At 40.6% G+C, this 121,896-nt stretch overlaps 3 protein-coding genes across 9 annotated transcripts; all 3 read left to right on the top strand.

Moving 5' to 3' along the window:
• Window positions 1-17,970: 17,970 nt before the first annotated feature.
• On the top strand, window positions 17,971-58,682 carry NPL (N-acetylneuraminate pyruvate lyase). Of its 6 annotated transcripts, none has more exons than XM_067029225.1 (14): window positions 18,013-18,045; window positions 19,094-19,151; window positions 20,001-20,092; window positions 21,988-22,072; window positions 31,831-31,904; window positions 34,298-34,385; window positions 38,720-38,777; window positions 44,550-44,625; window positions 46,482-46,574; window positions 47,359-47,507; window positions 47,641-47,687; window positions 50,185-50,269; window positions 54,270-54,309; window positions 57,293-58,654. In XM_067029225.1, exons 4-14 carry the CDS (start codon window positions 22,005-22,007, stop codon window positions 57,475-57,477), a joined length of 963 nt encoding a protein of 320 aa, XP_066885326.1. In that variant the 5' UTR covers window positions 18,013-18,045; window positions 19,094-19,151; window positions 20,001-20,092; window positions 21,988-22,004; the 3' UTR covers window positions 57,478-58,654. The 6 variants fall into 6 exon arrangements, 5 of the variants coding, with proteins under 5 accessions (XP_058930881.1, XP_066885349.1, XP_066885334.1 ...); XR_010839695.1 differs by lacking the exon at window positions 20,001-20,092 and adding an exon at window positions 54,021-54,165 and having other exon boundaries at window positions 18,017-18,045; window positions 57,293-58,682; XM_067029233.1 differs by lacking the exon at window positions 19,094-19,151 and having other exon boundaries at window positions 17,980-18,045.
• Window positions 37,281-37,735, top strand: LOC131763052 (non-histone chromosomal protein HMG-17). The gene has a single exon (XM_059075002.2). The coding sequence runs from the start codon at window positions 37,368-37,370 to the stop codon at window positions 37,638-37,640; it is 273 nt and encodes a 90-aa protein (XP_058930985.1). The 5' UTR covers window positions 37,281-37,367; the 3' UTR covers window positions 37,641-37,735.
• Window positions 58,683-66,540: 7,858 nt separating the features above from the next.
• Window positions 66,541-120,427, top strand: DHX9 (DExH-box helicase 9). 2 transcript variants are annotated; one of them, XM_059074765.2, is made up of 28 exons: window positions 66,541-66,728; window positions 69,306-69,438; window positions 70,950-71,090; window positions 82,823-82,937; window positions 86,072-86,184; window positions 86,781-86,929; window positions 89,518-89,564; window positions 91,088-91,224; window positions 91,511-91,600; window positions 91,706-91,867; window positions 92,006-92,083; window positions 92,611-92,802; window positions 100,825-100,966; window positions 101,406-101,488; window positions 105,388-105,544; window positions 107,662-107,762; window positions 109,083-109,296; window positions 109,478-109,572; window positions 109,876-109,949; window positions 111,153-111,305; window positions 113,376-113,536; window positions 114,357-114,468; window positions 115,050-115,211; window positions 115,325-115,452; window positions 117,284-117,513; window positions 117,690-117,805; window positions 118,527-118,727; window positions 119,863-120,427. In XM_059074765.2, exons 2-28 carry the CDS (start codon window positions 69,328-69,330, stop codon window positions 120,176-120,178), a joined length of 3,780 nt encoding a protein of 1,259 aa, XP_058930748.1. In that variant the 5' UTR covers window positions 66,541-66,728; window positions 69,306-69,327; the 3' UTR covers window positions 120,179-120,427. The 2 variants fall into 2 exon arrangements, with proteins under 2 accessions (XP_058930748.1, XP_058930769.1); XM_059074786.2 differs by lacking the exons at window positions 66,541-66,728; window positions 69,306-69,438; window positions 70,950-71,090; ... (1 more) ...; window positions 86,072-86,184; window positions 86,781-86,929 and adding an exon at window positions 88,377-88,462.
• The last annotated feature ends 1,469 nt before the right edge of the window (window positions 120,428-121,896 follow it).

The raw sequence follows: 121,896 nt of genomic DNA on the forward strand, positions 1-121,896 counted from the left end.
AGTGGTCAATGTTTTCTCTAGTCCCTCCTTCACGGGTGAGGCACCCTGCGTAGACTCCAGGATTTATTGACAGAACTCTGTCACAGCGTTATCAGACAAAAATACTGTACACTCAGCTATTTTTGTTCACTTTTTATTTTATATTGGAGTATAGTTGATTAACAATGTTGTGTTAGTTTCAGGTGTAAAGCGATTCAGTTATACATATACACGTATCTACTCTTTTTCAAATTCTCTTCCCATTTAGGTTGTTGCATAATACTGAGCAGAGCTCCCTGTGCTATAGAGTAGGTCCTTGTTGTTTATCCATTTTAAATATAGCAGTGTGTACATGTCAATCCCAAACTCCCTGACTATCCCTCCCCCCAACTCCTCCCCTCTGGTAACCATAAGTTCTTTCTCTAAGTCTGTGAGTCTGTTTCTGTTTTGTAAATAAGTTCATTTGTATCATTTTTTTTTTTTTAGATTCTGCATATTAGCGATCTCATACCATATTTGACTTTCTCTGTCTGGCTTACTTCACTCAGTACGACAATTTCTAGGCAGGATGCTCAGTTAAATTTGAATTTCAGGTAAACATCTTTTACTTTACGTATGCACCATTCAACTTTGGGGACATACTTATGCTAAAAAAAATATTCATTTTTTTATGTGTAACTCAACTGTAACTGGGCATTCTGTATTTTTATTTGCTAAATCTGACAAGCTTAGTCACAGTGCCCTGCCTAAACCTGGCCTGTGGCCACATATCCTGTCTCTGCATGGGCCTCAACACCCCAGCCCCCAGATTCTCGGACCCACATTCAGGTCCAGCAACATTTAGCTACAGCTATCACACTGGTTCTGAGTTCCTTTTTCATTCTAGTTCATGAGAACTAGACTATTTCCCTTACTTTTTTCAATACTGGTTGTGTATCTTTTCAATTGCTGCCATGTTTCGTCCAGCCTTCTACATACAGGTAGTGGGAGAGAAGGCTTGTCCATGTCAGCTGTCTGCCATTTGTCAGAAAGGCTTTACTTACTTGCTATATGCCACTCATCCTCCAGCTGACCACTGTGCGATGCCACCCGATGGAAAGCCTGGAACACAGAGGGTTAAGTAACCCAAAGTAATGGGAAGACAAGGGAGTGGGCAGGGACAAGTCCTCACTTGTACTCCAGGGATGCTGCCCACAGAATTTTTCCTATAGGATGGGTTCTTCAAAAGGGAGGCAGACATGCATCAGTTTTAGCTAAGGTTTGACTTCCCCCAAACCTGGGTATCCAAGGATTTCCTCTATATTTGGGAAGCATAAAAAAGGAAGTAAAATTCTGACTTTGCTGTGTTTTATTTTCACTGGGCCAACTGAAGGTGAGAAGCTAGATGGTGAGGTAAAAATAGAAAATTACTAATGAAAAGGGGTTCAAACAAATATATTTGAAGACCTTAGATTAGTCAAAACCTAAAAAATGTAAGACACTGAGTCATAGGATGAGAAAGTAAAGTACTTTTGTATCGGAATGTTTCAGAGAAAGGCCCCTTTCAAAATAGTTCTAAATCAAGTCCTTAGAATAGAAAAAGAGTATTTGGTTTTCACTTTAGACATGGAAAATCCCGTGGACCAAAAATTCCAAAATCCTTCCCAGACGTTGGTTGTTTCTGTTCAGTGATTCCACATCCTCATGTGGTTTCAAGGCAGTGCCTGATTTGTCTTTGAACCCACATTCACCAAAGATCTCAAATTTAGGCTTCTGACCTAATCTCCAAGTGAAGTTTTTACTTTCTGTTCTTGTGTTCAAGATAAACATTTAAAATACAACTTCTCAAACTCTGTTTTGGTGATTTTTTTTTTTTTTTTTTTTTTTTTTTTAGTATTCCAGACGTCTTAAAAATTGATTCATGTCCTGGGCTTTCTGCCCCACTCTGAAAGGCTTTGCTATTAAAACTTCATGTTGTGTGAGCCTTAAAAAATGTGCAGGGCTTCCCTGGTGGCGCAGTGGTTGAGAATCCGCCTGCCGATGCAGGGGACACGGGTTCGTGCCCCGGTCCGGGAAGATCCCACATGCCGTGGAGCGGCTGGGCCCGTGAGCCATGGCCACTGAACCTGTGTGTCCGGAGCCTGTGCTCTGCAACGGGAGAGGCCACAACAGTGAGAGGCCCCCGTACCGCAAAAAAAAAAAAAAAAAAAATGTGCACACCTCTAAGACATCTCCTACCTGATGTGAGTTCAAGAAATAAGGTGTATATTCTGCTAAATAGGAATTGTTTCTAATTCAAAGGAGAATGGAACAGTGCTTCTGATGCTTGTCTCTTAGCCCAGAACTCCTCTGTCGCATGAGTTCTTCAGTTCCAACCACCTCCACTTCCACCTCCAGCTGCTAGGTCTGTAGGAATCCCTATATCATAGACCTGCCCCACTCTAAGAAAACCCACCAGATGACAGTCCAGAGTATGACTACTCAAACTCTCAAAACAAACCAAATCAGAGAACCATGGGATTTTAATACATGTCTCACTACAGAGCAAACCATGTAGCTTGGGAAACGTTTGGAAATTACACAAAAGCATAAAGAAATGGAAATTCCATATATCTTCACCACTCAGGTAAGTTTTTCTGCATAAAACATATTTTTATCAAAAATGAAATCATACTCCACAAGTTTTAGAATTTGCTTTTTTAACTTACCCACATTTTGCAAATATTTTCCACTATATTAAATATTTTTCTACAGTATTTTAGTAGTTACACATGCCATTTTCTAAATGTGTGTTAATTTATTTCATCAGTCCTTTATTTGAGGGCGCTGTTGTCCCCAGTTCAGTTTGTCCCCAGTTTCTCTCAACTCTGTGATAATTATCCTTGCAGAAACGTTATTCTTGCAGTCAGTCCTGATTACTTCCTTAGGATAAATTCCCAGAGGTGAAATTGACAAGCTGAAGAATATGCACATTTTCAAGATTTGAGGTACACATTGCCAAATTACCTTGCAAATAGGTTTGTCAGTTCCACCAGTAGTATTCAAGAGTATCTATTTACTTGCTTTAAACTAGGAAGTGATTATCTATTATGCAAAAGTATTCTCCATTAATGAAAAGGACTTACAACATAGTTTCTTTAAATACTGAACTCTCCTAGTATATGTAACACATTATTCCATTTAAAATAAGTTTCAGAGGAAATTTTCTGTAACACAATTAATAAAGAAAATAAGGCCTTTCTTGATCTGATTTTTTTTTTTGTTTTAATGGAGACTGACACCTGTCAAAGAACTCCTTCTCTTTCTGTCCTCGCCAGACTGAGAGGCGATGCCATGGTACAGCACAGTTATTCTACTCTTAATCCATCTTCTATTTCATATTCAGTTTCCCATCATGCACTGGATAAACACGGCAGCCTGACATGATGAGAAGCCTTTCCTGAAGACTACAGCCCACACTCATCCATCCCTTCACTGAACTCCTATTATACTTATTGTCTGTACCACACAATTAGCACTTTATTATATACTGTCTTGTTCTCTAATTGCCTACACCACACAATTTAGCACTTTTATTATATTCTGTCAGATTCTGTAATTGTGTCGTGTAGCTTTGTCTTGTCTCTCCATGTAGATTACCAGCACCAGGGTGGCAGGGACCCTGTCTGGTCTTGCTTCGGCATTTCCCACAGCACCAAACAAGCACTGTTCCAAGAACAACAAAGTGAGCCTTTGACAAACGCTGGCTGGTTTATTGGTTGGTGGGTGGGTTGGGAGATTGGCTGATTGTCTGATGGGCTTTAAGCCAGCATCTGAATTATCTAGAACGTGGAGTAGAAAACAGAGAAGGTGCTGGGTAACAGAACACTTGGCACCGTGGTCATTCCGGCCACTTTCCTTCAGTCCAACCTGTCTCATCACCTAGCAAGTCATTTCGTTTCTCTCTACCTAAGTTTTTCTATGTATATAGAACAGGGAAACCAAAACATGTCACCAAACAATACCATTTTTAAAATCATGTGATGTTTTTCATCTGAAGATTTTACATGACAGCATTCTCCCATTGGGCAGGCATTGCCATGTAGAGGAAAGAGGTCATGCTTTGGAATTAGACTTCTTACGAGCTGTGGGATCATTAACAGACTGTTAAATGAATCTCTCTCTCTCTCTCTCTCTCTCTCTCTCTCTCTCTCTTTCTGTCTCTCAAACTAAATTCTCATCTCTGAAATTATTTCAATGACTGTAATTATTTGTGATATTACCACTGACTGAGTGTCCATAAGCCTGCTGGAATATTCTTATTTTTTCCAATTTCTGCAAATGCTACACCTTGAAGGAAGTGTTAAGAATTATTATTATCATAATAAATATAATGAATACCTCTGTTTGTCTCACACACCAGTTGAAGAGTGTCTGCCTTTGCGGTGAATCGTGGGTTTGCTTCTCAGAGAACAAAGTCAGTTAGTTATACAATTTCTTTCTCTTTCTTGGTTGAAGAATCGCTTATGCTTAGTGGTCTATCACATGACATCAGACTTATTCAACTAAATAATAAGCGAAGAAACACCTGATACCCAGCATTAACAAATCCATGCCTCAGTCTGTCACTTTCACCTCCCGCTATAAACATGTAGGTGAAGGAGCACTGAGTTAACCTTATTTCTCTGAACTAGGAATGATACAAATAAAATGTTCTGTCCCCGTGTATCATCTGCTTTTCCCCCCTTCTGATCAATATGTTTTGCCATACTGCGCCCTTTCCTGTTTTTGTCTTTGTTTTGTCCATCGGCAAGTACACAATAAAATGTAACTAGTCAAATAGTTGTTCAACATGTTATTGTCTTAAAACAAGATCCGTTTAGGACTTCCCTAGCCGTCCAGTTGAGGAACTAAGAGCCCACATGCTGCGGGGCGCAGCCAAAAAATAAAAAGGAAAAAAAGAGATCAGTTTAAGCCTCTCCGAAAGTGCTGCTCTAAGCCTGGATCTTCTCCACCTGAGAACGCAAGGAGCCTAAAGAGCTCTGAAGGACTGCTTTTGTAGGACAGAGGACACCCTTTAAGAATAGCTTTCCTCCGTTTGGGTGGGTTGCCTGAGTCTCCCTTTGGTAAAGATGAGCTGTTTTCTTTCGGGTATCTGTGCTAAATGACTGTGTTCAATTTTTCTTTCAAAAGTATTTTTCAAGGTCTGCCCTGTAAACAGGCAGGGCCTGGGTCCCGGGGAGACAAAGGTGACTACCACACAGTTAGAAACTCATACTTGAGGAACCCACAGTCTGACGGGGCCAACAGTTAACCACCACACAGGGAGATAAGTGTGAACAGAATGTGTGTGGCCAGGCTGTCAGCTTGAGCCCAGTGGTGCCCGCCACTAAAACTCAACTCCGTCTGATAAATCTAAAGGAGCAGTGGACCTGGTTAGGAGCTGATTAGACTGAAGGGAAGGGATGGCTTGAAGATGCTTTTACGACAGCCTTGGGGGTGGAGAAATGATAGGAAGGAATAGTCCTGGGGTGTAGAAAGGGGCATGGGAAAGAAAAAAAATCTTCTCTCCGACTTTGGTTCCCTGCCTAAGCTCCATAGACCCATGTCTGAGCCTGTGGATGGAGAGCCTGCAGGTAGAGAGGGAAGGGGCTCAGTGAGACACTGGGTACAAGTCATGCCATGTTGGGACCTGGGGGAAAAACTGTGGTAAAATGGAAGAGAAGGGGCTTCTCTCCATGTCTTCAGGCTCCAGGAGAGAGCAACTTTGGCTGAGAGTGGCTGTGACAGCAGCTGAGATGAGACACTGCCCCCCAATGGCTTCATGGCAGGGGACACCAACAAGGAGCTGCAGGTCTAACAGGGAAAGATGGGAGGGAGCACAACAGAGGTACCACATGCCTCCCAGGAACATTGGGGGAGACCTGGAGGGAGGGGTGTCCACTCCACAGGCAGGTGGAGGCACAGCCAATGCAATGTGAGTTAGCAGCACTAAGATAATAACCATTACCAGCAGTGCTGATGCGTGGGTAAAAGCTCAGAAAACACAGGTTCCGGGCTTCCCTGGTGGCACACTCTTTAAGAATCCGCCTGCCAATGCGGGGGACACGGGTTCGAGCCCTGGTCCGGGACGATCCCACGTGCCGCGGAGCAACTAAGCCCGTGCACCACAACTACTGAGCCTGTGCTCTAGAGCCCGCGAGCCACAACAACTGAAGCCCATGCGCCTAGAGCCCGTGCTCCGCAACAAGAGAAGCCACCGCAACGGGAAGCCCGCGCACCACAACGAAGAGTAGCCCCTGCTCACTGCAACTAGAGAAAGCCCGCGTGCAGCAATGAAGACCCAATGCAGCCAAAAATAAATAAATAAAATAAATAAATAAATAAATAAGAAAAAAAAAGAAAACACAGGTTCTACATACACAAAAGTTGTATGAACACAAAAAAGTGCTTATTTCCTGGTCACAAGATTAAGCAGAGTGATACCTACACTAGTTAGTAATGGGACTGAGGTCTGGTAGGTGGAGAGATTAGGAGGTCCAAGACAAGTAACAAAAGGGGATTCAGACGCCAACTTTGGGGACAGGGGTGGAGACTGGGTGATGGCAAGAGGGAGTTCAGCCAGGCAAGCAGAGGGGCTTCTGCAAAGCTCTGGCTGGAGGAGTTTCCAGCAAGATGGAACTAAAGAAGATGGCCCTGAGGCTGTAGACAGACCGGAGTCAGATGACGAGACAGAAATATCCAGAACCAAATTCTAAGAAAAGACTTACCGGGCTTCCCTGGTGGCGTAGTGGTTGAGAGTCCGCCTGCCGATGCAGGGGACGCGGGTTCGTGCCCCGGTCTGGGAAGATCCCACATGCCGCGGAGCGGTTAGGCCCGTGAGCCATGGCTGCTGAGCTTGAGCGTCTGGAGCCTGTGCTCCGCAACGGGAGAGGCCACAACAGTGAGAGGCCCGCGTACAGCTAAAAAAATAAAAAAAAAAAAAAAAAAACAAAGAAAAGACTTACCTTCTGATCTGAACAAAATGAAATTCTATCCACAAGTACATGGTTCAATTGAAAGAGAAATAAATAAAAATTTCAAACAGTACTAAAAGGCATGTTGAAAATTAAGTCCCTCCCTCCCTCAATCCCCTTTCCTAGGAAAAACAGTTGATAGCTGCAGGCATACACTAGTATAATCCACAGGTTGTTAAAATATTTAAATATTTCCCTTCAGGTTGGTAAATAGCCACTGTTTTGAGCCCGTGGAATGCTGCCCGCCCAGAATTTCAATCAATCATTAAAGAGTTAAAGCTCAGGGCTTCCCGGGCTTCCCTGGTGGCGCAGTGGTTGAGAGTCCGCCTGCCGATGCAGGGGACATGGGTTCGTGCCCTGATCCTGGAGGATCCCACATGCCATGGAGCAGCTGGGCCTGTGAGCCATGGCCGCTGAGCAAAAAAAGAGTTAAAGCTTAGATACTAGGGGGTCTCCAGCATCCCTCCAGCTCGAAGGCCAGCAGCCATCCCTGTTTGCCAATGCTGAATCCATTGTTAAGTATTCTGGACATAACTGTTATCCTTCTAGATAATTTATTTGCATATACAGGTATATCCCTACAAACACCTTTACTTCTTTTTTTTGTTTGTTTTTGTTTGTTTTGGGGTTTTTTTTGTGGTTCGTGGGCCTCTCACTGTTGTGGCCTCTCCCGTTGCGGAGCACAGGCTCCGGACGCACAGTCTCAGCGGCCATGGTTCACGGGCTTAGTTGCTCCGCGGCACGTGGGATCTTCCCGGACCAGGGCACGAACCCGTGTCCCCTGCATCGGCAAGCGGATTCTCAACCACTGCGCCACCAGGGAAGCCCACCTTTACTTCTTTTAATACAGATGGAAGAATTGAATACAGGTCTGTGTTTTGCTTTTTTAGTCTACTTTGGCCACCTTTACATGCATGACCAAATATAGACTGTATGTATTACTTTCAGAGCTAACATAATTTAGCTATAACTAAGATACCTAACCTGAGAAATGGGGCACAGGAATAAAGAGTAACACTTTGGAATAACTTATGGGAGCTTTCCAGTAGACCCAGAAGAACTTGACCAACGGGGACAGTGGAAATACCACTGAAAGCTGGAATCTGAGCGTGCTGGACCAGGATAATGATGCCCTGACGGCTTGGATAGAAAGAATAAGGAGGGACAGGACCAGCAAAACCTCCCCAAGTCCCCCTCCAGAGGCCATCTGGGCTCCTGCCCCTGCTACCAGCTGACAGAGGGGGCCTAAGCCTTCCTGAACCTGAACTATTAGCACCTAAATTCAGATGTTACCCAGCATCAAACCAGCCTTGGGTAAAAAGTTTCAAACTGCACTTACCTCAATGAATTCCTTCCAGGGAGTTTCCTTTCATTCAAAAGGTACGTATAATAAATTTTCTTCATAAAAGAGCCGAAATGTATTTCTCCTAATTGCTCCATCTTCACCTCAAATGCTGAAAGAAAGCATACAATTATTTTTTCATGGGAGAGAAAATACTTATAGACTTAAACCAGATTTTTAAGTATCCTCTACATATCAAAAGGTCAAGACCACTGAATATACCTCTTCTTTTTTTTTTCTTTTAATTAATTAATTTTTGTAACATCTTTATTGGAGTATAATTGCTTTACAATGGTATGTTAGTTTCTGCTTTACAACAAAGTGAATCAGTTATACATACACATATGTTCCCATATCTCTTCCCTCTTGAGTCTCCCTCTCTCCCACCCTCCCTATCCCACCCCTCTAGGTGGTCACAAACCACCTAGTTGATCTCCCTGTGCCATGTGGCTGCTTCCCACTAGCTATCCACCCTCCGTTTGGTAGTGTGTATATGTCCATGCCACTCTCTCACTTCGTCACAGTTTACCCTTCCCCCTCCCCATATCCTCAAGGCCATGCTCTACTAGGTCTGTGTTTTATTACTTCTTCTTACAGTCATCTTCATCTTCAAAATCCAAAGGGCTAGTATGTGGGGTGGGGAAACATAATTTTCCACGTCTACTTTCTGTGTTTCTATACATCTTATTTTTCTCATTATTTTTATATTAACGAGAGAAACAAGGATTAAAAACATTTAAAATTAAAGATGTAATCTGCATAGATTTGGGGGAAAGGAGGATGGGGAAATGGGAGACAGAAAAGATGAGCTAATATTTTTACTGTTTATTGATATTCCCAGAAACTTTCAGTCCAGAAAGGATTCATTAAAAGAGAAAGCAATTTCTGCTGATAGACTGTCACCTAGTGGTGACTTTTTACCTTACTCATAATATAGGCAGCTACTGGGCTTTGGGATGCTTCAGAAGACATGCTTATTTCTCTTTGAGATCTCTGGGGAACCTTACAGACTATTGTCACAAGTAGAATAGACTCACTTGTGTGTTTCCCAAAGGCCTAAGGTTCATGTAGGGAACAGCTAACACAGGCTGAACATCCTTCAAAAGGAAGTCTTGCCTCCCAATATTTGAATATTGTTGAAGAAGTCCAGCCAAGTAAAATTAATATTATTAACTTTCTCTTCTGTTCTCAACCTATAGCACTCTCATGATTCACCCTTGCTAGTAGTCAAACGAGGCCCAAATTTTCAAAGGGTTTTCCTATTATTAGGTGGTGACAAAACAATGTGTAAAACCCACGGGCACATCAGTCCAGAGACAGAACAGAAAGAGGGTTTCCAGGGTCAGCAACAAGGCAATGTTCCCCCAGTTTAATCCATGCCAGGAATCCCCTCCTTCTTGCTCTCAGAGAGGCATTACTGTCCTCTTCATCCAGTTCCTGTGTCCTTGGTGTTCCCTAGTTTCACCTCTTCTGTGCTGACACCATCCCTCTTAGCTACGAGGGTCCCAACTATTGAATCAACAAGGAGGCAGCCCCTTCCCATCAGTGCTGAAGTCTGTGTTCAGGGCATAGAGCTAGCATACCGCTCTCAGTTATCAACATCCATTCTGCATTCCATACTATTTCAACTATTTGTTGAGTGTCTGCCATGTAGCACTATGTGTAGTACTACGTGTGTCCCAGGGAATAGAACAGACAGACTGCTGTCTTCAAGAAACTTACAGACTCATAGGGAGAACTAAACATACTAGTAAGTTGTGACGGGAAGGGAAAGCACCGGGGGTCATGAGGAAGAAGGCATCACCTAGATGGGGAGGGCCTGCATGAGCTAACTCTTAGGAAAGTCACATTGGAGCCATGATCTGAAGGTGAGTAGGAATCAGCCAGATGAAGAGCATCCTGGGCACCTGTAAAAGCCTTGATCTTGGTAAGAACTTGGGGCTTCCAAGGAACTAAACAGAGGCCAGTTATACACTGACCTATAAACTGTAAACTAACTCTACTGGGAAAAGGACACCACAAAATTCGAGGAGGTTGAAAATCTGAAGTCACAGTAGTAGCATTATTCCTAATAGCCAGAAAGTGGAAACAATTCAAATTTCCATCAGCTGATGAACGGATAAATAAAATGTGGTATATCCATGCAATGAAACATTATTTGGCCATAAAAAGGAACAAAGAATTGAACCATGCTGCAAAATGGAGAAAACTTAAAAACGTATACTACGGGAAAGAGGCCAGACATAAAAGACCACATACTGTAATGATTCCATTTATATGAAATGTCCAAAACAGACATATCTATAGAAATAGAAATATTAGTGGTTGCTTAGGGCTGGGGGCAGGGAGGAGGTAGGGAATGGGGAGTGACTACTAATGGGTACAGGTTGTTGGGGGGTGTTGGAAATGTTCTAAAACTGACTGTAGTGATGGTTGCACAATTCTCTGAATATAGTAAAGACAACTGAACTACTGTATGCTTAAAATAGGTGAAATGTATGCTATTAAATTATATCTCAATAAAACTCTTATTTTAAAAAACTGGAATCACAGATCCCCACTTAAGAAGGACAAGTATGGAAGTACATCTCTTCTGTTCAATTGATTTTTTTCCTTCAAGCTCCTTCTCCCTAGGAACCCAGTGGATGTTCACCAAAGGACTGAGCCAGGAGACACTGAGCATGACTGCTCTCAACACCTTCCCTTCCTGTGACCCCAGAGGGTTCTCTGAAACCAAGTTTACGCACAGGACTTTTCTCCCTTCAAGAGATGTCCCTCTAGGGCTTCCCTGGTGGCGCAGTGGTTGAGAATCCGCCTGCCGATGCAGGAGACACGGGTTCGTGCCCTGGTCCGGGAAGATCCCACATGCCGCGGAGCAACTAAGCCCGTGAGCCATGGCCGCTGAGCCTGTGCGTCCGGAGCCTGTGCTCCGCAACGGGAGAGGCCACAACAGTGAGAGGCCCGCATACCGCAAAAAAAAAAAAAAAAAAAAAAAAAAGAGATGTCCCTCTAGAAACTGAGAAAAATATCACAGAAAACCACCAAACCGGGCTTCCCTGGTGGCGCAGTGGTTGAGACTCCGCCTGCCGATGCAGGGTACGCAGGTTCGTGCCCCGGTCCGGGAAGATCCCACGTGCCGCGGAGCGGCTGGGCCCGTGAGCCATGGCCGCTGAGCCTGCGTGTCCGGAGCCTGTGCTCCGCAACGGGAGAGGCCACAGCAGAGAGAGGCCCGCGTACAGCAAAAAAAAAAAAAAAAAAAAAAAAAAAAGAAAACCACCAAACCAAAATGACAGACAAAAACACATGGAAGTATACAGCAATCAGAAAACAAAAGATACAATGGTGGTACTAATTCCTCATCTATCAATAATCACCCTAGGGCTTCCCTGGTGGTACAGTGGTTAAGAATCCACCTGCCACTACAGAGGACACGGGTTCGAGCCCTGGTCTCGGAAGATCCCACATGCCGAGGAGCAAGTAAGCCCACGCGCCACAACTACTGAGCCCACACTCTACAGCCCACGAGCCACAACTACTGAGCCCGCGCACCACAACTACTGAAGCCTGCGCACCTAGAGCCTGTGCTCCACAACAAGCGAAGGCACCACAATGAGAAGCCCGCACACTGCAACTAAGAGTAGCCCCCACTTGCCACAACTAGAGAAAGCCCGTGCGCAGCAACAAAGACCCAACACAGCCATAAATAAATAAATAAATAACTTTATTAAGAGAAAAAAAAGCTTCCAAATGATATTTTAAAAAAACCCCAAAACACCCTAAATGTAAATGTTTTGAATTCACCAATCAAAAAACACAGAGTGGCTGAATGGAATAAAAAACAAGACTCAACTGTATGCTACCTCCAGGAGGCTCACCTCAGTCCTAAACATAAACACAGGCTAAAAGTTAAGGGATGGAAGATATGCCAAGCAAATAGCAACCAAAAGAAAGCAGGTATAGCCATACTTATATCAGACAAAATAGACCTCAAGCCAAAAAAAGTAACAAGAGACAAAAATGGACAGTATATGATAATAAAGAGGACAATTCATCAAGAAGATGTAACAGTGACTATATATGCACCTAACATAGGAGCACCAAAATACATAAAACAATTATCAACAGACCTAAAGGAAGAAACTGACAGCAACACAATAATAGTAGGGGATTTTAACACCTCACTTATATCAATGAATAGATCATCCAGACAGAAAGTCCACATGGAAATTCTGGCCTTAAATGAAACATTCAACCAGATGAATTTGATAGATTTCTGACAGAAGATCCCATCTAAATGCAGCAGAATACACATTCTTTTCAGGTGCACATGGAACTTTCTCAATGATAGACCATAAGTTGAGACACAAAAAAGTCTCAAATTTAAGATGACTGAAATAATAGCAAGCATCTTTTCCAATCACAAAGGTATAAAACTAGAAATCAACTACAAGAAGAAAGCTGGAAAAATCCCCAAAATGTAGAGACTGGACAACATGCTACAAAACAACCATTGGGTCAATGAAGAAATCAAAAAATACCTGAAGACAAATGAAAATACAACATTCCAAAATCTATGGGATGCAGCAAAAGTAGTACTATGAGGGAATTTTATAGGAATACTGTCCTACCTCAAGAAACAAGAAAAATCTCAAATAATCTAACTTTACACCTAAAGGAACTAGAAGAAGAACAAACAAAGCCCAAAGTTAGTAGAAGGAAGAAAATAATAAGTATCAGAGCAGAAATAAATGAAATAGAGATAAAAAGACATCCAAAAAGATCAATGAAACTAACAGCTGGTTCTTCATAAAAATAAACAAAACTGACAAACTATTAGCTAGACTCACTAAGAAAAAAAGAGAAGGCCTTGATCAATAAAATCAGAAATGAAAGAGAAATAACAGATACTATAGAAATGCAAAGGATTATAAGAGAATATTATGAACAGCTATACACCAAAAAATTGGACAACCTAGAAGAAATGGTCAAATTCTTAGAATCATACAACTTTCCAAGAACGAATCAGAAATAGAAAATCTGAATAGACTGATCACTAGTTCAGAGATTGAAACAGTAATCAAAAAGCTCCCAAGAAAACAAAAGTCCAGGACCAAACAGCTTCCAAAGTAAATTCTACCAAATACTCAAAGATTCAATATCTATCCTTCTCAAACTATTCCAAAAATATGAAGAGAAGGGAACACTTCCTAACTCATTTTTCGAGGCCAACATCACCATGATATCAAAACCAGTCAAAGACAACACAAGAAAAGAAGATTACAGGCCAGTGTCTCTGATGAACATGGATGCAAAAATCCTCAAAATATTAGCAAACCAAATTCAACAAAATATCAAAAGGATCATACACCATGATCAAGTGGGATTCATTCTAAGGACACAAGGATGGTTCAACATCCACAAATCAATGTGATATACTACATTAATAAAATGAAGGATAAAAACCATATGATCATCTAATAGATGCAGAACAAGCATTTGACAAGATGCAAAATGAACTCCAGTTTTTCTACCAGCCCCTCTGACATACCTGCATGGCCAGAATTTCCAAGAGAAATTCTCATAACCATAACCTGGTTATACGTTCTTTACACTGAATGGAAACAACTCTGGCTCACCTAAGGACAGACCTGCTGTGGTCCACAACGGATAGCAACACTTCAAGATCCAACTTACGCTCTCCTTCCTTCATGAATGTGCCCTAATATAGCAGTGTTTTAGCTGCCTGAAATCCATTTCTTATTTTCTGATAAGGGCAACTGTGATATTGTGATTTATAATAAGAAATATATATTTGGTCTTCATCCAGTTCCTGGCATGGAGTGACTAAAACCTTGTAATTTCCTAAGTGAGGACAGCAATCAATGTGTCTTTTGTTATGTTAATGAGGTGGCTTTTGAAAAGCACCTAAGGATGGGGGCTTCTTATCAGGAGACCCAACCTGTGATTCCAGGGTTGGATCTTTCAGTCTCAACCCCCTGATCTTCAGGGAGAGGAGAGGGGCTGGAGGTTGACTCAATCACCAATAGCCATGATTTAATCATTCTTACCAGTGTAATGAAGCTTCCATAAAAACCCCAAATGACAGGGTTTGGAAACCTTCTGTGTTGGTGAACACACGGAGGTGCTGGTGTTGCTGAAAACCTGGCCTCTGTTTACCAGTGCCAAATAGAAATGCGGAGACAGAGCCTTGGAGGAGTAAAAAAGAACAGCTTTATTACTTTGCCAGGCAAAGGGGGACACGGGGGACTCCTGCCTCGAAAAACTGTGGGTCCCGCCGACCCAGGCGGATTTGATGAGGAGTTTTGTAACAATACTTCCCAAGGGTGGGGTTGCTGACCAGATGAGGGTGTGTGCAGGGCGTGGTCTCCTAATCTTGATGAGCTTCTCTGGTCCCTTTAATCTTGCCTCAGGTGGTTGGTTTCTTGGCTGCTTCTCCCTTGACTAGCAACTGTTCTAGTCTGCCCTTTGGAATTCAGGGAAGGTCAGGGAGGTTGGAGGCTGGCCTATAAGAAATGGGGGACAAAATGAGGCCTCCGTGCCCTGGAGGCCCACAGGGCCGTGCTCCGTTTCACTCAGAGTGGTCCGCTGCGAAGGCACGGAAGCTCCTCAACCTTTCCCCGTGCCTTGCCCTACGCATCTCTTCCATCTCGCTGTGCCTGAGTCGTATGCTTTTATAATAAAGCGGTGATTTAGTAAGGAAAATGTTTCTCTGAGTTCTATGAGCCCCTCTAGCAAATTAATCCAACCCAAGGAGGGGGTCATGGGAACCTCTGATTTACAGCCAGTTGGTGAGAAGCACAGGTAACAACCCGGGTCTAAAGTGGCAGCTGAGGTGGAGGGGAGGACGGAACCCTCGTGGAATCTGATGCTCTGGGTGAACAGTGTACGAATTGAGTTACATTACAGGGTACCCAGCTGGTGTTCTTAGACCTGAACGGTCTCCGAGGGATCCCAGCTCGCGCAAGAACCACCAAGAGTCGAGAGTCGCTGCAACACGCAAGAGGTTTATTAGGAGCCGGTGCACCGGGGTTCCTTGGTCCTCACGCAGGAGGCCGAAGAGAAACCCCGCCCAAGCGGAATCACATACATTTTATAGCTTTCATTTTTCATTATGCAAAGTGTGGCTATATCAAGGGTTCTTTTCTCATTGGTTTGTTTGTTCCGGACCGGAGTGGGGACTTGGCTCTAGTTCCTTGATTGGTTGGCTGTCGGATGCCTACTTTACATTTTCGTGTTTTTGTGGTGGGGGGTTGAGTCACATGAGTTATGGTTGGCTGGGGCGACCTTTAAACTCTTTGGCTTAATCATTCTTATCCCCCACCATAGTTGTTTGCTCGCGGTTAGGGCATGTCTCAGACATGTCCTGTTTTCCAGGCCTTTGTTGTTTGCTCGGAACGGTTTCTGCCCAGGGGGGTAGGGGTGTAAGTATAGTTAAGGTCCTACCTACAGTGTCAGGGAACTGCTCCTTGTTAGGGTGGGAAAACCCCCTCCCTGACACATATACATTCAAATTGGTTCTAGAACCTTTCAGCGACCTCACAAGAAGGTGAGGGCAACCTTTCTGGGACACCACGCTTTACCTCAGTTCAGGAGCCTTGTGATGGAGCTCCACATCCTGCTCCAAGGATGGAACACGTGGCCAATCTGATCCATTACAGTGCTCTATATCCCCCAAGCTCTTTCCTCTACATCACTGAGTTTCAAACCTGAGTTACAGTGAACAAAATATGATGTGGAACCCCAATATTTTTTAAAAAAAAACAAAGGAGAGTTGAAGGGAGTCAATGCCTCCAAACCCCACACTCCTGGCCTGCAGGTGGACAGACACTGCTCTCTGCACTGTGGGAAAAACAAAGAAATAGGACCCGGTGCCTGCTTGGAGCACCTCACAGTGGTGTTAGGGGGCAGGAAACAAAAGCATGAAAAGTTAACAAAGGTGATTAAATAATACTGGATAACAAGAGATGAAATGTCACAGAGCCCTGGCCACTCATCAGAAAAGTGTCAGAGGACTTTAGGCCAGCAGTGAGCCTTTTGTTGTCTCTCCCTTCTTCTAAGGCCTACTCAATTGTCTTAAGACTTAACTCAGGTGCCACCCCCCCACCTCCAGGAAGACTTTCCTGAAACACTCTCTTGCCTCATCATGCACACACTTACACACAAACACACACCCACTCAACTAGCCCACTGAGAGTCTCCCCTCAGGGTTTCTTCTTTGCACAGGTCTATATATATATATATTTTAAATAAATGCCTTTCCCACAATTCACGGTAGAGGCTGTGAGTTTCTTCAGGGCAGATAGTGGATACTGGGATGTGCACCGCCCCCCATTCTAATGAGACTCTTTCTACCCTCCCCTCTCTCTTTCCAGCTCTCCTTCCACAGGTGTCAGCCCTCTAGGACAACCTAAAGGCTCTCCCTGCGGTTTCCTGCTCCCTCTCCCCCAAAATCTCCTGCACATCAACTCCCATTTTATCATCTGCTTCTTAGCAAATCCTAACACATTATAACAAGGAACTGCTGTGTACTATCAAATTTATATAAACATTTATATATTTATATAAACATGTATTTATTTATAAAATATTACATAAAATATATTCAGAATACTGGCTTATTGGCTGACAATATTAACCCTAATGGCTTATATCTTTTGGGTGTTGAAATACTTAATTTTGCATATATTAAAGTGTGACTGAAAAAAAATACTAACATTGTCCCATTGGAATATAATATTCTTTTTAACACTACAAAACAAACAGATGTAACTAGGGCTCTTCCTTCCTTCCTTTTTTGCAGGATAACAGAATAGCAGTTAATAATTACAGCTCCCAGACTACCTGAAATTAAACTACGGCTCAACCACTCACTGGCTCTATGGCCTCTGGCAAATCACTTAACTCTCTAAACATCGGTTTCTGATTTATAAAACGGGAGAATGCTTCCTCATGTGTAAAATATGAATTAAGAAAATAGTACCCACCACACAGAACTGTTTTATGAATTCATTAATGAATTAATTTCTGGTGCTGCGTGCAATGAAAGAATTATCCTCATGGACATAAAAGCACTTTACAAACCAGAAAGCACTTTGAGAAATTCATTTTTTTCTAAATGAAACAAGCAACAGCCATTGCCTTTTATGGAAAATTGAGGTTAATTCACATCAGCAAGAGAAAGCTGAGGACTTGTTTATGGCTGTTTCTGATTAACACAGCACCTGATATTAGAAAAGAAACTCTTGAAGTTCTTGCAAGTGGACCACAAAATACCTGTTGTTGCAGGGCCCTGGTCAGAAGAAAAGTTAAGACGGAAAGGAGCCCGGGACGCGGAAGTGCTAGGAAAGGCCTAGCAGCGGAAGGGGGACGGCAGCAGAGCCGAGCCGCGGGTGAGCACGCGCTGCGGGCACCCAAGTGCAAGTTCGGATGCTCGCAACTGTCAGGAAGCTGGGACTGCGCGCCCACGTTCATTCAGGCCCCGGCGTTCCGGGCATCCCGCAGAAAAAGGGAACTCCACCTTTGTCTAACGCTTTGGGGTACGCTTTGGGGTGCGGGGGCGGTGCGGGGGCGGTGCGGGGGCGGTGCGGGGGCGGTGCGGGGGCGGTGCGGGGGCGGTGCTACAGCTCCAAGGCCCCGGGGCGGGGCGGGCACGTGGTGCGCGGCCCCGGCCTTAAAGAGCGCGCTTGCAAGCGCGGTGCGGAGCGGCAGAGGTGGACCCGCGGCGTTTGGGTGAGCGCGGCCGCGCAGGCGTGGACTGACGGACAGTCAGGGAACGGGGGTAGAGGGCCGGGGCAGTGGACTCGGCGGTGGGCGAGGCGCTGACGGCCGGACTTAAAGGGCAAGGCATGGGAGCTGGGAAATGGAGCCTGAGGAAGTGTGAACGCGACACCTTCCCGTCCCGGGCGAGTGTCTGTACGGACAGGGCGGAGGGACCCACTCCGCTGGATTCTGTCCAGACTACAGAGCCGGGCCCTAAGGACCCTTTTTTCAAAATGATCAGAGGCAGCCACTGGGGGAAAGAGAGTTTAGTGATTGTGATACAATCCCTTCATTTGATGGGAAATTGTATTTCTGCATTTTTGTTTGTTTGTTTAGGTTCTCTATTTGTTTCTTCCTTTCCAAGTATTAATATTTCTCTCTCGAGTGATTCCTCACCCAGAGCTGCATCCTCCTCCTCCTCCACCTTCCCCAGAGATTTTTTTTTTTAACTTTTCCCTTTTAAGAGAATTTGACTCAGGCAACCTAAATTCTTTGCACTAAGGGTTCCTGTCTGTGGATAAAGGTGTAAGATTTCGAGAGTAATAGGCCCTGCCCAAGTGTTTCAGTAGTAACATACTAAATTCACATTAAGCCTTAGGCTGGAGAACATTCTATTTGTTTTTGGTACAAGCTATGAAGAATTTGAAAGCATAACGGTACCCAGTTTTTATTTAAAACTCGAATTTACAGAATCTGGATCATTCTCAGTTACGGTTGTTGTGATTTTTTAACCCATCTCTTCCCGTAGCAGTTTCACAGTTTACAAAGCCAGCAGTCTTTGCTCGTTTACTTAGTGTATTGCTCTGTGCAAAGACAGATTTTTGAAGCTGTTCTTGCCCCCTGATGGCTTACACTCCAGACGAGCCAAAACTACCTTGCTACTATCTCTGATGTAAAGTTTTTAGTGAAAAGCAAATGTTTGAGGGAATTCTGAAGAGTAAGAAGTTATTTTCATTTAGGGCATCAGAGAATGTTCTCTAGTTTTTAAAGTGAGTTCTGAAAGTTGGTTATTCTGAAGGAGCTGAAATGGGAGATGTTGCCATTCCGGGTGGGAGAGCCGGACAAGCCAGCATAAGGTAGGTAGCAGTGGGGACCAACTGGCTAGTGCACATCAGGTGTGAAGACATCTGTACAGAGACCCAGACCATAGAATTTGGTATTTGTCCTGTGGAAGCCAGGAAGAAGTTAACTGGCCTTTTTCCAGCAGGGCAAAAGCAAGATCAGAAATGCCTGAGCTACTGGGAAGGTTACTCTGGCAGCCTGACTATTTTGAAGAAGAGAGTTGGAATTAGGACAGTGAATCCCAGGCCCCATATCTTTAACCAATCAAACTGTATTTAAGTGCATTTAATTTGAGATATATGGATATCTATATCTGTCTATCTATCTGCCAGTCCAAGCTTTAGACCATCCTAAGAATATCCTTGTAACTGCTCTAAATATGAAATAAATGCAGCCAAAAGCACAAGAATATGGAAATCTAGGATGTACAGCCTAGTACTTTTCAATTTAGGAGACTTTTAATGTGGAACCTAGCTCACTGGACTCTTATCACTTGAACCTTCTTGAGTCCCTACGGGCCCCTTGGACATGGAGTTGTGCCCATTGGTCTAGATAAGAGGTAACAAAGGGTAAGTTAGGAGAGGGGCAGTAAGGCGGGAGAGAAGGATTGCAGGGAAAGAAGATAACAGTTGGAACTGAACTGACTTAGTCTCTGAATAGAGAAGAGTAGCCAGGGTTGGGGAGGGGGGTACCAGTGGAGCTGAGATGACAGGAAAGAGTGTGCTGATAAAGGAATGCTACTTGCTAATGTCCTATGGTCAGCAGATAAGACTTCATGGAGGGGTCTGAACCTGGACTTGCTATGTACCTGGCACTGCTGTTAATCACTCTGCAAGAATTAAGTAATTTAATTCTCTCAACAGCCCTGTGAAATATGATGCTTGTCATCCCCATTTACAGAAGGGGAAACTGAAGCACAGAGAGGTTAAATAACAGTCCCAAAGTCACCCAGCTGGTAAGTGACGGAGCCAGGATACAGGCCCAGGAAGTCTGACTCCAGAGCTGGTGCTCTAACCCCTCTACCATAAGGAGCAAAGGAAGAAAGTGTTTAGAAGACCAGGCGGCAAGTTCGCTTTGGGCTCTCGAGTTGAGATGCATGCAGGAAGGCCAAGTCAAGATGTGCAGCGGGCACGTCAACCTCATTTGATGCTCAGACCTTCTTCTGGGGTAGACTGGGCCTGTGTTATTGGCCTTGCATTTTCCCCATGGGCCAGGTGATTACATTTCTCTTCCAAAACTTCCAACAGGAGTTAGTCACATCTTCAAACTAGGAAGAGTCAGAGAAACCCTAGTATCCTGTATATCTGATGAGGTTCCCCTTTGTTGCCCTTCAGTACAGAGCAAAGCTACTTGATTTGGGCTTAATTTCAGGAGCAAGCCTCACCAGGGATGTATCTGTTTATAAGGGGAGGTATCGTCGTTGGCCTTTCACAAAGGCAATAAGTTTTGCCACACTGTACCCTTTCATGTTTTTGTCCTTGTTCTGCCCTGTTTCTAGCTTCAAGGGCTCACCTGAGCCAGGACTCTTGGGAGATACAGAAAAAGTAGAAGGAATGATACTCCTATTTGGGGAGATGAGATTAACAGTTATAAAGAACAAACAAAATGAGATAGTTCATAATTATTACATTATGTGGGTAAGATGTAAGTTGCTAGTGGGCATTTGTGTTTTTAAATGTGCCAGTGACCTCAGAACTATAATATACCCTCTCTTGTATTTTCCCTAAGCCAAACATCTTTTGTACAATTGTCACCAAATACTGTCTGATTATATTTTATTTTCTTCTTCAATTGTTAGACTTTGCATTTGTGGCTTCGAATTTTCATGTCCTACAGCTCAAAAAAATAACAATGCTTCTATAACTACTTAAGTGGCAGAGCTGTGGGTTGAACCAGGCAGTCTATCTATGGAATGCAGGCTCTTAACCAGGATGCTCTGTTGCCTCTCATTGCCTGTTTCGGGCAACTTCTTGACTTTTTTTTTACACTGGTTGTGGACAGGTACACTCTCTGCCAGGTGGTGAGGGATGCTTTTGCCTCAAATGAGTGTTTCCAGGTTCACTGTCTCAGCAGCGATCTCCCCATCTGTGGAAGTCATCATCGAGCTACAATCTGAACACCTCACTCAATCAGCCATATATTCATCACTTTTTAATTGAACACGAGATGTCCAGCAAAGCACTCAGTGCAGAGAAAGCAAAGGCAAATGAAATCTGTTTCCTGTCCTGGGGGAGCTTTAGTCGGGGAGAGGTGAATAAATGTTTGTGATGCGATTTACTAGAGCTAGGAAAATAGGGAAAAACTGGTGAAAACCAGCATATGAAAGGATGGTTAGGTAAATCTGAAGATAGTCTTGTAGATCACGCTGAAGCCTTAAGACTTAAGTACTGATTTTAGGGGAGATTCTTGCTTAACAGTATGAAGATATAGAAAGAGATAAGACTGTCTCTTTTCTCCTGACCATATTTCAACTTGAGCAATAAGTAATTTTTTATATATTTGACCTCGCTGAGTTAGGTTCATATTCTTCTGCTGTTATTCACCCCTGCTCTCTGAGGTTTCAGATTGCCTCAGTCTTCCATATAGATAAAACAGGAGGCCTTTCCAATGGTATTTTCCCAGAACATTGCTCTCTTCTTGTCTCCAAATCTCCTGTCTTTAAAATATAGTTTCCTCCTCTATAAAATGAAGCTGTCGCATTTTACATTCTTCTCATTTGCTCTGTGTGTTTGTATACTTGTAAGCATTTTTCACAGTTCTAAACTTTGTGGGAACAGACTTTGCCCCGGAGTTTTATCATTAATTAACATTCCTAGAAGAAGGAGAGGAATTACGCTGTATGTTTTCCAGACTTTTTCAGCAGCTCAATGGCCTCCCCGAAGAAGAAACTTCAAGGTCTTGTTGCTGCGACCATCACGCCAATGACTGAGCATGGGTAACTATGGTTTGGGACTAAAGGGATCTCCCTCCACCCCAATGGTCAGAAGGTCTCTATAGCAGCGGTCGATTAGACTCTGCAGCTTCTGCCCCTGCACTGTCTCTGACCCCAAGTCAGAGAAGAGGTCTCTATATCACAAACAGTGCAGAAGGAAACGAGGTAAGATATGGCAGCTTGCCTTCCTCCCAGTGTCTGTAGCCCCACAAAGCAAATTCTCCTTGCATTTCAGCAGAGCCCTGGCCTTCCCAGATAAGGCCAGTGGAGTTGGGTGAGGACATTTTAGCAGGATTTGATATCAAGTTCTGGCCTCTAGATCCTGTCTCTAGACTGTCCATGGACGTGATGAAAATGTCCTACCGTGAGGAAAAGTGGGGAAGGTAGCTGCCAGATGGCCCCCCTTAGGCATGTCTTACAGTCACATTTCAACATTGGTTAAACGTTGGGGAGCTTGCAAGAGGGAGGTAACAACAGATGATTGCTGAGAAATTGTTACCCAAGCAAGCATTTTCCAGTGAATATTATGGCAGTCCCTTTGCTGGTACTAGCAGTTAGGGGTCATGTGCCCCGGGCGTCCATGAGCAATATATAACCCCCCCCCCCGCCGGACATTGCCATTAATAAGTTGGGGGTTCATCCACCATCTGGATCTAAGTGTTTTAACCTGTTAGAGGAGTCCGTTTGCCAAAACAGTCAGAATTCTGGCTTCTGTAAGCTTCTCCTTTCTTCCTCTATAAAACTTAAATGTAGTCATACCTACATCATGGAGCTATGAGTATTAAAATGGGATAATCCACATAATGGTGTTTAGCACGGGGTCAGTATGTGCTGAGGTCAATAAGTTTGAATTGCTATTGTGGCATAAGAAGTCAATGGAAGATGAGGTATGTAAGGTATCTTTAAGTAAGGCTCTTACATTTTTGGTCTCCTGTTGCTGAATTTTGTAAACCTTAACCCTACCCCTTTAAGGTAGATGAAATTTCTTACGACTTTTACCATTCTCATTCAAAGTTGACCATATCACAGTTTTCCCTGAGATCGTTGGAGTTCAAGACTTCTGGCTTCTCAGATTCTTGAAAAACCACATCTTTACTCGGTCTAAATAAAATTCTTGCTGAGATGGCATGTAAATTATTCAATGGTTACTAGCAGTTTTTTTTTTCTGTTGCTTCTCCATTTCCACAAGCCCTAAGAAAGACTAAAGTCAGCTCCTCTTCAACGTGTCAGCCACTTGCTGGGCAGATAAAGCAAAAGGCATGTGATTGTATGAGCGACAGGATTTACTTCCTGTTATGGAGTAAGATCCTGTTTGCAAGCTCAAAACACTACATCTGGTTGATGCTACTTTAACCGTTTTAATCAGACCCCTCTTAGCCTAGATGTGGCTTCTTCTAAGTCTTGTTTGTTCATCTGGGACCTGCGGAGTGTCACTGTGCTTTCTGTATCCTGCCGTTTTCCTGGGACACCAGGACCCACGCATATTAGATATAACTAAAATGACTGCTTTTCCGGATACTTCTCTGTTTCCCAAATACCTCTGGCCCTGTTGCCTCCATTACACAATTTCCTCTTTTTTCATGAATTCTTTTCTCTTCTAGGACCCTCACTTTCCTAAGGTGTGAAATAAAAATAAAAATGCATTTTTTTAAATAAGGGCCTTGTAAGAATTTAAATTAAATCAAAATGTGTGTCAGTACATGGCACATAGTAGACATCTAAGTTTTGTTAGTTCCCTTTTCTCTCCATCTTTCTCCTCCATCCAGACATTCCTGTAGGTATGAAACAGGTTTGGTGCACCCACCAATAGCAGGTGGCCATTAACCCACTTGCCCACAAGGGAATCTGCATTTCTGACATGTTTCTAAGAGACAGGACAGAAAGAAGAGCCACGTGGAATCAACACCTGGAAATTCTGCCTGGTGACCAGCCATCATAGGAGTTTTCCTAACCTGGCTCTTCGAGTAAACCATGGCCTTTGTAATTCAGAATGGCTGAACGTTCTTTCTTCATAATTCTCATGATTCAACTCTGAATATAAGTTGATGTCCTAGAGTGGGGAGGTTGTCAGCAAAAACATGGTTAAATAGATTTTAGTTAGAGTATCTGGGTTCTTGACCCCCAGCTTTGATACCACTAGCTGTCTGACCCTAGGGAGTTCTTGTCACCTTGTAAATTTCTCTCATATTTTATGAAGAGACAGAGTTCAACCACATTATCTCTAAGGCCCATTCAAATGCTAAGAGTCTGAAGTCTTCTGATGTTAAATATTATTAGGGATATTGTGGTGATCTCCATTAAGTAAGAATGCCTGAGTATCTGCAACTCCAATCTATCCTCCGCACTGTAGTCCAGTCCTCATAAATAAATCTAATCATTTGTTAGATTTACTCTTTAAGAATCTGAATTCCCTTTTGTCTAAGCCTTGCTACTCGTACAGACCATAGACCATTAGCTCCAGCATCACATAGGAACTTGCTAGAAATGCAGAAACTCAGGCACTGCTACATACCACTGAACCAGAACCTGCATGTTAACGGTGTCCCTGGATGATTCTTTAGCACATAAGAGTCTGGGATGAACTGGTCTGAAGGTTAAAGCCCAGGAGCCTGGGCTGACATAGGAAGAAGTCCTTTACAGTCTGCCTTTCCTGCTATGTTTCTATTTCCCCAAACACCTCATCCGCTTTCTTCCCTCTGTGCCTTTACACATTGTTTGCTCTGCCTTTTTCTACCGTCACCCTCTCCATTCTCTGCTCCAATTGAATACATCTATTCATCCATCAAAACCATCCTCTGGTGATTCTTCCCCATTTTCCATAGAAAGCATTATAGAGTCCTTCCTCTGTGGTCCCATAGTATCCTGTGCCTACCTTTTCACATTACATCACAATTATTTATGATAGTTGTTACAATAACTGTTTGTTACATGCCCGTCTCTCCCAACAGGCTATGCGCTGCTTAACCTTATGCAGATATTTGTTGGGTACCAGACCATACACGGGGACTGAGCACATATCTTATTTATCTTTGTATCTTCAGCATCTAGCACAGTGTGTGGTAAATTTGGTTATTTCATGAGTGAATAATTTTGTTACTTCATGAGGAAAAGAAGCTAATACTGATTGGCTAAAGACTATGTGTCAGTCTTCAGGCTGGGCATTTTAACGGACATACTCCACTTAAATCTTGACAGCAACTCAGTGAGAGAGCTGTTATCTCTATTTTTGCAGTTGGTGAAACCAAGATCCTAAAGATTAACACCTAGCTGGAAAGGAAGGTCTATCTCAACCCATCCCGACTCACATCTTTTTCTACACTAGAGTGAAAGACTTTTGCTTTCCTTAGCTGTTTCAAGAAATCACTTTTCTTTGGGTACATTCACAGTCATTAGAACAGAAAGTCCATTTCAGATTGGCCAAAATGTCTAGAAAAAAGTTGTGTTTTCTCCCTCAAGTGCCCTTGACTTCACCATGGGAATCTTAACAACACCCTCTAGTAACAACAAACCTGTTACCCAACCAGTCAGAAAGGGCCTGGCCTGCTGGATTCGGAGTTGTATAGATTATTGTCTTTCTAACTGTTCTGGGAGACTAAATGACCTAGATTTCCAGGACAGGATGTTTTCTACCTCTGGCAGGGTGGGGTAGTTATTGTCCCTGCATGCTTCTCTGCCAAAGGAATTTTGAAGTAACCAAGTAGTTATTTTGCCCAAAAGGGCACATAACTTCCATCTGATTTTGAATGCTGAAGTATACATGTAATGGGCAAAGAGACAGAATGTCAGATTTTCTGATATGCATGCCAGCTCCTGCCAGTTATGCAAAGAACCTGTCCTGTTGATTCGTGTTCTCAAAGTGAAAGTCTTTCACCATGTGTGATGCACCAGGAGAAGAAATGTACAGCAGTAGGGATTTTTCTCTGAAAAGCTGCTTCAGAAAAATTCTGTTATCCTTATACGCTAAGAGAAGAGATATAATCTACATGCATTTTCACAATTCACCTACTCTAGGCCTCAATTTGTGGCAAAAATCATTTGATAAATGTTCCCCCCTCTTACGTAGTTTGGAAGTAAACTAAATGTCCAAGAATAGAAGCTTAGCTAAATTATGTTCTTCCATACAATGAAATGCTGTGCAGCCAGTATAGTAACAATATCTGAGAATGTGGGAAATTATCCAATTTGGAATGCTAAGTGAAAAAAATATTACAGTACTATGTACAATATGACTACATTTATTTAAGAAAATACTAAATTGTGTATTTGTGAATAGAAAAATATCAAACTGGGCCTCCCTGGTGGCGCAGTGGTTGAGAGTCCACCTGCCGATGCAGGGGACGCGGGTTCGTGCCCCGGTCCGGGAGGATCCCACGTGCCGCGGAGCGGCTGGACCTGTGAGCCATGGCCGCTGAGCCTGCGCGTCCGGAGCCTGTGCTCCGCAATGGGAGAGGCCACAACAGTGAGAGGCCCGCGTACCGCAAAAAAAAAAAAAAAGAAAAATATCAAACTAATGAGAGTAATAATCTCTAGGGAGATCCTGAGTGGTTGTTTTTTTCTCTTTTATTGTGTGTACTTTCTAAAATATATAGCTTCTGTAATATGAAAAAAGTTAAGTACTTTTATTTTAAAAAAATCGTGGTCCTAAGACAAAGAATCTGAACCCATGAGAACTGAAATTAAGACATTACATTGGAGTTTAGTATGATGGTCCCGTAGTTAAGACTTCCCTGATGGTCCCGTAGTTAAGACTTTGCGCTTCCACTGCAGGGGGCGCAGGTTCAATCCCTGGTGGGGGAACTAAGATCCCATATGCCGTGCGGCATGGCCAAAGAAGAACAACAATAAAAAACCAAACAAAACTAAAGCATTAAAAATCTGTTCACGTTTACAAAACAAAAAGGATGAGAATGTCTACAGCAAGCATGGAGTTTGGTTCTGGGCCACTCTTCCATAGGTGCTAAGAGGTGTTTGTAGCGCTCACGAAGGAAGAGATGAGACAGTGGAAAGCCAGTGGAGCCTTTCCAAGTGAACTGGCCTATGCCATCTCTCACCTTCCAGGAGCAACAAGCCCCAGATGGCCAGCCAGTGGGGAGAATAGTTACCCAATCTCATTCTTTCCACTCTCTGTAGTGACTGCCCAATAACTGGTTCAGTGCCTGCAGTAATGAACATAAAGCCAGGCACCCTAGGGAGGTAGTGTAGGCTGGGAAAATAGGGAAGGGAGCAAAGTCCTCAGAATTATCATCGTCTTGCCACCCTAGCCCTGCTGTTTGGGGTGCCTTTGTGACAAATACGGTAACACCTCTGGGTGATTTCCCTGGGCCCATTTGTGACTGGAGCCCTGAGCATCTTCTGTCAAGGGCTGCAAACCTCGCACCTACAGTCAGGCAGGTATGCGAAATGCCTGAGGTGACCTGGGAGGCTTCTGTGCCTCCAAAGCAGACAGCCACTGCTCTTCCTAATCAGCTGGTGCTGTGTGGAAATGTGGGCCTGGCCTTGTTAGATCATCCGGGTTTTCTTTTTTTTTTTATCATCTAAGTTACAGGTGTACAATATAGTGATTCACAGTTTTTAAAGGTTATACTCCATTTATAGTTATTATAAAATATTGGCTATATTCCCCTTGTTGTACGATGTATCCTTATAGCTTATTTTATACCTAATAGTTTGTACCTCTTAACCCCCTAACCCTAAATTGCCCCTCTCCCCTTCCCTCTTCCAACCGGTAACCACTAGTTTGTTTTCTGTATCTGCGAGTATTCTTTTTTTTCACTCGTTTGTTATATTTTTTAGATTCCACATGTAAGTGCTATCATACAGTATCTGTCTTTCTCTGCCTGACTTTTATTTCACTTCACTTATTTCACTTCGCATAATATCCTCCAAGTCCATCTGTGTTGCTACAAGTGGCAACATTTCGTTCTGTTTTATGGCTGAGTGGTATTCCATTGTATATATACCACATCTTCTTTATCCATTCATCTGTTAATGGACGCTTAGGTTGCTTCCGTATCTTGGCAATTGTAAATAATGCTGCTATGAACATTGGGGTGCGTGCATCTTTTCAAATTAGTGTTTTTGTCTTTTTCAGGTATATACCCAAGAGTGGAATTGCTAGGTCATATGGTAGTTCTATTTTTAGTTTTTTTGAGAAACCTCATACTGTTTTCTATAGTGGATGCACGAATTTACATCCCCACCAACAGTGTACAAGGGTTCCTTTTTCTCCACATCCTTGCCAACATTTGTGTTCTTATTGACGATAGCCATTCTGACAGGTATGAGGCAATATCTCACTGTGGTTTTCATTTGCATTTCCCTTGTCTGGCTTGTCAAACAAAGGTGTTTTTTAACCTGAAAAGAAATGTTAATGTTGTCAAAGTCAAACAAAACACATTTAAGGGCCATCCCTTTTCAACCTCTGATCTCTCTAAGGAGATTTGGTAGTTCCAAAAGGCCGTAAGTCCAAAGACATTGTGGGGGGCTCTGCCACTGCCCCAGAATTCCACCATTAGTGTCACTCCTATAGGCTAGGGACATTTTATAAGAAAAAACAAACTGCTTTCTTGAAGGAATAGATGATGTATCACCCATTAGCACCCCTAACCTGAGTGGAATTATCGTAGCTGTCATCCAGCAAGGCCTAAAGGAGTGGGGGAGAGGGAATGAGTGTAGACAAAAGCACTGCTACACTGATGCCATAAAATAGCATGGAGTTCTCTGAGGAAGGAGAAGGAGCTGGAGGGTTCACATGCTGGCCTAGATCTGCCTGAGGGTGTGGCCAGCTCTCCAGAAGGAGGACACCAGAGTAGGGCCAGACAAATAGCAGCTCTCAATACAGTCAGAGGGAAAGAAGATCATAGGATTTCACCCTACTTATTCCAGATCCACCTCGTCCTTGAAGTCTCCTTCCCAGCCTCCCTAAGTGGAATTACCAGTCCCCTGCTGGACCTCTATACACTTTCTAACCAATCACAGCCTTTGTCGTATTTTTCTCAATATTTTAGTTATTTATATATGCTATTTTCTTTGCTCAGTTAATATGGTAGTGAAATGTAAACACATCCTGCAAGTGTGGAGATAATCTGCTTTTAAAGCAGAGATTATGGGTGTTTCATCATCATCCTAAATTCCTGCATCACGGCTCCTTCACTAGCCTTTGTTGAGTGTCTGTGCTGTGCCAGGTGCAGATGAGAGGACTGTAAGGTTTAAAAGGCACAGTTCTTGCCTTAGGAAGTTCTTGCTCCAGGCTGGAGGGTGAGCATAACAATTTACAAAGTGATGTTCATGATCACAGAGATACGCACTTTGCTGAGGGTGTGAGGAATTTGTCACTGAGGAATAATGACAGCAATAATGATTGAGCCTTTAATTGAAGCCAGCTGCAGTGCCGAGCACTTGCGCTGGACTGGCCGATAAGAGGGCCACTTGGTAGTGGGGGTCCTTGCTGAGTTTAGAGTCTACTTTGGGGATACACACGTGCACCCTAAAAGACTAAACTTCTTCCTTAAGGACTTCTGGAGATGGAAACAAGCTCTCTAGCTTCCCTTTCCAAATAAGAAAACATTGGATTAAACCAAAAGAAAGCACATCAAAGTTGAGTGCAGTGCCTACCAGGCCTCAATCATCTGGAGCTCTGCAGACTCCTCCTTGCTGAAGAGGCCAGGCCTGCTCTCAGTGTCTGAGTATGTGGCCAGGGTGGGACTGGGGAGGTGTCAAGACTTCAGTGAAAGTGTGCAGGAGCCACTGTGTTTGAATCTGTGGCTCCAACACAAGCTATTGCCCGAGACTTTATTTCCAGTTTCCAATCTGTGATTGGGAAGTTACTTGCATGAGTAGATGGACATCATTGGTCAAAACGAAAGTTAGTGTCATACAGACAAAGCCCCAGCTAATTGTTCCTGCATCTCAGGGCTTGTCCCAAGTGGGGAAGAGCTGATGGAAGCAGCAAGGGGCTAGTGTGGTGTAAAGGTGTGGTGCCAAGTGGTCAGAAATATCTGAGGCAGAGAGATTTCAAGAAGTTGAGTGGCTCAAGCTGACCTAAATGAAGGTCCTGAGATGGATTGTCTAGGCAGCTAACTCCGCCATCTTGGAGTCTTGCTCAGTGAGACTGATAAGCAAAGATTTGGCATTTGAGCAAGTGGGACGGGGAGGGGCAGTGTTACGTTATGTTTCAGGCATGAGCCATTATGGAGAGAGTTTGCTCCCCTTGCAGGCCTTTTAACTACATTAAAACCTACCTTTTCCCAAGTGGCAGCTTGGACTAGTTGTGTTTTGAGTGTTGTGGGCAGTGGTTGCCTATCCATTCTTTGTTTTTATCTCTATTGTTCCTATTCCCTTTGACATACACACTTTGATGTCTTTGTTTTCTATATGCATCAGATATTTTGGTTCCATTTTGTTTTTTAAGGAATACAATAAGTAAAGATGAAAAGAATGTTAATAAGGTTAAAATTACATTAGGATTCTCTGGTCCCGCTGACTAAAGTACAAAAGTGCTAGCCAACTAGTACTAAGTGTTCTTGGCAACCATGCATTCTGCAACATTTAACACACACTTGCCCCACCATTTTCCTTTGTATTTTCCTTCTCCATCCTCCATCCTCCCCACCTGTATTTTTTTCTTTATAATTTTTTTAAAAAATTTATGTATTTTTGGCTGCGTTGAGTCTTCGTTGCTGCGTGCAGGCTGTCTCTAGGTGCAGCGAGCGGGGGCTGCTCTTCGTTGTGGTGCACGGGCTTCTCATTTCGGTGGCTTCTCCTGTTGTGGAGCACGGGCTCTAGGTGCGTGAGCTTCAACAGTTGGGGCTCGCGGGCTCTAGAGCGCAGGCTCAGTAGTTGTGGCACACGGTATTAGTGGCTTCGCGTCATGTGGGATCTTACTGGACCAGGGATCGCACCTGTATCCCCTGCATTGACAGGTGGATTCTTAACCACAGCGCCACCAGGGAAGTCCCCCCACCTGTATTTTGATTGAGAACAGGTCACTTTATCTAATCTGTGAGTCAGTTTCTAGATTTTTAAATTCAGTATGATTTTAAGCATCAGATCTTTGCAAGGTCAGTACTCTTCAAACGGTACAGTGCGTGCAGATCATGTGCATATCTTGTTACAGTGCAGATTCTAACCAGGAGAACTGTGCGCGGCCTGGGACTCTTCATTTCCAACAAATTCCCCCAGTTGCTGATAAACGCTGTTCCGCAGATAACACTTTGAAAGGCAGTGATGACAAAGTTCCGTTTCAACTATTATCCCTCTTCAGTTTAACACTAACACATATAAATGGCTTTAAGTCTTCATTTATTGTGACAAATATTAAGTGCTAAAATTCTTAAATTACTAAGTTTTCCTTTTCTTATTTTGTAAGCCTAAGAAGTGATTGCTTCTCGCCACGTGGAAAATGTTAAGTTCTCGTTTAACCATGCCCCCAACCGTCACTCCGCCCCCAAAGGGCAAAAGATAATTAACTACTTTTTAAGTATTACCTGTGATGAAGTTTAAACATAAAACCTTTGTGGATAGCTAATGGTGCTTTTCTCACGTAAGTGAGGCACATATGGCTGAGTAGAGAAACCAGTAGACTCAAGGGAAGAAAGAGACCCAAGCGTTATTCAGAGCAGGCTAAGAATTTCAGACTGGTGAGGTGGATTTGAATAACCGTTAACAAGAGAGAGCAGTTTATAATTGTGGGGATGAATTGAATAATCTAGAAAAGAATAAATACACATTTTTTTCTAATGTTTTTTCTTTATGTCTTTCAGAGAAATCAACTTCTCAGTCATTGGTCGGTATGTGGATTATCTTGTAGAAGAACAGGGAGTGAGGAATATCTTTGGTAAGTCATCTTTAGAGACATACATCTCTCTACATATCTCGAGCTCAGTCCTTAGAAAGTAGCTGTCACCAGATGAGTAGCTAGGAGGTGACAGTGTTATAGTGTCACGGGTTAGGGCTGAGCCTGGCTGAGCCATGTAAAATTTGTGCATTTTGCTTCCCTGGTGGCGCAGTGGTTGAGAGTCTGCCTGCCGATGCAGGGGACACGGGTTCGTGCCCCGGTCCGGGAAGATCCCACGTGCCGCGCAGTGGCTAGGTCTGTGAGCCATGGCCGCTGGGCCTGCGCGTCTGGAGCCTGTGCTCCGCAACGGGAGAGGCCACGACAGGGAGAGGCCCACATACTGAAAAAAAAAAAAAAAAAAAAAATTGTAAGGGCTTCCCTGGTGGCGCAGTGGTTGAGAGTCCACCTGCTGAGGCAGGGGACACAGGTTCGTGCCCCAGAAGATCCCACATGCCGCGGAGCGGCTGGGCCCGTGAGCCATGGCCGCTGAGCCTGCGCATCCGGAGCCTGTGCGAGAGGCCACAGCAGTGAGAGGTCCGCATACCACAAAAAAAAAAAAAAAAAAAAATTTGTGGATTTTTAGTCTCATCAGTTTTAGACCTAAAAGATGATCAAGAGATTATATAATTTGGTAGTGTACCTGAGAGAGGCTGGGACCTGGGACCCTTTACCGGAGTGCTTACACCTGGACAAAGGTCTCTGAGAGCAACAGACTACAGAGAAACTATTAGGGAGTAAAAATCACTACACACATGAGTAGTGGGGGCAGTTATGAACAATAAGATTCAAAAAGGCCACAAGCCAACTGCCACTTCTAAGGTACTGGGAGCATGCAGGGGACCGGGCACCATCCCTACACTCAGCAGCACAGAGGGGGTGGGTAGACCACCTAAGCTACGCCTCCTGCTCAACCCACAGACCCGCCCCTGTTGTTACCCCTTTTAAGGAACCAGCTCGCCACCTTGGAGAGCGAGCAAGGACGCCTCTTTCATGTTCTCCCTCCCTCATGCTGCAGCAGGAGCCTCAGTAAAGTCTTGCCTGAGTTCTCATCTGGCCTCTTATCAATTTCTATTGATTAAAGAGTCCAGGGACCCAGGTCTGTAGACAGAGGTCGTTTTAGATCTGTAGTACACACCACTGTCTTCATAAGTAACTGCCACCTATGACCACCTGGACATCCCAGTGCTGAATGGTATTGGTTTTCCTGCCATTCAAGCCCCGATATAGACCTGGCTGGCGTTCTCAGAGATTTGCCTGAAACATGGGCAGTTACCTCTGTCTCCATTTAAAATACTCTCTATCCCTGAAAACAATGAGATTTGTCAATTACCAGTCATACTTAACCTTCCCACTCCTTTTGCCAAGGTGAGGATGGAAAACAGACTGAGTCTGAGGTGGAAATGGAAACATGGCATTACCCCACCCACCCAGATTCTGTCCTCTGGTGTTTTGCCATGTCCCTTCCTCTTGAGCAGGGATTTCTTTTTTTTTGTTTGTTTTTTTAAACATCTTTATTGGAGTATAATTGCTTTACAGTGCTGTGTTAGTTTCTGCTTTATAACAAAGTGAATCAGCTATGCATATACATAAATCCTCATATCTCCTCCCTCTTACTTCTCCCTCCCACCCTCCCTATCTCACCCCTCTAGGTGGTCACAAAGCACCGAGCTGATCTCCTTGTGCTATGCGGCTGCTTCCCACTAGCTATCTAGTTTACATTTGGTAGTATAGATTAGTCCATGCTACTCTCTCACTTTGTTCCAGCTTAGCTTTCTCCTTCCCCATGTCCTCAAGTCCAAGATTTTTTTAAAAATAAAGTACACTGTACACACTTTCTCCTTTTCTGATTCATCCTTTTTTTGGGCCCTAAGATCCTTTGTCTAACTCAAGGTTAAAAAGGTTTTCTCATATATTTCTCACTTTCTTCTAGAAATTTTATAGTTTTAGCTCTTAGGTTTGAGTATATGATTTATTTTGAGAATTTTTTATATAGGTAACATATTTTTTTTAAAAACATCTTTATTGGAGTATAATTGTTTTACAATAGTGTGTTAGTTTTTCCTTTACAACAAACTGAATCAGTTATACATATACATATGTTCCCATATCTCTTCCCTCTTGCATCACCCTCTCTCCCACCCTCCCTATCCTACCCCTCTAGGTGGTCACAAAGCACAGAGGTGATCTCCCTGTGCTATGCGGCAGCTTCCCACTAGCTATCTAATTTACATTGGATAGTGTGTATATGTCCCTGCCACTCTCTCACTTCGTCACAGCCCACCCTTCCCCCTCCCCATATGAGCAGGGATTTCTGTCCCCGTACTGCCAGCGTTGGTGCTGGAAGAACGGAAGGTATCGGTTGGTCCCACTGACTGACTCTCTCTTTGGAACAGTGAATGGCACGACAGGAGAAGGCCTGTCCCTGAGCATCTCAGAGCGCTGCCGGGTCGCGGAGGAGTGGGTGACAGAAGGGAGGAACAAGTAAGTGGCTCCATCAAGATAAACACGTGCATCTGCAAGAGCTGCGTAGACCACAGCTACACCCCAGATGACACAGTCTCCCTGCTCTCCGACCACAAATCAGGCCTGAGGTCAGCTTGTGGGAAGAGGAGCTGAGGCAGAGGAGCGCCCTACCTTTCCGTGTGGAAGGGCAGCCGGACACACCCGGCTCTCAGAGACCCCATCGGGAGACTGGAAACTGCCTCTCGTTTCATCTACCAGGCCAGTCCCTCCGGTACCCTGTCCTTGGCCTGAAGGGATATGGAGGAGGGCCCTGGTGACTGGCCGCTGAGCTCCTAGCCCTTCTGCTGAGCAGCTCGTACCCCTTCCCACCTCAGGGTGGGTCCTGGTGGTTATATCCTCCTGTTGCCTCCTTACAGTTCTCTCTGCATGTGACTCAGCATGCTTTCTGTGGCGCTTCCTCTTGTAGACCTAGGGAGCTTTCTGCATCCTCTGAACTTCAGTGAGTTAATGTATTTGGTTATAACACTCAGTTTGTGCCACAGTGACACAAATAGGACAGCATCAATTCAATAAGCACGGCAATTCACCAAGCTTGATTTGTGGTCTGTTCTGCACTGTTACGCATCGTGTGTCATGCACTGTGCTGGCACTGGAGATAGAAAACAGGATCTCTGCCCTCAGGTTGCCTACCATCCAATGGAGATGTCAGACCATGAAAACTAACACTGATCCTTCCGATAAATAGTGTAAACAGGGATCAGAGAAGGGTGATTGACGGTGCCTTAGGTGGAGGCAAAAATTGGAGGTAAGTCTCAAGTGAGCCTGGAGCGGAGGTTGTCAGTGCAAAGCCCCTGCCCACTTTGGGGACCCTTAAACGGCTTTAGAGCAACTTGGATACTCTGAAATTAGACGCCAGATGTGAATGCGGGTCCACGTTTGCACTTTCTGGTGATCTTCAGTTTTCAGCTAATTTTCAGTCAGATCCTGGGCCCCAAAAGTTTAAAGACCGCACGCAGATGGAGGAAAGAAGAAGGCTGAGGGTAAACATCGAGAAAAGCACCAGAACCGGGAGGGACGGTGAAGTGGGCACAGACGGAAAACCCTCAGAAGGGTCAGAGGAAGGTGAAGAGCAAATCCTGTCATGGAAGGAAGGATGGCTTCAGAGAGCGTCAGGGGAGTGTGGAAATTAAGAGCAGGGCCTGGAGAGCCGGACTGCCTGAGTTGGGTCCTGAGTCTGCCTCTGAGTAGCTCTGTGAACTCAGGCAGGTCTTAAATGCCCTGTGCTTTGTCTGTAAAGCAGGAATACTAATAGAGGTGGTGGTGAGGATTCAAGCAGTGCCACACATATAGTACTAAGTATTAGATAAGAATTCACTGTAATTATTTGCAGTGGATGCTGTGTTCATTATAACATTTGTTATAATAATTATTAGATGCTGTGAGAGTCAGTAGGATTGAGAAAGTAGGAAATGACCAGCTAACCTCAGAGAGCAGAGCCAGTCGGGTCATTGTCACAGGCAGCTGCAGTGAGGTGAGAATGCCGCAGACACATGGCAGGGGAACCAGTGAGGGTAGCTTATTCTCACACAGAAAAATTTGCCGCTGAGGAGAAGGAGAGAAAGAATCATGGATTAGAGCAGAGGAAGCAAGATTAAAAGAAGGGAAGTTTTTTTTCTCTTGAAGCAGGGAAGTAATGAGCACGTTTCCACGCTGAAAGGACAGTGCCATTGGAGAAGAGATTAAAGAGAGTGGAGACCTGATGCCTTTGATGGCAGTTCTCCACGGGGGCTTGAAATAAACCCAAATGTAAGCAGAGTAGCTTTAGGAGACAGCTAAGAAGCTGGGAGGAACGCATAGAAGGTAACACAGCTAAACGCAGAGGTGAGGAGGAGGAGAAGGGAGGGAGTCTGTGTGGAAGAGTCTTTCTTTATCTTTGGTGTCTCGGAAGCGAGGACATCTGCCAAGAACAAGGGTTTGGGTGGAATTTAGAGCTTGAGGAGAAAAGTCAAGATTTGGAGCAGCCGCTGCAGTGACTTGGAAAGGGAAGTAAGTCATGGGGACCAGAAGGCTTTCGGAGCCTCGTCCTCCTGAATTGGGAAATCACAGGTTTGTACTATAGCCACAGACCCAGCAGCCGGGTGGAGAGGAGGAGGGAATGCATGATTGTTTTAACCTAAGCCAGGAGATAGGGGTAGTGAAGGGTTTAAGGAGGTCATGCAATAAAGCTGCTGCTGAGGGTAAAGCAGACCAGCCAGCCACCTTTTCTCCTTTCAGAAGTCTTCTGTTATCCTTAACAAATGCAGACCTGATCATAAGCACTTCCCAGCTAGGTCCCATCTTACCGAAGACAGAACAAGTCAAGAATCACAGGAGGCCTCAATGCTTGGGCCTTAACAGGGATGTGGTGTCACCATCCCATGAGGGCAGCACGTGTGTCACTCCGAGTCCTGGAAGACTTGCCAGCATGACTGCATTCACAGCTGAGTTTTATTGATCCTGCCCTCAGAAGACCAGTCTAAGTGTGGCCTCTTCCCACGGGGCCCCGTGGAGCGCCTCCAAAGATGAACACTGAGGTCTCAGAGAAAATCTCACTCATGGCCGAATTCTGAGGACATACAAGATAGGAAAAAACTTTTCACAGTGAATTCCTTTCTCGTATGGCTGGTTCCTGGTTGTACTCTTTGAGGAACCTCTTTATTTTTATCTCCAACCCAAACTATCTCAGCTTTACACCTATTTTCATGCACATTGTCACCATCAAATGCAGCACCTCTAACAATGCATAGTCAAAATAAGGTACTTGAGTATTGATTGATTAATCAGTTATTGCTTTCAAAATCCTATTGCTTATATACAGCAGAAACTAACACAACATTGTAAAGCAATTATACTCCAATAAAGATGTTAGGAAGAAGAGGCGAGAGCGACCCCTGGACTGGCCAAAGCCACGCGCCACTGCATCCCCGTGTCCAGCGCGCACGTCCCGCCGCCGTCGCCACCATGCCCAAGAGAAAGGCTGAAGGGGATGCTAAAGGAGATAAAACCAAGGTGAAGGATGAACCTCAGAGAAGATCTGCAAGGTTATCTGCTAAACCTGCTCCTCCAAAGCCAGAGCCCAAGCCTAAAAAGGCCCCTGCAAAGAAGGGAGAGAAGGTACCCAAAGGGAAAAAGGGGAAAGCTGATGCTGGCAAGGATGGGAATAACCCTGCAGAAAACGGAGATGCCAAAACAGACCAGGCACAGAAAGCTGAAGGTGCTGGAGATGCCAAGTGAAGTGTGCATTTTTGATAACTGTGTACTTCTGGTGACTGTACAGTTTGAAATACTATTTTTTATCAAGTTTTATAAAAATGCAGAATTTTGTTTTACTTTTTTTTTTTTTAAGCTATGTTGTTAGCATACAGAACACTTCATTGTTGTTTTTTGGGGGAAGAGCACATGTCACTAATAGATTGTCTCTGAAGCTGGATTGACATGGGAAAAAAACACCTTTCCCGTCTGGTTTTGAGAGACTTTCTCTTGGTTCCCAGGAAGGAGGGGTTCCTTGATGTTGACACACAGTAGCCACCTTGGCACAAACGCCTTGTGGTGTGGAAAAACTAAAATTAGTTTTTATGTTCTCTTCTCCCTCTCCACCTTCAGCATAGACTTGACTCCCTTAAACCCAGAGACCTGTTGGAACCTGACCCCCCAAAATTGGTTACCAGTATGTCAGGCAATCTGGACTTTGCATTGTCACCACTGAGATGGCGTCCCTCAAAAGAGCAGCGGTTCCTTTTTTAGATTGTGGATCTTCAGATTGATACTTTTGCCATTTTCATTTCCATTTCCTGAAAGTCAGGGTCGGCTTGTGAAAAGTTGTTAAACAACATAACTAAATGTGAAATGTCAACCCTCACTCTAAACTTTCCCTGTTCAGAGCATCACATGAAGACTTCATGGGGTTTTATAGTGGCTTTCTGATTTTGGTAGTCCATTGCAAAAGGGAGTTTGAAAGTTGTTGTATACTGTTAACGATTGTCTGCCCATGTCCTGCCTGAAATACCATGATTGTTTATGAAAAGTATCTTTAATAAAGCTGGATACAGTTTGACTTGGAAAAAAAAAAAAAAAAAAGATGTTAAAAAAAATCCTATTGCTTAGTTGAACCTTAAATTTTATTCCCTGGACATTTTTTTTTTTAAATCCCTGATTAGATTAATTTTAAGTATACCACTGTAGAATTCAGTAGTCTTGAGATTGAGATTAGTCAGGTATTAGCTAATTGCTAAAACCAGCACAAACCAAGGTAGCACAGCTCTTCCGTGTTACTATAAACTTCGAGTGATGCAACAGTGTTTTCTCTTTTGCAGGTTGGATCAGATAGTAATTCATGTGGGAGCCCTGAGTTTGAAGGAGTCACAAGAACTGGTATGTATGTGGGTCCATCTGGGAGAGACCACTCGAGGGGCCTCCATCTTTATGCTGGAGTTAAAATCAATATCATTTTTGCTAAATATTGGACGCTGGAGAGTATAAGGTGTAGGACTGCAGGGAAGCCGACACAGAGCCATAAAGAGAGTAGCCCAAGGTGATAACTGCTGTGGCAGAGCGTTGAACAGGAGACAGAGGCACCTCTTCTTTTGGGCAAAGTAAGGATGGGTATAGAGCTACCTAGTTTGCAGGTAAGGAACAGAACTTGAGCCAACCTAAGTTTTCTCTAGGAAGTAAAAGGCAAGGCCATCTGCTGGGCATAAAGGAGATGGAAATGGGGTTCAGAAATGAGAAGTGGTAAAAACTGAGAATTGCTGCCTGGAGAATGGAAGAGAAAACTTAAACAGAAAAAGATTGTCCCCACCCATGTTTATAGCAGCACTGTTCATGAGGTGGAAGCAACCCAAATGCCCATGGACAGATGAATGGATAAAGAAAAGGTGGTATATACATACAATGGAATGTTATTCAGCCTTAAAAAGGAAGCAAATCCATCTTGTCACATACTACAGTAGGGGTGAACCTCCTTGAGAACATTATGTTAAGTGAAATAAGCCAGTCACTAAAAGACAAATACTATATTCTTCTTCTTATACTATGAGGTATCTAAAGTAGTCAAATTCATAACAACAGAATTAGAGTTAGTCCTGTTAGGGACTAGGGGGAGGGGGAGAGAAGAGTTGTTTAATGGGTATAGAGTTTGTCGTCTGTGAAAAAGAAGCAGACTGTAAAACAAAGAAATGCGTTTATTAGGGGTCTTTGTTTAAAAATTGAAGTATAGTTGATTTACAGTGTTGTGTTAGTTTCTGGTGTACAGCAGTGATTCAGTTTTATATTGATATATATGTATATAGATACAGATATATAGATATACAGATTAAGCAGTTATTGCCTTCAAAATTCTATTGCTTGGTTGACCCTTAAATTTTATTCCCTGGACATTTTTTTAAATCCCTGATTGGATTAATTTTTAGTAAACCACTGTAGAATTTAGTAGTCTTGAGATTGAGATTTTTTTTTTTTTTTTTGGCTGCGTTGGGTCTTCGTTGCTTCGTGGGCTTTTCTCTAGTTGCGGTGAGCGGGGGCTACTCTTTGTTGCGGTGCGCGGCTTCTTATTGCGGTGGCTTCTCTTGTTGCGGAGCACGGGCTCTAGGCGCGCGGGCTGCAGTAGTTGTGCTTGTGGACTCTAGAGCGCAGGCTCAGGAGTTGTGGCGCATGGGCTTAGCTGCTCTGCAGCGTGTGGGATCTTCCCAGACAAGGTACCAACCCCTGTCCCCTGCATTGGCAGGCGGATTCTTAACCACTGCGCCGCCAGGGAAGTCGCCGAGATTGAGATCAGATATTAGCTAACTATTAAAACCAGCATAAACCACAATAGTGCAGCCCTTCTTGTTACTATAAACTTCAAGTGATGTAACAGTGTTTTCTGTTTTGCAGGATCAGATACATATATATATATATATATATTCGTTTTCAGATTCTTTTCCATTATAGGTTATTACAAGATATTGAGTATAGTTCTCTGTGCTATATATTAAGTCTTTGTTGTTTATTTTATATAGTGTGTATCTGTTAATTCAGCATGTATGAACCTAGAGAATATCATACTAAGTGAGGTAAGTCAGGCAGAGAAAGACAGATACCATATGATATCACTTATATGTGGAATCTAAAAAAATGATACAAATGAACTTATTTCCAAAGCATAAACAGACTCACAGACATCGAAAACAAATTTATGGTTATTTGGAGTCTTAGAATTACAATTCAGGGAGCACAGATTCCAGCAGCCACCAGAACAGTGTCCCCTCTGGGAAACAAAAGGCGGGACTTTTTAAAGGAAAACAGAGAGGCACACTTAGTTTCCAGAAGTTTTTTGTGAAGAGTTATGACTGGAAGGTACGTATTCTTTTTCTTTTCCTGTTACAATTTATTGAATCATCAAGTGTGTTTCAGTTGTTATCAGTAAAGGCACACTTCTGCACAGTTCCGCAGGATGCCTTTCTCAACAGAGAGCTTCTTCTTTTTTTTTTTAAGTCACAGGGTCAGCATAGTTCACAGTTTAACAGGATGGAGCCCTAAAGTATAAAATGGAGTTCCTGCTGACGGCTCCTTCCAGAACTTTCAGATCTGCAAGATGAAAAAGTTCTAGAGTTCTGTTTCACAACAATGTAAATATGCTTAACAGCAGTGAACTGTACAGTTAAAAATGGCTAAGATGGTGAATTTTTTTTAATTTTTATTTTTTGGCCACACCGTGTGGCTTGCAGGATCTCAGTTCCCTGAACAGGGACTGAACCCAGGTCACGGTAGTGAAAGCCTGGAATTCTAACCACTAGGCCACCAGGGAACTCCCAGTGTTGTGTTTTTCTTGGTCACAATTTTGAAAAATAAATTTTAAAGTAATTAATTTTTTTAAAAGGATTGCCCCAGTGGTGCTAAAAACCAACCAAGTTGTAAGTCATAAATTTGTCATACCACCACTCCACACAGGTGTGGAGATTTCCTTCTAGGTACACTCTTCAACCAGAACATAGGAACAATAATGCAAAGACTGGATTGCTCTGGGTTTAGAGATGAGCAGGTTAGGTGGAGTAATATTGTGTGGCGAGGGAGGAAGGAGTTAAAGTTGCTAGCAGAAAAGTAAACCATGTGGTGGTTTTGAGGTCTTTGTGAATCAAGTAAAAAAAGAAAGCACAAAGATGTTGTAGCTTGCTGCATAGCACAGGGAGATCACCTCTGTGCTGTGTGACCGCCTGGGGGGGTGGGATAGGGAGGGTGGGAGAGAGGGTGATGCAAGAGGGAGGAGATGTGGGAGCATGTGTGTATGTATAACTGATTTAGTTTGTTGTAGAGGGAAAACTAACACACTATTGTAAAACAATTATACTCCAATAAAGATGTTTAAAAAAAAAAAAAAAAAAAAGATGTTGTAGCTTGGACTGTCGACTGAAAAAAAAAGTACAACCTAACAGTTGAGAATTATGTTTTATTCAGCAGACTTACTGAGGACTTAAGCCTGGGATACAGCCACTCAGCAAGCTCTGAGGGACTGTTCCAAAGAGGTAGGGAGGAGCCTGGATGTGTAGGAGTTTTTGGCTGAAAAAAAAAAAAATGTAGTTGAACATCAAAAGATTATTGCTAATCACAAAAACACTCATCTCAAGTTAATGATTTTAGTGTTTTCTTGTATGGGAAGGTGCAAGAGATCGGGCTTATTGAAACCATTCCTTTGATATGCATGTTTTTCTCCATCCTGAGTTCCCCTTGGGTCGCACTGACCTGGTGCCTGCAGTGGCTGATGGCTGTTTGGCCGAAGCATCCTCTGTTTACTGAAATGGCAGGGACATTGTTTGTCCACATAACCATGTCCTCAGAATTTAGATATTCTAATTCCAAAGAGCGCAGTGACTTGATCTAACCCTGACATCTTCTTCTGGGTTTTGTTTGATTCTGTTTCCTATTAATTGAATTTAGAAATGGAATGTATACTGTATACTTGCAAAACCGCAATTCAACACTCTTAGGCAAGCCACTAGGGAAGACGTTACTAGACGATTGCTTAGTAAGCCTAGAATCAGAACTTGGAAACTTGATTTATCCTTTTTACACTTGATTTGTTCTTCTTAACAGTAGGTCTTTCAACTATGGTAGTGTAATGGAGGAAATCTTTTTTTTTTCCTTCTCTTTTCACTTGCTTTCTTCTATGCGTAATGTGAGTTTTAAAATATTGTCGTGTCATGACATGACAGACAGTGTCAACCGTGGAGCTGACACTATAATAGTATAAAGATAATCTTAGTATAGAGATAATCCCCTGCTATAGGGATAATCCCCTGCCAAGGAGACAGTAATATTGGCATCTGCTTAGACATAACTCTCCATTGGATGATGCTTGAATGGGCATTGCCATTAACTGTCTCTGAAGTGGTTTCTTTTCCTTCCTTTCAGCTAAGGTTACCCTACTACTCGTGTCCTAAACAAGGTGCTAAATAAATGATTCAAATATATCACATTCCAATCCTGTGTCAATAAAATCCTATCCAATGTCCTGATTGTTCTTTGGACTATATCCCAATCTCTTTTTGACTCTCCTACTTTACTTCTGCAGAAAGTTACTCACATCTATTAGATAAAGATATCACTAGCTTAAGTCTCAGAGGAAAGCCGTTTTTCCCTTTTAGGTAGTGGGGCATGTTTCAAAGCAATCAACATCATCTCCGGAGTCCCGCTATGTGCTCAGCACCGTGATTGACCTGAACACAAGAGTCAAGAAGATCTGACCTCTGCCCTCAGGGAAGTCACTCTAATTGGAGACCAGTAACGATACACAACTACCTCACAATGTGTTAGGTTTAAGGACTGTACTTGAAATAGATAAACAATATTATGAGGGCCCAGTGGGAGGAAATGTTCATTTTTTCTGAAGGAATGTGAGTAAATATCAGAAGAGTAGTGCAATGTATCTTCTGTGATATGTATAATTTTTTCTTCTCAGCCTTTCTCAACTGCATTTCCAATCTGTAATATAAATTTTAAAATATGACTATTATATCTTTGGAGAGGAAAGACAGTATCATCCAGTGGGCTGAACACTAGAAGAGAAATGACATCTGCAAGTTTCTCTATAATTAACAGTTATAGTTTATCAAAATGAACTGCTCATGTCTCCTAAGCAGGTTTTTTTTGTACTGACAAAGTCTGCAGAAGAATAAGATTAAATACACAGCTCACCTCCACCAGGGGTCTCTACTTTGCAACCTGGGATTTTCCTGGTAATGACATTTATCATTAAATGTGGTAATTTTCCACTGTCTAGTGGTACATCAGTTGGCAAATTTGAAGGGTTTGTTGATAACCTCTAGTATATAAGCTGTAGGTGAATATAACAAATCGTTTACTCCAGGATATTTGTGAAATTGTGATCTGTAACAAAAAAATAGATATTTGGTCTTTGTCCCATTTCTGGCACAGAGCTCCAAAACCCTTGGAATTCCTGGAGATGAGAGCAATAAAGGTGTCTCGTTATGTTAATGAGGTGACTTTTAGAAAGCACCTAAGGATGGGGGCTGGTTGCCAAGAGTACCAAGCATGAAAATTAGGGGGTTGGAACTTTCAGTTAGGGTTGATATAATCAACCCTATTTGCACCAATCCCCAATGGCAAATGATATAATCAATCATGCCTATGTAGTAAAGCCTCCATGAAAACGCCAAAGGATGGATTTCAAAGAGCTTCCAGTTTTGTGAACTTGTGGAGATTTGGGGAGGGTGGTGCACACACACTGAGAGAAGACATGGAGGTGTTGTGTGCCCTTTCCCCATGCCTTGCCCTATGCATCTCTTCTTTCTGGCTGTTCCTGAGTCATATCCCTTTATAAAAAGCCAGTGATCTCGTAAGTAAAATGTTTCCCTGAGTTCTGTGAGCCTCCCCAACAAATTAATTGACCCAAGGAGGGGGTTGTTGGAACCTCTAATTTATAGCCCATAGGTCAGGAGCACAGGTGATAACCTGGCATTTGAAATGGGGGTAGGGAGCTAGTCTTTTAGGACTGAGCCCTTAACCTGTATCTCCAGATAGATAGTGTCAGAGTTGAGTTGAATTGTAGGAAACCCAGCTGGTGTTTGAGAATTGCCTTTTGAGGTGGAGAAAACCCCACATTCACACACATCAGAATTGTGACCAACGGTCTTCTTTCTTCTTTTAAAGGCCCAACATGCAGCAAAAATAGGAGCTGATGGCATCGCTGTCATTGCACCTTTCTTTCTCAAGCCATGGAACAAAGGTAGGTAGATAGGTCAAAACGCAGTGCTGTACATGGTCCACTTCTTCATGCCTTCATTCCAAATGGTTGTATTTAACTCATGAAAGTAAAGTCTTATGGACTGGAGGCATGAAGTTGCAATGGTACAGTAGTTCTCTGGAATATTCATCCTCCCTGGACCCATAAAAGAGAAGAAAAGACTCCATTAAAGGACTTCAGCTCTTTTGTCAAGTAATCTGAGTAGGTCATCCACCAAGCCCTGGGTCAACCTACAGGTGCCTGTGTTTGGGTCAGGTGTCCACTTTTGGCCAATCAGTTGCACAGTGTCAGAGTCACATGGCAAAGCATGAGACCATTTTTCTCAAAAAAAAAGGGGGAATATAAGCAATGGGCATTTTGAGACTACATGTACTATTCAAATTTGAGTAAGTGATGAATTTGAAAAGAGATTTCACAGAAATATCCATTGTCTTCCAAAATATCAAATTATTGTTTTCTCTGTGGAAACTATTTGTGGTTTCCAGGTATACTGAGTCTTTTTAATCCTCTTGATTAGCAAAAATGCAGTACAAATTTTGAAAGGATTAAAAATAGACAAGATGTTATTCGCATGCATGATTAAATAAATCCATAGCTAAATGTATAACAGGTCAAAATTATCATGAAATATTACCTGTTATCAGTAAAATAGTCATTAATATTGGTAAATAATTTAAATACTGCTATTTGGGAAATTTAGAATGAACATTTTTAAAGTTTTTTTCACATGGTTTTAAAAAATCTTGCATAAATACGTTTTGCATAAGACAAGTGAAAAATAACAAATAATACACAATAATTTTGTCAAAATATTTATTATCACAGTATTCAGATGTGTTCATAAGCTTCTCTCCCACTATTCAGTGGCATCTAGATGTAAGCAGTTCTGCTGGATTTATTTATCATCTGTAGTAATGTTGCTGCTGAAGCTCAAATTGGATGATGTAGGAAATCCCAATTCCTCAGTAAACCAGAGTGAACTGTCTTCTGATATATCTGAATTTCTCTCCAAAAGGGAAAGGTACCAAACTCTGGTTGAGATGTGCCACTACTTTTATGACTTCCCATTTTGATCAGATGTTGTTTATCTTTGTGTTGTAGAATTTACTGTTACAACTTTATTCTGATCTTAATGCAAAGTCTTTGCTGTTCACTGACCACACTTACCCTTCTGGGTAAGAGGAAAAGGATCCTGCCTGATGGGCTTCTGATTTTGTAAGAGTATTTCATGAGCTTCTCTTAATATGTGGGAAGATTTGCACCAGTTTTTTTGTTTGTTTTTTTTTTTTTTGCGGTACACGGGCCTCTCCCGTTGCGGACCACAGGCTCCGGATGCACAGGCTCAGCGGCCATGGCTCACGGGTCCAGCCGCTCCGCAACATGTGGGATCTTCCCAGACCGGGGCACAAACCCGTGTCCCCTGCGTCGGCAGGCGGACTCTCAACCACTGAGCCACCAGGGAAGCCCTGCACCAGTTTTTTAATAGTTCTTTCGTATGGTAGGAAACTGATCCTCTTATTTTGGCCTTTCTACAGAGAGAAAAATAAATAAAACTTTGAATAAAGTGAATTACAAAGACATTGCAGTAGCAGATGGTAAGAGTAGTCAAAAAGGATGGTTGCATTTCATTAGATGGTTCTTTTTTTTTTTTTTTTTTTTGGCTGCATGGCCTGTGGGAGCTTAGTTCCCTGACCAGGGATCAAACTCATGCCCCCTACATTGGAAGCATGGAGTCTTAATCACTGGACCACCAGGGAAGTCCCAAGGTTCAGTTTTTACTGGGGAAAGCCAGTGTTTTACACTTGTTCACACCATGACTTTTCCTACTGTTCTTTCAGATGTCCTGATTAACTTCTTAAAGGAGGTGGCCACTGCTGCCCCTGCGCTGCCGTTTTACTACTATCACATTCCTGCCTTGACGGGGGTAAAGAGTAAGGACTGCTTCTTTTCATGTTCCTTCACCTTCACCTCTCACATCGTACCCTATTTCACTAAGAAACCCCGACTTCACCCCACCTCACCCTGTATCACAAAAGCATAAGACTGTTGACTAGGTGGTTCCAACAGCTCCAAAATAAATCACTGTTATCCAAAGTAAGTCAGCCCTTATCAATCATTGACACCACCTTATAATGGAAGAGTTTTAAGTATGAAAGATGAGTTGACCCCTACGTCCTTGTAGCAGACAACTTGTGTCTGTCACACACACCCCTCACCCCTCCATCTTATGTGGGAAGACATAGCCTGTAAGCCCCACTAAGACAGGGATTGGGTCTACCTTGTACCCTACTGTGTTCTCAGCACCTGGCACACAGGACGGTACTCCGATCTCTTCTCACTTTTCTTCTAGGTTTTCTTTTATCATTATCGTACTTCTCTAGCAAGAAGATTGTTACAGTTAGATGAAATTTATTAGGAGATTATTTTTTAAATGCCATTCCTTTCTAGCTTCCTTAGAAGAAAAAATAGAAGTTGTGCTTTATAAATATCCAGCTATTGTCTTCAAGGAACAGAAGATTTAGGGTTACAATTTGATAAGTACAGAGGCACTAGGAGGCAAGGGCCAGTGATTATGTTCAATATATTCAGTCTGCAGCCAGTTGCAGCTGAGAGCAGCCCCTGGCAGCTCCGTGCAGATGTGTGGCGCTAGATGAGATGTTCTGTGTTATTTTCTGGGGGTGTACAGGTGAATGAGACACTTATTGTTTTGAACAGTTCGTGCTGAGGAGTTGTTGGATGGAATTCAGGATAAGATCCCTACCTTCCAAGGGCTGAAGTTCAGTGACACAGATCTCTTAGACTTCGGGCAATGTGTTGATCAGAATCGCCAGCAACAGTTTGCTTTCCTTTTTGGGGTGGATGAGGTAAGTCTCCCCCTGGCATATCCCAGCAGGTTAGTTTCCCTCTGCAACCATTGATGTAGCCGCTTATATATAATACCATCTTTTCCGTTCTCTCTTTCATCAAAGTTAATACTCTTTGTCTGTTTCTGATCAGCAACTGTTGAGCGCTCTGGTGATGGGAGCAACTGGAGCAGTAGGCAGGTAAGCAGGACTCATTTTTCCCAATGCTTTTTAGTGTAAAATCCCCCACAGAGGCATTCATCGCCTGCGCAGCTGTATTTCTTGCAAGTACACCTTTTCTAATAGAAATTGCCTTTCTTTGCCACATTCTCTTAGTGAAAAGGAGTGAACTAGGGCTTAGCACTTTGTTAGCGACTCAGTCACTCTTAGCAGAAGCATCTGTTGCAATTAGGGGTGAGGCACAGAAGCTGAGAGCACGCACAGAACTTCTTTATCAGAAATTATTTGGTTACAAATAACAGAAAGCCATTCAAACTAGTCAAACTAGCTTATGTGAAAGAAGGTAAGTTATTATAAAATACTGGGAAATTTCATAAAACCCAACGGGAGGAAGTGCAGTGAGGTCTCAGAGAAGAAGATGAGAACCTAAAACCGCAAAGCTCTCAACAGCCAAGGCAGGTCCTTCTCCACCTGTGGTCCTTTGGACATCCCTTTATTTGCCTTTCTCTCCAGATGGGCTTTCTCTGCCTCCGCATGCACGTGGCCAGTCATGTGCCCAAATGGGGCATCTCAGGATATCACTAGATAGCACTGCCAAGTCAGGTGTCCATGTAAGGTCCAGTCAGCTGCAGCTAGGAAGGTAGAATCATGTGGCCTGATGTCTGCTCAGCAGAAGGCCTAGGGACGTTCAATTTAGCATGTCCGTTGCACATGTTAACCTAGTTCAGTAGCAAAGTGCCTGCAAGCAGATTGACTGAACTATTTACATTAACTGACAGTGTATTTCCTCCCTGTGGGAGAAGTACAGGGGAAGCAAAGTAATACTCACAGCATATCTTGGTGAGCATGGCTTTGATGGAGAGTAGTTGGGTTGGATGTAATGGTAAGTAATGGTTTGTTCACTGAGCCCCAGGAAGCCTGCAACACCCATCATCACTACAGGCCGTTTCCTCCAAGGAAACCTGAATGCCTGGATCTGCTGACCTTGGAAATTCTTACTTTTTAGACTTTTTTTTTTTTTCTGGCTTCCATACTAGGCATTTTTATTCTGTCAACAGAATCTGAAAGCAAAGTACATTTGATTACACTTCATTTCTCCTTAATTATGATCACATGAGGATACATCTGAGACCCCTGGGATTCAAATTAGAGTATTCTGAAACCCCTTAGACATTCATGCAAATATTGCGACTTTGGGTGTTTCACATCTGCAGGTAACTTATCTCAATGATTCTATATTTTATTCTTCCGTACTTTTTTACGAGAAGGTAATGTGAACTTCACGTTCTCGGAATGCCTTGTATTGACTCCAGGGACGCCATTTATGAAGTACCAACAATATTCTGTTCCTGGTACACCAAGATAAAACTCTTTTCTGATCCTGAGTTACTGTAGGAGAAGTCATTAGAAACTGGGGAAACAGCTTTGTTCTGAATTTCTAGAACCTTCTACCTTGCTGGTTTCTCTAAGAATTCAGTGATTTAGTCTAAGATATTTGTCTTTATTGGTAGAGTTAGAGATTCTTTTTTAAGTCAGCAAGAGCATTTTATGATATCAAATAACATTCTCATCTCCATTTTTTTTTGAAATGTAATAGAATAAGCAGTATGAAGGGATGGAAAGCTTCTCGACAGCTCCGTAGCCCTTCTTTGAGACGTAGTTTCTTCACAGCAAAATGGAAACCACACCTACCTCACAGGGCTTTGAGAGGATTAGACATGGTTTATGTCAGGCACCTGGAATACAACAGTCAATAAATGGTCCTCGTATTATTATTATCAATATTAATATTATTATTAGAAACTACTCTCTGGGTAACATATAACTTGGCAAAGAATTTAGGTAATCTGCTAGTATTTGCCCCTTTTACTGTGGAGCTACATTCACCCAGTTCCTCAGCATAGGGTTTTTTTTTTTTTTTAATGCGGTATGCGGGCCTCTCACTGTTGTGGCCCCTCCCGTTGCGGAGCACAGGCTCCGGACGCACAGGCTCAGCGGCCATGGCTCACGGGCTTAGTTGCTCCGCGGCATGTGGGATCTTCCCGGACCAGGTCACGAACCCGTGACCCCTGCATCGGCAGGCGGATTCTCAACCACTGCGCCACCAGGGAAGCCCTCAGCATAGGGTTTTTAGGACCCACCTCAGATACTACATTTTATCCACAGTTCTTACCTAGCATTGCACCTCTGTGTGTGTGCCCTGGGCCAGGTGTTGCCCTCAATCACTCCTTGCCAAATACACCTCTGTCTTTCACTTTTTTTCTTTTTTCTAACTTTACCCTTTTTCTATTTTTCTCCCTTTTCTTTATTCCTTTTGGTGTTCTCTGCGTCCTCTGCACTGCTTAGTGTTGCTGGAAAACTCGGAACTGAAGACACCTGATCCTTTAATAGATTGGGGCCTAAAAATAGACTTCTGGAAGGCTTGGTAGATTTTTCCCTTTTGAGCATTAGAGGGGTTTGAAGAGCTGGACCTTCTCGCTAAGCTATTGATCCTGCAGACGTGCTGTTTTCTTTCCAGTACCTATAACTACCTGGGAAAAAAGACAAACCAGATGTTGGAGGCTTTTGAACGGAAGGACTTCTCCTCGGCCCTGAACCATCAGGTTAGCTTTCTTTTCCCTTCATATAAATCACAGCCTTTTTTCTTTCCCACTTGAGAATTCTTATTTTCTCGCATCAGCATTCCTACCAACCTGCCCTCCTTAAGATTGCCTAGCTGCCTCTTTCTGTATTTTCCTTCCTTTTTCTTACTTTTTTTTGTTTAAAACCAAACCTGTGCCCATTATCCATGTTTCCTGCATGTCTCATCAGGACAGGCCCCATACAGGAATGACTCCTTTCTGTTCCTCCTAGAAATGATCTTATTTTTAGTCTACATTCAAAGTATTTTTATGACTGAAATAATGGTCATAGATTTTGGGGGAAATGACCACATGCCATCCCCTTGAGAACTTCACACTTGAGTCACCAGAGTATATAAAGAAGCTATGAGGCTGGTGATCTAAAAAGGGGAGACTTGGGCTTCCCTGGTGGCACAGTGGTTGAGAGTCCGCCTGCCGACGCAGGGGACGTGGGTTTGTGCCCCGGTTTGGGAAGATCCCACATGCCGTGGAGTGGCTGGGCCCGTGAGCCATGGCCGCTGAGCCTGCGCGTCCGGAGCCTGTGCTCCGCAACGGAAGAGGCCACAACAGTGAGAGGCCCGCGTACGGCAAAAAATAATAAAAAATAAAAAATAAATTAAAAGGGGAAACTTAATCCAAAGTCAGAGCAGGTCAGTCCTCTTTGCCCTGGAAATGTGCTGAGAACTGAAAACATTCACCAGGCAGGAAACAAGAGCCAAATAGGTGATCCAAAAGGAGACACTGGCTTTGAAATAAGAAGAGAAAAGCAGCAGGATCTGAAGTGTCCCAGGGAAGACCCCTGGGGGAAACGGTGGCTGCTGTTAATGTTACAGGGAGGACAGCCTAGCTGTCCAGAGAAGGAAGAGCCTCACCAAAGGGTGAGAACCAGTCCCACAGCTGGTAGTGTGTATACGTTAGGTAAACAGAATAAGGTGGAAAGAAATAGGGTAGGCACTACAGAGAGACTTCTGGAGGCCGAGAGGCCCAGGAACTTTCCGGATCATAAGAGTGACCGAGAGGAGTGTCCCAAGAAAATCAGTGAGAATGAAAGGCATAAGCAAGATCAGAGCAGGTGGTCAGTCCCAATAAGTTTCGATAAGGGATCTTTTGAACAGGACAGGCTACCATCAGGGCAATCAGAAATTACAGAGCAGAAACCACAAAGCATCCTGGAGGTTTGAGGGAGTGACCTGAGCTCCAACCAAGAAGAGAACAGGAGGAAGCAGTTGCCAGTAGTGATTAAATACATCCCTACCCTTTAGCCCTGAACACTGAGCAAGCCTAAATCTACTTCCTACTTAACTTAAAGTTTAAATAGCTTATTTAATATTCACCTTTATTCAGCCCCAGACCAGGTGAAACTGAAAGCAGGAACAGCGTTAAGGACTTAGGAAGCTATGTCAACTAGATTAAACAGTGGCAAGACGTTGGTTTAAATTAAGATATGAAGTCTGAATTGTGTGGACCCTGCCATCTCTTTACTTTTTTTAAAATTAGTTAGTTTATTTATTTATTTATTTATTTTTGGCCGCCTTGGGTTTTCGTTGCTGTGCGCTGGCTTTCTCTAGTTGTGACAAGCGGGAGCTGCTCTTCGTTGCCGTGTGCGGGCTTCTCATCGCGGTGGCTTCTCTTGTCGCGGAGCACGGGCTCTAGGCATACGGGCTTCAGTAGCTGTGGCACACGGGTTCAGTAGTTGTGGCTCGTGGGCTCTAGAGCGCAGGCTCAGTAGTCATGGTACACAGACTTAGTTGCTCTGCGGCACGTGGGATCTTCCCGGTCCAGGGCTTGAATCCGTGTCCCCTGCATTGGCAGGTGGATTCTTAACCACTGCACCACCAGGGAAGTCCCTGCCATCTCTTTTCATATACGATTTTCTTTTTCCTAAGTTTCCCAGAAAACATTATTTCTGAAAATTTCAACCTGTTCTGAGCTGAATGATGTGAAAATCGTAGGATGGAGTAAACTGTGAAAAACAGCTGTGATACGGAACCTTCCACTTAGTGGTTTCTTTTATTGGCTGATTCAATTTCCATCTCTTTTTCTTTTTTTTCTTTTAGTTCTACTCAAATAAATCATCTCACCCAAAACAGTATTGGTTAAGCAGTTTAGTTTACCACATTCTGGTTTTTCTTACAGAAAGCAAGTGTGAGCAGGTCTCATTTACTCACTTATTAATATACCATGGGCTGAACTGAATGCATAATTTCAATAAAACTGGTCTCTGCCCTAAAGGAGTTTGCAGTCAAGTGAAGAAACAGATAAGTAAAAAGTTAGGGCTAAACTTACTCATTCTCATGGACTTTATTTTTGGCTGTGTTGGTCTTCGTTGTTGCGGTGAGCGGGAGCTACTCTTCGTTGCGGTGCGCAGGCTTCTCATTGCAGTGGCTTCTCTTGTTGCGGAGCACGGGCTCTAGGCGCGCAGGCTTCAGTAGTTGTGGTGCACGGGCTTAGTTGCTCCGCAACATGTGGGATCTTCCCGGACCAGGGCTCGAACCCATGTCCCCTTCATTGACAGGCAGATTCTTAACCACTGTGCCACCAGGGAAGTCCATCATTCTCATGGACTTAAATGCCATCTGTTATATTTACCAAGTGAAATGACATATGTACAGAGATATTCCTTATAGCACTGTTTATGCTAGCAAAAGGTAGAAACAGCCCAAATATCCACCCATAAGGAAATGGTTAAATACATTATGTTTGAGTTATTTAATGGAATTATATACAGCCCTTTAGAAGGATGAGATACTTTTATATGCACACATTTGGAGAGATCTCCATGATATATTAAGTGTAAAAAAAGCAACAAAATAGAGACTTCTGAATGTAATGTGCCATACTTTGTGTGTTAGGGAAAAAAAGAACATGTGCATATATGTTTGTAAGGCTTGATATCAAACTTTTATTCTGCATTGACTTTTTTATTACTACTTTACAATTGATTAAAACCACATAAAAGTGAAATGTTATTGAAAATGCATGTCTTGATGAGATGAATGGGAATCTTTTTTTTTTTTTAAGAATTGCTTCATGAATTTGTGGATGAATATCCTTTAATGCTAGGATGAGTTAAAGTTCAGCATCAATACTATTTGTTTTTTGCTTTTATAGAAATAAGTGCTGGGAAACCCTGTTTATATATATTAGTAGATAAGAATGGAAGAAATTTGGGTATAGTAATGTCACTCAGTTCTTTGAGCAGTTTTTGAGTCATATGCTTGATCATTTAATGATTTTCAACTGACAACCTGAATCACAACATTAAAAGCAAAGTTGAAAGGAAAAAACTGAAAACCCTGTGATTCTTTAGAGGACTTGTTATCCATTAGTGAAAGGAATCACTCTGTCAGCTCTCTTTGTGGATGCCAATACCAACATTTTGATTTGCTCCTTTATTTGGTTCCCAGAGGTGTCCCAAGGCAGTGATATAAGAGGTATGTCTTTATTTTTTCAAAAGTAGGAGGACTGTGAAAAGGGAAATATAAATGGACAAGCTGCACCTCCATTATGTGCAACTTCTTATTCTGATCAATTTTAGAAATAGCACTTATGGAAGTTGAGGGTCTAGAAATTGCCATAAATCTTAGCCTTGACCAAGTGCCCCTGAGGTATCTTGGAAAGTACCCTAGAGGTTAGAGTACCCCAGTTTGGAAACTGCACTAGCTGATAAGTTTACCTCTGTAACCTAGGTGGGTAAAGGTTACCTTCCCCATCCTAACTCTCTATTGTACAGTTCCTTCATTGGAGCTTCTTTTCTTCATGGGCTCATTTCATAAAAGCTTATATATAGGAAAAAGATCCTACCTCATCCTGGGTAGATCTCAGTCATCCTCACCTGGCTGTTCTTCTCCACTCCAGCAGACCCTCAGAAAACTAAGGTGTGTGGACTTTTTAATTTGGGGTTTCTGCAATTTGACCTCTAAATTCTTTAAATTATCACAGTTTAGTAATACTGACTATAGATTTGTTTGTTCCTTTCCAGTTTTGTATTCAGAGATTTATCAACTTTGTGGTCAAACTAGGTAAGTTTCCCACTTTGTCTCCTACTGGAGAGTGTAAAGGAGATAGACTTTCTCTGAGGGTTTCAGAGAAGGTGATGAGGGACTTTCATCACTTTCTCTGAGGGTTCAACAAGAACACGTTTTAATCAGTTGCAAGCAAAGTTTTATTCCTAATACTAACTTTCAGGGCCAATCCTGTAAAATGGTGAAGTAAACCTAGTTGGAAGGTCTTGGCAACTTTCTACAAATCTCTCTCCTCCGTCTTAGCACTTTGCTCACCTCCCCACTCTGCTCACACACCATTTTTTTTTAACCCCTTCTCTCCTACACCATCAACACTCCCTCCCTTTGCTTGTCTCTGCTCTTTAAAATTCTACTACCACACTATAACTGATTTAAGCCTAAGTGTTTAGAGGAAGGCCGTTTGAATACAGATCTTACTAAACTGTGAATGACTGACAGCTCTCCCAAGAGTATCTGCAATTTTAAAATGTTTATTAAAATGTTATTTAAAATGTTTATTAACACAAGTAAGCTTAAATGGATGGAGGTTTGAATAATGTGACAATGTAAAGTTTGAGGGAAATACAGTGAATTTGAGTAGAGAAACCTCTCCACGGTCTCCTGAGTCTTATCCCATAACAAATGATAAATGCCACTATTCACTCCACTTCTGCAAGAGAGTGGCCCTTCCTGAGGACCTGGGTCAAGTCCAGGAAAAGTTTTAGGTTTATTCTTGGCAGACCTAGACCTCCTACCTTCCTTTCAGAGCCTTTCTGCCTCCTCCTGGCAACTCCTCCCAAGCCCTAAGCACCTATTATGTACTATGCCCCTCGTTCTCGCAGCGTTTTCAGCCAGCTTTTTATCCTTCAAAGACAATGCTTCCCATTTGCTTTTCCACTTTGATGATTTTTGTCATATTTGTGTACCACCAGTACTATTATTACCTAATATCATTCCCTCGTCCTAAGCAATACTTCTCACAAAATCGTGGGTTTAGCGTATGTTCTTAAAGTGCATTAAAGTAGATTTTGAACTACTACTAGTTCTTTAAAGAACTAAAAGTTTACCTGTACCTGTGAGATCACTTTGCATACCAGCAGTGATTCTGCAGCAGTTTTGTACAGTATAGCTGTAAGGTATTAGCTGAAAGGATTTACTCTTTTGCCAGATTTTTTGCATTTTAAAAGAGGCCTCTTGAAGACAGTTTTCATGATCTAAAAGAACGTATCTTTAAAGAGCTCATTTCAGACTTCTTTGGGGGTTGGAGTTTTCATGGTTTAGTCAAAGAAAGACTTTTATTTTTTCTTTCAGTTTTTTTGAGATAAAATTGACATGCAGCACTATATAACTCTGTTTCTGTTTTATTATATTTGTTCATTTTTTGTTTTTTAGATTCCACATATAAGTGAAATCATACAGTATTTGTCTTTTTCTGTCTGACTTATTTCACTTAGCATAATACCCTCTAGGTCCATCTGTGTTGTCACAAACAGCAAGATTTCATTTTTTTTATGGCTGAGTAATATTCTATTGTATATAAGAGAGACTTAATCTTAATAAACATGATACAGCCTTATCAGGAAGGTAGCTCTCAGTCTTCCACCATTCATAATAAGCCTAGGAGGGCCATTTTGCATTTAGCAAAGTATATTCTATACATTTAGCCAAGCTAGTATTTTTCTTCCCAATGCTCAATTGTTACTGTAACCAAATTACCTTAGTAAAAGAAAGTTACTTCTCATACCTTTGATCCAAGAGCAATAGCCAGTTAAGAAAACAAATCTTCCTGTGCTATATTCTGGATTGTTTCCTTAGATCTACCTTCAAAATCACTAATTCTATCTTTAGCTATGTTTTCTACTGTTTAGTTTTACTGATTATATATTTTTAATTTCCAGCAGTTCTTTTTGGCTTTTTCTTCCAGATCTTCCTGTTCTTTATTTATATGCCCTTCTCTTAGCCTATGGCTTCTATTCTTACGTTTCTCTCCGTGAAGCCTCTTTCAGAATTTTGTATCATCTTTTCTCAGGATGTAAAATTTGTCAGTTGTGCATTTGCTGTCTCTCATGCAGCTTCTTTTTCCTCGTGTGCTTTGTAATTTTTAAGTCTGATTTCATCTTCAGAGACAGCTGTTTTCTGGAGAATCCATTGTACTCTAGGTTGTGAGTTGTCCTATCAAATGATTTTACATTTGCCTCTGCTAGGACACTATAGTTTCATCAGTTCTAACCAGTCTTTAGGTATATTTCTTAGTATGGTTCCTGTACCAAGCACATAATGCAAATACGGATCCAGCATTCATATATGGCACAGGCTTGGGCTTTCATTTATATGATCTTTTTCCTTCCACACCCTGGCAGAAGTCATGCTTCCTTGCCACTCAGGCCAGTGGGCCAGTTTTTTTTCTATTGCTTTTCATAGAAGGCTGGCTACCAATTTTATATGGGGAGTTTAATTCCAGCTCTTTGCTGTATACAGACTCAAGGCTTCATCTTGCATTCCTGCCCTAGTCTAAAACAGCAGCATTGAGTCATAAACTACCTTAAATAGTGCATTTCTCAGGGACTTCTTAGATTTGTTTGAACTAAATTGTGACCTAGTGACCAAGTCCTACATCATTCAATCCACAACAGTGTATCCCTGAATCAGATTATCCTCATGGACCATTGGCTTCAGCGCCTCCTTACTACTCTGACCTCTTTATTCCTGATACTTCTCATTCCTCCTTCTTGCTTCTGAGGTTGACTTTGAGTCTCACTTTGTTTTGTTTTACAGTTTGTCAATTTGTTAAAAAGTTTCCAGCATTTCTATATGTTTAAAGCAGGAATAGGGATTTCCTACATCTGCTCAGTCTGCCATATTGACAAGAAATGTTCCCATCTTTTAGTTCCACTTTATCCTGTTACAGTAATCACTGTAAGAATATGATCTCTTCTTTCGAGTTTTTGTGGCAAAGTGGACAGTGCCAGCCATGTTTCCTCATTTGTTTTTTCCTGTCTAGGTTTTGGAGTGTCGCAGACCAAAGCCATCATGACTCTTGTCTCTGGGATTCCCATGGGCCCACCCCGGCTTCCACTACAGAAAGCCTCCAGGGAGTTTACTGATAATGCAGAAGCTAAATTGAAAAGCCTAGATTTCCTTTCTTTCACTGATTTAAAGGATGGAAACTTGGAAGCTTGTAGCTAGGCCTCTCTGTCAAATCAGGGTGTGTACATTGAGATATAATCCACTTTGAATACTGCATTCATTTCTCAAAAACTTTTTAGATGAGCTTGAACTAACCTTTCCTAGCAAATGAAATCTTGCATCAATCAACAAGTATTTAAATACCTACTATGATCTTTTAAAAGTTTTAACTTGTGAAGGGGCAAAAACTCTAAAAGGAGTTAATGAGCCCTAAGTCATTCAATATTTCATAGAATTTTGGTGGAAAAGTTTTTGCATAAATGGATAATATGGAATCAAGAGGAAAATTGTAATTGATTAATTCTGTCTGCCTTTGGGAGCTCCCATTATCTTGATTTCTGGTTGTTAATCCTATTTTAAAGTTTTCTAATTTTAAACCACCATAATGTACTTTCATTTTAATAAATATTCATTTGGAATCTAGGACAACTCTGAGCTATTGCATTTAGGCAGACATACTAACTTTAATGCCAGATTACAGTGTGACTCAACTATGCACAACTGTTAACAAACCAGTTCACTTGGCTGCTCAGTCTAACTCTAGAATATCTGCTTTCAGATTAATTGCGATGTCACAGTTTTCCCCAGAAACGTTGGGTTAGGTGAAGACTTGCTTCCGTTACTATAACTAAAGGGCCATTAGGGTGGTTTTCACAAAGGAAAGGCCTTCCCCAAAGATGAATTCAAGTCTCTAATTGTTGCTATAGAGAACTTCTCAAAGTTTCAGAGAACCAAAGAGCTGTCTGCTCTGGGCACCACAAACTTCTTCTTTCCTCACTGAGAAGAAAGTGTCCCTCAACAGTGCCCTGAATTATTGGAAGTGAAAGCCAGCATCCCTTCTGCCGTGAGCCCAGGGGCTACTTACTGTTATTTCCCGGTCACATTTTCACACAGTCACTTTTCACTGATAAGAGATTTAGGGAGGACCTAAAGATTTAACTTTCTCTACACACCTTCTTACTTTTTTCTTTCTCTGGACTATATAACTGGCTGCTGAGTCTCTTCTCTAACAAACCCCGGTACATGCCTTGCAGTAACAAAGTGTACTGATGGTCAACCCTTCGTGATTTTAAACTGGACTATCCAGTCTAATAACTACCTAAGATTTTATTTTGTTTCTTATCTAATTAGTCTGCTCATTGGCAGAGGAAACGTATTTGAAATTCATATCAGTTTACTCTATTTTTAAAAATTAAAAAGAAATGGGCTTCCCTGGTGGCGCAGTGGTTGAGAATCCGCCTGCCGATGCAGGAGACACGGGTTCGTGCCCTGGTCCGGGAAGATCCCACATGCCGCGGAGCAACTAAGCCCGTGAGCCATGGCCGCTGGGCCTGCGCGTCCGGAGCCTGTGCTCCGCAACGGGAGAGGCCACAGCAGCGAGAGGCCCGCATACAGCAAAAAAAAAAAAAAAAAAATTAAAAAGAAAATGTTTGCAAAATAAGAATTTGAAATGATCAGTGGATTGAATTATCTTTGCTACCCTTCTCTTTATATCTCCTCACTCCTTTTTTGCCCAGGAATAACACACACTGTTTTCTCATATTTCTCTCACCTTTAGGAGTAAGGTATCTGCATTAGAAATTGAACCACAATGGCTTATGTGAGCTTATATTCTACCTCACTGAAACTTTTTTCTATAGCCGTTAATTTCCTGAAAGAAGAAAAGTGAGGTTTTTGTTAGTCTTTGGTTCTGAGGATGTCATATCCCTACTTAATGATACTAAAGCCAAATTAATTTTTCAGTGAAGATAAATATTGGATATCCACTAAGCAATAAACTCTGCTTTTCTTTTTTTGCTCTTCTGAAATTAGTGCTTGGAGAGCTTTTAACATGATTAATGAGATCTTTTGAACACAAAGATAGTTAAGCAAAATGACCAAGGGCTGAGTTTAGCTCTATGTATTTTAACATCCAACTCTGTAGAAACAAGGGACTTCTCTGGTGGCGCAGTGTTTGGGACTCCGTGCTCCCAGTGCGGGGGGCCTGGGTTCAACCCCTGGTCTGGGAACTAGATCCCACATGCATGCCGCACCTAAGGAACCTGTGAGCCGCAAATAAGGAGCTGGCCTGCTGCAACTAAGACCCAGTGCAACCAATCAGGGAAGCACAAAAGAGAAAACCATTCTACAATTTAATACATACAGTGTCATTAGTGGTTTTTTTACATTTTTCTTTTGAGGATAATCCACTGAATTTTTCTGCCAGTGACATTTCAGAGTGAAGTTGTCTTCAGGAGTAGATTTCCATAGAGAATCAAGAGTATAACAGTCCAATATATTTTACAGGTGATACCTGACAGTTTATGAGTAGCTGCAAATCATTTTTTCCCCTATTATTTTTTCCAAAGTCTTGGGTGATGAACAGGAATCATGACTTTCACCACCACTATAGTGCTCATATAGTTTTAGCAGCTTTCAAAATGGAGTTAGGAGAATTCAGGCCAACAAGTTGGCCCAGAACATATTTTATTTCTTTAATGGTTCCCTTAGCCATCTGGTTACCTGGATGAGTTTGAATCTGAACATATGGATGTGCCAGAAGCTCAGGAGCGGATACCCTCTGTTTAGGGTCCCTTATTAAACAACACTTTAACACATCTTGAAGAAGGTATAAATGGAAAACAGGGAAAGGTGTTTAGCAACATAACTGGGAAGCCTGTGCAGAGTGCACCTAAACGCAAGTCACATCACACTAACTTGTTTGTGTTGGCATTCTAGAGGAAGGAAAACCATTAGAAAACTTTCAGGTTTTTTTTTTTTTTTTTTTAATAGAAAGAAACGAATGAATGTTACGCAGCAGTGGGTTGCTAATAATGCCTTTAAACAAAAGTAAAATTTTGGAATATTATGAATTTATTGTTATCTTTGAATTTAGCATGTAATGTTAAAACTAAAGTAATGATGTGAAATATCTTATTTATCACAATACTAAAAGCTGATTTTTAACATCTTTTCCGAAGTGGAAATCTGAGGTTAGTTCATTGGAGATGGTTGGAAGGTCAAAGTGATTTCAGGGACTGGTTTTGTTACTGAGTCCAACAGCACCTCTTAGCCAGTGTTATCCATAAGATTCCAGTCCAAGGAGTAGTAGAGAGGTGGGTTCAATATAGTATGAAATAGCAAACAGTATAACATGGTTTTGTGGGAGGCAGGGTTGGCCTTATGCTTCTATGTCTGACCTCAGGCTGTGTGGGTTCAAGTCCCAGCTCCACCACTTACTATCTGTGTGACTACAGTGTTATTTTTTTAAATATAAATTTATTTATTTTATTATTTTATTTCATTTGCTTTTGGCTGAGTTGGGTCTTAGTTGCTGTTCGTGGGCTTTCTCTAGTTGTGTCGAGTGGGGGCTACTCTTAGTTGCGGTGCACAGGCCTCTCACTGCAGTGGTTTCTCTTGTTGTGGAGCACAGGCTCTAGGCATGCAGTCTCAGTAGTTGTGGCACACGGGCTCAGTAGTCGTGGCGCACAGGCTTAGTTGCTCCGCAGCACGTGGGATCTTCCCGGACCAGGGCCCGAACCTGTGTTCCCTGCATTGGCAGGCTGATTCTTAACCACTGCGCCACCAGGGAAGTCCCTACAACATGTTATTTCAACTTCTCAGCCATTCATTTATCTCATTGATAGCGTGAGAATTAGAATATCTATCTTCTGGGGTTATTATGAGGATTACACATGTGAAGAAGGTCTTAGAATAGTGTCTGGCACATCTTAGGCACAGTGAAGTGTTAGTTATTGTTAGTTTTTATAGCTATCCAAGGCATTCGGTGTATGTTCTTTATACAACAGAAGCATTACAATTGCTGCTAAACCTTTTAACTCAACAGGTGCCAAAATAAAGTCGAAAATGATATGAAACCCAAGAATTGACATTGAAATTTGCATTTATTATTACTGGAGTCCAGATCATAGTGCTACCCTCAGATTTTTTCGTAGGTTGGGAATTTCTGACTGTGCTTCTAACAGCAGAGGATGGGGAATGGAAAATATCTGTGAGTTCTTGAATGATCCATGTATCACTATTTGGAACAAACAAAATGAGAGAATGACTTTCGCTAAGTGATTTTAGAGGAACAAGCAGATCAAAGAGGCATAGAGGAAAAAAGTCACCATCATTGAAAGATTTGAAGTATTTATGTGTGTATGGGATAGGAAGGTATGTGACATGACTTTTTGTTTTTAAAATGTCACTCTTGAAGCAGTGTGATGAGTAGATTGGAAGACAGACTGGGAACAGGTAAATGGAACGAAAAATATTTATAAAGAATCAACAGAACCTAGATATGGAAGACACAGTTGGCCCTCTGTATGCGCGGGTTCCACATCCAAGAATTCAACCAACTACAGAAGGAAAATATTTAAAAAACAAAAAAAAATTCCAAAAGGTTCCAAAAAGCAAAACTTGAATATGCCACATACTGGTAACTATTTACATAACATTTACATTGTAGGTATTGTAAGAAATCTAGAGATGATTTAAAGTATACAGAAGGGTATCCTATAGGTTATATGCAAACACTATGCCATTTTATTTAAGGAACTTGAGCATCTGCATATTTTGGTATGTGCAAGGGTCCTGGGACCAATCCCCTGTGGATACTGACGGACAATTGTACTTGCATTTGTTCTTTATTTCATGTAACAAATCACCCCTAAACTTAGCAGCTTAAACCTGGAAACATTTATGAATTCACACAATTTCTGAGGGTTCGGAACGAGGTGGTTGTGGCACAGAGTTTGTCACAAGGTTGCAGTCAAGCTATTGGCTAGAGCTTTACTCATCTCAAGGTTCAATTGGAGCTGGAGAATCTGCTTCTAGATTCCCTTACCTATAGTTGTGGGCAGGCCTCTGTTCCTTGCTGGCTCTTGGCCAGAGGCTTCAGTTTCTCACAATATTATGGCAGCTTTCTTCACCCAGAAAGGGAGATCTGAGAGAGAGATCCGAGAGAGAGAGAGAGAGAGAGAGAGAGAGAGATGGCACACAAGTGAGCCAGAGCTCAAAATAGAAGCCACAGTCTTTCAAAGCAATCTCAGAAGTAGCCTACTATCCTCTTCTGTATGCTATTAGTCAAAAAGAACAACCCTAGGACATTTTAGGATGGGACGGCACAGGGAATGAATTCCAGGAGGAGAGGAACATTGTTGGCCATGTTGAAGGTTGCCTACCACAATAATAAAAGAATCAGAATTGATACCCAGGAATCAAAGCCTGTGGGACGTCATGTAGAGAGGCCCACCAAGCGTTTATATATACTGATCTGAAGTTCAAAAAGTTTGGATAGGAGATAGAGATTTAGATGGTATCAACACATAGCTGGTAGTTGAAACCATGGGAAGAATAAGATTGTCCAGGCAGAGCATATATAGAACCTGAGCATGACTGGCATTTGGTGTGCTTACAGAGGAGGTTGCATAGGAGTCTGAGATGGACTGATCGCAGACATGAGAGCAGAGCTGTGCTCGGAGGAACTCCAAAGTCCTCAAATGTGAGGGGTGGCGATGCTCAGAGAAGATTTGCTTCAGGAGTCTTATCCTTAGAGGAGAATGCAAAGCTCAGAGGAACATGGGCAGCTGGCAAATGTCCCCAGCCCCAAAGGACCAGCGTCTCCCAGCCACCGCTGAAGGCCTCTTTGAAGTGTGGAAAGCCCTGGAACCTCAGCAGTTGGGTACTATGTAGGTTCCATACCCAACCGCCGTGTTGCTCAGGACACAGACTTCCGGGCAGCTCAGAAGTAGCACAACTCACCATCGACTTCCCAGGCTGCAGGGCAGGAGGCTGGAGCTGAAAGACCAGCATCCACCCCACCCCTGGCTCAAGGGAAGGGAAGACTAAACCCAGGGCAGCTGAAGGACCTGCCCAGACCAAGGCCGGTGGTGAGCTGGTAAATGGTTAACAACTGGCTCTGGCAGAGGATGCGGCGGAAAGGACCCAGACTTGCAGCATTTGCCTATTTCTATGGTTAGATATTCCCACCATGGGATGAGGGTCAAGATGGCAGAGTAAGAGGATGTGGAGCTTACCTCCCCCTACAAATCCATCAAAAACACATCTACGTGTGGAACAAGTCTCACAGAAAACTAACCGGAAACTGGCGGAAGAACTCCTGTGCAACTAAGGCTGCAAGAAAGATTCCCATGTAATCAGGTAGTGTTACCGAGTCCAAGCGTGCTCTGCTTGTCACACGACACAGCAATAAATCGGGAGAAAGCCGGCAGACCAAGAAGAAGATGGCAGACTAGTGTCTCAAAAAAACATCTTATCGGGCTTCCCTGGTGGCGCAGTGGTTGAGAATCCGCCTGCCGATGCAGGGGACACGGGTTCGTGCCCCGGTCCGGGAAGATCCCACATGCCGCAGAGCGGCTGGGCCCGTGAGCCATGGCCGCTGAGCCTGCGCGTCCGGAGCCTGTGCTCCGCAACGGGAGAGGCCACGACAGTGAGAGGCCCGCGTACCGGGGGGGAAAAAAAAAACACAACATCTTATCGGGGTCTGGATGCCAGTTTCTTTTATAGAACAGAGCGGGGGAGGAGGTGAGGAAGTAAAGTAAAAAGGCCATAAGTTTTGCAAATATCCCCTGGAATGGCCAGCCTTGGGGAGGGGATGCGTTAACGTCTTCTTTCTAGCAGCCATTCACAGGTGGACAGGGTCGGGCTGTTTCCCTAAACCAAAGGCACTTTGGTTTAACAGGCAGTGGGGCAGGGTTCCCTGAGGCAGGCCATTACCTTAGTGAACATTTGGCAACAAAAAGCAGAGGTTAAAGTAAAGAAGCAGATCCAACAGGGAGTCAGGGTTGGCTCTTCCCTGTTACAGTAGGATGGGAAGAAAGGCATCGGGTGGGGACCTGTGACTTTGGGAGGGGACTAAGGAAAAGGGAGATCGCACAGGTGGACACTAGCCCTGAGGAGTGATCAGGTCAAGCCACACACTGGGCATTCCAGTCCTGGGGCCCTACGCAGAAGGATAAGCCCCTTTGGCTGCTTGGAGGACCACTGGGACAGATAAAAAGGCTGGAGGAGCCTAGACTCCACTCGTGAGTGTGCAGGTGCTGGTTTGCCATCAGACACGGTGGAGAGAGGTCTGCCCTAGTGGCTGCCTCCTTGCTATGCTCCCCAGTCTGAGCTAAGAGAACACCCTGGCCCCACTTATTCCACACCACAGCTTGGCAATGGACCTAGGGCAGCCAGGACCTGGGAAAAGACTTGATTTAGGGATGCATAGGTAACCCAGGGGCCTGGGGTGTGGTCCAGGAGGGGCAGCAGTGGCCATTGTTGGCACTCACTCAAACAGCACCACAGAAGCAGTCCAGACTTCTCACGGCAGCCCAGCCACTTAAACCACTATGACCCTCAGTCCCAGCCTGGCGAATGCGCTGGCCCCGACCACTCCATGCTGTAACTTTGCATTAGATGTGGGATGGCCACAACTGGGGAAAAGACATGACTTTGGGCTGCTTCTGAGCAGAGCTGTAGATGCCTACAAAGGCAGCACATTGAACATCTGTAAGCACATGAGCCCCATTTACTTCACCACTCCCCTCCTTTGACACAAAGACTTCAGTGTGGGGAGGAGTAAAAACATACACTTAAAAGAGAACAAAGCCAGCCTGAGTCTGACCCTCAGGGCTTCTGCTCTGGCAACTCAGAGCAGACCCCACCCCTGACAGTGTGGTGACAGCCACTGAACAGAGAGGAAGTCCCACCTCACACCGTGCACTGGATCTAGCTCCTCCAGCACCAGTCACACCTCCTATGAAGATGATAGTGGCCAGCCCACCCTGAGAAAAGATGTGGCTGGTGTCCACATGAAATCCAGTCCTCCCACCAGAGCCACTGAGCACACACAGTCTGCATAGGGATGCTCCCGCATAAAAACACCTATTCAAGACCTCAACAGTTAACTGTTTCACCTAAATTCATAGAGACAGAGAAAGTTAAGTAAAATGAAAAGACAGAGGAAGTACTCTCAATTGCAAGAGCAAGGGAAAACCCCAGAAAAAATAATGAAACATATAATCAGTCTACCAGACAATGAATTCAAAAAGTTGGTAATAAAAATGCTGTGTTCATTATCTACTACAAAACACTTGCAATTCACTTATGCTAGTTGGGTTTCCACTCATAAAAAAAACCCCTGCTGCTTTAAGCACCCTGGAAGGGACAAAGAAACAAAAGATTAACCTGTTTCCCCGAATGATTTTGTTCCTAGTTGAAGTGAGCAAACGCATGGGGAAAATAAAAGAATGAGTAATGCTTGAGAATGCTGTGTTATTCTGATCATAGGAGCAACAGTTTTAAAGGGATTAATCACAGTAAGCTAGAAGAGTTGGGAAAAAACGTCGTGAAATAGGTGAAATATAAGGATGGTAGGTATGATGGGGCCAGATAATTGATTAGTCTGGATTCTGTGGAACAACCCCAGTTTGAAATATTTTGTATTGTTGCCTCCGTGGGAAGCACTAGAGTTCAAAAACTTAACAGTGACTACTACAATAGTTAAGAATCCAAATTATTCCAAAGACTCTGAAGACAAGAGGCTATCCAATGTGAGCAAAAACAACCTTGCAGTTTTTGTCTATTCATTAAACTAGTTTTTACTGAGCACTGGGTGTACCAAGCACTGCAGCGAGCTAGCCAGGCTGGGTTCCTGCCTTCACTGAGCTTGTCTTTCAGGAGACGTTCACGTTAGAGTATCTGACTCACTACACCACCACCTACTGAACACCTATTGTGTGCCACATACACATGATAAGCTCCCTTAACATGCCATCCTGTTTAATTGCCTCAACAACCCTATAAAGTTAGCACCTGAGATTTCCAGTTCTGTCTTCGAAGGGCACCTCATCTACCACAGGTCCCTGTGACAGAAGCTGCAAAACATTTTGCTGCATTAAAATGCTACAGGTTCCCAACTCGCAAAAAGCTTTCAAAAGTAGGTATTGAACTACAGGAGGAAGCAGGGCTGGGGCGCCCGGGGCCAGGGGCAGCGGCTACCCGCCTCTTGGTAGCTGCAGCCCCGCCCCTCCCTCTGGGCGCCCATTGTCCCAAGCTCGCTTTCTGCGCATGCTTAGTGCACTGACCCCGCCCTCCTTGGCGCCGCGATCGGAGCCATTTCGCCGCCGCCGCCGCCGCCGCCGCTGCTGCAGCCTTCGATTCCGTGCGTGTGGCTTTGTGTTCGCTGTGTGTCCGTCGCTAAGGCCGAAGCCACGGACGGTCCTAAGGGGGCTGTGCTCTCGGGTACCAGGAAGCGGACGCCGGTAAGGGAAAGAAGTCCTTGTCACCCGGTGGGACCCGCGTGGGCCTCGCGGCTCTGCCGCCGGGCTTTGTTGCCAGGCGCGGGCGGCGGGGGCGGGGAGGGGGAGGGGGAGGGGAGCCGCCCCGCCGCTTTTCCGGAGATTGCGCGTTGCGTGCTGCTAGCCGCGCCGCGCTTGCTCTGTTCGGGGCCGCGAGGTGGCCCCGGGCTCTCCGCGCAGCTGGTCACGGTCCCGTCTCCGGAGTCTCCAGACCCCACTTCCTCCTCCGCCTTGCGGCGGTGGCGCTGTCGCCGTCGCCGCAGAGTGAAAGGGGGTGAATCGTCTGAGGGTGAGCCCGCCGAGGCGCCACCTACGCCTAGGGCCTATGCCACAAATACTGGGTGCTGTCCTGCGGCTGCTGTGGACAGAGAGTAAACAGGATAGGCACACTTCTTGCCCTTCCCTCCCAGAGGTTGCGGTTATGGCGCGGGGGTGGCAGTAGGGAAACAAATTGTCTGCAGGTTTCGCTAGAAAGATAATGAATTAGTGTAAAGGGAGGGAGCTACTTTAGATAGGGTGGCAAGGGCAGGCTTTTCGGAGGAGGTAGACCTCTGAGCCTCTCGGCCATCGGACGGAGAATGCATCAGCTATGAAAACGCGTAGGAAAAGCAGAACTGCAGAGGCAGGCAGAAGGGATTAGTGTTTACTGGCAGGGATTGGAAAGAAACTGAAAGGAGGCCATGTGACTGGAGTGTGGTGAGAATTTAAGAGAAGAATGGATTTAGTGGTAGCCAGGGAGGAAATGGGAATCATTTAGGACGTTCTTGCCGTACTCTGGGTGGGCAGTAGTGGTAGCATGGAGAAGGTAGAGAAGCGAATGGATTGGAGACATGTTTTGGAGGCAGAAGTGCGCAGTAAATCAGTAGTAGATCAGGACTACCTGGCTTGGAATTCTGGGTCCCCCAGTTAGGAGCTCTGTCTCCCGGGGCAGGTTATTCTTTGGCTCAGTTTACTCACCTGTAAAAAGGGAATAATAGTAATGTATATCTATACAGTGTTGTAAGGGTTAAGTAAAATAGTTCACATAGATGCTCCTTTAAGGATACCGACTGGCACATAATAAGGGCTCTACAAGGGATAGCTATGGAGGTTCTTGAGGGACTGGGAAATTCCCAAATGGTGACGTGAGTAATTTGGTGGATGGCGGTGCCATTTAGGGAGATGGGAACACTGGGATTGGCGGGAAGAGGAACAGGTTTGGGAGGAAATTTAAAATTCTGTTTTAACTGAGATCCTAAGTTAGCATTCAGATGGGTCCGTTAGTGCTGCAGTTGGATGAGCTTCATTTTGGAGCTTAAAGAGAAAAGACTGAACTTACAATATATATTTAGGCATCATAGGTATATAGTTGATATTTAATATTATGGAGTTAGATGAGACTACCGAGGGAGGAAGGAATTTGATAGTGTAGTCCTTCATATTTCATGCTACTCATTCACGCTGAGGGCTTGTTTTTTAATTATTCACGGTTGGAATTTGTAGATAAACATCATCAGTGTTCCACAGCTTTTCATTAATAGAATGTCCCCAGGGTTAACCTATGACTACAGAATAAATTTTTTATACTAGGGTCAGGTTGGATGACACAAGACTTAGGTGCTAACAAAATACACTAAACATTAGCAGAAGACAAAGAATGCTAGCAGTGGGGTTTCTTCTCACATCACAGCAAACTAAATTTATAGCATATTTTCTCTGGTTCTTAATTTAGTCTCAGATACCTTGCTTGTAACTCAGGCACCATATCTTTTGCTATCTTATAACCTGGAGTAGAGGGAGAGTGCCAACAAGTATGGTGTGTTGCACTTCAAGAAGACATAATCTCGAATTTTAATGAATAACAAGGCCTAAAGGAGAGATTTGGCACAGAATATTTAAGTTCATTGATTACTGTTTCCAGTTTAAGTGCTGTATTTGGACTTACTAACATAATATATTGCCTACAACTTTGAGGGCAAGTCTGTTACGAGACATAATCCAAATGAGGATAAACTATTGGATTTATATACAAAATGATTGATGACCATTTCTTAATATAGTAGTTTGGGTTTGAATTTAGGCCTCCATAGTGGATAACTTAGAAAAGTTACTAAAACTTTCTATGCCCTAGTTTCTTCCTCTGTAAAAAGATGATATAGTAAGATCTACTGTGTATAATCCATTGTTGTAAGGATTAAATTAGTTAAAACACACAAAGTGCCTCTTGTAAAAAGTAGTATGTTACATAAAATGTGTTTCAAGAAAAGATAAAAACCGCTTGTAGCTACCTGAATATAACGCTTGGGGGGATATGTCTTTTCCAGTCTTGATTTACCTATGTATACTTTTTGTGTAGTTCAGATCATACTTTAGCATGCTGCTTTTTCTTATAACGTGTTATAGACTTTACAATTATGTCATTAAAATTTTTTCATAGGCAGTGTTAATAGCAGCATGATAGAATATCCTGTACTTAATCTAGATTTTCAGTAAATTCCAGGTTGGTAATTTCCATTGCTTGTTCTTATAAATAATGCTGTTTTTAACTAACTTGTTTCTTAGGTCTGAAGAAGACACTTGAATCATGGGTGATGTTAAAAATTTTCTGTATGCCTGGTGTGGCAAAAGGAAGATGACCCCAACCTATGAAATTAGAGCAGTGGGGAACAAAAACAGGCAGAAATTCATGTGTGAGGTACTAAAAAAATACAGTTTACATTTATGTGACTTTTGAGGCTTATTTTATTATTAAAAGAACAATGTTTTCTGTTTGAAAATGTTAATGTGTTGTACATTGGGGAATCTTCTTTACTGTGACTTGCCTGTTATGTCTGCTTCATTATGAATCATTTTCAAGTGAGCATTACTGTTTTTGGGGGTTTTTTTGTGGCTGCACCACGCAGTTTGTGGGATCTTAGTTCCCCGACCAGGGATTAAACCTGGGCCCCCTAGCAGTGATAGTACAGAGTCCTAACCACTGGACCTCCAGAGAATTCTCTGAGCATTACTTTTAAAACAATCTGATAGAGCTTCCCTGGTGGTGCAGTGGTTGAGAGTCCGCCTGCCGATGCAGGGGACATGGGTTCGTGCCCCGGTCCGGGAAGATCCCACATGCCACGGAGCGGCTGGGCCCGTGAGCCATGGCCGCTGAGCCTGCCGGAGCCTGTGCTCCGCAACGGGAGAGGCCACAACAGTGAGAGGCCCCTGTACCGCCAAAAAAAAATCTGATAGGTTAAGTTATTCTAATTAGAACGTGAGTCTTCCACAGCTTCCACAGTACCAGTAGGGCAGATTAGAAAAGTTGGACCAGCTGTTTGTAGTTTTACTAATTCCAGTAGAAAGTATATCAATTCTTTTTTTTTGAATTTTATTTATTTTTTTATACAGCAGGTTCTTATTAGTTATCCATTTTATATACATCAGTGTATACATGTCAATCCCAATCTCCCAATTCATCCCACCACCACTGTGCCCCTCCCCACTTTCCCCACATGGTGTCCATACATTTGTTCTCTACATCTGTGTCTGTTTCTGCCCGGCAAACCGGTTCTTCTATACCATTTTTCTAGGTTCTGCATATATGTGTTAATATGCGATGTTTGTTTTTCTCTTTCTCACTTCCTTCACTCTGTATGACAGTCTTTAGATCCATCCACATCTCTACAAATGACCCAATTTCATTCTTTTTTTATGGCTGAGTAATATTCCATTGTATATATGTACCACATTTTCTTTATCCATTCATCTGTCAATGGGCATTTAGGTTGCTTCCATGGAAAGTAGGTCAATTCTTGATTGCTTCAAGTCAGAGTACTTTAAAATAAATACAAATAGAGAGCTTGTTCTTGGGTCTTATAAAGTCAGATTTTAATGTGGAACATTCTGTTACATGAGACGAGATTGGGCACATTCAGGGTGGTAATGGCCATAGACTGGAACATTCTGTTACGTGAGAAGAGAATATCCGAGCCACATAAGTTAACATTCTTGTTATTGGATTAGTTTATTACTAGACAACATGAATTAAGCTTTTTTTTAATAAAATAACTGGTGAATTCTCTTAAGTGTGTTATTTTCAGTGTGTTTATAGAGTATATTTCCAACAGTTAACTGTAGTCTCTTAATGGACTAGTGAATTTTGAATTTTTTAAATACCAGAATTATGCAGGTCAGTTTCTCAAGGTATTTTTTTCTTGACTGTTAAAGGTTCGAGTGGAAGGATATAATTACACTGGCATGGGTAATTCCACCAATAAAAAGGATGCACAGAGCAATGCTGCCAGAGACTTTGTTAACTATTTGGTTCGAATAAATGAAGTAAAGAGTGAAGAAGTCCCAGCTATTGGGGTAAGTGTGGCCAAGCACTTGAGACATATGTTATAAGATTATGCTAATCCAGTATGTATGGAGGCCCAGGGTGATAATTTTTAAGTGTTGTTTTCAAATAGTATATTAATGTGTTCCAGAGTGAACCTTGGCATTTTGTTTTCTCAGAGAACTAGGATGATTTCCTGAAGATTTGGATTTTATTCTCATTATGTACCTGACTTGTGGGCTTGGGAGATCCCTTTAATCTGTATGCCTTAAGGTTTTATATATTTCATTCATTCAAAACTGATTTTTCAGAGCCTGTTGTATTCTGTGTACTTAACAAAGATAACATTTTCAACAGAATATAAAAATCAGTAAATTTTTAAATATTTCTTAATTGGCTGTGCGGTTCTTAGTTGCAGCACGTGGGATCTTTAGTTGCAACATGCAGGATCCTTAGTTGGGCATGCAGGATCAAGTTCCCTGACCAGGGATCGAACCCGGGCTCCCTACATTGGGATCTTGGAGTCTTAACCACTGGACCACCAGGGAAGTCCCAAAGTCAGTAACATTTTAAGATACGTTTCCTCCCATTGACATTCCCTTAGATAGTAGAGACAAAATAGTATTTGGTGCAATGGATTATCATTTTTGTATTTTCGATACCATGATCGTTTTAATTATATTGGGAGTATGCAGCAAAAACCCCTTTCTAGTACTGTTTTTAAGAAATAAACTTTGTCATTTAATTAAAAAATGAAAACTTGAATTTTCACAAAAATTCAGGTATTGTTCATATTATAAAAAGATTCACATTATGATTTAAGTAGATGCCTTAGGTAGTATATGAAAGATTCAGTTTTTATGAAACCTTTAGGAATAATCTATCAATTTAAACACTTCTCACTGAGTTTTTGTATTCTGACTTGCTTATAAAGGTAAAAATACGTGTTTTTTTTTTTCCTTCCATTGCTTTTACCCAGAAATTGAGTCTTACTTTCTAGTCTACTGTACCACTAGATAACTACAGGATTTTTAATTAGATTGGTTGAACCATCTATAAAATGAAGGGGTTGGACAAGATGACCTTGAAGACTTTCTGGCTATGAAAAGAATGTTGCAAATATCTTTCAAATGTTTGAAGCTATTGGCCTTTGCTCCATCTGTTATGACCTATTCTGTTTCTTTTAGCCTCTTCCTCCCTCTTGTAGTGTAGGTCTGCCTGTGGCAAATTCTCTTTAATTCTTTTATGTAAAAATATTTTTATTTTACCTTCTTTCTTGAATATTTTCACTGGATATACAATTCTGAGGTGGCATTTTCTTTTCTTTCAGCACTTTAAAGATAACGTTCTGTTGTTGTGTTACTTCCATTTTTGTCTGATGAGAAGTCAGCAGTAATCAAATCATTTCCCCCTATATGTAATGTTTTCTTTGGTTGCTTTCATTTTTTTATCTTTGGTTTCTAGCAGTTTGACTGTGATACAACTAGGCATGGTTTTCTTTGTACTTATCCTGCTTGGGGTTTGCTGAAATTCTTGAGTCTGTAAATTTATGTCTTTCACCCAATTGGGGAAGCTTTTGGCTATTATTTTAAAAAAAAATTTTTCTGCCTCATTTTTTTGTCTTCTTTTTCTGGGACTCTTATGTTAACGTGTATGTTAAACTTTCGATATTATCCCAAAGGTCCTGCAGGCTCTCTTCTTTTTCTCCTCCTTTCTCTCTACTCTTCAGGTTAGATGATTTCATATATATGTATGCTCAATATATGTTGAAGATAATCAGTGTATTCAGGTTCACTGATTGCTTTCTCAGTTCCATTTTGCTGTTAAGTCCATCAGTGATTTTTTTTTCAGATATTTTTTCATTTCTAGAATTATCACCTTTTTTTTTAACAGATTTCATTTTTCTGGTAGCATTTGTTACCTTTTCATTCATTATAAGCATATGTTCATAATATGACTGTGAATTTCCTTTATGTCATTGACCATAGTTACAATAGCTGCTTTAAAATCCTTGACTGCTAATTCTAAAATTGGGCCATTTCAGGTTTGGGCTCTGTTGATTTTGCTTTCTCTTGAGACTTCTCCTCTTTGTATGTCAAGTAATTTTGGATTATATCCTGGGCATTGTGAATATTATGCTATAGAGACTCTAAATAATGTTATTCCTCCGAAGAGTATTTATTTTGTTATTGTGTTGTTAAGCAATTAATTTAGTTGGACTCACACTGCAAACACTATCTTTTGAGTGATAGCTCAAATCTCACTTCAGTTTTCTGCTCCTACGCTAGGAGGCTTGGAGTCTTTCCTGTATTTATGTAGTTCAGGGGTTAGCCAGAGATTTGGGGAGAGTTTATATACAGAATTTGAGATTCCTCCTTTCTTTTCCAGGATTCCTTTCACACTTTTTAGCAGCTTTGGTTTCCCCAAATTCTTATCCTCTGATATGTCAGGCCAGGAAGACTGGGTTTTCTATTGAGTTTTAGCTGCCTCACATGGTCTTCCCTAGAGCTAAAAGGCATAATAAACAGGAATTATACCCTTGCTATTTCTTGCTTTCTCATTTCAAGTTCCTTCCAGAATCTGCCAGCTTTTGTTTACTTTTTAGTGCCTTTGTATAGTCGAGGGGGGGTTAGGGTGTTTAGTTCTTGTTTTCATTTTCCTAGAGCTCATGTTATCTGCAGGAGTCAGTCTAGTAGGAGCTTACTTGGTCATACCATAAACAATATCCTACTTTCAGTTTTTTCTTGTTAGCATTTTAGCACATTCAGATTTTTCCCCATTAAATGCTCTGAATATGCATTTTCTGCTTTCTCTCTCACTTCTTCCAGCTACACTGGCCTTCTTGCAGTTCCTCAAATATGCTGGCATCTTTACCACCTCAAGACTTTTGTACTTAACTATTCTTTCTGCCTGTAGTGCTCTTCCCCAGCCATCCTGTTTAAAATTGCAAATCTGCTGTTACCCTGGTACTTCTTATTTCCTTTCACTGTTTCATTTTTCTTCATAGAACTTACTAACTTCTAGCCCGCTGCTTCTCAACTGGAAGTCATCTTGTCCCGCAGGGATGTTTGGCAATTTGTGGAGACATTTTTGTTGTTAGAACTGGAAGGGAGTGGTGGTGACACTGACATCTCGTAGGTAGAGGCCAGGGGTGCTGCCAAATATCCTACAGTGCACAGGAGAGCATCCTACAACAAAGAATTATCCAGTCCAAAATGTCAGTTATACTGAGATTGAAAAACCTGCTTCTAACCTAATTTTTTCCCCTAGATCCTCATATTAGTATTAAATTCATGAGAGCAGAGGATTTTTTTGTCTGTTTTTAGTTCACTGCTGTGTCTCTAGCATCTAGAATAGTTCCTGGCCCATATAGCAGGCATTTAATATTTTTTGGTTAGATGAATGAATGAATGATGAATGGATGAATTTGGAAAAATATTACATCACAAGCCAGTCGTTACTTTTAGATATCATCTTTATTTCACCTCCCCATCCCTGCCAGACCCTGTTTGTGTCACTTCACTTGCCTTTTCACTCAACAGAATGCACTTGCAAAAATGACCTGTTTACTTAAATTTTTTATTGTGGAAAATGTCAAATGTGTATCAAAGCAAGTATAGGAATGATATGAACCCCTGTGTTCCCATAATCCAGTTGCAACACTTCTCAGCATGGCCAATCATGATTCATCTCTGTAATTTCTATCTATATTCTTCCTTCTGGATTATTTTGTAGCAAATCCCAAACATCCTGTCATTCATCTGTTACCGTTTCAGTTTGTATCTCTAAAAGATAATCCTTTAAAAAACATAGCAATTCTATTATCAAACCTAAAAAAAAAATTGAAGAATAGTTTCTTAATGTTCCCAAATACCCTCAGTCTTCAGATTTTCTTGATTGTTTCATAAATCTATTTTTAATAGGTTATTTAAATCATGCTCCAAATGATGTCCATATACTACAATTGATTGATATCTAATCTTTTAATCATTAGATTCTCTCCCTCTTCCTTTGTCTCTAATTTTTCTTTGGAATTTGTTTGTTGAAGAAAGCATGTTATTTATTCTTTAGTTTCCCACAGTTTAGATTTTGCAGCTATATCCCTCAGGTATCATAAAACATGTTTCTCTGTTCCTCTACTTCCCATATTTGGTAGTTAGATTAGAGACTTGATCAGATTCAGATTTGCTTGGGGTAGAGCGGCAGGAACAAGAAATTTCCAAAGATGATGGTCTGTACTTCCATCAGGAGGAGGTGCATGATGTGATGTTAGCAGCCATTGATATCACCGTGTAGATTTATTTCATTAGCACATTCCTTTGATTTTTAGCTGGAATACTTTTATAACAAGAAACCGCCTTAAAAAAACATAAACAGAACCTCTCCTTATCAATAATTTAGTCACTCTGAGGTATAATTTATACAGAAAAAGCAAGATAAATGTTTTGATTCTTTCCCTTTAACAATTAAAAGAAATAGGTTTGTCTCTAGCATCTTCCAAAGGTTACCAGCTAGGTTTTTTCCCAAAATTATTATGAACTCATTGATTCAAATATATAACATTTTAATCCATTATTTTTATTGTTGATGTTTATTTTAAATTGTCCCATTTTGGACCAGTAGGACCCTCTTCACATTGATTTCTAAGTTCATTTAACCTTACCCCTTAGTCTTTGATCACTTTCATGCTTTGTGGCATACCATATGTTTGGCTCAACTTGAATTTTCCTATCTCAGATCTGGAATCAGCCATTTCTTAAGATCCCTGGTTCTTTTCACTGGGGGTTGATTTTTAGAGGCCACAAACTGAGTGCCAGAAGTTACTACTAAATTGGTCATTGTTTTAGCTTTTTCAGTGTACACAGCTTGGGAAAAATTTTTCCAAAACAAGATATATTTTGAGTTCAACCTGATGCTTCCAGTTTAAATTCAGAATTGCTGGGCTTTTGCTTAACTTTAGTGTAGATCTGTATGTCCATTTTCCCCCAATCCAAAAACCATGGTTCCTTGCAGTGCCGCAACATAATTACTCTGTTGCTTTATTCAATGATACATGTACAACAGTCTCACACTATAAATTCCACCGCTACCACCAATAATACAATTACTGAAAAGTTTAATATTTTTTGTAATTCTTTTCATATTTAGGGTATATCCTACTGTAGACATAGAAATTACTGCACTTTAAAGTTTGAAATAATTCCTGTTTGTGATCATACTGTCATCTCTATACTCAGGTTCATCTGTTTCATTTTGCTTTTGATTTTTAGGGATCACCCTTTTAAAATTGGAGAACTGAATTAAATAGTTACATAGTTTTGATGTTAAATTAACAAAAGAAGTATATTTAGAAAAGTCTGGCTTCTGTTCCTGCCACCTCCATCCTTTTTCCTGTCTTCCAGTTTTTTGTTTTTGTTATAGATTTTGGTCAACCTTTTTCTAACTATAAGCAAAAAAAAAAAAAAGTATATATGTTAATATCCCTTACCCCAACTCTTTCTTAAATTAACACTATCTTATTGTGTACACTTTTCTTTTTCTTTACCTACCTGTTTTTCACTTCCATAGTACCATAGTTTATTCAACTAGCCTCTATTGGTGGAATTTTGTACTATCTTTTTACTGTTACTTACAATGCTGACATGAATAGCCTATGTATTATGCATATGTATGCATATGAATTTTTGTATATTTTGCTAATCTGTCTGTGGAAGAGATTCCTTGAAATGGAATTGCTGGATCAAAGAATATATGCCCATGTGATTTTGCAAGCTATTACAGTTTTCTCTCTCCATAGGATAGGAATTGTATTATTTTGCAATTTTCACCATTTCAGTCATTTCCAGTGGTTCTCAACAGGGGCAGCTGCCCCCCACCGGGGTGGGGTGTCATTGGCAATATATAGATAACATTTTTGACCAAGGGGACAGGGGTGGGCTGCTACTGGCATCTAGTGGGTAGAGGCCAGGGACAGTCCCCCACAACAAAGAATTAACTGTCCAAAATGTCAGTAGCGTCAGGGTAGAGAAACCTCAGTCTGCTACCTCACCACTGCTCTATTTTTGTCAGTCTGTGGTAGATATCTCAGTATACCTTTAATTTGCCTTCCTTTTATTTTGAATGAAGTTGAAGATCTTTTGGCATTTAAGGGCCATTTGCATTTCTTTTTCAATGAACTTGTTCATATATTTTACCCATTTTTCTGTTATTTTTTAAGTTATTTGTGTATTAGCAATAGTAATCCTTTATCTGTGATATGTTACAAATATTTTTTTTTCCAGTTTGTCCTTTATATCTTTGTTTTTGCGTGTGGTATTTTCTGCCATACCAAAAAAAAAAATGTTCTTAATGTAAACTGAATCCTCCCCCCCACCTTTTTAACCTAATCGGTGTTCAGCTTTATTTTTCACATCCTCCGTCTCAACACACTCTTCCTTTGTCTTCTCTATTACTCAGTCTTCGTGATTTTCTTCCTGTCTCTCCAACTGCTCCTTAATTTTGTGTTCTGTCATTCCCTTGCTTAGTAGGGTGTGGTCCTAAACCCTGAAGTAGTCCATACCATGGTTACCCCATCCTTTGTTCGTACTACTCTGTAAGCTTGGCATTGAATTGAATCTTTTCTAAGGAATGCATCAATCCTTAACTTTTACTTAGACGAAACCATAATCTTTTGATATCACTTGACATGGAGCTGTATATTTCTTCATCTTGAACAAAACCTTTCACCTCGATAGATCAACTTTAAACAAACGGGCATTCCCCAAAAAAGTGACTGCAGTGAGAATTTATGAAACTTCCCTGTACAACTTGTCTCTTTACCTAAACTTGAATTTTTAAATTATGTACAGTGAACAGTTTTTCTGGCCTTGCTTCCTTCTATTGGATGAAAATCTTTTGGGTTTTTGATGGGGATTTTGTTTGATTTACGCATGGGAACAATGTGTCCTCGGAAATAATGAGCCTGTTGTGTCATCTGTGTTGGGTGGGGGGTTGGTCACAGCAATCTGTAGGCGAGTCTGTTGGATACTGTGTTGAATTCTTAATGTAACATTGCAAGATTGTCAGAATGCTTGAACCATTGTACATTTCAGCGTATCACCTATATCGATAGATTTAGTAGTTTTGGTAGTCTTTTTAAAAATTATTTAAGAGAGAAAAAATGATAGTGTATTAATTTGTGTTTCTTCCGTTATTAATGAGTAGACTTATTTCTAACTTCCTTCTTTGAATTGTCTATTTGCTTATCTATTGGTAGTTCATGTTTTACCATTAGTTCTAGAATTTAAAAAATAACTTGTTACAGTGTTTAATACATGTTCATTGCAGAAATTTTAGAAAACATAAAAGATTGTAAAAAAAGACAACATAAATAAACCGTAATATTGCCAGTGTCGCTAAAATCTGTGTTTTTATTTAGATATTTAAATGTGTATTTTAACATGATAGAATACAAATTGCATATACTATTTTATAACCTCGTTTTTTCGCTTATCTTAATATAATAAACATTTTCTCATGTCATTAAACCTTCCTTAGGGCAGAGCCAAGTTTATGCACGATGACACGCCTTTTAATACCCTTTTCTGCATCTTCATCTTAATTGATCAGTAAATGTAAAAAGGGAGATCCTTCCCTGTCTTAGTGCTGCTATAACAGAGTACCATAGACTGAGTGGCTTACTTATCACACTTATACCTAAGCTGGGAAGTGTTAAGATAAAGGTTCTGTCTGATTCAGTGTCTGGTGAAAGAGCTCTGCTTTGCTTTTTTTTTTTTTTTTTTAAATAAGGGCACTGTACCCTTTCAGGAGGGCCCCACTCTCATGGCCTTATCACCGCCCATAGGCCCTGACTTCTGGTACTATCACATTGGAGCTTAGGATTTCAATATATGAATTTTGGGGAGACACAGGCATTTAATCCATAATACTCCCCATCACTGGAAAGTAGGAAGTTGTCCCACTGAAAAAAACCTCAATCTTGAAGAAATTTTTTCTTAAGTTGATGTAGATAGAGAGTGAGGTAGAATGGAATTGTGGCCCTGGAGTGGGCAAGGTGGTGGAAAGAGGAAAGACAAGTAAACATTGTGGCACCAGTGCTGCTCACTGGTTTTTTGCTGGGACTGGCTGTTAACGGTGTCCCAGGAGCAGGCTGTGCTTTGCCTCAAGCCCTATGCTATCTGTATAAAGAAATCTTTCAGTCACAAAGATTGAAAGTAAAGACATAAACAGAGCTGTACCAGGCAAATGAAGTAGGAGTAGCAATAGTAATATCAGAGCAAACTTTAAGGAAGGAAGCAGCAAAGACAAACATCAGTTCACAGTGTATCAGTCTGTCTAGCATTAGAAATACTAATGTATGTATTGGTAAAACCAAGATGGTAACGGGAGACGGTGGCAAAGGGACCAAAAAAATTCCAGACACTTGGAAATTTGAATTCTTAGTTCTAAGTGAAAATTTTAAAATTATAATTACAGACTGTTTAGATAACATTGTCTATCAAAACTCTGGAGTGCCAGAAGAATATTCTATTCAAAGGAACATCATCGAATGCTTTTATTTTTATACAAGGAATAGTTTTTTAAATGAATGGGCTAATAAGTTTCAGTTCAGAAAGATACACCAGCTGAAACAGGAAGAAATTAATAAAGGCAAAATCAGAAATTGCTGGAATTAGAAAGGTAAAAAGTATCAATAAAAGTGATAAGTAAAAATTTTTGATGTTCTTTGTAAAAGATAAACAGTCCATCCCAAGTCTAATTAAGAAAAATAAATAGATTCACAGTCCTTTATCAAAAATTCACGTGGTTAGATGGGTTTGAGAATGCAGCATGTTTCATATTTGAGAAAAGTAATTTGGTGCACATACCATATCTTACGACACCTCTAGCAGATCTGAGTCAGAACCCTGTAATTCGATTTTTTTACTATATCACATTGATGAGTCTAGAAGAAATATCTACTCAGTGATCAACTTAATAGAGGTTTTAAAAAACACATTTGACAGAATTAAGTGCTTATTACTAATAAGGTACATAGGAAATGGAGTAGAAAAATACTTCCTAGACATGCTAAAAGGTATCATCTAAAAATAATAGTGAACACTGTACTAAAAACAAAGTGCTGCTCAAGGTGTTTGTTAGAGTTTGTGAGGAGGTTAAATACAGAAATGAGTAAGAATTTAGAAATACTTAATGATGTTTTGACAGTAAACTTGTATTTGTTGAATCTAATAATTAGAAAATTATGTTTTTCTATTTCATATTTCTAGGAATTTATTTTTGGTATACTTTACAAAAATATTGTTCCCAGTGGATTAGGGGAAAAAACTCAAAGCCAGTTCTTCATCGCGGATAGTTGGAGATGCCCTGCGCTAGGGGAGCTTCTGTAAAGTTAAAACAAGACCAAGGTGTCCACTGTCACCACCATTGCCCAGTGTAATGCAGTAAATAAAAAGGAATATGTAGAAAGAAATGAGGTGTAAATATTATAAAGAATTTAATTTGACAAATATCTTACTATAATAATAAAAATTATAAAGAACTTGTGCATATGTAGTTTGTAGGACCTGTAAGAACAGTGCAATGGATTTTCACTGACGGATAGCATCAAGAACTCTGAAGAGTCTGAGATTTTACCATACTTGCAAGCTAACAATTCAGACTGCCACAGTTTCATAGATACTGGCAGAAGACACAAGACTTCTGAGTGAGAGACAAAGGGTGTTGTTACTCATGGGATAGTAGGCACCATACTCTTCATGTTTGCCTCAGTTCGCCCTTGTCCCTGAACCCCTTGGGGGACGGTGTGGAGTAGGTCCAGGTGGATGCTGAGGACCCAGTGGGTCTGTATCACAGCTGAGGCACCTGAGCTTAGGAAAGCCCCCAGTGTTGGGGGGTTGCTGGCAAACCTGCCAGCTATCTTTACCATCCTTGTTAGCAAACAAACCTGCCTCCTACCCTGGAGGAAGATACTGTCTTCACCTTGCAGGTTTATTTGCTCTCCAAGCATCCTTGAAAAAATGTTTAAATAAAACTTGAAGAAGCATGAGATATCTGTGGCGAGCTGTCTCAACAGATAGAAGAGTGATGAAATGTAGAGCCACATATTTGAGCACACGTTACTGGAAGATGTCAGCCAGTGGGGGTGTTATTGTAAGACAGCAGCCAGCTCATTGTCGGGAAGTCTGTTCTCCCTGAGTAAGTTGTATAAATTTAACATAATATTTGGTAAATTAGATGAAAAGGGTCATTAGGAAAAATTATTGCTGAAGAATTTGAAGAAGTTAAAAGTATTAGCTATTCCTACTATATAAATAAAGATTTTTAATTATTTTTAGTTTGCAGTAACTAAATTTGCATGATATTAGTTTCAGGATGGGGAGGGATGGTATATACATACATGTGCCTATGTGTGTCTGTAAATAACGTAGAACAGGTCTCAGGATAGGAAAGGCCATTTTACTGAGGTGTCACAGCAGAAACTAGATTTGACTGCGGAAACAAAAGCAAAATAACGTTAAGGAGCGTTTAACAAAGTTAAAAGGAGGACAAATTGTTTTGCAACTTGTATGACACAGTGAAATAGCACTTAAATATTAAATTCTTAGAAATTAGTGGGAATGGTGAATTATCCAGATAGAGTAATGGGCAAAGAACATGTAAATGAAAATAACCGGTCTCCATAACAGCAAAACAAAACTAATACTGGTAAAGATGTAAGACGTATGCTGTAATTCCGAGGATTGGTGAGGCTGTGGGGAAGTATGTTCACATATGGAGTGCAAGCTTGGAAGTCAGCCTTTCTGTAGAGCGCTATGGTGCTTTCTAAAATCTGGATGCCTTTTAACCCAGGAAGTTCCCTTTCGTGAATTTTTTCCAAAAGAAATAAGCCAGAGTACACAAAGAGTTTACGGCAGTGCTGTTTTAAGATTGGCTACAATCTGAATGTCTGTTAACATGGAGACTGTGATCTCCCACAGTCCCTATTTGTCTTTTCTGGTAGTATTGTATTATACTTGACATACTGTGTATTTATTTTGTTGTTTATTTAGCTCTATAAGAATACAGAATTAGAATATAGCTGTTTGAATATAGCTCCATAACTACAGAACATCTGGTTGGTTCATTATTTTATTCTCAGTACCCATGACAATGTCTACCACATAGACATCTCTTAACAGATGCTTCTTGGAAGTTGAACCTATAAAGATATTAAGTGGAGGGACTTCCCTGGTGGTCCAGTGGTTCAGAATCTGCCTTCCAGTGCAGGGAATGCGGGTTTGATCCCTCGTGGGGGAACTAAGATCCCCCGTGCTGCGGGGCAGCTAAGCCCATGCATTCCACAACTACTGAGCCTGTGCGCTCTAGAGCCCGAGCACCACAACTAGAGAGAAGCCCATGTGCCGCAACTGAGACCTGACACAGCCAAATAAAATAAATATTTTATTTTTAAAAAGATGTTAAGTGGAAAAGGTAAATTAACTATACAGCATAAACTTTGTGTGGAAAAAAGATCCCACTTTTTGTGGAAAAACTGTATTCATCTACATAATTATGTAATCTCCAGATGGAAAATTATGAATATTTTTACTACCCTATCCTTTTCTGCCTGAAATGAGAGCATAATAGTTTAATAATACTGAAAAAACAAAGATGTTAATATGAGGAAAGGAGGGGTGACACGTGGACCTCCTCTAAGAATAAAAGAATTTAATAGTCTCTGAAGGCAAAATTACTGACACTGCCTTGACTTTTCCTCTTGCAGGTAGCACCCCCTCCGCCCCCAATTACTGATGTACCTGACAGCACAGCAGATACTGGTGGAGGTTTACCAACAACCATGGGAGGACCTCTTCCTCCACATCTGGCTCTGAAGGCAGGTAAGGGACTTGAATGTGTGCACATGACTGAGAATAAGATACACGATCCTGCATGGTCATCCTCTTTCTTGCTCACTTGGATAGATAGAAATAACTGTAGTAAACTCATAATTTTCAGAGAACCCAAGGACTTCGTAAGCTTGCAAATACCACCAGATTATTTAATCTCTTATAAATTGGTACAGCTCAATTCCTTGCTGTCATTAGCTTTTACTGGTTTTTGATCTCTGGATAGATTTTGCACAGGCTAGAACGTTTGGTTAAAGGAGTCTTATTTACCGCCCTTTCCTATTTCTAACTTATTTCTACCAAATATATTGTAGGCTTGTTTGTTTGCCTTATGGATCCCAGTCATGGCTGAATTCTATATATACCAAAACTTTATTTGTGTGTCCACTGTAGTAGGATAGATTAAGTGGAATATTTGTCAAATTACCTAAGTCTCAGATCCAGTGTTTATGAAACAAGAATAGCAGTAGTATTATAAGATTATTATGAAGAGTAAACTTTTAAAAAGCATAAAATAAACTTGGTAGAGTTTCAGTCAATATTAACTATTATTTTTAGTTATTCTGCTTTCTCATCAAGATTCATCACTTTTCAACACCTTTTAAGCTTCTCCTTATTTCCGTCTCTAGCACTAGTAGTTAACTTTCTTTCAGGATCATACTTAGCAAAGAAACCATTTTATCATTTAATCAGCTATTATTGGGTTGGCCAAAAAGTGCCTTTGGTTTTTAAGTAAAAATAAAAGACACATTTTTCATTTTCACCAAGAACTTTATTGAACAACGTATCCACCCTTTTGTTCCACTACCTTCTGCCATTTTTTAGGCAACTTCGTAATTCCATCTTCCCAAAACTTCTTAGCTTTTTGAGCAAAAAACTGTTCTAGGTGCCTTTTTCATTCTTCCAGGGAATTGAAATTTTTTCCATTAAGAGAATTTTGTAAAGACCTAAATAAATGGAAATCTGAAGTTGCAATGTCTAGTGAATACATTGGATGAATCAAAACTTCCCAGCCAAGCTGTAGCAGTTTTTGCCTGGTCATCAAAGAAACATGTGGTCTTGCATTATCCTGGTGGAAGGTTATGCGTTTCCTGTTGACTAATTCCAGATGCTTTTTGTCGAGGGCTGCTTTCAGTTGGTCTAATTGGGGGCAGTACTTGTTGGAATTAATGGTTTGGTTTTCTGGAAGGAGCTCATAATAGAGGACTCCCTTCCAATCCTACCATATACACATCACCACCTTCTTTGGATGAAGACAGGCCTTTGTTGTGGTTGGTAGTGGTTCATTTCGCTTGCCCCATGATCTCTTCCTTTCCACATTATACAGTACCCACTTTTCATCACCTGTCACAATTTGTTTTAAAAACAGAATGTGTGTCATATATACAATGGAATATTACTCAGCCATAAAAAGAAATGAAACTGAGTTATTTGTAATGAGGTGGATAGACCTGGAGTCTGTCATACAGAGTGAAGTAAGTCAGAAGGAGAAAAACAAATCCCGTATGCTAACACATATATATGGAATCTAAGGAAAAAAAAATGTCATGAAGAGATTAGTGGTAGGACTGGAATAAAACACAGACCTACTAGAGCATGGACTTGAGGACATGGGGAGGGGGAAGGGTAAGCTGTGACGATGTGAGAGTGGCAGGGACGTATACACACTACCAAAAGTAAATTAGATAGCTAGTGGGAAGCTGCCGCATAGCACAGGGAGTTCACCTCTGTGCTTTGTGACCACCTAGAGGGGTGAGAGGGAGGGTGACGCAAGAGGGAAGAGATATGGGAACATATGTATATGTATAACTGACTCACTTTGTTGTAAAGGAGAAACTAACACACTATTGTAAAACAGTTATACTCAAATAAAGTTGTTTAAATACTAAAAAAAAAAAAAAAACAGAACGTGCGGGACCTCCCTCGTGGTACAGTGGTTAAGAATCCGCCTGCCAATGCAGGGGACATGGGTTCGAGCCCTGGTCCGGGAAGATCCAACATTCCATGGAGCAGCTAAGCCTGTGTGCCACAACTACTGAGCCTGCTCTCTAGAGCCCGCAAGCCACAACAACTGAAGCCCGTGCACGTAGAGCCCGCACACTGCAACTAAGAGTAGCCCCCGCTCACCACAACTAGAGAAAGCCTGCACACAGCAACAAAGACCCAGTGCAGTCAAAGATAAAGATATAAAATAAATTTTAAAGTAATAATTAAAAAATAAGAACAGAACATTTTCATTATGTTTAAGTAGAGAATCACATGCGGAAGTACGGTCGGTCAGGAAGGCTTGTTCTGCTTAACTTATGTGGAACCCAAACATCAAAGTGATTAACATAACCAAGCTGATGCAGATGATTTTCAGCAGTTGATTTGGATATTTTGAGCATGTCAGCTATTTCCCATGTGGTATAACATTGAATGTTCTCAATGTCTTGATTTGATCGCTGTCAACTTCAACTGGTCTACCTGACCGTGGAGAAATCTCCAGCACGAAACTTCACAAACCACTTCTGACACATTCGATCAGTCACAGCACCTTCTCCATACACTGCACAAATCTTTTTTTGCATTTCGGTAACATTTTCACCTTTCTTGAAATAATAAAGCATAATATGCCAAAAATGTTGCTTTTTCCCTTCCATCTTCAGTATTAAAATGGCTACACAAAAATTCACCAATTTTGATAAGTCTTTTATTAAATGCTCACTGATAAGACAGCTGTCACATACAGTCTAACAGAATTGTTTAAATGAAGTTAAAGACAACTTAAGTGCTACTAGAGCCATCTTACAGGAAAAACCTAAACGAACCTTTTGGCCAACCCAATACATATGCAGCAACTTAAAGCTACATTGATAACGTATGCTGGGTTATCAGTCACTTATGATTACTACTTGTAGCACCCCCCGTATACCATGTTTGGAATTAGCAATTTAGACCTGTATTCAGTCACGTAACACTTTTCAGGTAAGTCATAGAGGTTTCAGGCCCATTTCCAAATAACTGAAATGTTAGATTTCTAATAATGGAGTGCTAAAATCTAAATTAGGAGTATTTTAAAAAATATTTAGGATCTTTGTACAGTTTGATTTATCAAGGGAACAATCATTTTCTTCCCGTAATAGAAAATAATTCTGGAATTGGGGCCTCTGGCTATGGTGCTCCTGGGCCCACCTGGGATCGAGGAGCCAACTTGAAGGATTATTACTCAAGAAAAGAAGAGCAAGAAGTACAAGCGGTAAGGCTGTAACCCTGTGTTACACCTCCTGGAATGTGATTTAGGACTTGGTTCATGGCAAGGTTTAAGATATTTGCAACTTAATAATTTGGTGATTGTTTTAAGTAGTTATTTGAGACTGATTGTTCACCCAAAACACCATAAACCTAAGCTGCCTGTTAAATCTGGTCACTAGAATTGCCTGTGAAATAAAACAATTTTTCATGGTGTTAATAAAAGATCTCTTCATCTGAAATGTAGTTGCCTCAGTAAACCTCATTTCATGAGCACTCATAGTAAAAGCATTTTGATAAGACAGAACACTTACTTTTCCACTTGATATATGTAAAGTGTTAAAACCAGTGTAAAAAACTTTGTCAGAGGTTTCTTTGGAACAGTTTAAATACAGTACATTAACTAATAGCTTGTTTATACAATAGGGCCGTAACATGGAGTAAAAACTAAATTCTGGCTCAATTTTGACTAGGATTAGAAACTAGTAAAAAAAACAGCTTTTGCAATATAAAGCATGGTACAAAAAACTTATAAATTTTTGTGCCTTAAGTGTACATAACTAAACTTAGTGCAGCCAAATTTAATTATCATTGATTCAACAGACCCTTGAATCTGAAGAAGTGGATTTAAATGCTGGGCTGCATGGAAACTGGACCTTGGAAAATGCTAAGGCTCGTCTGAACCAATATTTCCAAAAAGAAAAGATCCAAGGAGAATATAAGTACACCCAAGTGGGTCCTGATCACAACAGGTTTGCTTGTTTCACTCTTTGACTTCTGTAGTAAGTTAGGGTTTTGTATAGTCATTGTTCTCTTTTTGTATGTGCTATCTGGTTCAGTTTGTGGATTAGCAGCAAATTGTGAAAAGATATGTTACTTTGCCCAAGAAAAATTGTCATTGATTTGTAATGTGCAGTTTACTGTGGTTTGCATATAGGAGTGTGATTTTAGCTGTGTAAGAAGTTCTGCAAAAATCTCTTTGTGTTGCTAGACTTTTAGGTTGTCGTATGAATCTGAGAGGCAAAACTCGTAGCCACAAGTAGTGGTTTGTCCATAATTGACTTAAAAATCAGCCGGAGGTAGTGAGTTCATTGTTCACTGTGGTATTAGAGGCAGTTATAATGTTTATTTCTTCAGTGTGTCGAATTAGACACTTAAGTTTAGAGTCTTCAGAGGGTAGATGGCATTGCATCTAGATCCAAATTCCCATCAGCTTGGAAAGTTGCCAGCTCTTGAGTCCTGTTATTGAAGTTTTAAGGGCTTATTGTAAAGCTGAAGGAGAGCCTCAATCTTTGTATGTGAGTTAAATTAGCACACTTTTATTCTGTTAAATTTAGAAAACTGAACATAATAAAAGGAGGAGGTTGTTCTAACAGTGACAGTATGTTTCTCAGCCTGCTTGCTGTTCTTCCTGAGAGCATTCCAGGGTGTAGTCATTATTACTCCCAGGAAGGCTCATATGGATTAGACTCTTCTGGGGGCACTATATTTTATTGGAAGGGAGGGAATGTTATAATCAAAATCTGGATGATTTAATTTGCTGTCCTTATATGAAATAAATTATTCAAAATACATCAAAAGTTTTTCCCTTGAAAATCAAAGGGTTCTTTCGTTGCATCTAGCAGCCCTAAAATAATTATAACTAACGAAAAACTTTGACACTGGTCAAAATGATGTTCAGAGCATGGTTCCCCCTGCTTCCCACTTTTTTGTTCAATCCTGAATTCTCAAATACTTAATTTTGATGTCAGACTTTTTTAAACCCTCAAAGATCATAAAGGAAAGATTCATTTGTTGATGTTTTTTAAAAAAAATATTTTGTTTTTCTGCACTGATTGGGCTTAGTAGCACTTGGTGACTTTAAGAACAGTTAGATAATTTATGCCTCAAGCTTATTATAAACATTTTTTTTTTAAGTTTCTTACTGACTTCTGATACAAAGCTGAAGAATTCAGGCTATGACGAAGGCAGAGACAGTTGGGGGAGCTAAGGCAGCATTGCTCCTTATATGTCCTTTATTTAAAGGCATAACAGACAGCAACACCAGAGGTCTGTGTTCATACACACATGTGCTGCTGCTTAGGCTGAACTAAGCAATCACATGGGAAACTATTGTAAACTGATTTCTGGTGTTGCTGTTCCCCCTAGGTGGAGGAGAATGAGATTGAGTGCTGACTTTAAGCCTGGCTGAGAAACATACTGGCATCGGTGTCATTAATGAAAGGGTGGATGTTGTTCCCTTGAAAGCCAGTGGCCTTTGACCCCTGAAGCCGCTGTGCCTGAAGGTCAGTTCACAAGAGGTATAGGAAGGAATCTAACATTTTTTTTTTTTCTCCCCTAACCTTTTATTCACAGCACAAACTCAAGGTTAGAACGTACATGAGTAGTGGAAGGATCAGAAAGCATAGTTTTCAAAGGGCATTTTTGCCCTTGTTAAAACCTAAATTTATTCCCTAGAATCTGCTAGCAATTTTAGCTATCATTTTCAAAAATATTTTGTTTGGGCTTCCCTGGTGGCGCAGCGGTTGAGGGTCCACCTGCCGATGCAGGGGACCACAGGTTCGTGCCCCGGTCCAGGAGGATATCCCGCATGCCGTGGAGCGGCTGGGCGCGTGAGCCATGGCCGCTGAGCCTGCGTGTCCAGGGCCTGTGCTCTGCAACGGGAGAGGCCACAACAGTGAGAGACCCACGTACCGCAAAAAAAATAAAATAAAAATAAAAATTTTGTTCTCCAGGACCTGATTGAAATAAAGTGTGATATGAGTAAGCTAAATTTTTTGTTATCAAGGGCTGCTTCCAACTGCAGGCAGATATCAGATCCCCGCCTCAGGAACCGCTGACATGTGCACAGTGTTTGTACCCATGTGTATGTGTGCATACCTGCGTATATTTAGCTTATCTTAGCAGATTGAAATCATTAGTGGGTGGCCCATGCAAAGGAATCTTAAAACAATCACAGCTATAAGGAGTTTTAGGCCTATTTTATTTCTCAGCCTCAAGCTGAGTGGAAAATTCCTTTTCACTGAATGTATTCTAGCTATTCAGACTGCAACCTGTGAAATAAGGTTTAAAAGTAAGTAAATATAGAACCAAAAACCCTAACATTTTCTTTTCGTGAACAGTTGGTTCATTACCTTTGATTACAGCTGTCTCGTGCCATGTTGTGCATTATTTGAAGTTTACGTACTTCATTTGTTCTAGGATTGAACAGACATAAGTTTACAGTGGCTTTTTGCTTTGATTTGCCTATGCAGTTGGAAAGCCTGCCTGATTTGGGAGTCCTGGATTTAATAATTTCTAAGAGCGAAATTTCTAACCTTGTTTATATATGTTCTTGCAGGAGCTTTATTGCAGAAATGACCATTTATATCAAGCAGCTGGGCAGAAGTAAGTGCTTCCCTGATACTCTGACCCTTGTATAGTGGAGTAGTATTCGCTTGAAAGTCTTGAGCCACATATATGTAAGCTTTATTAATTTGAAGGAGTCCATGATATAAGGTAGCATTTAGGGTATTTTAGAATATTAGAAGGCCCAGTTTCCCATTTTTGCATGTGAAAAGAAAGATTGTGTTAGTTTACATTTCAAAGGGTAAGAGGTGGTAGGCTACTGAAGAATCTGCCACTGTCAAAGAATTTTTTAAGTGTTTTTTTATCTTTCTGCATAGAAGATATAATTCCTTTGGGTAAGGCTAGCTAGGTGACATTTAGAAAGGAGTTAATCAGTTGATAGGATTGGAGGCCTAAAAGTGAATGTGAGCATTTAAGAGTCACAGAGTCAAGAAAAGGTGAGAAGGTTACCCTGAGGAAGCACTTAAGGACCAGGTTGGGGTTATTCATAAAGGAAGTTGAAAGGCAAAGATACATTACCTTTATTCTTAGTAAGTTTAAAGCAAGCGGTGTGTCATGCTTGAAAGTAAGGAATAGCCCTGTGTACCTGGTTTTGTTACTAGCGAGTATTGTGACTTTGAATAAATCACTTCTATATTGCTGGGACTCAGTTTAGTTCAATAAAAGTTGGGAGAAATGGCTAAAGATTCTTCCCAGCTTGAGAATTCTGCAACTAACTCTGATGACTTAAATTTAGTATATCAAAGACTTCTAATAGAATCAAGCCTTTGAATGAATCATGAGGAGATGATGTTGAATTTTTTTATCCTAGACCTTAAAGATAAGTTACTCTGTGTGAATGGGAGTTTATTTTAAACTTATTGGAACACAGCTACAGTCATTTGTTTATGTCAGGGAAGAGCAAACTTTTGTAAAAGTCGAGATAAATATTTTAAGCTTAGTGGGTCACATATATCACACATTATTTCTGTCTTATATTTATGACTCTTTAAAAATTTTACAACATTTTTAGTTCCTGGGCCCATACGTTTGTCAAACCCTGGTTTAAGTATTGTTAGTGAATGCTTTTGCACTTGAGAGACAGAGCTGAGTAATTGTGACAGAGACGATGTGGCCTGCAAAGCCTAAAATATTTATTATCTGACCCTTTATAGAAGAAGATTGGTCTCTCCTGGTCTAGGCACTTTGGACCCATTTTCTTTCCTTTGATTTGCTTTTTGATCCTTTACTTTTCAGAAGTTAAACTCTCTTTCCTTCCCCTGTTTTAATGCCAAATGATGTTAATAATCACAACTTTGTTGAAATAGGTTATTTGCTTTTATAATGATTTGTATGTGTCTTAGTGTGTGCCTGTAATCAAGATGGTTGGCTATTTAGTTGATAAGCTGTTAAAGTATGGCTTTTGGTTAGCGGTTAGAATGCAAAGGAACTTAGAGCTCATAACGTACTCTGTATTTTAGGGCAGCTTTTGTACCTAACCTCCTAGTTGCATATGTTGAGATGTTTTCTTTACTTAGACAATTTATCCTTCCGTCGTTGGTAATCCTGACCTTAAATTATAGGGATTTTTGCACGCGAACATGGATCAAATAAAAAATTGGCAGCACAGTCCTGTGCGCTGTCACTTGTCAGACAACTCTACCACCTTGGAGTGATTGAAGCTTACTCTGGACTTACAAAGAAGAAAGAAGGAGAGACAGTGAGTCTTTAGACCTAGTAGCCCAAAGAGATATTGTAAGATTCAATTTAGCTTCTGTTTAATATTTGGCTAAAGAAGTTTGATAGTTCTAGGACTCTCACCTCAAGAAATGGAAATGTCCCTACTAACCATCTTTTAAGTAATTCTTTCACAAGGGAACTGACTTATTGGCTTTAGGACTATTGTAGACCTAGTGTCGACTGCATACTCTTGACCCTGCTGTAGTAGATTTGAGTAGTGTTCGTGTGTATGTTACATGATTTTCATGACCATCCGTTTTCTGTAGGTGGAGCCTTACAGAGTTAACCTTTCTCAAGATTTGGAGCATCAGCTGCAGAACATCATTCAAGAGCTAAATCTTGAGATCGTGCCCCTAGTAAGCATACAGCTATTTAGTTTACCTTTGTATTGAACTTCTCTAGTCAGACAAGCAACTAGTAATGTTTTTTGGTTTGGTTTTGTTTTCTGTTTTTTTTAATAGCCTGATGATCCTTCTGTGCCTGTTGTACTCAACCTTGGCAAATTGGCTCATTTTGAGCCTTCTCAGCGGCAGAACCAAGTGGGCGTGGTTCCTTGGTCACCTCCGCAATCCAACTGGAATCCTTGGACTAGTAGCAACATTGATGAGGGGCCCCTGGCTTACGTGAGTGCAACATTGTTTTTGAGATCAGACTCTCGTGTTTTACTTTCGAGTCTATTTCCTTAGGAAATCTAGACTAAAAATGATTCATTTTGAAGCTGAATTATGCTTTCGTGTGACTGTTGCCTTCTCATTTGACAGGCTACTCCAGAACAAATAAGCATGGACCTCAAGAGTGAATCAATGTATCAGCTGGAACAGGACCATGATTTGCAAGCAGTAAGTCTGTGAAGTATTTAGACGTACGGTGCTCACAGTCTCAGAACTCTCTCGGTGTGGGCAGCAGGACAGCGAATTCTAGTAAAAGGTAGATCAAAGGTGCTGACCCACTGCTGATCCTGGCTACCTCCGAGGGTAGTGGTTGTGAGTTAAGGGCCTGTGATTCTTAAAGTGGAAGATGTGGGATAATACCTTTTTCTTTTTTCGGTAGTTTTTTGGTATTTTCTGAATGAAACAACTTAAAATGTCAGAAGAAAGGGAGTGTATATGTAATGTCTAGGGAGAAAAGGAGGAAAATAAGGGTGTGGATAAGGCCAAAAGATAGATTCTTCAGAAATTTAATGGAAAGAGACTGTTCAACTAGAGGTATAAATATATACATTCTTTTATGAAAACGTATATTTTGAGTACGCAGCCAGTGGAAAGGAATAACTTTTTATAGAGATGGCAAATTTCTTTTAGAATTAAGATAGTCGTTTCTAATATGTATATTGATAGAGATTTGAGGTGTAACTTTTCTAATACAGATCTTACAGGAGAGAGAGTTACTGCCTGTGAAGAAATTTGAAAGTGAAATCCTGGAAGCAATTAGTCAAAATCCAGTTGTTATTATCCGAGGCGCTACTGGATGTGGTAAAACCACACAAGTTCCCCAGTTTATTCTAGATGACTTTATCCAGAATGACCGAGCAGCGGAGTGTAATATTGTAGTAACTCAGGTAAGTAGCAAGCCAGGTTATGAGGGGTGTGCCTGGTGTGGGTAGGGTTTGAGAGGTGGAAACACCTAGAAGCCTGACCATGCCTAATTCTTTGATCAACTCCCCTTTGTAGTGACTTAAAATTCTGAAAGTGGTAGAGCATTAGGCCTTTTTAAATTAAGAAAAGAAAAAGAAAGGCATGAAAGGAATTTAAGTCTGTGTTAATCTCCAGTATAACTCACTGATAAGCTGAACTAAACCATGTGGAGGATTCTTTTTGTCTGGGCTAGAGGGAGTCTTTGGACCTAGAATTGAACAAAAGAGAGTACTTTCTCCTTAAGTTTACATCCAAACCTTGGTTCTCTTTATCTTACCACCTTAATGTTCAATAAAAACCAGTCAGAGCAAGAGTAGACAAGATAGAAGAAGATAGAAAAACAGATAAATGGTTAACTTTAGCTGAATGGGTACTATACACCAGCTTCTGTTTTGTTTGTTTTAACATCTGTATTGGAGTATAATTGCTTTATAGTGGTGTGTTAGTTTCTGTTTTATTAACAAAGTGAATCAGTTATACATATACATATGTTCCCATATCTCTTCCCTCTTGCATCTCCCTCCCTCCCACCCTCCCTATCCCACCCCTCTAGGTGATCACAAACCACCTAGCTGATCTCCCTGTGCCATGTGGCTGCTTCCCACTAGCTATCCACCCTACGTTTGGTAGTGTGTGTATGTCCATGCCACTCTCTCACTTTGTCACAGCTTACCCTTCCCCCTCCCCGTATCCTCAAGTCCATTCTCTAGTAGGTCTGTGTCTTTTTTTTTTTTTTTTTTTTTTTTTCGTCTGTGTCTTTATTCCCATCTTACCCCTAGGTTCTTCGTGACCTTTTTTTTTCCCCTTAGATTCTATATATATGTGTTAGCATACAGTATTTGTTTTTCTCTTTCTGACTTAACTTCACTCTGTATGACAGACTCTCGGTCCATCCACCTCACTACAAATAACTCAATTTCGTTTCTTTTTATGGCTGAGTAATATTCCATTGTATATATGTGCCACATCTTCTTTATCTATTCATCTGTCAGTGGACACTTAGGTTGCTTCCATGTCCTGGCTATTGTATGGTTTTTTTTTGTTTGTTTGGGTTTTTTTTGCGGTACGTGGGCCTCACTGTTGTGGCCTCTCCCGTCGTGGAGCGCAGGCTCCGGACGTGCAGGCTCAGCGGCCATGGCTCACGGGCCCAGCCGCTCCACGGCATGTGGGATCTTCCCGGACCGGCGCACGAACCCGTGTCCCCTGCATCGGCAGGCAGACTCTCAACCACTGCGGCACCAGGGAAGCCCCTGGCTATTGTAAATAGAGCTTCAATGAGCATTGTGGTACATGACTCTCTTTGAATTATGGTTTTCTCAGGGTATATACCCAGTAGTGGGATTGCTGGGTCGTATGGTAGTTCTACCCAGCTTCTGTTTTAAACAGTTGATATTTTTTTTAACTCATTTAACGTTTATGACACTAAGATGTAAGTACTATATTATTTAATATTTCTCTTTTAGTAACTTAAGGCACGGAGAGATTTAAAAATTGTCCAAGGTTAACACAGGAAGTTGTTGAAACCAGGATTCATAACCGAACAGTCAGCCTTCAGTATTCCCCCTTTGACTGCTACATTCTGTTGTTACCTTGTTAGCAGTAAGCAGTGCCTGCAAGTTTGTCACAGTGCTTAGGGAAGAGCAGTCTTCTTAGACTAAAGCAGTTCTTGTCAGCTCTAACCCTGTACTTTTGGCACTTGAAAGGAGAGCATTGTAATTAGCCAGATATACTACCTCTCAATCTGGCTCAGACCTTGACTGAGGGATTCTTAACCTGGGAAGCTTAATTGATACTCAGGGGAGAGTTATGAATCTTGAAATAGCAAAAGATGTTTGTACACATGCATTTATGTGGACATGTGCAAACCATATTGTTTTAGCATGTCTGAAATGAAGTGTGTCTTAAAATTGGCCTCTATTTTATAGGAGAGTTGGGTTTGGGGGGGCCTTAAAAAAATGACTGAAGGAATGCATTTTAAATGGATGATATTTTAAGCTTGAAAAAAATATGATAGGTCTCCATTTTTCTGGGATAGGACCCTTAGTTTTCTTCTTCTCAAAATATTCTTTGATTGCCCTTCTCACTCCCCAAACTGGCTATGATTTCTTTGCCTCATGGCTAAAGTTCCAACCTTAAGTACATCAATAAAATATACTTGCTCTTAATGCTTATCTGATTTTTCAGGAGGGCGCCATTTTACAGAAGAACTTTGAGCTCTGCTCTGCCCTCCTTCCTTACTACCAGTCTCCATTTTTAAATCCAAAGCAGTTCAGCCATATAGGCAGAAATGCTGAATTCAACAAATGAGCTGAACACCTATGGATCCACTCAGAAGTTGTTTGCGTGTCATGAGTATGAAAAAAGCTAACTCCCGCCCAAGTGAGAAGTAATTTTTTTTTTTGCCTGCTGTCTGACTTATCAAATCCAAATTGTTCCAGACGAAAATGGCTTCTGTTTGTTCCAGACAAAAATAATTTTGGGGGGCTTCCCTGGTGGCGCAGTGGTTGAGAGTCCACCTGCCGATCCAGGGGACGCGGGTTTGTGCCCCGGTCCGGGAAGATCCCACATGCCGCGGAGCGGCTGGGCCAGTGAGCCGTGGCCGCTGAGCCGCACGCCCGGAGCCTGTGCTCCGCAACGGGAGAGGCCACAACAGTGAGAGGCCCGCGTACCGCGAAAACAACAACAAAATAATAATAATAATTTTTTTGTACTGTGGTCTTCAACTTTGTATAATTTGCTTATTAACTTGTGTCCCTTCCCAAATAATTTGGACATTTCTGGTGGTTTCATCTGTAAAATGAACAGATTTCTATATGTAGGCTGTAACAAACATAAGAGCAGTGAAGCTACAGTGTGGAGGGTGGATCAAATGTTATTCTACTTCTTTTGCGTATAAAACAGCTTTCATTTATCAACTAGTTTTTTATTTATATTGCTTCATAAAGTGATAGATTCATGAAATTGAAAGACACTTCAGAGAATTACTCCATCTTTCTACTCAGGGTGGAATGTGTATAATAGATGGTCACCTAACTTCTGCTTGAAAATTTCCAGTTGTGTGGAGATATAGCCTGTGTCTTCTGATTTTGGACAAATGACTGACCTGTCATATGAAATCGACATTCTGTGGCTTCCATGTTTTTGTACTAGTGCTTGTCCCCAAATCAGTCTCTGATTTCTCTTACCTATAATAAGTCTTCAAAAGTTTGTATAGTGTCCTAGTATATCTCCTTTGTTTTATAAACAGCTATAGTTCAGCCATGAAGATAGAGTCTAAGGTTGTTAAGCACATTTGAAGCATCAGCATCCTAACTGAGAAGGTAGGCCTGAACATACTGATTGGTCATTGTAGAATACAGTTCTTAATAATTGTGGTATTATGTAGTACTTCTGTTAAGGCAGTCTGAGACAGCATTAATAATTTTTGTAGTAATATCACTGTTGTATCATCTTTAGATTTATTTATTTATTCATGCATTTATTTATTTATGGCTGCGTTGGATCTTCGTTGCTGCGTGAGGGCTTTCTCTAGTTGCAGCAAGTGGGGGCTACTCTTCATTGCAGTGTGTGGGCTTCGTATTGTGGTGTCTTTTCTTGTTGCGGAGCATGGGCTTTAGGTACGCAGGCTTCAGTAGTTGTGGCACATGGAGTCAGTCGTTGTGGTTCGTGAGCTCTAGAGTACAGGCTCAGTAATCGTGGAGCATGGGCTTAGTTGCTCCGCAGCATGTGGGATCTTCCTGGACCAGAGCTCGAACCCGTGTCCCCTGCATTGGCAGGTGGATTCTTAACCACTGCACCACCAGGGAAGCCCTCATTCTTCCTTTTTCCTCCACTTGCAGTCATATATAGGAAACCACATGAAGTTATTACCTTAAGGTGTTATTTCAAGTCATAGAGCACAAGTTGAGAGTTATTATGAACTAGAATGAGTAGCTCAAACCTTAACTCATAACGTTACCACCAGCTTTAGTGTAAATTCTATACCAAACTCACTGTATCCTTTTTGTGCCTGCAGGCTCTTCATACTCAAGCCATTTAAAACTTAGGGTGTGAGTGTGCAACAATTGAAAATAGGGAATAGTTATTTTCTGACCTTAAAGATGTTGAGAGAGGTGAATTAAAATTGCTAGAATGCAAATCAAGTATGTTAAATAACATCTGTGAATATTTTGGCAATCCTGCACGTACCCCAAGGTACCACCAGCATTTCAGGATACAGCTGTCCATCATGTAAAATAAACTCAGAACTTAGAAAATAGAGAAAGTGGAGTCTGGTATGTTTTGTGATATCTGATGCCTTAGAAATCTTGTATTTTATTGCAGCCTAGTTCTATTACCATGTATTTAAATACCCAGATGAGAAATAGGGGTGCAAAGTTCTGAAAGCAGTACTCTTTCAGATAGAGATCGCTAAGAAGAGAAATTATAGTTCTGGATAAATGTCAAGAGGGGTATAAAGGATGCAGATTTTAGAATACTGCAAAAGAACACTTTGAGACAGGTCTTAGCTGCTTGTGGTCTGGAAAGTTTTACTGGTAGTATTAGCTGTTTTAATTAATTAAAGTGAACATAGAATTGTGAAGAAGAGGTAATCACTTAGAACTAACTACTAGTATGGCTGGTCTCCAGGCAAGAATAATAAGATTGTACAGAGCAAATGAGAGCATATAAATATGCAATGAAAATGTAAAGAAAAGCTCATATGCTAGAGGATAATTTGAAGTATTCTGTTGGAATGACTTAACATTATCCCTTGTTTTCATCACCACTACTTTTTAACTAGTTTCACTTAAATGGGTTATTGTGTTATTTAATCCAAATACGACATAAAATTATAACAAGAAGCAGAATAATTGGGAAAAGGCTTAGTTGGGAGTAAAGAAAATTTGTATTACATCTAACGTCATGTATATGAATTTGGGCAAAATACCTTTACCTGTGTACTTGTGTTTTTATCTATTAGAATGGAAAAAGAAAACTCAACTGTTATTCTGAAGCACAAATAAGATAGTACATGCAGTCATGGTTTTTACTGTTGTTACACAGATGTTAATTATGATTGTTCTGGGGGGTCTCTATAGTCTTGAATCTTTATATTTATAGAATATAGAATATTTCTGTATACTATAGAATATTTAAAAGAGGATAAGTTAAACCATATGTGGAAAGGTAGTTCTGCGGGTGTAGAAAGAGGTGAACCTTGCCTTGTATTATTCATTGTAAGGCAGTGTGTAAAACAGTTATTGAATTTCCTGTGGATATTTATAATGAGCTAAGAATTATACTGAGAATAAGATTTTACTTTTAGTTGCCTTTTTCTGACTCTAAAAGTATTATGTACCCATTGGGAAAAAAATTAGAAAATAAAGTAAATTTTAAAAGAAACCAAAGCCCACGCAGAATCCCACTATCCAGAAGTAATCATTTTTACTTTTGGCCTTAATCCTTTCAGACTTCATGTACATATACTGTATGTACACCATCCTAACCTGTCCCCTTTATGTAACAGCACACCTGCTATTAAAGCAACGGAATAATTTTCTAATGACTTCATAATTTTCCATTTTATGCATATATGTTTATTTTATTCTTAAATGATGGAGATACTTTAAGATCATTTCTAATATTTTGGTATTTATGTATGCTGGGATGAATATATTTGTACATACATTTTATACTCTCATTGGATTATTTCATTGGAATAAATTCCTAGACATGGAATTGTTGGGTCAAAGGGTATGCATATTTTAAGTTTTATGCATTTGGCCACACTCCCCTCAGGAAGAATCATACTGATTTCCAGTTGGATCAGTTATGAATAAAAGAAGCACTTCTCTTTTTAATATGTATTTTAAATATTTATTTTGAAGTTAGGGCTGTTGAAATTGGAAGGCGATAAGTTAGAGAAGCATATAAAACATGGAAAGGAGATGGTAGGGTCATTTGTTTCTTTGCTGTTTGAATAGTCATCTTGATATTGATGTTTTCTGCTTTTACTCAAGGAAAGTTGGCCAGTAGGGCTTCTGAAGATGGTTGTTTTAGCACTTCTTGTGTTAATTTGTAACAGCCTCTGTCGTGGGTGGCTTGGGAGGTGAGGGCCGTACCGTTAAGGACTACAGTAAGTGCTGCTTATGGAATATGCCATCTCCTGTCTATATTCACTTTCAAAGGCTGGAAACTACAAAGGTGATTGACCTGAAAGTAGCCTCAAGCTGGTAAAAGCAATCCTTGTCTATCCAGTAGCATAGAAATACACCTCAGAAGAGTCAAATATCCAAATTGAGTTGAAGTTTTTCTAGAAGCCAGCTATTTAGTAGAAATGTTGAAAACTGTAGGAAAGACAAAAGGAGAGAAAAGCGATAATAGTGTTAAGCATTTACCTTTTCTTTGTAGAATGCAAAGAACTTCTTGAAAATGCCCAAAAAACTTTGTATTTTATACCTTTAGTGGAATATCATCTTCACATTCCCTGACATAAGTATATAGCAGAATGCTTCTCTTCATGGACAAATGCAAAACTCAGTCCTTCATGTAACACTTTTATTCAGAGTTAGTGAGGTGCAGAGAACTGGTCAGCAGTGGTCATTAAAAGCTAGCATTGTTCGGCGAAACAAGGCACATAAACCGGAAAGAATATAAGCTCAGGAAAATGTACAGTATGTTCAAGATGGCATCTTTTAATCCCTTACATTGCTGGACAGGATAAATATGAACTAGGTGATTGTGTACTTCAACTGTATGTGTTACTAGCCACATACCATAAGGGACTCTTGTGTTAGGGGATATAGATAATAAATCTTATTTTATATTAACTCAAAGGATGTTGATAGCTCTAGTGAAGCTACTGGTTTTTTGGTTTGGGTTTTTTTTGTTTGGTTGGTTGGTTGGTTTTTGTTTTTTAAGATTGTATTAGCCTCTGATTTCCTAAATGGTCGTGTCATATAACCTGAGGTATAATCATATAGGTACTTTGCTAAATATGGAACTCGGAAAAAACTTTCTCAGTCTAGGAACTAAAATACAATCTATCATCAGGAACTTTTTGACAAAGTCACATACGAGGCAACCTGGAAGCATTTAGTCTAAATCTGCATGTACCTCCATAGCTATACATTCACTATATCGTAATAGCCATGGTATCCGCCAAGTAAATGCTGTTTTGTGTACTTAGAAGACAGGGGACACTTCGGAAGTTTTCATAAAAGTTAAGGCCCAACACTTAAAATTTTAACCCACAATTGTCCTTAGGGTTCAGCATATTTATTGCTAACAGCATGTATATTGCTGGAAAAGGTAATAATACACTCAGTTTTCCCAGCTACATAAGCTCATCAAAACCAGGAGTGGATTTCATTGAGGTGTTTTTTGTTTTGTTGTTGTTTTGTTTTGTTTTTTATCTCTAGCACCTTTTGTGGCGCCGATATCAATACAGGTAAGCTATGACTGCTGACTTGGTGAGTTAATAAGTGACTGAGTCATAGATGTGGCGGAGGAGGTTGTTCACCTTCCTGATAACCCATACATCTCAGTTAAATAGTTCTTTAAACACGTGCCTGCGCTGTGGTAGGAAGTTATAAGAACAAGCTCTCCACGCGCGAGCCGTCTGCTTCCCTACTGGAAAATCACTTGATGCCATTAAGAGTTAGGGCTAATGCTGAAGAAATTTTATTTTCTATAAAAACCTTGGAATCACTTTGTATACAAAATGAAAAACAGCATTTTTAACTGTCTACCATAAAATTAAGTGGTAATTTTTTTTGTTTTTGTTTTTGTTTTAATAAACTTTGGAGCTTCCTAAATGTTATCACTACTATTATTATTTCTGTTGATTACTGAGCTGGCAGTGGGTCAAATTTACAACAGTGATTTAATAACCCTAATAAACAAGTGTAACTAATTTTGTATCCTTTAAATCACTTTTTTTTTTTTTTTTTTTTTTGTCTCAGCCCAGGAGAATCAGTGCCGTTTCTGTGGCAGAGCGAGTTGCATATGAGAGAGGAGAGGAGCCTGGAAAAAGTTGTGGCTATAGTGTTCGATTTGAGTCTATACTTCCCCGCCCTCATGCCAGTATAATGTTTTGTACTGTGGGTCAGTAATCTGTTTTATTTTGGCCTTTCACTTGGGGTTTACATTGTGTTTGTGAAGAAAACTTGATAATAGCACATAATGACTGGAAATAATAAATCAAGAACCCAGTTTCAGAATACTTGTTTAAATAGAACTTTTGGCAATTTTTTTCTTCATGGAGGGTGTCATGTACCTGCTGGCTCTTGTAGTGCAGAGCAAATGAGATCAGCTTAGGTTGCTGGAACTGTTAAATATGTTTTCATTAGACAAATGTGTTACAGACTAAGTTATCACTTCTTTAATAATTTAAATATACCAGTGATTATTTCTTTCCTAAAACGCTGGGGTTATAGTAGGTGAAGCATAGTTGATTGTCTAGAAATCGGTTTCTTTTCACTTTTCCTTACCTCCCTACTTTAACATAAAAACTCATCTCCAGTGTTTACTCTTTCTTTTCAAGGTGTACTCCTAAGAAAATTAGAAGCAGGTATTCGAGGAATCAGTCATGTAATTGTAGATGAAATACATGAAAGAGACATAAATGTAAGTAACTTGAGAGTGATGGTAAGGTACCAGTGCTAAAATTCTGAATAAAGAGAAATGAAGTAGAATGTCTTTCTTTTATTTCCATTTTCCCATAGCTTACAACTTCTATCAAAATTATGAACTTCAGTCACTAAGATACTAGACACCTTTTTTAGCAAAGCCATTAAACCCTTTTTTTTCCTTTGTTAAATCAGAGTTCTAAAAGTAAAGACCTCTTATTGTAAAGTAAGTATGATTGCAGTGATCATTAAGTTAGCATAATTCAGCAACTGAACTAATGATTTATCACTGAATAGCTGATGGAATTTTAATAATCAATTTTTCTTTGAATTGAAAATTTATCTGTGATAAATTTTACATTGTTTTCCCCCTGCCGCTTGGCTTGTGGGATCTTAGTTCCCTGACCAGGGATCAAACCCGGGTCCTAACCACTGGACAGCCAGGGAATTTCCTATAGTTAATGGTGTGTTTTTGGATGTTTGCAGCTTTAGTCTTTTCCAATGTTAATGATAATCATGCCAGAATTAAGAAAAAACTAGAATTTTTTTCACACCCTATCCTCTTTTGGTCTTTGGCAAAACTTGTATAGAATTAACTTACTATACAGTTGTATAATTCAAACATTGATACCATAAATCAGTGACTTGTTTTTATGGCACTGTTTTACATATCTACACAAAGGTATTAGTGGGTGGACAGTATGTCATTCAAACTGTTTCCAAGCTACTGTTACTTAAAATAGTCATTGGAGCTCCTTTTCTTTAGAAAATAATTCCATAGCCATTGTTGTTCATCATACTTAGTTTTAGCAAAATTTTGATCTTTATGGTTGAGCTAAAGCAAGTAAGAAAGTTTGCATGGTCTTTCAGATGACCTTTTTAAATCAAATCTATTCCGTAGGATAAAATTTTTGGTGCTTTTGTCATTCAGAATCTTTTGAAAACTAATGTCCCCTCCCAATTAATTTAATCAAAATAAATGTTTCAGTATTTTCTTTACTAGCATGGTAACATACCAGTGTTCTTAGAGTTTATAAATTATTCCAGGTCACACTAGAAACATCATGGATCATCATTTCTATTTTCCCCCAAAATAAGTGGCTTTGGTCAGCTTTTCTTGAAAGATTGTCCCGTCTATATTAATGTATTATTCACAGTAAAAATGGAAAAACACCTTTGCAGAAACATATGTTCTCTTTCAGATGAACCTTATCTAAACGTCACTTTATGGGGAAAACCCAAGAAAACTTAAAAGACCAATTATTAGAAATAATACAATAGGGGACTTCCCTGGCGGTCCAGTGGTTGAGACTCTGCACTTCCACTGCAGGGGGCACGGGTTCAATCCCTGGTCGGGGAATAAGGATGCCGCATGGCCAAAAAAAAGAAACATTTAGCAATATGGCTGGGAAAAAAAGTTAATATACAAAAGTCTGTTGCATTGTGTACATTACAAACAGAAAACAACTAAAGATACCACTGCACTAGTCAGAATGTCAAACACCTAAGACTAAGTCCAACAAAAAGACATGCAGAACCTATACAGGAAAAATAAAACTTCATTACAAAATACTAGAAAAGACCAGATTGTGTTCACAGCTAATGTAATATAGATGTCAGTTTGCCTGAAGTTGATCCACATCTGAATGCAATTCTAATCCATTCCCATTAGGTTTCATTAATAGGCTGATTATAAATACCTATAGGGAAGATTTATGGCCAAAAATAACAAGGACTCCTGTAGAAGAGCAGAATGAAGAGTCTTGCTTTATAGATCTCAGGACTTAATTTGAACCTATAATAATTAGACAGTATAGTACACGTGATGCCACTTTGACCAACAGTAATGCAGAGTGTAAAAACAGATTGTGTGTTGCATGCAGCTTTGGTATAATAGAGTGAGTGATAGATAGCATGTCAGATCAGTGGAAAGGGAATGGACTGTTCAGTAAATGGAGCTGGAAACAATTGGTCATCCATAAGGAAATGCTTGAACTTGGATTCCTTACCTTATAACCAGATACAGAAATCAGCTCCAGATAGATAAGGACTTAAATGCCAAAGCAGTTTTAAAACTCTTGAGTAGAATATATAAGTAGACATCTAGACAGCATTATCCAGTAGGAATATAATGTGGCCTACACATGCAGTTTTTAATTTCTAGCATCATATTTTAAAAGGTGAAAAGAAAACAGGTAAAATTAACTCAGTATATCTAAAATATTTTCTTCATGTAGTCAATATAAAAAATACAATGACGTTTTTTGTGGGGTTTTTTTCATATTAAGTCTTTAAAATCTGTCTGTGTATTTTATACTTAGAATACATCTCACTTTAGACCAGGCATATTTTATGTGCTCAGTAGCCACAACTATATTGGGCAACATAGTTCTAGACCTTCTGGAAGAATTTCTTAGAACATGGAATGCATTAACCATGAAACAAAAGACTGAGGTATTCATCTATATTAAGATTAAGATCGTGTATTCATTCAAAAGATACTTTAAGGAAAACCACAAGCTAGAAGATTTCATTATAGCCAACAAAGGATTAGTATAGAAAATATAAACACCTCCTACAAATCAGTAAGCAAAGTACAGATGACTCAGTAGAAAAACAAGGAAAAATACAAATAGGCATTTTACAAAAGAGGAATTATATTTGGCTAGTACACATGATGGGGTGTTCAGTCTCACTGATGAATAGGAAAGTGCACACCAAGACCATAATAAGATACATCTACTTTATATCCATTTGATTAATAAAATTTTAAGGGATGATGCCAAGTATTGGAGAATATAAATATCAGCAGGATCTCTTATCCATTGCTCATAGTGGTTTATGAACTGGTGGAATTCCTTAGGAAAATAGTTGAGCATTATCTGCAAAAGTTCAACATTTACACATCCTGTGAGTGCAGTTCCATACCTACACTTACCACAGAAACTTGGCGTAAGTACCGTAGGAGACATGAACTTAGGATGTTCAGAGTAGCAAATGTTTCTAAGAGTAAAATCGCAGAAACAATCCAGATAACCTGCAGTAGTTACCACCAGAAATCTACTGGTGAATTAATGGGTACATACACACATTGGGATATTTAAATAGTCATCAGAAAGAATAACTCTGGTGATTCACACGTGGGTGAGTCTTAGCAGTGCTATAGGATGTGAAAAAGGAAATCCCCAAAGATTACATAACATATACCTTCTTATAAAGTCAAGAATAGGTAAATCTTAAAATATATGTATGCATGCATATATATGTATATATGTCTAGTTAGATATGCATATAGATCAGAGGAAAGGTATATGAAAAGGACTAATAGATTCAGGGTGGTGAATTCCTCTATTTGGGGAGGCAGACTTGAAGACCCCATAGCTGCAGAAAAGTTCTATCAGAGTTCTAGCTTTCATGTTGTTGTTTGGTGGGTTGATGGAAACTTTATTATTAAATAATAAATGTCTCGACCATTATTTTGTTTGAATGGACTAAATATAGCCTTTTCAGCATTTGTAAGATTCACTTTACAGGTGATTGGAAAACTGATTTTTGGCTCATGGCTTTCCCCTTTTCTCTAGTAGTTTGTGCAACTGAAAATATAAATTTCACTGAAAATTTCCTCTCGTTAATGTTTTTTTTTTTCCTCTTCCCTTCCCTTCCCCTACCCTAGTAGCACTCATTTCTAATTCCCACAACGAGTAGACTACAACTGTTCTTAAAAATACTGTTACCATATCCCACTGTAATCCTTCATCTTACTTCTGCAAGCCGCCCAAGAAACCGAATTTCGTTGATATCTTGTGGCTTATTCACACAGGAAATCTTTTAGCTGTACCTTGTGAGCAAGGACTTTGCAATGCATTTATTTTTCCATTTGTGTTTGTGTTTTAATAGACTGACTTCCTTTTGGTAGTGTTGCGTGATGTCGTTCAGGCATATCCTGAAGTTCGCATTGTTCTCATGTCTGCTACTATCGATACGAGCATGTTCTGTGAATATTTCTTCAGTTGCCCAATCATTGAAGTTTATGGGAGGACTTACCCAGTTCAAGGTAAATATCGTGGGGGTGGGATGGGAGGGTGAACATTTTTTGTAGTGTGTGGATTTTCTTAATCCTAGAGATTGGAGTCATAGTTTAAAGGATATTTAAAATAAAATCCAAATCAGGGTATCAGATGCATCATAGAATTCTTGGGGTTGTAGTCAAGCAGTAGTGAGTTTCATTTACAACTTGAGGAGTTTGCATATCCAGTAAATTTCCTGTCCTTACAGCTAAAGTTAACTTTTAAGATTTTATAGTCAAGTGTAAATTAATATGCCTATAGATGTTCATGGGAAATACTGTTAAAAGTTTAAGCAGCCAGGGTCAAATTAACTAGAGAATCAATCTTTCCTAGAGCCAGAGCAGGCAGATTTTGAAATGAGATTAAGATGAGTGTTTCAAGGTCAGATATTTCTGATGAGAGTTTATTTAGAAGATTTGGTCGTCACCACTTTCTAGAATAGTCACCTAGTAGCTTGGTTTTAAAAATTAATTACAGCACAGTCTAATTGAGGGAATGAAAATAAGCTAAAAAGTTTTCAGTGTACATACGAAATGATGAATGGCTACGTCAGGATGCTAACTTGAAATTCAGAAGGTGAGGGTAGCTCTGAAATAAAAGTCAGTGCACTCATATCTCACGAGGGTACAGGTTAATAATCCTGCAACTGCTTTGCATGCATACTGGCATTGACAAAATAACTAAATGGATGACAGATGGTGGGAACCAGGTTTACTGCTGGAGTGGGTGGGAGGTTACAGGTAAGTGTGAGGGAAGGCTTGACTGAACCCTGTGGTACTGGGTTACAGTTGGAGACGTTAGTAAGAACTCGTGTTTAGATAGAAATGGATAGATACAAAACTAAAATTACATGTGTGTGGATCCACGGATTAGCATGCATAGATAATATTTCCTAGCTCTGTCTGCTGAGTGGGCCTAGAAGTAATGACATCCCAGTAGCAAGGATCATGCCCAACACCCAGAACATGTTTCCAATACCATCTCTAGTTAAAGGAACCAGAGGCCCCTGAAGAAATGACTGATTCTGAACCTGAGGCAGGGAATATACAAGATGAGCCTGAAACATCTCGTAGTGACAGAAAGTAAGGAAGTGCTTTAAAAAAAAAAACAAAAAACAGTGAAGGGGACAAAGGGACATAGGAGTCAGCATGAAAGCTTTCATTGGCCAAAAATGGAATAGTTGGAACAAAAAAGTAGAAAACGTAGTATTGGATTATAAACTGAAGTATAAAACAGATACCCATGGATTTATATGGTGGTTGAATAAATAAGTGGGTAATAAAGACAAAGCTGTCATATGGAAGAACTAGAAAAAAATTATGTAGATACTCTCTCCCACCTCAGAAAAGTGATGCTTAACTCCTTTAGTGTGCTGTGCTTAATGACTTGCTTCCAGAGAGTTAGAGTACGGAAAGGGAGAAACGAGTCACTTAATGATGCAGTTAACTTGGCAAACACTACCTCAGGTTGATCAAGTTTAATATCATCAGTGATGAGTCATGTTGATAGTATGTACCTTTAATACAATGAGATGAGAATGGTACTTTGGGGCTCTAAGGGTATAGAGGGGAAGTGTTTAGATTATGAGATATTTCTGAAACACTTCTGGAACACTTCAAAGAACCTCAGGAGCATAATTCATCAGTAGAAGTTCCAACCTTCGCATTGAAGTCCTTTTTTAAGAGTAATAACTAAAATGAACCCATTTTTATCTGTACATCTGATAGAGGACAGATGGACTGTGGTATATTATTGTATTTTTAGTAATTTCTCTCCATATGTAACACCCACACTGTGGGAGTATACAACATAGAGCACAATATGCATTCCATGAATGTTTGATTGAATATTGTATATAGCGGATAGCCTGACTGGCTTTGTGGGAACATGTATAAGAGATACCTCACCCTCCTCCAAGGTCCAGGAGATGGAAACACTGAGTTTGATTGGAAAAAGGTTATTGACACTGAAGTTTCTTGGCAGTTGTGAAGAATCAGATTGAAGGGTATGAAGGTAGTTTTGAATTATGAATTAGAAAATGAGTTTTAAAGACTGCTCCATTCTGCAAGTTGATAGTACTTACCTGACTGGATTGTCCTGGCAGAATATTTTTTGGAAGACTGTATTCAGATGACCCACTTCATTCCTCCACCAAAGGACAAGAAGAAGAAGGATAAGGATGATGATAATGGTGAAGATGATGATGTAAGTGAATTTCACAAAGAATTTTCATTGTGGGCAAAACTGTTATTGCAGGGAATGATTTTAGTAAAAACATGCAATTGAGTTAGCATTACAAAAAACTTCTAAAAATTGACTATAATGTCTATCTTTGAATTAATTGATATATTTCACTCCAAAGAATTCCATGTTGAGTGAAAAGCACTTTTCATACCATGAGTTAAATCATCTCTGGCATAAAGGGTAAAAAAAAAAGAGGAAGGAGTAAGCTATTTAATGACTCCCATTTTGTAAGGCTTTGCTGCTCAGTGTTTTCCATGAGCCACAGCACCTGGGAAACTGGTAGAGAGGTGGAATCTTGTGCCCCACCCCAGATCTCCTAAATCAGAATCCGCACTTTAACAGGATCTCCAGGTGACCCATATGTACAATAAAGTTTAAGCAACAGCAATTAACAGTCCTAGGTTACAGAGACTGTATGGTAATGACATTAGCAGATGGAGAGAGCATTAAAGTGGGGGATGATGAGGGATTTCCTAAGAAACAGGAAAGAAAAGTGACACTTATCTTGTAGTGCTTCAGAGTTGGACCAGTGATATTTAAAAATGCATCTTGAATCTGGAAGCATGAACAGAATGAATGCTACAAGGCAGCCAGCGATGCAGAATATGATAAACATAACCTAGGATTGGGTATTTTTAATCAGATTTGAGGATATAAATGAATATATTATGAAATATATCCTCAAATCCGATGAATTAGTTTATTGGGGGGGGAATCAATTATAATAACTTAATTTCTCATTACTGAAGGTTCGGTTTATCATTGGTTCTCAGGCAGACTTTTTGGAAAATACAGACCACATTATATCAGATGTAGATGAAGGTGATCAAATACCCTGTCTGCCGGTATGAGTGAGCCTGGGAATTACACAGGAAGACTTTGTGTATATATAATTATATGATAATTGATACAAAGAGAGGATCATAGGAGGAGTTTATTAATCAGTAAGGAAAATATTTTTGAAAAACCAAGAGTTTATAGTCAGAGAAATAAGCTTGGTAGAAGGAGCCATTAGAAGTTTTAGAGTCAAATTTAAGCGTTTGTGCTTGAATTTTAGTCATGTCCTATGGGAAGTATTGGTCAGAAAAATTCAGTATGTCAACGTGCAGTGGTTTTACGTTTTTGAAAATTACATTTCTTCTATATGCCAGATACGACTGATCAGCTAGAATCAATAAGGATATTAGGTGTCATGTGAACATTAAGAACAAATGTAGGAGACTTAACTCATGAGCTGTACTAATTGAGACAGTCCAAAATATGTCTCCCTGTTTTTTGCAGGCAAATTGCAACCTGATCTGCGGTGATGAATATGGCCCAGAAACAAAGATGAGCATGGCTCAGCTGAATGAGAAAGAAACTCCTTTTGAACTCATCGAGGCTCTGCTTAAGTACATCGAGACCCTCAACGTCCCTGGAGCTGTGTTGGTTTTTCTGCCTGGCTGGAATTTGATTTATACTATGCAGAAGCATTTGGAAATGAATCCACATTTTGGTACGAGTCTTTTGAATTCTCAACTATTTGAGTGAAAAATGAATGATTTTGCTTGCACCCTAGCCAATATGTGAAAACAAAATTTAGTGTTGTATCAATTTTGATTAAAAATATGCATAATGTAGAAAAGTTTTAAACTCAGCTCCTCTTTTTAGACCTTAACTTTTCCATATTTTTATAGGAAGCCATAGGTATCAGATCCTACCTCTGCATTCTCAGATTCCTCGAGAGGAACAGCGCAAAGTATTTGATCCAGTACCAGGTGGAGTAACCAAGGTAAGTAGTAAATATTACAGTTACGGAGTTGGAAGTAACGTAGATAGATATTAGACAACTATTACAGACCTTCAAAGAGCTATCCAAAAAAATTGTAATCCATCTGAATTGAGGAATAAAAAAGGGGTCCTTTCTTCATGAGCGTAGTAGGTTTTTCAGTTATCCAGTCAATGAATGAGTGATTTATTTGAAGATTTCTGTAATTCTGTTGTCATTTGTTACATAAGCAGATCATTCCTTTTAAGTACATAATAGGAAAATATTTTCTGAAGTGTAATTTTTCTGAATACCATTTCTTCACAGGTTATTTTGTCCACCAATATTGCTGAGACAAGCATTACCATAAATGATGTTGTTTATGTCATTGACTCCTGCAAGTAAGTTCCCAAGGAACCCATTGCCTTGAACACAGTAAATCTTTAGAATACTCCATGTAGTGTCTAGAATCAGTTAACAGAATCAAAAACACCTTATTTTTAAAACTCTTGTGTTCTCTTACTGTCAGAATTACTGTGCTGCATCTGTATGTACTGAGTTATAGTGTAATTAATGATTCTTGGTGTTGATCATCATATCAGTTATGGTAGAAAATGACGAAGCTTAACACTGACTTCTGGCTACTTCCCACTCACTCTTGTCTGCTGGTGTTACGCTCGTTTCCCGCTGGGTGTTTCCATTGACCACTGCCGTGCAATGGCATGCCCTTTGGTGTATAAAGATGTCCAGTATTTAGCTCGTGACAAGTGTCCTGTTTGTAGGACACTACTTAAGAATTAAGACTTCATATTTGGTATGAGAGACCCTGGGAAATACACAGGGAGGCATTGTGCACAGGTAATTACATGCTAATTGATACACAGAGAGGACAGAAACGTCGAAACTTTGTTCTTTGTAGCCAGTTTGTGCCCCATGTCTCCTCTGTGTAGTCCCTAAGGCTTTCCTGGCAATTGAAGAAGATTCGCCAGCGCCCACTTTAGGGAACGGTGAGTGGCATATGCCCCCTTTCGTGCCGATCCCAGTCATTTAGTGCCAGCTGCCTACGTGTAACATTGACAGTTTCTGAGGTTGCCTGGGGTTCAAGAGGACCGTGCCAACACCACTTGATGAGGTCATCAGAAGTGCCACATGTTCCAGTTTAGTGCATAGCCTTTAGATCATAGATTGCCTACAGGTTAAACTAAACTTCGAAATAGAGTTGGCTTTGAATAATTATCGCTCACTTACCTGCATGTGCCAGATCCTGTTTAAGTGCTATATGTTCATTAATTCACATAATGTTTATAAATAAAAACACTGCAAGGTAGGTGGTAGTATTATACTCATTTTCAGATGAGGAAAATGAGGCACAGAATGATTAGTAACTTGACCAAAATCATCCAGCTGGTAAGTGGCACATGTATATTATATTGCCTCCTGGCAGGTTGGCAGCCTAAAGAGTGCAGAGTCAAATCCTTATCGGTGCTGTTCACAGGCATCTCCAGTAGGCATGACTGGAAAGCGTCTGCCACTTAGTGGAAATGTAATAGTTATGTATTGATAGTACACGCGAGTTTTAGAATTAACCGCTCTTTCCTGTTTAGGCAAAAAGTGAAGCTGTTCACTGCTCACAACAATATGACCAATTACGCTACAGTTTGGGCATCCAAAACAAACCTCGAGCAGCGGAAAGGACGAGCTGGCCGCGTACGGCCTGGATTCTGCTTTCACCTCTGTAGCCGAGCTCGTTTTGAGAGGTAAGACCAATTCTTGAGTAAAGAATGAAGTTGGGTTTTTTTGGTTGGTTTTTTGTTTTTTTTTAGCCTTTTACACACACACCCCTCCCCACACCTCTCTGCCCTGACATAAACTTAATGAACTCAGAACATAAGTGCTTCCAGTTAATTGGAGGAAACTTAGCTTAGATAGTGAGATTGTGGTAAGGATGAAATCAGAAATTATCAATGGTGGCATGTTTGATACCGATTTACTATTTACTAATAACTTTTTAAAAGCATAATGTGTTTCCCACACCACACCTCTTTATCACTGAGATTACTGATATTTATGGAGTGGTTAACTTTTCTGAAAAATAACTTTAAAGTAACAATAATTTTGTATTTATAGACACCCTCCCCTACCCCCCGATTTAGCACATCACCTCTGTCATATGATCCTCCTTATGAGCCTGAGAAACAGAGGGCATTATTTAGGTAAGGAAGCCAAAGCTTAAGAAGCTTAAGCCGACTTCTCCAGGACTGAAATCCAAGTCTGTTAATACCTTGTCCGTTTCCGTTCATACAACAGATCCTTTTGGAGAATGTTTGTGGATGAGACCAGTTGGTTTAAAAAATACTTCTCTGGGGTGCGAGCTCACCATCTTCTCAGTTTGCTAGCTTTCCAGATAAAGTCGTTATTCCTTGCCTCCCACCTCAGCCCCCCCCCCCAATTTAAAAAATAAAAAATACTTCTCTCTCTGAAGTAGACTGAAGTTATGTATTTAGTTGTATGTTTCTGGAAATCAGTGTGGTGTACGTTAGCTTTAACCAGTTGATAATAAAGGTGGAGTTAGGTGTGCTTGTGTGTGTGTACCACAATGAAGAATTGTGGGACAGACTAATTTAGGTGACCAGATGCATATAACACACTGAAGAAAGGTGAAAGCTTTGATTTGCTTTTATACTGGTAACATATGGCTCCCTGGTAATTACAAATGTTGGTTTATTTGAGCATCAGAAGTTAATGCAGGAGACTGGCTGCAACATTTGGAAGACACTTAGTTCTTTTTAAAGGTTGGCTTGCCCTTTGACCTGAATAAACAAGTACTATACTCTAGTATTTTAGAGTAAAACCAGCTCCTAATTAGTTAACAGCATGAATAGATCTGTAAGGAATTTTTGTTCTTTTCTCTGTAGGATGAGGAATAGATACGCTATATGCATCTATGTAAACCTGATTAAAGCTGATCTAGGTCTTACCAGCAGTGTTGTAATTGACCTCTAAATGGTTCCTATGAATCTTCATTATAAATAGTTTATATAGAATAAGCCTGAATTGGAAATGTATTGACCTGGATTTTAATACTGTTTGTGCCTAATGTATCACATAATTTTAAACATTTACACTCTAGGTCTTTGTTTCCCCATTCTGCAAAATGAGATTGTTACTTAACCTTTCTGTGTCTGTTTCCTCAGTTGAACAAGGAAGGTAATACGATACTAATCCCATAGGATTTGTTTGTGAATTGAGTGAGTCAGTAATGGAAAATACTGAGAACAGTGCTTGGCACGTAATAAACTCTCAGTAAATGTTGGCTAGTATTATTATTATTAATATTGATTTGTATTGATAGTTTTTATTACTAAAGTTTTAAAGGGATAATAATCTGTAAGATCCTTTCCAGTGGCACTGAATCTATACAGACCAGGAAGTGGGGGAAGAGGTAGCGCGGAGGTGTTAGTATGCGCCTGCGTCTCCCCCAGAAGCTCTTGCCACCATTTTTAACCCATGTTTGTCAGCAGCCAGACCTGAAGAAGCCATGGGTGGGGGTCATAACATGAGAGATTTGGGATACTTTTTCATCCTCCTTCACCCAGCTGAAAATGCGTTCAAGCTCTAAGGGTAAAGTCGTAAGCCACTACTCAACCACTTAAGAGGGTCTTGTCCAGAGAGTCTTTGTAGTAAATATAAAACATTCTTTTGTAATTGTAAAAGGATGAGGGAAGGGCAGCTCTATATATTCCTGATTATCCCTCTGTGAAGTTTTTGTTAAATAAACGTGTGTGTACACAAGAGAAGATGGTTATTTTATGCTTATTTTCTCTTAGACTCGAAACCCACATGACCCCGGAGATGTTCCGAACACCATTGCATGAAATTGCGTTGAGCATAAAACTTCTGCGTCTGGGAGGAATTGGCCAGTTCCTGGCCAAGGCAATTGAACCTCCGCCCTTGGATGCTGTGATTGAAGCAGAGCACACACTTAGAGGTACCTACAAATACAGACCTGCCTAACACATGCTAATTATACCATCTGTCTTGTCCTGGCACGTAACACTTAACAAATGAGTCAAGAAGAGGATATAGTCCACAGGGCTGTGATAACAAAGCTTCCAGTGTCGCTTAATGTACTTAGTGTGGTCGGTATATAAAATGAGCAACATAAGGTTAGAAAGGGATGACGTGAGTCTTATTTGGGGGAAAAAATGGAGAAAAGGCCCACGTTATCTCTTAACCAGTGGTTAATGATCAGAACGTGAATTATTCATGATACCCACAGTGTTTTATGTACATTCCATAGAACATCTATTTATATTTTTTTATCACACTTACAGAGGCAGTGTAGTATAGTGGAAAAAAATAAGGGCGTTGGAGTCCAGGGGGATCTGAATTTGAATTTTGAATCTCGCTCTCACCTACTATGTGAACTTCAGACTTTAATTCTCCAGATTTCTTTGTAGAAATTCTCAACGGATGCTATCAGTCTTGTTTGAGCATGTAGCTGTTTATGCTGCTATTACAGGTATTACTGTATTTATAGACTTCTCATGGACTGTACTCCGCTTTACAGCCTACAGGGCCTAATTCTAGTACCTTCTTCATGTTAGGTGCTCTAGAATTCGGTTTTGTTCTGTTTTTGAGTGAAGAGAATTGTTGGCTATGAGCATGGTACTGGCAGTTGGCTTGACAGATGAGGAAAACTGCAGTGCAGTATCTGAACCTTAACCTATAAACAAATGTTTCATCTTTGCCTAGGTTAAAGGGGTGTTCATTACTGTTTCTGCTCACAAAGAAATATCTTCCCACAGAGCTTGATGCATTAGATACCAATGATGAGTTGACTCCTCTGGGACGAATCCTGGCTAAACTCCCCATTGAGCCTCGTCTTGGCAAAATGATGATAATGGGGTGTATTTTCTAGTAAGTGCTTTTTTAAAATTGCTGATAGTTAAATGGTAAAACAGTTTTAGAATTTTATCCCCCTCCCAATAAAACCAAGATGGGCTCAAATAGAAGAAAAAACTAAATATTCTTCAGTAGAGAAGTGGCATACTTTAGATACTGAGAAAAGTATGAAATGAGAAGAACAAACAGTTCCAGTGGATGGACACCTGAGCCCAACATTTTTGGGGAAAGAGCACAGACTTCTCAAAAGAGAAGTGCAGTTAAGTAGTTTTCCTTGAAGGAGAAAGATTAGGGGAACAGGTATATGTTATTAAAGGTTTTGAATATTAAGAGATTTTGTAAGATGAGGGATATTGGGAAAGGAAAAATATAATACTTGCTCAGTTTATGGTAAATATGCTTCCATTAATATCAGAACTCATTATTTTTTTCCCTTTTTGCCTCTGGAGAGCAGCTGTGAAATTCTTTTTGTTCAGCCAGTTTCAGTGCTGTTAAAGCAATATCATAGCCAATAAAGACCGACCCACAGTTGACAATACTGCCCAAGTTGCTGGAACAAGAATGTGATCTAGACTGAATTTTCCTGTCTTTTTCAGTGTGGGAGATGCTGTTTGTACCATCTCTGCTGCCACCTGCTTTCCGGAGCCTTTCATCAGTGAAGGAAAGCGACTGGGTTATATCCATCGAAATTTTGCTGGAAACAGATTTTCTGATCATGTGGCCCTTTTATCAGTATTCCAAGCTTGGGATGATGCTAGGTATGGGCTTGAAAGAGGATAGTTATAAGATTTAGGTGAACTGTCTCTAGTTTGTAATCTGTATCTAGTTCTTTAGGCTTTGGGAATGACTCTTAACAACCTATTTGTTTTAGAATGGGTGGAGAAGAAGCAGAGATACGTTTTTGTGAGCACAAAAGACTCAATATGGCTACGCTTAGAATGACCTGGGAAGCCAAAGTTCAGCTCAAAGAGATTCTGATTAATTCTGGATTTCCAGAGGGTAAGATTCTCACATTCTTAAGACATATCTGAAGTAATCTTAATGTAATACATGGCACATTGACAGTGCAGTATATTTTAGCTTCAAACATTAGACCCTTTGCTTTTTTTATGTTCCTGGCTATTTCTTAGTTCTTTGAATTCTGGTGATAATCAGTTTTTCACATTAATTCAGTCTTTTACAGGATGCAAAAGGTTATAATGTTCAAATTGTAATTTAGTACAGAGATGATTAATAGACCTTTTGAGAATTGTGCTACTTTGGGAGGACTTTTTGTTTTTGTTTTTTTACTAATTTTTATTGGAGTATAGTTGATTTATAATGTGTTAGTTTCTGCTGTACAGCAGAGTGAATCAGTTATACACATAACCACTCTTCTGGATGGGAGGATTTTTTAAATCCATCCACTTGTGAAGAACACAGGTCTAGCTTTCAGCACCTTTTGAATGAACAGTTCATTGAAATACCTCAAGTAGTGGTTTGTGAGGTGATTTATTAATTTGCCCATCTGTTCAGTTTCAGATGTGGAGTAAACTCTACCGTGTTAAATTTTAATTGGCTTTAAATGGGTTTTAGTGGACAGAGGACTTTGATATGTGATACAGGAATAGTAATCCAGCTGTTCATTTCTTGTGTGAATTTGAACTATTGTACTTTTCTCCAATTAGATTAAGAGACGGCTATTTCCTGAAACATTGAAAATTGGAACACATAACCAGAAACAGCTGTTTAGTTGAGAGACAGAAGGCAGTTAGTTGGGCAGTATCTAGATAACTAAAGTAATTCTCTTCTGTTGTAAACTGACTAAATTTTTAATTTTTTAAAAAAATTTATTTATTTTGGCTGTTTTGGGTCTTCATTGCTGCACCTGCACAGACTTTCTCTAGTTGTGGAGAGTGGGGGCTACTCTTCTTTGCAGTGTGCGGGCTTCTCATCGCGGTGGCTTCTCTTGTTGGGGAGCACGGGCTCTAGGCGCGCGGCCTTCAGTAGTTGTGGCTCGCGGGCTCTAGAGCGCAGGCTCAGGAGTTGTGGCACATGGGCTTAATTGCTCCGTGGCATGTGCGATCTTCCTGGATCAGGGCTTGAACCCGTGCCCCCTGCATTGGCAGGAGGATTCTTAACCACTGTGCCACCAGGGATTTCCCAATTCCTAGCTTTTTAATCAAAATCAAAGGAAAAGAGAAAAACATTTTTGTGTGATAGACTCTTCACAACAGTCCTGAGATGCATATATTACTACCCTATTTTTTAGACGAGGAAACTGACACAGAAGCTTAAGTTACGTGTCCAGACTCAGGAAGTTTATAGGACTAGGATTCAGGTTTTTTTAGAACAAAGTATATCTGCTCTCTTACCGTCATACTTTCCGTGTGCCTAAAGCATAGTTTGGGTGAAGACATCCACCACCTTCTGGTGGGTTCCTCTTAAGTTGTCATTCCATCTTCTGTAGAAGGAACAGCTTTTTAAAAACAGCATATGGAACATTGTGGTCGTATCAGTCTAGCTCTTATTTAGCTCTTATTCTGAGAGTAGATGGTTATTGGGGGATTTTTTAAAAATACTTAACTCCAAGTTTATATTTTGTTGAGTCTATAAGAGAATACAGACATTTAAATTTTCTTATTGTGGCTACTCAGCAGAATTTCTCCTTGCACTTAATCTGAGTGCAAAAGTTCTGAGAAAAGAGGAAGTTAGACAGGTTATTTGAAAAAAAAAGGGTGGAGGAGGAGTTAATTCTTCTAATTTTCATCTAATTCTGGTAAATACTTTACATGAAATGTGAGGATTAACCAGATACCTGATTTTTTTTTAATCTCCTTCCTCTTTACAGAGTGTTTATTAACACAAGTGTTTACTAACACTGGACCAGACAATAATCTGGATGTTGTTATCTCTCTCCTGGCCTTTGGCGTGTACCCCAATGTGTGCTATCATAAGGAAAAGAGAAAGATTCTCACCACTGAAGGGCGTAACGCGCTTATCCACAAGTCATCTGTTAATTGTCCTTTTAGCAGCCAAGACATGAAGTACCCATCTCCCTTCTTTGTTTTTGGTGAAAAGGTAAGAAAAGATTAATTTAGAAAAGATTACATTTAAAATCCAAATTATCTTTACTTATTAATGTGCAGTGGGAACATGAGTTTTAATTTTCAAAGCATAGTTCATTATCATTATATGGTAGTTGATTGACAGTTGGAATGTCAACTATTTCCTCTTTCCTCTTTCTCTGTCTTCAGATTCGAACCCGGGCCATCTCTGCTAAAGGCATGACCTTAGTCACCCCCTTGCAGCTGCTTCTCTTTGCCTCCAAGAAAGTCCAATCTGATGGACAGATTGTGCTTGTAGATGACTGGTACGGATTTTCATACGTGAACTCAACTGAATTCTTAAATTGAAATGCAGTGGGATTCAGCTGCTAATCTAACTTAATTTGTGGAACATGGCAAAATTCGATGGCCCAAATGAGATGCTTTATAACACTGTCTTTTCTTGGCTAGGAGTATGGTTCATAGTTGGTAGTAAAGTCTTAAATTGACTATACCAGCAGAAGCAGATGCATTAGGCATTGGAGCCGCGTCCGCTTCCGTGAATACTACACTAAGGAATTAGAGTCTAACTGGAGCTTGGGCACCTCTTTTTTTTGTATACTTTATAGTACTTAGAGACTAGTGGTGAGTGGGTAGTAAGCACTTGGCAGAAATTGATAGAATATAACGAATGGTTAGTAGGCTCAGTCATATTCTTGAAAACTTGCAAAACTAACAATCTTAGTGTCTTATTTCATTCTTTTGTTGGAGGCTGAGTGATCTGTATTGTTGAGTATTTTGCTCGATAGACTTTGTGGTTCACACCTCCTGCCAGTAGCTAGCAGTGAATTTCAAGATGTTACCATAGATTATTATTCTTCCTACCTGTGTTTGCCTAATTTGGGGGCCATTACATTAATTGAAAGAATTGGTACTTGGAAAGAAGTTAAATTTATCCCATCACTTGCCATGTGTGAAACTGAAAGATAATAGTCTTTTTCTATGTGTACCACCTCTCTTATTTTTAATCATTTTTCTCTATTTTAGGATCAGACTGCAGATATCTCATGAAGCTGCTGCCTGTATCACTGGTCTCCGGGCAGCCGTGGAGGCTCTGGTTGTTGAAGTAACCAAGCAGCCTGATATCATCAGCCAGTTGGACCCCGTTAATGAACGTATGCTAAACACAATCCGCCAAATCTCTAGGCCCTCAGCTGCTGGTATCAACCTTATGATTGGCAGTACACGGTGAGTACCGCAGTAACTTCTCTTTGAACTTAGCAGAGTACAGTCATCTTAATACTGGCCTAAAATTCCCACAGTTAGTTAATAGAGGCCTTGTTATTTAAGTTACAGTTCTAGACAAATGCTGAATATGAAGTCTAGTTCTGGTTAGCACACTCAGGAAAAAGGGTCTTACTTTTGTGTTAATGATCTATTACACCAGTGTGTGCCAGAGATAGAAAGAGATCTTAAAAGTACATATAGAGTCCAGGATAGGTCACATGACAGGAAAGTAAAAGACCCCAGACAGTCCTGTTCCCACAGTACTGCTTTGCCATCTCCAAAGAAAAAATGATGAGGTGTTAAATTGATTCTTCAAACGAAAAGCATCAGGGTTTATCTTAGGGAAATACAAGAACGTGGATATCTAAAAGTAAAGAAGTATGAAGTTTCTCTTAATTCTTAAAACGTTTTATGTGCTTCCGTTTTTTTCACCTTCAAAAAGTTTCTTTGCCCACAGCTTTTTCTTTGGAAATACTTGATGCCTGCAGAGAAGGCAGAACAGCAGCACGATGAACTCCCATATAGTCTCTTAGGTTTCACTGACTGTCAGCATTTTGTGACACTTGGTTTCATATAAATATTACACACTTCTTTTGCTTAGTCGTTTGTGATTAAGTTGCATTTTACATCAGTATGCTTCATGTATCTTTTGAGAACATAGCATAAACAATACTAGTTCACACCCCAAAAATGTGTTACAATAACACTAATATACAATCATTAAAATTTTTTTTTAGTCACTCAAAAATATTCTTTAATCTCCCCATCAAGATTCGCGTACTGCATTTGGTTGTAAACTGTTATCTTAATGTATAGAAGTGCTATGTGCTTTATGGATTCTGGCTTCCCATTTTGCCTATAACCGAGTTAAGTACCTCTTTAAACTAATGAAGCATAGTGCTTAGGGTGTGCCACACTGTGTTAAGTGCTTTTCTGATATTAACGCATTTTAATATTTATCTATGATGTATTCAGTATTTGGCTTCGTTCCCTTTATGCATTGAATTTTCGAATGTGACTGAATGTTTATATTTTGTGACTAGTTGAGAAGTACTAAGGATGCTTTGCTAAAGTGGTGGTTTTGTGCTCTTGCTAGGTATGGAGATGGTCCACGTCCTCCCAAGATGGCTCGATATGACAATGGAAGTGGATATAGAAGGGGAGGTTCAAGTTATGGCGGTGGAGGCTATGGAAGTGGTGGAGGCTATGGGAGTGGTGGAAGCTACGGTGGCAGTGGCTATGGGGGTGGCTCCAGCTCGTACCGGGGAGGCTACAGAGGGGCTTCCCGAGGTGGCTATGGAGGTGCCCCAGGAGGAGGCTACAGAGGGTCTGGGGGGTCCCAGCGAGGGGCTGGCAGAGGGGGCTATGGGAGCGGCTACTTCGGACAAGGAAGAGGAGGCGGTGGCTATTAAAGCTGGCGAGTGTCAGTGGTGCGCAGACAGGTAAAAAATGCATGCTACCCATTTTCCCAAGTTGTTTATGTGCTGCCAATAAGTAAACCCATTTTCCACCTGTTCTGTGGTTTGTCGTAGTTTAAGGAAACTAAACACATAGGTATATTAGTGATTTTGTTTATATTATGTAAAATATCATGCTCTATTATAAAAGTACTACAGTTTGTATTTTTTCTTTAATGAGTAAAGATTTGCCTTTAAAATTAACTTGATATTTTCTTGACTTTAGTTTAATACAATAGAAATAAAGTATTACATTGAATACTGGCCATGTAGTTAATTGTTGATCTTACACATTAGAAAAATTTTACAATGGCACTTAATTACATCTGTTAGTTTTAAACATCAGAGGAGAAACTACTTAGTTTCACAAGTACACCAATTGATGTTATTACAGTAGTTAGAATAAATAGCCTGGAAATGCAGTTGTTATTCTTGCAGTAAATACAGGCCAGTACACAGTTGACATGGGCCTCTGTATCTGAATGAAACTTTTGACCTAAGGCTGAACATTTTTACTTTTTCCCAAGCTTTGTCTTTGAAAAATCTAAGACCAAGGTCAGCGTTCCCTTTTCTTAAGTTAGTTTCCAGTGTAACAGTTACTTTAAAATTTTAATCAAAATTAAAAATTAATCTACGTAACCATTGAATAAAGATTATATTTAGGCAAAGAAGCTTCACCAGTGCATAAAGTTTAGATATTTGACAAGTAACTCTACATTAACATGTATTTCAAAGGATATTTGTTAAGCTAGTTTATTTTAGTGGAGATGATTATATGCTTATAACACTTTATAAGTTTCCAATGAATTTTCACATTTCTAATTTCAGAAATAGCTCAGTATAGTAGAGATTATGAAGTTTTTGGATGAGACAGAACTGAGCTCATATCTTAATGCTGCTGACACGTGAATGATCTTGGGCAACTTATATTTTGTGTTAATGTCCTTTTCAAAATTCTCCTCTCATTATACATATGTTCTTTAGATCACCTTCAGCAGTTACTGTTGATAAGCTGATTAGTCCAGTTTACAGACTCTCCAATCTGTATCTCCAACTGAGACGTTCTTTCTGAGCATCCAGACCTATGTAAAGAACTACTTACTGGACATACATTTCTGTCCAGAAATTTAAAAACTTAAGTACTTTACAAACTGAAGAAAAACCCCTAACTCATCCTATGTGCTATACTCTGTTCACTGTTCAACTGGTTTTTGTTTGTTTAAACACGGATAGGAGTTTCAGCCAAAGCCATAAATATCACCACATCTAGTCAATTCTTCTTCCAGAACACCTTCCAGTTGTGCTATTCTAAACTAGCTGCCTGTGTTCTATTCAGGCTGTCATTAACTTGGATGTACACTGATGCAGCCTCTTAACTGATCTTCCTGCTTGTTAAGTCCTGCCTGTCTACAGTCCATTCTCCACACTGCGGTGAGATTAACATTCCCATACAAATCTAAGGTCACCACCGTGCCTCTCTTTGCTTAAGCCAGTGGTTCCTATTGCCTTTGGGGTAAAGGCTAAGCTCCCTTCTTATCCCCTCACTCCTACCCTACACTCAGTTCCATTCAGTAGCCACACCGTATTTCTAGCCTTAATCAGTGGCTTTGTGTCCTTTGCACATGTGAAAAATCCCATAAAAGGTATAAATTTAGTAATGCCTCGCCTGACTG

The sequence above is a fragment of the Kogia breviceps genome, chromosome 1 (genome assembly GCF_026419965.1).
Source record: "Kogia breviceps isolate mKogBre1 chromosome 1, mKogBre1 haplotype 1, whole genome shotgun sequence".
In the NCBI taxonomy this organism is placed as follows: domain Eukaryota; kingdom Metazoa; phylum Chordata; class Mammalia; order Artiodactyla; family Physeteridae; genus Kogia; species Kogia breviceps.

Bases quoted from the DNA above. Each gene is read 5' to 3' on its own strand.
- NPL (XM_059074898.2), top strand. From the start codon at position 22,005: ATGGCCTCCCCGAAGAAGAAACTTCAAGGTCTTGTTGCTGCGACCATC. The intron at 34,386-38,719 runs GTAAGTGGCTCC...TCTCTTTTGCAG, and splicing joins GTGACAGAAGGGAGGAACAA to GTTGGATCAGATAGTAATTC. The intron at 47,688-50,184 runs GTAAGCAGGACT...TTTTCTTTCCAG, and splicing joins GCAACTGGAGCAGTAGGCAG to TACCTATAACTACCTGGGAA.
- LOC131763052 (XM_059075002.2), top strand. From the start codon at position 37,368: ATGCCCAAGAGAAAGGCTGAAGGGGATGCTAAAGGAGATAAAACCAAG.
- DHX9 (XM_059074765.2), top strand. From the start codon at position 69,328: ATGGGTGATGTTAAAAATTTTCTGTATGCCTGGTGTGGCAAAAGGAAG. The intron at 109,297-109,477 runs GTACGAGTCTTT...ATATTTTTATAG, and splicing joins GGAAATGAATCCACATTTTG to GAAGCCATAGGTATCAGATC. The intron at 114,469-115,049 runs GTAAGTGCTTTT...TGTCTTTTTCAG, and splicing joins ATAATGGGGTGTATTTTCTA to TGTGGGAGATGCTGTTTGTA.